Here is a 144,179-nt window from a genome sequence, read left to right on the forward strand (position 1 = left end):
GTGTATTGAACTTAAGACAACAAAAAAGTATTGGTGCACATCCAACCTCTTAAGTCCACATATTTATAGCATATTTATATATACTTCTGTCTGCTAAATATACTTACATAGTTCAAATAAGATTGGGATAAATATCTCACAATAATATTGACTTATATTTATGCTGCAAAAAATATTGCCTGTTAAATATGCTTTTCAATTTAAATAAAAATGGGATCTTAGTCACACAATATGATCATATTCTGCTAAACCAGTCACCACTTATAAGATGTCCCACAATAGACTGGTCCTAACACTAATCTTTGTCCACACTGCAGCAAATCATGTCTACACAGAGTGAAGCTCTCTAGATTTATATATATACCACAATTATATTATCTGGAACACACCTGGGCTGGGTGGTGTGCATTAGCCAAAGGGGGGGTGCTTAACCAAAAAAACCCTTGTTGTATCTATTATACTTAAGACCTGGTGAGTGCTTTTAAATAGATATTTATTTATATATATATATATATATATATTTACTGTATATATAAATATGTATTTAAAGGACCAGTAAATACAGTCAATTTTCATTATCAACAAATGCATGATAACAAGAGAATGCAATAGCACTTAGGCCTCGATGATTGAAAGCTCGTTTTTAAAATGATATGATGTAAAGATGTTCGCACTGGAGTGCGAATATAATATCGGAATGAATGAAAGTGTTCGAAATTGATTGCGTGTATGTATTCGAAATGGGCATTTTTTCGGCATTCGACATACGCTGCGAATGTTTTTTTTGGTTTGCGTAATGTTAAATACCCACTTCGTATGTGTAATTCTGTATTCGTAATTTTTTTAAAAAGTGTCTATTGATCAATTGTATTATCAACTTTGAACTTAGAAATTCAGATTTTTATATTATAAATATTAAATGTCCAAAACTCATGTATTATTTCTGACTTCTGTTTATTTTGAAATAAAAAGAAAATTAATACAATTGCATTCATAAGTAAAGCAATGCAATGCAATGTAATTATACAGTTTTAAATAAAAAATAATTATTAATCATGTGTTCCCTCACACTGGTGTTTACAGCAGGGTCCTGTGAAGAAAATTCATTTTGAATTATTCCATGTTCATCATCATAATCCACATCAATATCTAGACTATTTTCAATGGCTAAATTATGAAGCATACAAACACAAAGTTATTATGTCGGCAGCCTTTGTCGGTTGATATTTTAATGCTCCTCCAGTTTTATCAATACAACGGAACCTACTCTTAAGAAGTCCAAATGTACGTTCAATAGCTGATCTTGCTTTTGAGTGTGCGTCATTGAACTTCATTTCTTTTCTGTTTGCTGGTTTGGAGACAGGTGTGATTAACCATTTGTAACATGGGTATCCTGCATCTCCTGTTGGATGTATGATTTATGGTTAGTATTACAAATAATTAATTTTATGTATTAGGCAATTAAACATCTTAGTACATAACTTACCAAGTATCAAACCATTTCCACAAATTCCTGCATTCATATCTTCATAAAGGAGTGATTGCTTTAGAATATACGAGTCATGTGCACTCCCTGGAAAAGCTGACAACAGAGAAATAATTTTGTATTTGTGGTCACATACAACTTGAGTGTTTAGAGAGTGCCACCCCTTTCTGTTAAAATATGTTTCTGGATGATCAATTGGTGCACAAATTTGTATGTGTGTGCAGTCAATACATCCTAGAGTATTTGGTATTCCATAATGTTCATAGAAATATTCCTTAATTATATTTTTTTCATTTTCAGTCATTGGAAATTTTATAAATCTGTCAATATTTTTCTTGAAAACATTAATTACCTGGTTAAGAAACCTGGAAAAAGCACTTTGTGACACACCTGTAATAGAACTGGTGGTATGTTGGAAAGAACCCGTTCCCAAAAAATGAAGTGTGGTCAATAATTTAACAATTCCTGGTATTGCTCTATTTCTCCTTGTTCTAGGATCCAAATCATCTTTAAATAATTCATAAAGGGTAATTATAACTGATTTGTTAAATCGAAATCTTTGAAATACAATATCATCAGGCATGTCACTTAAAAATTGTCTTTCTCTGTATGTTCTGGGCCTGTATACCCTGTGTGTTCTCATGGTTGTTGTTTCTGAAATTAATCCTTGAGATTGTTCAACATCATTTTCATTCAAGATTTCTATCCTATTTGTATGATGTGTTATCAACCTCCTTCTTCTCCTTTGAAATCTTCTATGTTGAAATAATGTATAATATATATATTCTGCCATCTGTAATAATAAATATTAAATAGAATTGTAAATTAAATATTTTATTAAATTTAAAATCATATATTTCGAAATAATTTTCATAAACTTACCCTCGTAAATAGAATTTCGCGCACTTTTTTGAAAATTACGTCAAAATATTTATAGTCTCCATAATTGCTTATTACGACGCTCTTTGATCACGTAATTTTTGATCATTGCACATTTTGTAATAAAGTTTTGCAGTGAAAACATACGCAATCATCCTTCGCTATTTCAATATAAACTTCATAAATGTGTTTGTGAATATTCGTAACTGCAATCGTTACGTAATTTGACATTATAAAAGTCCACTTTTTATGGCGCGAAATTCTCTATGCTACTTTCAGGAGTAAACTTAAATTTCGATTTTCATTTCCAATAGAAAAACAAGTGTATTTAAATTACGAAAATATTAACAATGGTAAGTACATATAATCCACCATATTATATATATTTATTGTATATGTTATTTTACATTTACTTTTATTTATTTAAAGAAATATGACATTTAATGGTAATGTTATTTTAATAAAAAGACATTTAAAATGTATTCATAGGTTCTACCAACTGGAGTATCATCACAAAATAGTGAGTCTGGTAGAAACCCTGCATTCACAGAAGATGAAAATCTGGTATTAGCACAGCAAATGCAAATGTATTATGATAAACTGTTTGGATCCATAGCTGCAAAAACTTCTAATTTTGAAAAGAATTCAATATGGGAAAAAATTTCAAAATCTGTATCAGCTGTAGGTGTTAGGCCCAGATCAGTGACCAAATGCAAAAAAAGATACTCTAATTTAAAAATTAAAGTTAAAGCAAAAATGGGAAAATAAAAAACTGAAAGAATGAAAACAGGTGGTGGAACATATGTACCAATCACATACTCTGATTCTGAAAAAATAATTAGAGAATTAATCCCAGCTGCAATGGTTTCTGGAGTTCCTGGACTTACTAATATTGGTGTAAGAACAGGTAATTTTTATTTTGTTTCTGGATAATGTAATTTTAAATATGTATGTGAAATAATAAATATAAAATAAACCAAAAAACATTTTTTTTTTTTAGTGGCAGAAGAACAAAATGAAAGCTCACAAGAAAATCTTGAGACACCATCATTGGATCTTAATGAATCTAATATTAATGAAAATGAAATGTTGGATAATTTAGAATGTAATATAACTAATAAAGAAATAAGTATTGAAAGTGAACTACCACCCAACAATATATCATCTCAAAATGAAATACCAATAAATGTAGTGTTGGATTTATCACAAGCCACATTTTCAAATAGTAACATAGAACAGGAGGAGGAAAACAACAATAGCAATGAAGCTGAACATACAATTATTTTTTTACAAAATGAAAATAATTCATTACCATCAGAAAATGAGAACAATCCTGAGGACAATGAATTTTATAAGGATGTTGGTGAATTTAGTTATAAATTAATACAACATAATGATTTATTACACGACAGACTTGAGATTATGAATAACACAATGCTTGAATTTAAGGAAGAAATAGTTAAACAAAATCATGCTATTAAAAATTTAAATGATTCTGTTGAAAAAAGTAATACACATTTGGAACACATTAGTGAGTCCTTAAAATCAATAGCTCAGTCAATGATTTTATTATGTCAAAAAAATTATTGTACTAAAACTCCTTTAAATTTAAATGTTAGTTCTTCAGAAAATCCTGAAAGTTTAAATTCATTTGTAACCGAATCAACCAATTTAGGTAATTCAGATATTGATGGAATACATTCTGATGTTATAATTTCTGATGGAAAAAGAAAAGGACATCAGAATTCTGATGGTAATCTTCAAGCTAGTAAAAAAACAATAAGAAAATATAGAAAAAGAAAATAAATTTAATATGTGTATATTATTATTCTTTGAGTTAAACATAGTAATTTAAAATAAATGAAGATAAAAAACTTGTAAAATATTTGTAAGGTTTATTTTTTAAAAATATTAAAGGGACAGTGCACACAAATATGCAGACACATGTGTATTATAAACTAATATAAGTAAGAACATGATTTGATAATGATATATACATCCATGTTCATTAATTATATATTCACACTTGTGAACACCCCACACTGAAATCATAAATCAAATGTACACGTCCCTTTAATACATGTGTGAAAATATGTAATGTGTTGTATGGTGTAGAAATCTAAAAAATAAAAAGACCAATTGTAAACATTCTTTTTATTAACTTTCTAAATAACAAACAAAAAAACAAACATAAGATATTAATGTGGATGATAAAATGGTCCACCACGTGTTTTAACCCCAGAATAAAATGCCCTTCTCTCCCACCTTCTTTCTCGGAACATTAGAGCACACTGTTCTTTTTGATTTTCAATCACTCTGGTTAAAAGTCTTCTTACTTTTTGATTGTGAAGTCTTTTTTTTTTAAATTGTGAAGCATAGAGTCTTTTAAAATGGTGAGATTGTTGTTTATATTCTCTATCAAAACACACATTTTATCCCATTTATTCTCTTCCATTTTTCCTGTTAGACATAAAACAAATATCATATTAAACTACATTAAAATTGAATTGCACTAAGCACATATTTAAAATATTGTTATGATAAAGAAAAAAAGAAAAAAGGAATTGATAGTTCATGTGTTAAAAATAAAAACTGTGACAATTTTATTTTTACATTTAAATTAAAAATGCACACACATATAAGTGACATTCTTTATTAACATACAAATTAACATGGTAAGGTGTAAATGAATACATACCTTGTTCATGTGGTTGAGAATCTTCTCCATTGGCAGCATCAACCACATTTGTACTAATTGCATTTTCATCATCTTAAAAAAAAGAGAACATGAAATTATTTAGAAACATATTTATATATTAATTTCTATATTACAAGTAGTGAAAATAAAATATTGTGCATCCATTAATGTATAACAAATCCCTTTTATGGAGGCATAATTAATAACCATCCATTACAAGTGCTTTTAACATTATTTACAAATCTGAAGCAGGTTTTTGGGGTTAAACTTAGCAGATGTAAGGAGATATCCTAACATGTTATAGATCAGGGGATTTACATATTGGTCTATAGGGAACTTTGTCATATAAAAAAATGAATATATATTAAAAAAATACAACGCTTAAAGGGACACTGAACACACTCATAGAACATGCAATTTTAAGAAAATATCTAATTTACTCCGATTATCAAATTTTAATAATATTCTTGCTATCTTGATTTGAAAAAGAAGGCATGTAAGCTAAGGAGCCAGCAATTATTTTGGTCAGCAGTTGTTTATTTGTGCGTGAACTTATCCAACAATCAAGAAGAACAACCCAGGTTGATTGCCAAAAACCTACATTATAGCTTTTCGAATAAAGATAGCAAGAGAATGTATAACATTTGATAATAGGAGTAAACTAGAAAGTTGATTTTAATTGCATGCTGTATCTTATTCACAAATTAAAGAATGTGGGTTCATTGTCCCTTTAAATTGATGTTTAAATTTACATGCTAAATGATTATAAAATAAAAATATCCACATATATACCGGTAATGATGAATTCAATATTTTGAATTGCTGGAATTTCAAATTGGTCACTTCCACACGCTGCCTCAGTGCTTTCAGCAAGTAATGCTGGTGATGTAGTAACTTCTTGCACTAAATTAAAATAAACAATGTAATTTTTTATAAGGAACATGATATGTTAACTAAATAAATTAAAAGAAAAAAAAAATTACCTTCATCCACATCCTCAGAATTATTTTGCTGTGAAACATCACTTTCTGGGCCAACAGAGACATCTACATGTTCTTCACACAAGGGAGAAGTCTGGGAAGATGATGCTGAAGTCGACTGTTGCTCAATGTCCACATTAGGGTTTACAGACATTAAAAGTTTAATAAATATTCTTTCATATTTTAAAAATCGCCTCCTCCTCTTATTCTTTCTTTGAACTTTCCTTTTAATGTCTGCAACCCTTTTGCGACATTGAGCAACAGTCTTTATATGTGTGGCATTTAAATTAACCATTTCAGCAATATCTTCCCAGATTGCATCCCTTGTCTTTAAACTAGTGTCACGCCTCTGTGGTCCAAAAAGCATGTCATAGTTTGGCTCCAGAGCAGATACAAGGATTTCATTCTCCACAACTGTAAACCTCTCAGCAACCATTTTCAAATATCTCATCAACTGCCTCACAGAATAAAATATGATATCTATATAAATATACATGTTACCAGAGTAAAATGTAAAATACGCTGTGATTGGAGAATATTAAGGAAGTACTCATAAATATGCGTACATAAATGTATTGCAAGGTATTATGGTAACAGAAATAATATAACAATAAATATGATTGGTTAACAAATATTGCACATTGAACATTGTTTAAAACATATACGCAATTTCGTAATAATACAAATGAGTGAAAATATCTAAATAAAGAGCGTAAAAATATTTATTGTACGATTTCAATAAAAAAGAATAACAAAATATAACCAGAACAGTAAAAGCAGAATTCATTGCGAAGGAGAGTTTCATTGCGAAGGAGAGGGCGTAAGATGGGCGTTCCATGGGCGTAACCTGAGTAAATCTCGCAAGTTTCACAGATATGTTACGATGATATAAAAACATACGCCATACGAATCGCACATTGAACTCACATACATATCTCGCCAGACATCCTTTGGCGAAATAACATGAATAACATTATTTACAATATTTATTTAATTTTAAAAATAATACGATATAACGTATTTAGACAATATACTATAACTGTAGTTTTACATTTTGAAATATGCAAACATAAACTGAAATAAAGTGAATCATTAAAATTATGAAGCGACGCAATGATATATGGAAACCCATTTCGAGGTTCGTGAAATGATATAAGGAGGCGAAGTCTATAGTTTACTATGGACAGCTTATCGCGTAACGTATTGTTTACAATGGACTGCCCACTTTATACGATCATTACGCAAGGCGTGAAATTTGCGAGAGTTGTGAGTCAGAAATACACATTTCTCGCCGCAAATTACGAACTTTCAATCATCGAGGCCTTAGTCTGAACTCTCTTTCCACTCCTCCTGTATCATGTGGCAGTCATCAGCCAATCAATCACAAACAAATATATGTATATTCTGGGAATTCTTGCACATACTCAGTAGGAGCTGTTGACTCATGAAGGGGATTTGCTGCTGCATGGATGGGGTTCTACTTCATTAGTTTAGTGGAATAAGGATGAGTGTACTTTTTGTAAAGGAAACAGGATAATTGTTTGTAGTATACATTCTTATGTGTGTGTGTGTGTGTGTGTATGTGTGTGTCTGTGAGTGTATATGAATGTGTGTTGTGTATATGTGTGTGTATGTGCATGTGTGTGTGTGTATATGTGTGTGCATGTGCATATGTGTGGCTGCATAAATGTGTATATGTGTGTGCATGTGTTGGTTGTGTTTGTGTATGTGAATGTATGTATATGTATGTATGTGTTTGTATTTATGTGTTTGTATTTATATATGTGTATGTGCTTGTGTGTGTTTGTGTGTATGTGCATGTGTCTGTATGTGCATTTATTTGTGTTTGCTTATATGTGTATATGTTTGTATGTGATTGTGTTTATGTGTGTGTATGTGTGTGTGTGTTTGTGTATATCTGCATATCAGTGTGTTTGTGCGTGAGTAATTAGCAAACAACTGCTGCACAACACTGGTGTTCCTCAATCCTGCACAGCATTAACTGAAAAATAAATATTTTCCTTTACTTTTATACTAGTAATCATGTTCTTTAATGTGCAGGACCCACACTTTCTCTCTTAAAAAAGTCACTAGTGCCAGAATATATGAATAAATCCAGTTACTTAAACAAAACTGCCACAAGATTATTTGAAAATGTTAATTTCAAACAATTTTATTACATTAAGCTTCATGAAAAACAGAGGCATATGTTAGTAAAAAAATTATTAAAAGCCAGTCTTTATTTAGCACATTTAAAGGGTATACATCACACAATTTATTTTTATTACATTACTTTCTTCTTTCAATGATACCATAAAAGGGTGGATATAAATATGTATTTTAATATTTTAAAAACTGTCTATACTTCTGCTGGAAATGATATGGCTGTCATTATTGCGTGTTTACTCCATTTTAAATTACAGGAGAAACTGGTTATAGTGTAGGTTTGAAGTGTTCAGAATTTCTGGTAGCTTATGCTGTTTCATTTATTTTATTTGATAGCAATAAAATGAACATCTATCTTCAGGGAAGTAAAGGGTAAGGGAGGAAAGTATGTGCATCTAGATGACAGCATAAAGCCTACATCTCAGCATTCAATTATGATTTTGAATGTAAAGTCTTTAAAGGACCTTCTTATACAAAAAGATATCTCAGCATTTACATTTTCTATATAGGCTTCTGTTTAGCCACACAATAATTTGACACATTGCCCCTGCTGATATCGGGCTCTGAATCCTCCCTTGGCTCTAATGTGTGTGTGTGTGTATATGACCCAGCACTCCTTCCACTCTGGTGTAATCAACGCATGGGTACAATGCTCGTTGGGATTAGATAGAACTGTACTGGTGTAGGAGGGCACTCACAGGACTTTTTAAATAAAATGTATACATGTCTATACAGTATAGGTTAGATTACAAGTGGCGCAGTATTTTTATTTTTTTGCAACAGCGAAAACTCCGCTAGAGTTAAGCTTTTTGCGCTAGTCAGGTTGCGTTCGTATTACAAGTTTAAAAAAAAACATATTTTGGGCTAGCTTTAACCCGAATAGCACAAAAATCCCAACTAAGTTTTCACGTGCCGGTGCAAGTATTCCCCCATATAAATGAATGGAGAGAAAAAGTAGAAAAAAAACACCCAAGGTCACGCAAACACCATCACATTTTTGCATTCCCTACAGCATATTCGCATTAGCAAATGTAAAATATTTACAATAAATACATAGTTAAAATCTTTATTAAATATGAACATTGCATACATATGTTTTTATCTACTTTATGGCAAAGGACTCGAATGCACTTTTATATATATATATATATATATATATATATATATATATATATATATATATATATATATATGTGTGTGTGTGTGTGTGTACATATATATTAATGTTTTTATATGTGTTTATATATGAGACTGTAAATACATATATACACATATAAATACATAAATAACCTTAAACTTAGCTCATTCTCCCCTGTTACTGAGGAAGAAGTTTCGGCACTTATACTGCGCTCTCACCTCACTACCTGTCCCCTTGACCCTATCCCCTCACAGCACTCCCCTCCCTCTCTGCTACCCTTACCCCTATACTAACACACATTTTCAACCTCTCCCTCAGCACTGGTATATTTCCCTCATCGCTGAAACATGCACTGGTCACACCTATCCTCAAAAAACCTTCCCTTGATCCTACCTCCCCATCCAACTACCGCCCTATTTCCCTCTTCTCTCTTGCCTCAAAGCTTCTCGAAAAACTAGTATATGCACACCTATCCCATTTCCTTACGTTAAACTACCTTCTTAACACACTGCAATCTGGATTTCGTCCCCATCACTCCACAGAGACAGCTATTGTTAAGGTTACCAATGACCTACTTACAGCAAAATCAAAAGGCCACTTCTCTCTGCTTATCCTCCTTGATCTGTCCACAGCCTTTGACACTGTTGAGCACCCTCTTTTGCTCCAAACCCTCCAATTCTTTGGCATCTGTGACACAGCCCTTTCGTAGCTCTCTTCCTACCTGTCAAACCATACCTTTAGTGTAGCTTTCTCTGGGGCCTCCTCTGCCCCGTCACCACTTTCTGTTGGAGTACCGCAAGGCTCTGTCCTCGGTCCCCTTCTCTTCTCAATCTACACGTCATCACTAGGTCCCCTAATAAAGTCCCATGGTTTCCAATATCATTTGTATGCCGACGACACCCAAATCTACTTCTCTGCACCAGACCTATCTCCTTCCTTGCTAACCCGTGTCACTAACTGTCTTTCTCACATCTCTTCCTGGATGTCCTCTCACTACCTCAAGCTAAATCTCTCTAAAACTGAGCTCCTTATTTTCCCCCTTCTTCCAAAATCTCCACCCCCAATCTCTCTATAACTGTCGACAACTCCATTATTACCCCTACCCCGCATGCCCGATGTCTCGGGGTCACATCTGACTCAGATCTTTCTTTCACTCCTCACATTCAGTCCTTGGATAAAGCCTGCTGCTTCCACCTTAAAAACATCTCTAAAATTAGACACTTCCTTACACAAGACACAACTAAGATTTTAATCCACTCTCTCATTCTTTCCCGCGTTGATTACTGCAACTCTGTCCTCTCTGGTCTCCCCAACTGCCGCCTAGCTCCTTTACAATCCATAAGGAATGCCTCTGCCAGACTCATCTTCCTTACACATCTCTCTTCATCTGCTGCACCTCTCTGCCAATCCCTTCACTGGCTTCCTCTTGTCTCTAGGATCAAACACAAAATTCTCACTCTGACATACAAAGCCCTCAACTGAACTGCTCCCCCCTATATCTCAGACCTTGTCTACAGATACTCTCCCTCCCGTCCCCTTTGCTCTGCTCATGACCTCCTACTCTCCTCCTCTCTGGTTGCCTCACCGTACTCCTGTTTACAGGACTTCTCCAGACTGGCTCCCATCTTGTGGAACTCTCTGCCTCACTCCTCAAGACTCTCCCCTAATTTTGAAAGCTTCAAGTGCTCCCTAAAGACTCTACTGTTCAGGGATGCATACAACCTATGCTAACCTTACTTTATACCAGTTACACTCCTCCATTGCTATCCCCTAAACCCCCTTAGCATGTAAGCCTAAGAGTCCAGCTGTTTGTAGATCACCTTCTTAAGAGCTGCCTACAACAGTGCAACTCTTGGCAGGGCCCTCTACCCATTTGATCCCTATAATTGTTTTGTTGTACTCTGCCTTTGTTTATAGCACTGCGGAATCTGTTTGCGCTCTACAAATAACTGATAATAATAAAATATAAATGTACATATATATATATATATATATTTATACAAATACATCTTTAGACATCTTTAGCAATGCATATGTATTCTAAAGCCATTTGCCTGCCTTTTTTTCTAACACCCGAGATTACATGTTTGAACCCTTACTTTTTTGTGCAATATTTTTTTAAAATAATTTTTGTTAGACAGTGTAACTGTACTTTGCAATGTATTTTTGAAGTGCAACTTTTTTGTTTCGGAAAACAGCTAACCACAGCTCTGAGATTGCGGTATGGATTGAAGCGTAAAAAGACGATTGTGCTAGCCAAATCCCAATTTTGCTCAACTTGTAAAAGGCTTGAGAAAACACGTTGTTGCTTGCACAAAACCATTTCCACCTCACTTGTAATCTAGCCCTATGTTTGAATACATGTGTATTTATGTGTTAATATTTAAAAATATGTATGTGCACAGATAATACATATTTACACATATAAACACACACAAACGTATATGTAACATATATATAGTCCAGACCTGAATATTATAGTGGCAGTATGGGATCACCTGGACAGAGAAAGAATTAAATAACAACCTAAATCTAAAGAAGAACTCTGGGAAGTGTTGAAAGAAGACTACTTCAGAAAACCTCAGGACAGTCTCCCCAAAGGAGTTCAAGATGTGCTTAGTGCCATGGGAGGTCACGCTAAATACTGACTTTTGCCTAAAGAAGCCATTTTGTTCTGAAAATTGTGTTTTTTTCCCCTAAGACATGGTGAGTCCACAGCTTGAGTAATTACTGTTGGGAATATCACTCCTGGCCAGCAGGAGGAGGCAAAGAGCACCACAGTTAAACTGTTAAGTATCACTCCCTTTCTTTTTATATTTTGTGTACATATTTCCTGTATTTTTTAATTGTATCGTAATAAAGAGACCAAAAAAAAAAGAAGAAATATACTGTAGATGGTCATTAAAACTTTGCTAAAACAACAAATCTAAGGCTGGCCTAAGACTTTTGCACAGTACTGTATTACTGTATATAATACAGTGTATACAAAATATCTCTCTATATATCTATATCTCTATATATTTAGGTGTAGATATACTGTATATTTTACACATTATATTCAGATATATATAGAAATAACATAAAAAGTTTGCTGTAATAATCCTGTTAAAAGGATTGCTGTGTCAAAACAGTATTTTGAAGCAAAAAAAACCCTGAGAATTTGCATATCTGAATTGCATATCTTATCCACAATTCTCTTGTGCATTGGTAACATTGTATATTAAGAATTTCTGGGGAAAAGCAAGCAGGGATACTTGCCTAGATGTGCTTATTTCCTATGCAAATATTTACATTGATTTTATATTGAGACATGGAGGATTTTAATTCAAGTTTTTATCTCCCTCCATAATTTTAATGAATTTTAGAAATAACATAGGAATTTAAAGTATTCCTAATGCACTATTGGCTTTAGCACAGTTGATCTATTTCAGTGTCAGTTTAGCACATGAGCATTAAATAGAAAACCCTTTCTTTAGCGCACCTCATAGAAGTCTATGGGGTGAGGGAGTTAGCGTCATCGCAATATCTGAAGTTGGGAAGGTAGCGAGCCTAACTTGTAATACCCAAGCTAATTTAGTGTTTTTAAAATGAGCACCGTTAGCACTCAAGCAAAAAATGAATAAATAATGAATTAGCATGCCACTTGTAATCTGGCCTATTGTTAGGAATATCCCGAATTTTGCAAAACATCCTTCAGTGGTTCTTTTTTGTGATTGCTCTGGATTAACATTTGCATTTTGCAACAATGTTCACCATTCAACCAATGGTTCGTAAAATCATTGAAACAAAAAACACAACAATAGTTTTGAGTTGAGATTCATTAGCTGCACCAATAATATAAAAAATAAGGATGCACTTTATATGATTTTGTGTTTTAATATCACTAGCAAAAAACAATTGATATGAAGAAACATAAGAAGAAACAACTGAAGTGTTATCTGTAAATTCACAGCATGTAACACATTGGTGGAAAGTGAAGCTATTATTTTGAGAAAAACATACACAGTATGTGCTGAATTACAAAGCAGTACAATTTAATAAATATCTTATACATCCCTTTGAATTCTATATATAAAGCCTTCTAATGCCAAAATCTAGAGTATTGTGGATTCCTGTTGATTCTAAGCCCTCATCTACACAGTTCTTAAAATATTTTTCATTTTTCAAGAAAAATGCAACGGTAACCTTCCAATAATAAAGGCTGTCTTAATGCTGAAACAACAAGTGAATGAAAGTAAAGCCACAAGCTTAGAATCAAGATTATCTTGTACTTGCTGAAAATGGTGAGTTTTAAATCACCCCATATAACAGTAATTTACAATTTTAGAGGCTCAGGGAAGGTTTGAAATCTTAAAATAATATTTTTTTTTGTGTTTTCTACTTTGTTTTTCTTTAACTCTTTCTATAACAGAGATAGCAGCAACGCAATGTGTCACAATCCTCTCAGGCAGACAATGGGCTATGCATGACTCCAGGGTTTGGTGCAGAGTAGCCATCATTTTAAAGGGACTCTGTATTACAAAAAATAACATGCTCTAATGAATGTCATTTTTAATTTATGCAATATTCATTCTTTAAATAGAAGGAGCCCCTCTAAATAGAAGGGATTGGGGGAAGGAGTTATGTCTCTTAGACGTATCCTTATAGGGTAAGCCCACGTATACCTAAAAGGCAGTGCCTATATACCAAAAGTATATTTATCAAAAAGACAGAGAGAAGAAAAGAGGTATTATGTGGCAAAGTTAGAATAAGAGCCTAAAGTCACTATGGCCTAGATTTAGAGTTTGGCGGTAGCCGTCAAAACCAGCGTTAGAGGCTCCTAACGCTGGTTTTTTAACGCCCGCTGGTATTTGGAGTCAGTCAGGAAAGGGTCTAACGCTCACTTTGCAGCCGTGACTTTTCCATACCGCAGATCCCCCTATGCCATTTGTGTATCCTATCTTTTCAATGGGATCTTTCTAACGCCGGTATTTAGAGTTGTTGCTGAAGTGAGCGTTAGAAATCTAACGACAAAACTCCAGCCGCAGAAAAAAGTCAGTAGTTAAGAGCTTTCTGGGCTAACGCCGGTTTATAAAGCTCTTAACTACTGTGCTCTAAAGTACACTAACACCCATAAACTACCTATGCACCCCTAAACCGAGGCCCCCCCACATCGCCGCCACTCTATTAAAATTTTTTAACCCCTAATCTGCCGCTCCGTACACCCCCACCACCTACATTATCCCATTGTACCCCTAATCTGCTGCCCCTAACATCGCCGACTCCTACATAATATTTATTAACCCCTAATCTGCCGCCCCCAACGTCGCCGCCACCTACCTACACTTATTAACCCCTAATCTGCCGACCGGACCGCACCGCTACTATAATAAATGTATTAACCCTAATCCGCCTCACTCCCGCCTCAATAACCCTATAATAAATAGTATTAACCCCTAATCTGCCCTCCCTAACATCGCCGACACCTAACTTCAAGCATTAACCTCTAATCTGCCGACCGGAGCTCACCGCTACTCTAATAAATTTTTTAACCCCTAAAGCTAATTCTAACCCTAACACCCCCCTAAGTTAAATATAATTTGTATCTAACGAAATAAATTAACTCTTATTAAATAAATTAATCCTATTTAAAGCTAAATACTTACCTAATATAGCTACAATATAAATTATAATTATATTGTAGCTATTTTGGATTAATATTTATTTTACAGGCAACTTTGTAATTATTTTAACCAGGTACAATAGCTATTAAATAGTTAATAACTATTTAATAGCTACCTAGTTAAAATAATTACAAAATTACCTGTAAAATAAATCCTAACCTAAGTTACAATTAAACCTAACACTACACTAGCAATAAATTAATTAAATAAAATACCTACAATTTTCTACAATTAAACCTAACACTACACTATCAATAAATTAATTAAATACAATACCTACAAATAAATACAATTACACCTACTCTAAGCCCCCTAATAAAATAACAAAGACCCCCAAAATAAAAAAAATGCCCTACCCTATTCTAAAATTAAAATAGAAAAGCTCTTTTATCTTACCAGCCCTGAAAAGGGCCCTTTGCGGGGCATGCCCCAAAGAATTCAGCTCTTTTGCCTGTAAAAAAAACACATACAATACCCCCCCCCAACATTACAACCCACCACCCACATACCCCTAATCTAACCCAAACCCCCCTTAAATAAACCTAACACTAAGCCCCTGAAGATCTTCCTACCTTATCTTCACCACGCCGGGTTCACCGATCGATCCAGAAGAGCTCCTCCGATGTCTTGATCCAAGCCCAAGCGAGGGGCTGAAGATGTCCATGATCCGACTGAAGTCTTCATCCAAGCGGGAGCTGAAGAGGTCCATGATCGGGCTGAAGTCTTCCTCCAAGTGGGAGCTGAAGAGGTCCATGATTCGGCTGAAGTCTTCTATCAAGCGGCATCTTCAATCTTCTTTCTTCCGGATCCATGTTCATCCCGCCGACGCGGAACATCCATCTTCACCGACGACTTCCCGACGAATGACGGTTCCTTTAAGGGACGTCATCCAAGATGGCGTCCCTCTAATTCCGATTGGCTGATAGGATTCTATCAGCCAATCGGAATTAAGGTAAGAAAATTCTGATTGGCTGATGGAAGATGCCGCTTGATAGAAGACTTCAGCCGGATCATGGACCTCTTCAGCTCCCGCTTGGATGAAGACTTCAGCCGGATCATGAACATCTTCAGCCCCGCTTGGGCTTGGATCAAGACATCGGAGGCTCTTCTGGATCGATCGGTGAACCCGGCGTGGTGAAGATAAGGTAGGAAGATCTTCAGGGGCTTAGTGTTAGGTTTATTTAAGGGGGGTTTGGGTTAGATTAGGGGTATGTGGGTGGTGGGTTGTAATGTTGGGGGGGTATTGTATGTTTTTTTTTACAGGCAAAAGAGCTGAATTCTTTAGGGCATGCCCCGCAAAGGGCACTTTTCAGGGCTGGTAAGGTAAAAGAGCTTTTCTATTTTAATTTTAGAATAGGGTAGGCCATTTTTTTATTTTTGGGGTCTTTCTTATTTTATTAGGGGGCTTAGAGTAGGTGTAATTAGTTTAACATTGTTGTAATATTTTTCTAATGTTTGTAAATATTTTTTTATTTTTTGTAACTTAGTTCTTTTTTATTTTTTGTACTTTAGTTAGTTTATTTCATTGTATTTATTTGTAGGTATTGTATTTAATTAATGTATTGATAGTGTAGTGTTAGGTTTAATTGTAGATAATTGTAGGTATTTTATTTAATTTATTTATTTATAGTGTAGTGTTAGGTTTAATTGTAACTTAGGTTAGGATTTATTTTACAGGTAATTTTGTAATTATTTTAACTAGGTAACTATTAAATAGTTATTAACTATTTCATAGCTATTGTACCTGGTTAAAATAATTACAAAGTTGCCTGTAAAATAAATATTAATCCAAAATAGCTACAATATAATTATAATTTATATTGTAGCTATATTAGGATTTATTTTACAGGTAAGTATTTAGCTTTAAATAGGAATAATTTATTTAATAAGAGTTAATTTATTTTGTTAGATTTAAATTATATTTAACTTAGGGGGGTGTTAGTGTTTGGGTTAGACTTAGCTTTAGGGGTTAATACATTTATTAGAGTAGCGGTGAGATCCGGTCGGCAGATTAGGGGTTAATTATTGTAGGTAGGTGGAGGCGACATTGGGGGCGGCAGATTAGGGGTTAATAAATATAATATAGGGGTCAGCGGTGTTAGGGGCAGCAGATTAGGGGTACATAGGGATAACGTAGGTTGCGGCGGTGTATGGAGTGGCAGATTAGGGATTAATAATAATATGCAGGGGTCAGCGATAGTGGGAATGGCAGATTAGGGGTTAATAAATATAACATAGGGGTCGGCGGTGTTAGGGGCAGCAGATTAGGGTTACATAGGGATAACGTAGGTTGTGGCGTTGTACGGAGCGGCAGATTAGGGGTTAATAATAATATGCAGGTGTCAGCGATAGCGGGGGTCGCAGATTAGGGGTTAATAAGTGTAAGGTTAGGGGTGTTTAGACTCGGGGTACATGTTAGGGTGTTAGGTGCAGACTTAGGAAGTGTTTCCCCATAGGAAACAATGGGGCTGCGTTAGGAGCTGAACGCTGCTTTTTTGCAGGTGTTAGTTTTTTTTTCAGCTCAAACAGCCCCATTGTTTTCTATGGGGGAATCGTGCACAAGCATGTTTTTGAAGCTGGCTGCGTCTTTAAGCAGCGCTGGTATTTAGAGTTGCAGTGGCGGTAAATATGCTCTACGCTCCCTTTTTTGGAGCCTAACGCAGCCATTCTGTGAACTCTAAATACCAGCGGCATTTAAAAGGTGCGGGGGAAAAAAAGCACGCGTAGCTAACGCACCCCTTTGGCCGCAGAACTCTAAATCTAGCCGTATATTAGTATGGGTAAGGGAGGACTAATATAACTTAAAATATAAACTTTATTGTTATTTATATAAAATCAGAAACAGGCAATGACATTTATTTGCATAAGACAGGTGTTGGAGGTATGAATTAGCAGATTGAAACGATTTTGGACTATCGATGCATGTATATATATATATATATATATATATATATATCCTGTTAGCCAAATTAGCTGACGTGGACAAATAATACTTAGACAGTTTTTTTTTTATCTATTATTGTCTCTATGTAATAGATAAGTAGTTTATTGGTTACCCAGGTGGGATAATGTAAGGGTAGAGCAATAAGTAAATAAAATTGTTAAACAATTTTATCCCACTAAAAGTATACCAATGATACACCTTTTAATAGTAAAAATAATAAGCAATAGTAGTGGCTATTAGCCAAACTCCAAACTTGAGTATATAAAAATGAATGATACAGAGATCATCCAACGATAAAGTAGAAGAATAAATTTGTTCAAGAGAGTCACAAGAGATGTATTTAGCGCACACAAGTCTTAGTCCTAATATTGAAGGGAGGCGGACAGATTTGTAAGGTATGAGAAAAGAAGAACATTTTTATACTTTTATATACTCAAGCAATTTTTTATAAATTTTAATATGCTTTATTGTTTTAATATAAATTGAGATTCCTATGTTCTTTACTTAGAATTTTTTGTTTTTGTTTATATATATATACTTTATATATACAGTATATATATTATATATATATAGTCCAGTTTAACATCCGTACTCACTGGATTTTGTAAAGCATATAAACAGGAGTTGATAGTGTTTAAAAACAGGAAACTCCAGACAGTCACACAAGATTACACATGGAAAAGTGTTTACAGTTGGACATTGACTCTGAAGGAACGTAGGAGCTATAGACCCAGAAGAGATAGGAGATACAGTAAGAAGGCACACAATACTGTAGAGCAGTGACGTGCATTCATAGGAGACAGGTGAGGCAGCGCCTCCCCTGGCCAATGTGTGTAATTACACTCTTTTTAATAATAATAAAAAATAAAAAAATAAAAAAAAATTTTTCAAATATTTTTATTTATTTTTCATCTATGGTGACCCCCCACCCCCTCCACCAAATTATTGTTGTTTCGAAAATTCTATTACATATATATACACACACACAACATTCATATTGCGCAAGGAAGTAGAGACCAGCTAGCCTTCCATTGCACAATATGAATGTATGTATTTTGTATGGGCCGCAAGAGACTGCCACCCTGTGGCAAATACGAGCTAATGCAGTCTCTCTTGCAGCCCATACTGCTCCCAACCAGAGGCTTGTCTTCAAAAGCCTCTGGAGCACTGCTCGCCCCTCAGCCAATCAGAGTGGAGCATTGTCCTCTGACTCCTTTTTGGTCTGGGGCGGGCTGACTGCTAGAGTGCCGGGCGGGAAATATGTTGTGAGGGACTCAGAGGCGCAGAGCTGTCACGCGTGCAGCACAGTGAGAGCAGCAGAGGTCAGCATCAGTGAGCAGTGCACTGAGAGCGGAGTGAGACTCCACCTGCTTCCCCCTCCGGTCCGGTCATCAAGTTCAGAGTGACTCTCTACTGGCAGCTGATTGTGGGTAGTGACATGCAGCTGAAGTTGATCGAAGAGGAAAGTGCAATGGCAAGCTGAGTCCCCGGAATGGTGATGTACTAGACGACCATCACAATAGAGGTTTACTAACTGTGCTCTCACACCAGACAACAAGCAGCTCCTGTTAGCTTTCAAACTGCCTCCCACAGCTGGTAACTAACATCGCAGCTCACTGGATCCGGCACAGCCCACTTTAAAACTAAATAACCACTCGAGTTTATTTCCCAAATACACAATCCTTTAACTGTAGACTCAAACAGTGATAGCACAATAACTGTACTTAATGATAAACGTTCTCTTTTTTGGAATAACCCTTTATTTACCGTTTATGTTTACTACACTAAAGGGGTAGCTAAGAATAATGGGGCATACAGTAACAAACCAGTTAATAATTGCTTGTATTTACAGTAGCTTCCTATGCTTAGTAATAACAAAAAGGCAGGCGTGTGTGAGACATTAATGCAAAGGGGTGTTCTGCTATTTAATTTTTTTCCTGGACCTCCCCATTAACACACCTATCAGATGATCATGACATCACCTCTTATTCACAATCACAAATCCCAGTAACAAACTGGCAGTAGCTGTTCCTGGTACTCTGACCTTATAGCAGTGTCACACTGTCACTAATGCCACCAAAAGTAAAAGAACCATGTTTAGTAACTGAGTCACTCTCCCCTGCATGGTGGCAGCAGCCTAAGTCTGATCAGCAGGAACTGATCTGCTGACTACTTTACAAGATCATTTTGCCAAAATGAACTTATTAGCTCTGCAGTGAAAAATAGCTTCAATTTAGAGAGTGGAAATGGAAGCTGTAATGTAAAATCATGCTTCCAGTTATATAATAACTTCTTTCATCACTCATCATAGGGAAATATAACCACAGAACAGCATCAGTATCCTTCCCTCCTGAAAAATCAACAACTTGACCCCTATATATGAAACAATAATTACTATAAATTTGGGATGATGAGCACCACAAATACAGGACAACATTTTTAGTTTCCCAAAAAATTATTTTTTAAGAGGACATGTTTTATATGCACACAAAATTAGTAGTTGTTTTAAAATATTGACATAGAAAAAGATTGTTCTAAAAGAAGTCAATACTATCTATGAGCAATGTTTTAGATCCAGTGACTTATGGTATCTCCTTAGATATGGCGGGTAGATATAATACTCTTTCGGATTTTATGATCTCTTTCCCTTCTGGCTAAAATATTGATGACAGCAGCCACATGACCTCATTACATCTCTGGTTAGCACTACATAGCAACATTTTACTTGTTGATAATCATGCACAATATCAGGACCAGTGTTAACAGATTTCTGTTTGATGTAAAATGAAAGTCCTCACGTATTCTGATATGTGAGCAATGCCCATTGGCAATGTGCCAGATTATTGTATGCCAACCCAACCAATATAAAAATAATAATAATAAAAATATATAAAAAAGAAACACACATGATCTTATATATAAACAAACACACACACTAACATACACACACACATGCACTTATTCACACATTGCACACACAGTCATGCACATATACATGCACAAACATGCACATATACACACACAAACACACACACACATACACACAAACACACACATACATGAACATACACACATATAAACACACATAAAACATATACATAAACATACATTCGCACACATACATATACATACACACACATGTGCACACATGCAGATATACACAAACTGTGTGTTTGTACCTTTTACAATACTTTCAAGTTTGACTACATTTGGGAATAAAGTATGCACACAATTTAGTCACTTTTCCAAAAATTGCAGCTATCTTGTTGTACCAAGCATAAAAATATTGTTGCAAAGGTGTGTGGTATCAATATCAATGCACTGGGTCTTGGGAAAGAAAGTTTGAAGAACTCTGCTTTAGATAATTATGCACATTTATTTCAAATGGAAAAAGTGCATAGGCTCTTCTTGTGCTTTTCTCTTTGGATGAGATTTTCATGCATGCTTAGTTAATGTTGAAGCAAATACATACAGTTTCAGGATTCACATTAAAAAATTAAAAACATATTCAGAAAAACTTTAACAAAACAATCTACTGGTATTGAAGCTGTATTTGAGATATGCATTAGTTTACTACATGGTTTTATCTGCTGGTATTGGCGCTATATTTGAGATATGCATTACTTTACTACATGCTTTTATCTGCTGGTATTGGAGCTGTATTTGAGATATACATTAGTTTACTACACGGTTTTATCTGCTGGTATTGGAGCTATATTTAAGATGTATGCATTAATTTACTACATGGTTTAATTTGCTGGTATTGGAGCTGTATTTGAGATATATGCATTCATTTATGACATGGTTGTATCTGCTGGTTTTGGGTATGCACCTTTTAAACTCTATATAGTAATCCCTTGTTAGGCTTAAAGTTATGCAAGGGCAGTTTGTGTGTGCTTCATTGAGCAGGGCTGCATGCAATGTCTATCCAGCTTCTCACACTCATAACAAGCAACTAGGAGTGGATTTGTGGCACCTATTAGTATGGTAAATTATTTTTCTTTTTACAACACATTAGTGAGTAAAAAAGAGATTGTGTATTATTCTAATTGATAAATAACTGGCACAGCGCCACAGGATTGTGTTTCTCAACCACTGTCCTCAAGTAACCCCAACAGACCAGGTTTTTCATTATAGCTTAACTGGTGCACAGGTGAACTAATCAGATGATCAGTAACTCCATGGTTACTAGCTTGCTCTCACCCATCAACTGATTATTTCACCTGTGTATTGGTTCAGCTATAATGAAAACCTGCCCTGTTGGGGTTACTCAAGGACCTCGGTTGAGAAACAATGCTTTAGTTTAATTTAAGCTACCTCTATATGTGTTTATCCGGCATATCATAGCCAGTGCCTCACCAGCCTCTGACCTCACCGCACGTCACTGCTGTAGAGTCCAGCTAGGGTGAAAGCTCCGACCCTGAAGCACATTCAGGTACTGATAACATCAATAGTTTAAAGTAAGGAATGAGGGAGAGTGTACTGGGTCTGTAAATCAGAATTATCAATTATTGCTTATATTAGCTAGCCCTTAAATTCAAGAGTTAGGGCAGTTATATACACATTTATGTACAAGAAATGCAAAGGAATTTGCAAAACAAAAGAAAAGACTGACTATCTCTAAAAAGATTACATCAAAACCCAAATTCAGATTAGTGTGAAAAAAAGGTGAGTGTTTTTTTTTAAAAAACTGTCTCATAAAAAATGACCACTTATACGAAATAACTTTATTGGAGACAACAAATAGTCCGGCTGGACTGGTACACACGCACACACACACACACACACTTTTTAAACATAATTTTTTTTTCTGATATTCTAACCATTGAGTGCCAATATTGGATAGCCCTATCATATGGCATTGCCTATGGTTTCAATAGCAAATTTATAAATAGGAGAATTAAAGCTATGAAGTATATACTTTACTTAGCTCCTGCTTATGTAGCAGATAACAGATGTGAGTGAGTGAAACAAAGTAACAATGTGAAATATATCACCTGATGAAATTCTGTTACAAATAGTTCACATATACAAAATATTGCTCAATCTTGCATGAGTTAGTATACAAATGGACATTGTGTGTAGTTTAATGTCTCACTGCTGAATACATAAAAAAGTTTCCTTTTAAGAAGCCCAAATTATCAAATATAACCACTGATTTTACATATATATTCCTAAGTCAAAACACTTGGCTTTCATTAACCCCTTAGTGACCAGAGCACTTTTCCATTTTCTGTCCGTTTGGGACCAAGGCTATTTTTACATTTCTGCAGTGTTTGTGTTTAGCTGAAATTTTCCTCTTACTCATTTACTGTACCCACACATATTATATACCGTTTTTCTCGCCATTAAATGGACTTTCTAAAAATACCATTATTTTTATCATATCTTATCATTTACTGTAAAAAAAAATATAAAATATGAGGAAAAATGGAAAAAAAACACACTTTTTCTAACTTTGAACCCCAAAATCTGTTACATATCTACAACCACCAAAAGACACCCATGCTAAATAGTTTCTAAATTTTGTCCTGAGTTTAGAAATACCCAATGTTTACATCTTCTTTGCTTTTTTTGTAACTTATAGGGCCATAAATACAAGTAGCACTTTGCTATTTTCAAAACATTTTTTTTTTTCAAAATTAGCGCTAGTTACATTGGGACACTGATATCTTTCAGGAATCCCTGAATATCCATTGACATATATATATTTTTTTTTAGAAGACATCCCAAAGTATTGATCTAGGCCCATTTTGGTATATTTCATGCCACCATTTCACCGCCAAATGCGATCAAATACAAAAAATTGTTCACTTTTTCACAAATTTTTTCACAAACTTTCAGTTTCTCACTGAAATTATTTACAAACTGCTTGTGCAATTATGGCATAAATGGTTGTAAATTCTTCTCTGGGATCCCCTTTGTTCAGAAATAGCAGACATATATGGCTTTGGCATTGCTTTTTGGTAATTAGAAGGCCGCTAAATGCCACTGCGCACCACACGTGTATTATGCCCAGCAGTGAAGGGGGTTAATTAGGGAGCATGTAAGGAGCTTTTTGGGGTATTTTTAGCTTTAGTGTAGTGTAGTAGACAACCCCAAGTATTGATCTAGGCCCATTTTGGTATATTTCATGCCACCATTTCACCGCCAAATGCGATCAAATTAAAAAAAAAACATTACATTTTTCACAATTTTAGGTTTGTCACTGAAATCATTTACAAACAGCTTGTGCAATTATGGCACAAATGGTTGTAAATGCTTCTCTGGGATCCCCTTTGTTCAGAAATAGCAGACATATATGACTTTGGCGTTGCTTTTTGGTAATTAGAATGCTGCTAAATGGCGCTGCGCATCACACGTGTATTATGGCTAGCAGTGAAGGGGTTAATTAGGTAGCTTGTAGGGAGCTTGCAGGGTTAATTTTAGCTTTAGTGTAGAGATCAGCCTCCCACCTGAAACATCAGACCCCCTGATCCCTCCCAAACATCTCTCTTCCCTCCCCTACCCCACAAATGTCCCCGCCATCTTAAGTACTGGCAGAAACTCTGCCAGTACTAAAATAAAAGGAACATTTGTGCATTTTTGTGCATTTTGTTTTAGCATATTTACATATGCTTCTGTGTAGGATCCCCCTTAGCCCCCAACCTCACTGATCCCCCACCCAACAGCTCTCTAACCCTCCCCCTCTGACTTAATGTGCGCCATCTTGGGTACTGGCAGCTGTCTGCCAGTACCCATTTTAGTGAAAATATGTTTTTTTTATTAAAAAAATTTCCTTTTTCTGTAGTGTAGCTTCCCCCCCCCCAATACCAACCCCCCACCCCTTCCAGATCGCTTAAATGCTTTTTTTTAAAAATGTTTATTTCATTTTTTAATACACTTTACTCTTTACTTTTTTTCTGTAGTGTAGCGGTTCCCACCCGCTCTCGCCCCGTGCACGCGCCCGCCCGCCACCCACCGTGCACGCGCGCGCGCCCGTGCGCGCCCCCGAAGGCTCCGCCCCCCTCCACCTTCCAGATCTCACCGATGGCCGCCCACCCGCCTCCCAAGTCGGCTCCCACCCACCAACGATACCGGCCATCGATGTCCGGTGCAGAGAGGGCCACAGAGTGGCTCTCTCTGCATCGGATGGCCAGAAAGTGTTATTGCAGGATGCCTCGATGTCGAGGCATCACTGCAATAACCGGAAAGCAGCTGGAAGCGAGCAGGATCGCTTCCATCTGCTTTCCAGACTGAGGACGTGCAGGGTACGTCCTCAGGCGTTAACTGCCTTTTTTTAGAGGACGTACCCTGCACGTCCTCGGTCATTAAGGGGTTAATATAAAATGTTCCCGAGATTATCAGGGCTGACTTAAATCAGCAGTTTATTTACCACTCTAAAAAAATCGCAGCATTTAATTTATATAAACCACATATTTGGTGTTTCTCAGAGTGACTCTGCAAATTAGCAAGTACCATGGAATAATAATCTCTCTAAACAAGAAAGAATAGCTCTGAAATCTCTAAAGAATGACAAATTAATTATACGTAGATATGCAGACAAGAGCAGTTCATTGGGCGTCATGGATCTTACAGACTTCAGGGCTGACATTCTAAGCCAATTGAATGATGACCATACTTATCGGGTACTCCCGAGAGATCCAACCCTGATATTCAAAAAATAAATTTACCAGCAACTTACCATATGGATAGACCTTATTACTTATTACTGAACATTAAGTTAAGTTTTTGCAACAGGACCATCCCATCATATCCCTGCTGTAAACATTACCTAAAATTGACAAGGATGCCTCGAAACCCCCTGGTAGACCAATTGTTTCTGCAAGGGGGTCTTTATTACAACCTCTGGCCCAATTTGTGGATTTTTATCTCCAACCTTGCGTGAAATGCAAGCAATCTTATAAACGGGATTCGTCATCTTACATTATATGTATCACGCAGCTGTCTAACATTGCACAGACCTTTTTGTGACTCTGGACGTCTCTAGCTTGTATGCGGTGATTCCACAGAAACTTGGGATCACTGCTGTAAAGAATTGTCTCAGACTTAAACCTTATGTGGGACCCACAGAAGATGTATTAATGGAGATGCTGAGACTCTGCCTGTCCAACAGTTATTTTCTTTTTGAGAAAACCTTTGTGGCCCCATCTTTAGCAAATCTGTTCATGGCTGAATATGAAATGGAAATGATGGAAATCTACACCAACAAGAATGGCAAATTTTACTGCAGGTACATTGATGACCTGTTCCTGATTTGGGATGGGGATGCTGTATCACTATCCCTATAGGTAACCCATCTGAATGAGCTCAAGAGCACCATCAGATTTCAATACAGTGTGCATAAAGACACCATTGATTATATCGATGTCAAAGTTTTCAATAATCAGGATAGATTGGGTACCACCCTCTACAGAAAGAATACTGACAGAAATTCCATACTCTGAGCGGACAGTTGTCATCCTCCTTTATTAATTAAGAACATTCTAAATGCCCAATATCAGAGGGTGATCAGAAACAACACAGACAGCAAATGGTGCATAACACAACTTGATGAAATGACCATGAGATTCAGACAAAGAGGTTACAGGATGGCACTCCTCACAGAATTCAAGCAAAGTGCTTGTGAACACAATGAAACAACTACTGATGAAGTCCATGAGAGACTGACCTTTGTTACAGAATATTCTCCTAACAAGAACAGAATCATTAAAGCCATGAGAGACAAATGGAAGCGGATCCAGTCACATTCCTCACTACCTTTTTTTTCAACATTGGGTAGCACCAAGAGTGGCATATAAAAGAGGCCGTAGCCTCAGAGAGCTATTAGTTAAAATTGACATTCAGGATAAAAAGGAGACCCAATCATGGCTAAAAAAAGAAAAAAGGTTGCTTTCAATGCACGAGTTGCGTCACATGCAATAGTATGCTGACAGGATCAAGTTTCCAAAACCTGGATAAAAAGAAAAAGTATTTAATCAATACTTTTTTTACTTGTACAACCACTTACATAGTGTATCTTCTACATTGCCCCTGCAGGAAATTTTACACCAACAAGACTACCGATGATGCTAGAACTAGAATGGCTTCAAGTCAGGCAAAACAGACCAACCAGTCAGTTGGATCTTTGAATTAGGAACTTTATCACCTAAAGGACTTAACATCAATATAGGATAGCAATGCTACTTATAGAAAAAAGCATCACCACATGATGGCAGACGCTTATTGATGAGGGTCCAGATCCCTATTGAGAGTCCTGTGTTCCATACTCTTGAGAGTTCATTACTTCTATTTTTTGGGGGGGGGGGTTTGTTGTTTTTTCTTTCTTTCTCTCTTTTTTTTCTCTCTCTTTCCTCTTTTTCCTTTTTTCTTACATAGTGCATCTTCTACATTGCCCCTGCAGGAAATTTTACACCAACAAGACTACCGATGATGCTAGAACTAGAATGGCTTCAAGTCAGGCAAAACAGACCAACTGGTGGCACGCCACTTTCTGGATGTGAAACATTCAGTGCAAGACATCAGATTTTGTATCATCGACAATGTCCCACGCCTCAGGAGAGGAGGGAACAGAGATAAACTACTCCTACACAAAGAAGTCAGTTTGATCTTTGAATTAGGAACTTTATCACCTAAAGGACTTAACATTAATATAGGATAGCAATGCTACTTATAGAAAAAGCGTCACCACATGATGGCAGACACTTATTGATGTACACATGAGAGACCAGTTTAATTTAGCTGCCAATGAGGGTCCAGATCCCTACTGAGAGTCCTGTGTTCCATGCTCTTGAGAGTTCATTACTTATATTTTTTGGGGGGTTTTTGTTGTTTTTTCCTTCTTTCTCTCTTTTTCTCTCTCTCTTTCCTCTTTTTCCTTTTTTCTTTTTCCCCTTTCTATCTTTTCCTCCCTTTTTCTCTTCCTTTTTTCCTCTTTCTTCTTCTTTTTCTAATCTTAATGATACCTATGGGATATAGAATATTTTCCCTCTTATCAATGAGTATTTTTGAATTTATTCATTTTTAAAAAAATTTTTTATAAATTTTTATAAAACTTTTTCGTTAGCTATTTGTTATGATTTGATATAAAGAGGTATTTTATCCCATTTTTTGCATCATCCTTTTAAACTCTAGAGTCCTATGAGAGTTTTATCCATGTGATGAATTAACCTGCAATACATTTTCATATTTTTATTTTATATTGGATTAAAATATGTCCTAGTTTTAATTATGTCCAACAAACCCTTATACATTAATTAATACATTTCATTTGTATATGTCTCAATTGTATATGTCTCAAATGAAATATTGTTTGCCATTTGTCCTTTGCCATTTGTTTGTTGATCGGCCGGATTTAGTTTTTTGTTTTTTTAGTTGTTTTTTTGTTTTTTGTTTTTAGTATTTAATAAATATTTTCTTTTGATTAGAGTTTGTTGCTCTATAGATGTTTTTTTTTAATATAGTGGTGCAGATGGATGTGTAGTGATCATATCTTGCTAACTAATTTTTATGTTTTAGACTCTAGCGATGACGGCAGTTAAAATTGGTGATATCTAGTTTTAGTGTTTTCCTTTCCGGATCGCAACAGACCTTTTTCTATTTTTTTTTTTTAATAGATGTTATTTTTTAATTTAGTCCTTTTTTCAGTATTACCCACAAATGTAATTCTCAGTTTATTGTGTTTGTCTCTTTTATTTACTTTGCCACTTTATTCACTCCCCCTTCTTGTCATTCGACCTGATCTGTGGGTATTGGTGGAGATCTGTTAGCCGATTGGGTCTTATTGTCCATGGAGGATTGGCTCTACCGTATAACACACACGCCTGTTTCTTTGTCCCCATCCTGTAGCCACTCTACCTGTTAGACGCGCTTCCCAATATTAGCTATTGTGGATATGACAGATGGGTGTGTGTAAAGATTGGTATTCCTATGGGTGTTTGGTATGGGTGTGTACAAGTGACTGATCGTCCTATAATCGTTAATTTCTGCACTGAGAGGTGTGTGTTACTTATCATTCGGCCACAGGGCCCCTACACATTATAGTACATAACATAAAAGGAGTACTTGATTATTAAAAGATACAACTGAAGCATTCAAGTATCAGAGGTAGAAGTCGGTACATTTCTGAGAGATTATCAAAGGAGGGTGGGGAGGGGGGGAAAGGGGGGGCACATCTATAAGGGTGGGAGAGGGGGGGGGATTCCTATCGGGAATCGTCTAGGGTAGACGAAGCGTGGGTTCTTACACTCATTTGGCCGTGTTTTCATCCACAGAAAAAAGTCAGTAGTTAAGAGCTTTCTGGGCTAACGCCGGTTCATAAAGCTCTTAACTACTGTGCTCTAAAGTACACTAACACCCATAAACTACCTATGTACCCCTAAACCGAGGCCCCCCACATCGCCGCCACTATAAGAAACATTTTTAACCCCTAATCTGCCGACAGCACATCGCCGCCACCTACATTATACCTATGTACCCCTAATATGCTGCCCCTAACATCGCCGACACCTACATAATATTTATTAACCCTTAATCTGCCCCCCCCAATGTCGCTGCTACCTTACCTACACTTATTAATCCCTAATCTGCTGACCGGACCTCACTGCCACTCTAATAAATGTATTAACCCCTAAACCGCCGCACTCCCGCCTCGCTAACCCTATAATAAATAGTATTAACCCCTAATCTTCCCTCCCTAACATCGCTGCCACCTAACTTCAAGTATTAACCCCTAATCTGCCGACCAGACCTCGCCGCTACTATAATAAATGTATTAACCCCTAAAGCTAAGTCTAACCCTATCCCTAACACCCCCCTAAGTTAAATATAATTTTATTCTAATGAAATAAATTAACTCTTATTAAATAAAGTATTCCTATTTAAAACTAAATACTTACCTGTAATATAAACCCTAATATAGCTACAATATAACAAATAATTATTTTGTAGATATTTTAGGGTTTATTTTTATTTTACAGGCAACTTTGTATTTATTTTAACTAGGTACAATAGCTATTAAATTAAACCTAACACTACACTATCAATAAATTAATTAAATAAATTAACTACAATTACATACAATTAAATAAACTAAACTAAATTACAAAAGAAACAAACACTAAATTACAAAAAAATAAAAAAAGATTACAATAATTTTAAGCTAATTACACCTACTCTAAGCCCCCTAATAAAATAACAAAGCCCCCCAAAATAAAAAAAAATCCCTACCCTAATCGAAATTAAAAAAGTTAACAGCTCTATTACCTTACCAGCCCTTAAAAGGGCTTTTTGTGGGGCATGCCCCAAAGAAATCAGCTCTTTTGCCTGTAAAAAAAACACAATACCCCCCCCAACATTACAACCCACCACCCACATACCCCTACTCTAACCCAAACCCCCCTTAAATAAACCTAACACTACCCCCCTGAAGATCTCCCTACCTTGAGCCATGTTCACCCAGCCGGGCACTGATGGACCAAAAGAAGACATCCGGAGCGGCAGAAGTCTTCATCCTATCTGGGCAGAAGAGGACATCCGGACCGGCAGACATCTTCATCCAAGCGGCATCTTCTATCTTCATCCATCTGACGAGGAGCGGCTCCATCTTCAAGACCTCCGGCGCGGAACATCGTTCTTCAATGACGACTTCCCGCCGAATGAAGGTTCCTTTAAGTGACGAGATGGCGTCCCTAAAATTCTGATTGGCTGATAGGATTCTACCTGTAAAATAAAACCTAACCTGCCTTATACTAAAAACTAACATTAAAATAAAATAAATGAAATTATTAAAATACAATTTTCTAAATTACAAAAAATAAACACTAATTACAAAAAATAAAAAACGAAATTATCAAAAATAAAAACGAATTACTAATCTAATAGCCCTAGCAAAATAAAAAAGCCCCCACCAAATACAAAAAAAACCTAGCCTACACTAAACTGCCAATGGCCCGTAAAAGGGCCTTTTGTGGGGCATTGCCCCAAGGAAATCACCTCTTTTACCTGTAAAAAAAAATACAAACACCCCCAACAGTAAAACCCATCCAACCAACCAACCCCCTCAAATAAAAACCTATCTAAATAAACCTAAGCTAACCATTGCCCTGAAAAGGGCATTTGGATTGGCATTGCCCTTAAAAGGGCATTTAGCTCTTTTACATTGCCCAAACCCTAAGCTAAAAAACCCTTAAAAAACACTAACCCCCAACGATCCACTTACAGTTATCGAAGATAAAATGAATGCCATCTGGATGAAGATAGAAGATGCCGTCTGGATGAAGACTTCTTGTCTTCTGGATGAGGATTTTGCCGGCTGGATGAAGATGGAAGAGGCTGTCTGGATGAAGACTTCTTGCCGCCTGGATTATGACTTCGCCAGCTGGATGAGGATGGATGTCCTGACTTTGATAACTGTAAGTGGATCGTCAGGGGTTAGTGTTAGGTTTTTTTAAGGTTTTTTGGGGTGTTTTTTTTTTTTAGCTTAGGGTTTGGGCAATGTAAAAGAGCTAAATGCCCTTTTAAGGGCAATGCTCATCCAAATGACCTTTTCAGGGCAATGGTTAGCTTAGGTTTATTTAGATAGGTTTTAATTTGGGGGGGTTGGTTGGTTGGGTGGTGGGTTTTACTTTTGGGGCATGTTTGTATTTTTATTTACAGGTAAAAGAGCTGATTTCTTTGGGGCAATGTCCCACAAAAGGCCCTTTTAATGGCCATTGGCAGTGTAGGCTATGTTTTTTTTTTATTTTGGGGAGCTTTTTTATTTTGATAGGGATATTAGATTAGGAGTAATTCATGTTTCATTTTTGATAATTTTGATTTTTAATTTTTTGTAATTTAGAGTTTTTTTTGTTATTTAGAAAATTGTATTTTAGTCATTTAATTTATTTTATTGTAATGTTAGTTTTTAGTGTAAGGCAGGTTAGGTTTTATTTTACAGGTAACTTTGTATTTATTTTAATTAGGTAGCTAGTAAATAGTTAATAACTATTTACTAACTAGTCTACCTAGTTAAAATAAATACAAACTTAGCTGTACTATAAAAATAAAATTTAAGATAGCTACAATATAACTATTGTTATATTGTAGCTATCTTAGGTTTTATTTTACAGGTATGTATTTGGTTTTAATTATGAATTATTTAGGTAGTAATTGTAAGGTTTATTTAGCTTTATTTTAATTATATTTAAGTTAGGGGGTGTTAGGCTTAGGGTTACTTTAGGCTTAGGGCTAGATATAGGGTTAGGGTTACGTTAGGGTTAGGGGTTAATATATTTATGTAGAGTTAGTGATGTGGGAGGTCAAAGTTTAAAGGTTAATAATATATTTTAGTATATTTCGTTGTGGGGGGCTTGCGGTTTAGGGGTTAATAGATTTATTATAGCGGCGGTGTGGGCGGATGGCAGATTAGAGGTTAATAATCTTTAAATACTGTTTGCGATGTGGGAGGATGGCGGTTTAGGGGTTAATAGGTTTATTATAGTGGTGACGATGTTGGGGAGCGGCGGAATAGGGGTTAATAATTGTATTTAGTGGCGGCTATGTCCGGAGCGGCAGATTAGGGGTTAATACTTTTATTTTAGTGTTTGCGATGTGGGAGGGCCTCGGTTTAGGAGTTAATAGGTAGTTTATGGGTATTAGTCTACTTTTTAACACTTTAGTTATGAGTTTTATGGTACAACTTTGTAACGTAAAACTCATAACTACTGACTTTAGATGGCGGTATGGATCTTGTGGTTATAGAGTGTACCACTCACTTTTTGGCCTCCCAGGCGAACTCGTAATACTGGCACTATGGAAGTCCCATTGAAAAAGGACTTTTTAAAAAGTGCGGTACTGACGTTGCGTGCTGGCTAAAAAGGTGTGCGGTACACCTATAACTACAAGACTTGTAATAGCAGCGTTAGGGAAAAAGCAGCGTTATGAAGCATAACAATGCTTTTTCACTCATAACGCCAAACTCGTAATATAGCTCATTATTATTTGTGTGTTTTTTTTTCTTGCCCGGGCAGGTCGACAACAGTGGACGGTGTAATCTTATCCTTCTATTTAATTCTATTTATTTCAGTTTATTGCATGATCACCTATATGGTTCACTTAACAATTTATGCAGACATGCTCAGGAACTTGATTTTGCACATGGTGCTCACTGATTCACTAATTGCCCTTAGGGTAGGTCTTATAGGCCTATATATGTTTGTATTTCACAATGTTTGATTGTCAGAAGAAGGGGTTTGTTTACCCTGAAACATCACTTTAAATAAATCTTTTTACACAGTTGTCTGAAGCCCGGTGAGTGCTTTAGAATTTTTCACTATTGACACTCAAACAGCACTCCGGCGGATGTAATATTCTTGGTGAGTGCTCTCTCTCTCTCTCTCTCTCTCTCTCTCTCTCTCTCTATATATATATATATATATATATATATATGTATAGTGCTTTTTTTTGTAAAAAAAAAAAAAGATGCCAGCACTGATTGTTCTTGATTGATATATTTTGCTCAGTACTTTATTTACTATCGCCTAGATTACGAGTTTAGTGCTATAGAGGGTGCGAAATGAACGCAACAAAAGTTGCTTTAATTCATCCTCCATAGCGCTGCCATTACAAGTTTCTGAAAAGCTGCTTTGTGCATGTGATATGGTGGCAATAAGCTCCATACTGTACAAAAGCCAAGGGCTGAGAATACGTGCTTGTGCACACTTCCCCATAGATATAAATGGGGAGAAGATGTTAGAAAAAAACTAACATCTGACGTGCGGAATGGCGATCACCGTAATGCAGCCCTTTTGATGTCTATAGGGAAAAGAAAGTTACATTTAAACCTAACACCCTAACAATAAACACCTCTAATCTGCCGTCCCGACATTGCCAACACCGAAATTAAAGTTATTAACCCCTAATCTGCCGCTTCCGACATCGCCGCCACTAATAAAAGTTATTAACCCCTATTCCGCGCTCGCCGACATTGCCACCACTATAATAAAGTTATTAACCACTATTCCACCACTCCCCGACATCACCAACATCTAAATAAAGTTATTAACCCTTAATCTGCCGCTCCCGACATTTCCGCTATTAATAAAATCTATTAACCCCTATTCCGCTGCTCCCCGACATTGCCACCACTAATCAACATTATTAAGCCCTAAACCTCTGGCCTCCATCATCACTGCCACTAAATAAAACTATTAACCCCTAAACCTAACAACCCCCTAACTTTATATTACAATTACAATATCCCTATCTTAAAATAAATAAAAACTTACCTGTGAAATTAAAAAAACATAAATTTAAACTAAAAAATTAACCTAACATAACTATTATACTAAAATTAAAATAACTACCAATTAAAAAATCTAAATTACACATTAAAAAAAGCTAACACTACTAAAACAATTTAAGTCTAAAATTACAAAAAATTTAAAATACTAAATTACGAAAAATAACAAACAAAATTATCAAGAATAAAAACATCTAATTTAATAGCCCTATAAAAATAAAAAAGCCCCCCCAAAATAAAAACACCCCCTAGCCTACAATATACTACCAACAGCCCTTAAAAGGGCCTATTGTAGGGCATCACCCTTAAGAAATCAGCTCTTTTACCTTGAAAAAAATACAAAGACCCTCCAACAGTAAAATCCACCATCCAACCAACCCCCCAAAATAAAAAAACTAACTCTAACAAAAACCTAAGCTACCTATTGCCCTTTTAAGGGCATTTGTATGGACATTGCCCTTAAAAGGGCATTTCAGCTCTTTTATATTGCCCTAAAAAGGGCATTCGGCACTTTAGAAAAGACCAAACCCAAATCTAAAAAAAAACAACCAAAAAATGAAAAAAAAAACTTTCTATCTTTATCCTGGTGGCGTCGAGCAAATCCATCCTAGAAGACAACCAGTGTGGAGTGTCCTCTTCATATGGTCACTGCCGTACACTGGATCTTCAATTTAATGAAGCCTTTTCAAAATGGCATCCCTTGCATTACTATTGACTGATTTGATTCTTGAAATTCAAATCAGCCAATAGGATCAGAGCTACTTAAAATCTATTGGCTGATTTGAATAGCCAATAGAATTGAATTAACTCTCATCCTATTTGCTGATTTGAACAGCCAATAGGATTTTAGTAGCTCTCATCCTATTGGCTGATTTGAATTTCAAGAATCAAATCAGCCAATAGGAATGCAAGGGACGCCATTTTGAAAATGCTCCCTTGCATTGAAGATCCAGTGTATGGTGGTGACCGTATGAAGAGGATGCTCCGCACTGGATGTCTTCAAGGATGAAGACATCGCCGCCGGATGAAGATAGAAGATGCCACCTGGATTTTTCACCTGGATGAAGACTTCTTGCTGCCTAGATGAGGATGGATGTCCGGACTTCAGAAACTGTGAGTGGATATTCGGGGGTTAGTGTTAGTTTTTTTTTTAGGTTTTTTTTAGGGTTTTTTGGGTGTTTTTTTTTTAGGTTAGGGCTTACCCTTTTAAAAAAGAGCTGAATGCCCTTTTAAGGGCAACGCCCAAACAAATGCCATTTTCAGGGCAATGGGTAGCTTAGGTTTTTGTTAGAGTTAGGTTTTTTATTTTGGGGGGTTGGTTGGGTGGTGGGTTTTACTGTTGGGGGTCTTTGGATTTTGTCAAGGTAAAAGAGCTGATTTCTTTATGGCAATGCCCTACAAAAGGCCCTTTTAAAGGCCCTTTTAAGTGCTCCGCACTGGATGTTTTCAAGGAGGGATCCACTCTGCGCCGCCGGATGAAGATAGAAGATGCCGCCTGGATGAAGACTTCTTGCCGCCTGGATGAAGACTTCTTGCTGCCTAGATGAGGATGAATGTCCGGACTTCAGAAACTGTGAGTGGATTTTTGGGGTTAGTGTTAGGTTTTTTTATACTTTTTTGGGTGTTTTTTTTTTTTAGATTAGGGCTTAACCTTTTAAAAAAGAGCTGAATGCCCTTTTCGGGGCAATGTAAAACAGCTGAATGCCCTTTTAAGGGCAATGCCCAAACAAATGCCATCTTCAGGGCAATGGGTAGCTTAGGTTTTTGTTAGAGTTAGGCTTTTTATTTTGGGGGGTTGGTTGGGTGGTGGGTTTTACTGTTGGGGGTCTTTGGATTTTGTCAAGGTAAAAGAGCTGATTTCTTTATGGCAATGCCCTACAAAAGGCCCTTTTAAGTGCTATTGGTAGTTTATTGTAGACTAGGGGGTGTTTTTATTTGGGGGGGCTATTTTATTTTTATAGGGCTATTAGATTAGGTGTAATTGTTTTTATTTTTGATGATTTTGTTTGTTATTTTTCTAAATTTAGTATTTTTTATTTTTGTAATTTTAGACTTAAATTTGTTTAGTAGTGTTAGGTTTTTTTAAGGTGTAATTTAGTGTTTTTTAATTGGTAGTTATTTTAATTTTAGTATAATAGTTTAGTATAATAGCTATGTTAGGTTTATTGTTAGTTTAACCCCTTAAGGACAAGGCCATTTTTCAATTTCTTTCCCTTAAGGACCAGGGCTATTTTTACATTTTTGCTGTGTTTGTGTTTAGCTGTAATTTTCCTCTTATTTATTTACTGTAACCACACATATTATATTATGTTTTTCTCATCAATAAATGGACTTTCTAAAGATACCATTATTTTCATCATATCTTATAATTTACTATAACAAAATATATAAAATATGAGGACAAAAATAAAAAATAAACACACTTTTTCGAACTTTGACCACCAAAATCTGTTACACATCTACAACCACCAAAAAACAACCATGCTAAATAGTTTCTAAATTTCGTCCTGAATTTAGAAATACCCAATGTTAACATGTTCTTTGCTTTTTTTGCAAGTTATAGGGCAATAAATAGAAGTAGCACTTTATTTCAAAATTAGCGCTAGTTACATTTGAACACTGATATCTTTCAGGAATCCCTAAATATTCCATGACATGTATACATTTTTTTTTAGAAGACATCCCAAAGTATTGATCTATGCCCATTTTGGTATATTTCATGCCACCATTTCACCACCAAATGCGATCAAATAAAAAAAATTGTTCACTTTTTCACACATTTTTTCACAAACTTTAGGTTTCTCACAGAAATTATTTACAAACAACTTGTGCAATTATGACATAAATGGTTGTAAATGCTTCTATGGGATCCCCTTTGTTCAGAAATAGCAGACTTATATAGCTTTGGCATTGCATTTTGGTAATTAGAAGGCTTCTAATTGCCACTGCTCACCACACATGTATTATGCCCAGCAGTGAAGGGGCTAATTAGGGAGCATGTAGGGAACTTGTAGAGTTAATTGTAGCTTTAGTGTAGTATATTAGACAACCCCAATTATTGATCTAGGCCCATTTTTATATAATTAATGCCACCATTTCACCGCCAAATGCGATCAAATTAAAAAAAAAAACATTACATTTTTCGCAATTTTAGGTTTCTTAAAGAAATTATTTACAAACAGCTTGTGCAATTATGGCACAAATGGTTGTAAATTCTTCTTCGGGATCTCCTGTCTTCAGAAATAGCAGACATATATGGCTTTGGCAATGTTTTTTGGTAATTAGAAGGCCGCTAAATGCCGCTGCACATCACGTGTGTATTATGTCTAGCAGTGAAGCAGTTAATTAGGGAACTTGTAGGGAGCTTGCAGGGTTAATTTTAGCTTTAGTGTAGAGATCAGCCTCCCACCTGACACATCAGACCCCCTGATCCCTCCCAAACAGCTCTCTTCCCTCCCCCACCCCACAATTGTCCCCGCCATCTTAAGTACTGGCAGAAAGTCTACCAGTACTAAAATAAAAGGTAACTTTTTTTTTTTTTTTTTAATAGCATAACCCCCCCCCCCAACTGCTCTCTAACACTCCCCCTCTACATTATTGGGAGACATCTTGGGTACTGGCAGAGTGTTAACAAAAAAATATATTTTTTCTACTTTTCTGTAGTGTAGCTTCCCCCCCAAGACTAAACCCCCACCCCCTCCCAGATCACTTAGATTATTCATTTTAAAAAATGTATTCCCCCTCTCTCCCACTTAATTTAAAAAAATGTTCCATAGTGTAATGGTTCCCACCTGCTCCCTCCCCATGCACACGCCCGCCACCTCCCCCTGTGCACGTGCGTGCGTGTCCGTGCGTGCCCCCGGCTACCCTGCCCATGATCCCGCCCACCTCTGCAGACAGAAAGCCATCGATGGCCGCCCATCCACCTCCCATGTCAGTTCCCACCCACCAACGATTGCGGCCATCGATGTCCGGTGCAGAGAGGATGCCTTGATATCGAGGCATCACTGGAATAACCGGAAAGGGTACGTCGCTGGTCTTTAAAGTCCAGTTTGTGCAAGACGTACCCTGTATGACGTATGTTGCTAAGGGGTTAAACTTAGGTTTTTTTAATTTCACATGTAAGTATTTATTTATTTTAAGATAGGGATATTGTAATTTTAATTTAAAGTTAGGGGGTGATAGGTTTAGGGTTTAATAGTTTAATTTATTAGTGGCGATGTGGGGGGCTGGCAGTTTAGGGGTTAATAGGTTTATTTAGTAGTGGCGATGTGTGGGGATGGCAGTTGTAGGGATTAATAGGTTTAGTTAGTGGTGGCGGTGGCGGGGAGCAGCGGAATAGGGGTTAATAACTTTATTATAGTGGCGGGGATGTGGGCGGGCTGGAGATTAGGGGTTAATACGTTTTTTAAATAGTGTTTTTGATGTGGAAGGGCTTTGGTTTAGGGGTTATTAGGTAGTTTATGGGTGTTAGTGCACTTTGTAACATTTTAGTTATGAGTTTTGCGAAACGTTTTTGTTACACAAAATCCATAACTACTGGTCTAAGATGGCGGTATGGATTGTGTCGGTATAGGCTGTAACACAAGCATTTTAGCCTCACCACACAACCTGTAATACCGGTGCTATTTAAATCCCATGCAAAAACATAATTTTTTTTAAGTGCAGGATTGACGTTGTGTTACAGGCTAAATGATTGCGGTATAGCTATACCGACATGACTCGTAATGGCTGCGTTACTGTTTTTATGCTGAAATGGCCATTTTTTCAGCGCTAAAAACAGTAACGCAAAACTCGTAATCTAGCCGAATGTTTGATGAATTTTTCAGTCCCCTCTTGTGAAAACTAGAGTATTTTACATGATGATAACAAATATTACCTCTTATGCGTTGTCAGAGGTGGGGGGTACTCAGTACAGGTGAGTACCCTCACAAAAAAAGCCCTGTATATATATATATATATATATATATATGTGTGTGGGTGTGTGTGTGTGATATATTCCAGATTTAGAGAGTATTTAATTAAATAAAATAGAGATTTTTGTCTTCTATTTGCAATGGAAAAAACTTTTGTTTTAAACAGTGTTTGTAGGATTCTGAATCACTGTATCCAAATTCAGAGAAAGAATAGAAATCAGTAATTGGAGTTTAAAAAATCACTTTAATGATATTTTATTAAAACCTTCCATAAAATAAAAACTGAGTTTATGATTTGATCTAGTTCAAAAGAGAGGAGTTTTAGCCTCTAACCTGTAGAAAGTATAAGGAATAAAACTTGTCACCATGAAAGCAGGAATGTATAAAAATGCTAAAATGCTAAAACTTAACAAAAGGAAAATCCAGAATCTGATAAAGATCTTCTCAAAAGAGCTGCAAAAAAATCCATTGTGTTTAGTCTGTATGTCTGCCGGCATCTTTTTTGTGAGACCGGAAGTGGATCGGAGATAACCGGTAGTGTATATAGTGACGTCACTGTTTATGCAATACCTTTCCGCATTTTGTGGATGCTTGGTCCACTTCATCAGAGGTTGAGAGGTTGTTTCCTTTGAAAGATAAGTTTTATGTTTTTTACTGATTTTTTGTATCTATTATATCTATTATGATATAGCATTTTAGCATTTTTTAAACATTCCTGCTTTCATGGTCACACGTTTTATACCTCATACTTTCTACAGGTTAGAGGCTAAAACTCATCCCTTTTGACCTATATCAAACCATATACTCTGTTTTTATTTTAGGCAAGGTTTCAATAAAATATAATTACTGATTTCCATTAATTTGGTTACAGTGATTCAGAGTACTACAAACAATGTTTAAAACAAAAGTTTTTTCCATTGCAAATAGAAGACAAAAATCTCTATTTCATTTCATTAAATACTCTCTAAAACTGGAATATATCACATATATATAAGTTTGAGAAATTTCAGTGTTATCCTAACGACTACTGGCTTACGGTAGACATAGTTTCCTTATATTCCTCTATCCCACATTGTGTGGGTTTAAGAGCAATTAAATATGTTTTACAGAACAACGAGTATACTCTTACTTTTGTTGATTACTTAGTCGAGGTCACTAAGTTCCTTTTGACTCATAATTATTTTACATTTCAAGACTCCTATTGTCTCCAGGTACGTGGGACTGCAATGGGGGCAAAATTTGCCCCCTTGTTTGCTAATTTGACTATGGGCTGGTGGGAATTTTTGTTTCTATATGGTGAACGTAATATCTTTAGTTCCAACATACGTTCATATCATCGTTACATAGATGATTTGCTGTTGGTTTGGTCTGGGAATGATTGTCTTCATGGATTATCTCAATGATAACCCATGTGGTCTACGGTTCACACATGAATACAGCAGACATAGAATCAATTTTCTGGATATCACTCTTTCATTTAATCGTGGTACTAACAAAGTAGAAACAACCATGTACAGAAAACCCATTTCGGGTAATACTCTGTTACATGGCTCCAGTAATCATCCTAAACATGTCCCTTACTCTATAATCAAGGGACAGTTACTCATAGCCAAAAGAAACTGCAGCAGTCCATTAGATTTTGAATCTCAAAGCTCAGAACTTACCAAGAGATTCCTTGAAAGGGGATATAATAAAAGAATGATTCATAAGGCTAAAGCAGAGATTGAGACAATTGACCGTAAATCTCTACTCAGTGAAAAAGAAAGAGACAAAAAATCTCATTTTTCTACTGATAAAGTCAGTTTCGTGACCCAATACTCCACAGAATATCACAGAATTTGTGAAGTGATTAAAAAACACTTACCCATGCTTTCAGCGGATGACAGGTTACAGCATGTAGTGCAAAAAGGTTGCAACTTCTCTTATAGAAATGGAGTAACCTTGGGTAACATCCTGTCACCTAGTGAGTTAAAAAGTGACAAGCCAAAAAGTTCCTGGTTACAAGTGACAGGAATGCAAAGATGTGGCTATGGCCAGTGCATTCCATGCAGTTTTGGACATTTGTCAAAAACTTTTTCATCACATACTAATGGAAAAATGTATCAACTGGATACATGTGTCAACTGCAGGTCCAAATATGCAGTATACATGATCTGGTGTACATGCAATAAAAAACAATATATTGGGTGTACAATCCGTGAGGTCAAAGAGAGAATTAGGCAACATCTCTCTGACATTAAAAGGAAAGACGGATGTTCTGAACTGGCGAACCATTTCATTCAGGAACATAACAGCGACAATAGAACACTGAAATGGATGGTCATTGAGGCTGTAAAACTGCCTAAACGTGGGGGCAACATTGGCAAACTACTCTTGAAACGTGAGGCATTCTGGATTTTTAATTTGGATACCAGAATCCCTAAAGGTTACAACTCCATTTTTGATTTAATCAATTTTTGGGAATAGTTTTTCTATAACAGCATTGTAATCATTACGGTGCAGTGCTATTGATATTTATTTGATTTCAATTCTTGAATCCTCATCACATGAATGTAGCTGCACATAAAATTCCTTTATATTCATAGCGGTGTAGTGACATTTACATTTCTATATTTTTTTTAACTTTAGCTTTCAGCTTATATTATTGAGTGTTATTGTACACAATGTTTACTTACACTCACTTTCAACTATATATTTATTTAGGATCATGAGCCTTCCACACTGTATATATTGTATATTGCTAATTGGAATATATATTACATGTTTGTCACCATTTCTTACTGAACATTTAATTTAAATCTATCGTCACATGCATTGTCGCCAACATACATGACTCTAATGTTAAAACTTTACTCATTAGAAATTTGTTGTTTTTTTCTATAATATAATTTATTAATTTATTTATCAATCATACATCTATGATTAATGAAAAATATTGTCACTAGACCAGTAAGGTGCGATTAACAATCAATGCATTTCAATTTATGTTGCCATTTAGTCTGACCTGACAGATATGGTCAGTGTTTACATAATGATTTAATTCCACCTTAAATGTCGGCCCAAAGGTACATCCAGGTACTATTAGTCACATGTCTAATTCAACCAATAAGTGAAGGGCAAGCACTATTTATTTTAGCTATTTTTACCTGGGAGTATGCTTATGATTAAAGGGCCACTGTAAGTAAATATTTTCTATGCCTGTTACTAACTAACTACCCCAAATACGCTTTTTATCAATAGCATTTCATTAACATATCTCTACCGTATATCAGAAATCTTGTCTGCAAATTTAATTGTTTTCCAAACCTACTCCGTGGGTATCCTTTGCTCTGTACCAATCCGTTTACAATACCTAGGTTTCAAAATGGCGCTTTAAACACAAAGTTATTGGTTTAAGTATTTTGAACACTCAGTGCTGAAAATAGTGGGCAGCATAACGTGACATCATCGGCGAATAAAAGATATAACTTTTAGAACGTTATGAAACTTAGTTTTGGAGAAAATATAGGTCAGTAGGTTTTAATTAATGTTTATTAACTTTAATATGTTAGTTGTTTAGCTTAAAAATTATAACAGAAAGTAATCCTTTAAGGTTGTAACTGCCAAAACATGTAAAGCATACTTTCTAGCTTTACATTCCTTCCTACTTATTTTAATGTTATTGAAATAAAGATCGTTTTTATTATACATCCTGGGAGAAGTGCCGGCTTTTTATTTTGCTATTCAAGCTATATATATATATATATATATATATATATATATATATATATATACACAGGGTTTTTTTGTGAGGGTACTCATTGGTAATGAGTACCCCCCACCTCTGACAACTCATAAGAGGTAATATTTGTTATCATCATGTAAATAATCTTTTTAATTTTATTATATACTCTCTAAAGCTGGAGTATATCACACACACACACACATACACATATATATATACATATATTTTGTCATCCTTTCTGATACTTTAGAGCACTATTTCTACTCATTTTTACTTTCCTGTTTTTTTATACTTGTAAGTAGTTTCAAGTATTATCTGTAAGAAGTAGCAGCTAAAATATTTTTTAAAAGAAATGTTAAATTGTTTTTCTTTTAAAAATTAAAAACACAGAACAAGACAGAGATTTAAACAAATGAGATTCATTTAAAGAGATAGCGCTTGATATACATATGTTTCTTTCATTAAGATATATAGGTATATATAAATATTTTACAAAAATATGCATATATATATATATATATTTAAAAATAATATTTTATTCTAAGTAAAGAACAAAGGAATGTGAAGTATTCCTAACTCACCTTTGCAGTTGGTCTCGTTCAGTTTACGGTAAAAAAGGCTTTCTTCAGCATGGCCAATAGTTGTCCATGGGGAGAGGAAGTTAGTGCCGTCATGATATCCGTAGTCCTAAAGTTAGCGCAACTGAGTCGCTTGTATTCTAACTTTTTACTTTCTACTTATAAATACCATTGCTAACCTGGGAGTGCTAATGTTGTACCTTGAGGGCAGTTACTGTTCATGAGCAGTAAAAATGCATTGCTCCACTTTTTGTGTACCCTTTGTAGTAACAAGATACTAATAATAATAATAATAATTGTAATAGGTTTAAACATTATGCTAAAAACATCACCACTACGTGATTTTTAAAATATTCACTATAGCATGTTAGAAACATTTGCTATTTTCTTACTATGTCCTATATCTGAGCAGTATACAATATTTTCATAGCTGATTTATTCATTAAAGGGACATAAAACCCCAAAATTTTATTTCATGATTCAGATAGAGCATACAATTTTAAACATCTTTCCAGTTTACTTCTGTTATCAAATTTTCTTTGTTTTCTTGATATTCTTTGTTGAAAAGCTGGGATGTAAGCTCATGAGTGTGCATGTATCCACAACACTATATGGCAGCAGTTTTGCAACAATGTTATACATTAGCAGGAGCACTAGATGGCAGCACTATTTCCTGTCATGTAGTGCTTCAGGCATGTGCACGCTACCTACCTAGGTATCCCTTCAACAGGAGAACGAAACAAATTTGATAATAGAAGTAAATTGGAAACTTTTTAAAAATGGTATTCTCTGTCTAAGTAATGAAAGAAAATGTTTGGGTTTACTGTCCCTTTAATGTCAAAATGTTATTAACAATTAACTAACAGAATCAGAAAAAAAATAAAAGGACCAATATTTTCCTGATAAAATAATCAGCATTTAGCACTGGGAATCTCTAAAGTGTCATAAAATAAGCAGTTATTTACACTGTCAAAATTAAATTTGCCAAAAGAGAAAAGAACACATACTAATCTAATTATCTCATTAATAAACATTTTCATTTAATCAAATTCATTAATGTATCAATACCCTGATTCACAATTCAACAATTATATTCACTTAATATCTTCTGTAAACACCTTAATTCAGCTTGAATGAGAACAAACATAGGTAGTTTATGCTAAGTATAATTCCACATAAATTATTATAAATCTAAATAACAAACTGATGACATTTTAATCTCATATATGCTTCAAAAATACTTTTTTAACTGACAAACAATTTCTCATATAAGTATCTTTACAGTACACAATTAGAAAGAAATTTAAAGGGATAATAAACCCAATTTTTTTTTTCTTTTATGATTTAGACAGAGCATGCAATTTTAAGCAACTTTCGAATTTACTCCTATCATCAATTTTTCTTCATTCTCTTGCTATCTTTATTTAAGAAATAAGGCATCTAAGCTAAGAAGCCAGACAGTTTTTGGTTCAGTCCCTGGACAGCACTTGTTTAATGGTAGATGCATTTAGCCACCAATCAGCAAAAACAACCCAGGTTGTGAACCAAAAATGCGCCGATTTCTAAACTTACATTATTGCTTTTCAAATAAAGATAACAAGAGAATGAAGAAAAATTGATAATATGAGTCAATTAGAAAGTTGCTTAAAATTGCACACTCTTTCTGAATCATGAAAGAAAAATGTCCCTTTAAGTGATTTTTTTATGCATCTTATTTTCTTTTCTTTTTTATATATTACAGTTACTACTTTCTGATTTTATGTCAGTGGAGCTGTGCGAGTTGTCTTGCACTTACATTTCCTTTTACTTTAAAATAATATGATACAAATGAATTATATTGTACTGATATCTTTTACTTATACTCTATAAGTAAAATATTTTCTAATCACTTTTCAACATTTTTGAGCCCAGTTTTGCCTTTTTGAATTTGACACCTTTACGCACTTGATGAGTCCTCAGAAGGGCATTTTGGACATCATTTACTCTTTTTTACAGCTGTTTGCAAACAGTCTGTTATCTTTCTCATGTTCAAAACTCTTTGGAATTATTATTATTATCGGTTATTTGTAGAGCGCCAACAGATTCCGCAGCGCTAAACCACAAGAGACATTCTACAACTCTATTAACATACATTGTATTGATTCATTAAAGTTCCATTCATCCCTAATGGAGAGGCTGTATAAAGTGAACAGTGTACACATTTACATATGTATAGGTACATAGAGAGATATGTATATGTGCTGAATATGTGATATCTTGTACAGCTAAGGACATTTGCAGAAGCAGTCGGAGTAGTCACTTTACGGCTCCATCATTTACCAATGGCATGTTTTTATTTTTAATATTTGATTGAAATCTCACTTGCACTTTAGTGATTGTCACTAACAGTATTAATTAGTCTGGGATGATTGACGAGTTCTACTCTAATGTAATTGGTTGCACAAAAGCAGGGGGCGGGGCTGCAGAAGCAATTGCATGTTCACTGTTAAATGCATGCAACAAATTCTGTCTTACACTCCCCGCCCGCTGAATGTTAAAGGGGCTGATAAACTGAATTAGCTTGGACTAGACCAAATAATTATGTGAGTCAAATATTAACTTAAGAACACATAAGTTTAAAGTAATGTGGTGCTATCATGCCTCCTGTCCTAGCTGAGGCCACGCTGTACTTAGTGCAGGCTGGATGCTTTTAGTGCAGTCGGGGCTGTGCTGCTTGGGAGGCTGTGATGGAGAGACACACTGCTACTGTGGGAGCCCACGGCTGGCTCTCTGGAGGTTAATGATGTGCTTTGTATTGGCTGTTGTGTACTGTTTTGGCTTCTTGTTATCACCTGGCTAAATGGAATTGACCCGGCCCTTGTACCTGGTGCCGAACCTGAATGGAACGTGTTAAAAGGTCATCTAAGAATCCCATTCAGTGCTTGGTTATTCATTTTTGTACTAAATTATTTGTTTGATCCCTTAACTAAGATCCATCTTCTAAGGACTGATTAATTGATTTTTAAAAGTTGGAACTTTGTTCTGACTTCAACCTCTAATTTAACCCTACCTTGATGCCTGATTTTGATTGCTTTTGTGAGGAGGTTGGGGTGTTTGCAACTCAAAATGCAGGAACAAATACACTGAACAACAAAAGTATTTTAAAAAGCTTTACTGAACTATAATCAAAAGAACAGTTAGTTGTTCGAATTGAAGGTCACATAAACAGCAAGTTTGAACATAGGCCCAATGCAGAACACTAAAGTTCAATACAAAGGTAAGAATACTAAAAGGGACAGTCTAGTAAAAATTAAACTTTAATGATACAGATAGGGTATGCAGTTTAAAAACAACTTTCCAATTTACTTTTATCATCAAATTTGCTTTGCTCTCTTGGTATTCTTTGTTGAAAGCCAAACCTAGGTAGGCTTATATGCTAATTTATAAGCCTTAAAGGCCGCCTCTTATCGCAGTACATTTCGACAGTTCTTACAGCTAGACATTGCTAGTTCATATGTGCCTTATAGATACCATTGTGCTCACTCTCATGGAGTTACTTCGGAGTCAGCACTGATTGGCTAAAATGCAAGTCTGTTAAAAAAAAAAAAAAAAGCCCTGAAATAAGAAGTATTGTAATATAATTGAGTTGGTTATGCAAAACTGGAGAATGGAAAAAAGGGATTATCTACCTTTTTAAACAATAACAAAACTGGAGTTGACTGTCTCTTTAAATAGGTTGCAGTAACAAAGATAACTGGACAGTGGTGTTTGAATTGTGCAGTAGAGAGTGAGGCTTTCAAGGAATACCAGGTAGGTACAGCAGATACAGCTGGTTGGAGTGAAGCTGACAATGGATAGTCAGCAGGTACAGAATACCCAGCAGGTACTGTTGGTGAGACTGTCACAGAATACCAGGTAAGCCCAGCTGATTTGAGCAAAGCTATCACTGGTATAGCAGACACAATATTCTCAGCAGCTATAGGATACCCAGTGGGTACTGTTAGTGAGGCTGTCACAGGATACCAAGTAAATACAACAGGGACAGCTGATTTGAAGAATGCTGTCACTTTTATAGTAGACACAGGATTCTCAGCAGGCACAGGATACCCAGCGGGTACTGTTGGTGAGACTGTCACGGAATACCAGATAAGTACAGCAGACACAGCTTCAGGAACAAAGAGAGCATACACAGGTATCATGCAAGTCTGCTTGACTTTTAGGAACCTATTGAGCATATGCAGGTGCAAAGTGAGTATGCTTGGTATCTGGAACAAGGTGAGAACACACACGTATCAGGTAAGTATGCTTTACCATTCAGGAACCAGGAGAGCATATGCAGGTACAAGGTATGTATACTTGGTCTCTGGAACAATGTGAGCATACATAGGTATCAGGTAAGTATGCTTGGCATTCAAGAACCAGGAGAGCATATGCAGGTAAGAGGTAGGTAAGCAGGCTTCAGGAGCAAGGTAAGCTCTCAATAACTCAGCCCAGAGTGATGGGCTGAGTAACCTTTTATACGAACTTCCATCCTATTGGCTCCAGGTGAGAGTTCCGGTAATTAGGACTTTTGCCGATTTAAATCTAGGCAGTGCATGGCCGTGCATGAGTAGAGAGCTGCAGCAGCTGTAGAAGTTAATTCTTGGAGTCTCACAGAAACTAAAGAAATCACCCTCTGCATTCACTGAGACTGGTTGTCGGACCAGGAACAGAGCTCTCTAACAGTAAGTCTCTGACAGTTTCTTTGGTCTTGACATCTGGCTTAATTACGGACTATTCTGCAAATCTACAGTCTCTCAAGGCTTTCCTTTCTCTGAATTACTTGCTCCAGTTTACAAAACAACAACTTTTCTACAACAATTATACGTGCATTCAATGGCAAAGTATTTGCTAGCATGACAACTAGACAACACAGCAGTGTATTTCAGACGAGAAATCCAAAAGAGAGGTAAAAAATGTTACAAGGTCAGGGCAGACAGCAAAGGTTCATAGATGGTAAGACAGGTAAGAATACAGGGCAGGCAGTAATGGTTCATAAACGAGAATACAGGCAAAAGGTCAGGGCAGGCAGCTATGGTTTATATACAGGACTTCAGACTAGGAAAACTAAGGTTTAAATACAGGACTCTGGATGTTATTGATTTAGGAGAACTCAGCTAGGGTTATATATTTATTACAAAAGAGGAAAAAGGAGTGCAGAGTCTTCAAAGTAGATGAAATGAAGTTTTTATTAGGAACAGGCTTATCGTCAGACACAGGTAAGCTCCTATCTTACGCGTTTCGCGCATGGGCACATGCGCTTCATCAGAGATAATGGTCTCTGCTGGTCAGGGTCTCTATAAGGGTGTGGGTAACCAATCAGGAAGGGTGTCTTGTTAACCCTTTTGGTGAATAGAGACTTACACAGGTTGGTTTTCTAATGACATAGTGCACACCTGGCTTAGAGGTCCCGAGCAGCAGATTACATTCTTGAACAGATAATATGCTAGGCAAAAATATGAATACATAATACTTGAACAAACAATTTTCCAATAATTGACTTAGATGCTGTTGCAATGCTTTTATATATACCATGGAGATTGATAGAAATAATGGCTTAGTGCATTTAAAAGAGAGCTATAAATAAAAGTATGTGTGTTTGTGTACAAATATTTTCCTTTTTTCGTTTTTTTTTAAATAGGGCAGTTGTATGAGAACATATTTAGACTTTGTCTGCTTGTATTAAGGTGAACCAAAATGGCCACATACAGATGGAAAACATTGTATAGCTCTCTGTAAGATCACAGCAATGTGTTTCATTCTTTTTAAAAAAAAAAAAAAAAAATTAAAACAGTTACAAGAAAGCATAGTGAACTTTATCAGTTTGTGTTAAAGTGGACCTTAAATGGTCACTAGCAGAGAGAAAACATTATGTGGCTGTCTACAAAGCCACAGTTATGTATAACAACTATTATATAGCTCACTATAAAGCAACAGCAATTGAAAATCATGATGATTCATTAAAATGATTAATAACATTTTTGAGACGTTATGGTAATATCTAAAAAATAGCACTCTATTAGCTAAAGGGTTCTGTGTCGAGCCCCTAGCTGATGTGATATTATATATAATATATTTCACATAGTTTGTTATGAAACTGTAAGAAAGACTAGCTAATAGTCTTGATTACTAATGTATTTTAAGTCTAACCCTAAAGGGGGAATACTGGGTTATATTAAATCATTGGTTCATAACTAGATAGTTTTAACAATGCTAAAATAAAAAGATAAGGCAAATGGATTAATTATGTTAAAAACATTTTCTCATGAAATAGCGTGTGAAAAATTCTTTTTTAATTCTTTCTTTAAATCATTTTTAGTTCCTTTTTAATTTGGGAGGGATAGATCATGCTTAAATTAATAAAGCACAGACAATTTTAGCAAACCTTTGGTGGGAACAGAGGAGAGAGGGTAGGCTATATGGAATTGACCTGTAGGCCTATGTGTATGCTATAGGAGCTAATAGATTAAGCCCTATAGATAGTAAGTGTGGATATTACAGGATTTAATAATGATTGTATTCATGTTATTGAAGAACCTAAGAACTGATGTAGTGTATATATAGTGTGTTGATGTTAGTCTTATCTATGAATTCTTTATGATATATAAGTGAAATATATCTTGCTTACTCTATATATAGATTAACATCATATCTTTTGTTCATGCCTTGTGGTGCTCTATTTTGTAACATAAATATCCAATATACTTCTCTTTTGGACAACATCTTGTTTCTGTCACCCCCTAGTGGATTATTTGTTATATGTTCTATAGCTTTAAATGTGAAATGGCTAAGTTTGTTATCATGTGTATGAAAATGTTTGGCCACTGGTGTCCTAGGGAGTTCCTCTTCTATTGATAAGAGATGTTCTCTTATACGGTCCTTCAGTGGGCGTGTCGTGATCCCTATATATTGTTGTTGGCAATGTGTACATGTAATTAAATATATTATATGAGTGGACGTACAGTCCATTCTATCAGTTATTGGATATGTTTTGTGTGTTTCTGAAGAACTAAACGTTAAGCATTTTTCAGTATATTTGCAACTTTTGCATGGTACATGGCCACATCTGTAATTGCCTTTGGAAGGGGTTAGCCAATTGGTGGTTGGTAAGATTTTGTTATGGAATTTGTGTGTGATCTTATCACTTATGGTTGGTGCTTTTTTGGCCACAAATCTTATATGTTTCTGTAATTTATTTCTCAAAATGATGTCACTATTGAGGACTGGTAGATATTTCTTGATAATCTTTGTGATGGTATAAAATTGATTGCTGTATTTGGTTACAAAACAGATATCTTCTGTGAATGTGAAATTTTCATTGTTGCTTCTGCTAATTGTACCTGTTGTGGTTTTTTTGTTGTTGTTTTTAAGTAATGTGACCCTATCTATCCTTGCTACTTGGGATTTAATTTTGAGTAGCACACTTTTTCTGTAGCCTCTAGATATAAGTCTATTAGTGAGTTCATCTGCTTGTTTGAAGTATAATTGGAGGGTACTACAGTTTCTCCGTAATCTTAAATATTGGCCCTTGGGAATGCCTTTTTGCATATGTGGGGCATGACAAGAGTCAGCTCTAAGTATAGTATTTCTTGATAGGGGTTTTCTAAATGTGCTAGTGATGATGTTTCCTTCATCATTGTGCTCTAATGTGAGATCTAAAAAGTTGATGATCTTATCATTATTTAGATGCATAAATGACAGGTTAAGTGTATTGTTGTTGAAGAAATCTAGGATTTCCTGAATAGTAAGTTCAGTGTTTTTCTTGTAGATAAATATTAGGTCGTCTATGAATCTACCATATACCACTACTTTGTCCTCGAGATGAAGCAGCCAACCGAGTATACAAAAAAAAGGATAGGATGCGCAGCACAGCAGACTTACGTGTTTCGGCATTCAGCCGTATTTATAGCCTAACAATTCCCTATCACCAACATCATAATTCTGCTCAGTTGTAGATAAAGAGCAAGAGAAGTAAGCTACTGGGTGCATACTCTCCTTAGGTACTTATCATGAAAGAATAGCACCAACTGTCATCTCTGAAGCATCACATTCTAACAAATAGGGGTTATTGGGATTTTGGTAGAATCAGTATTGGAGCTGAAGTAAATAATCATTTTAACTCTTCAAATGCCTTCTGGGATTGAGTATTCCACTTAAATTTAATATATATCTTGGGTAAGGTGGTCATAGGTTGTACGATTTTAGAAAAATATCAAAAGAATTTTCTATAGAAGTTCAAAAGCCTAAAAAACATTGTACCCCTTTCTTATTAATAGGTAATGGCCAGGACAGGATAGCTTTTATCTTGCTAGAGTCCATCTCTATAGTGCCTGCAGAGATTACATAACCAAGAAACTCTACTTTATGAACACAGAAAGCAAATTTTTCTAGTTTTGCATACAAATGATGTTTTCTAAAAAGAGATGACACAGTTTTTACATGTGTAATATGTTTTGGTGGGGAAGCAGAGTAAATCAGGATATCATCCAGATAAACGACAACAAATATGTCTAATATGTCTCTTAGGATTTCATTAACAAATCTTTGAAAAAATGCTTGTGCAATGCATAGATCCTTAAGGGTTGTAAATAGTGGCTTCTTGTTAACTTCCCTACAATTCAGGTATCAAAGGCAGAGGATATCTATTTTTTATTGTTACTGCATTCAATGCTCTATAATCACTACAAGGCCAAAGGCCACAATCTTTTTCCCCCACAAAGAATATCCCTGCTCTAGCAGGAGAAGTAGAAGGTATTTACAACCAGACAGAACTGTAGCACCTGGAAGTAAATCTATTCGACAGTCGTATTCTCTATGAGGCAGTAATTCTTCTGCCCCTTTCTTTTCAAATACATCATAAAATTCTTTCTAAAAATAAGATATTTGACTGTAAGGATTTTTATTAAATGGTTCTAGGGTTAGGTTTATAGAAGTATTGGACATACAGCGGTTTATATAAAATTTGGAAGTTAAATTTATACTTCCAGTATCCTAGTTGATTAGGGGATTGTGCTTCCTTAACCATGATAAACATAGTATCAAAGGGAATATGGGTGTATGTAATATTAATATATGTAAGGGTTCTATATCTTTAGTAACTGGACCTGAACTAGGAGGTGAGCCTTCAATCAACTGAATGTAGGTGTTTATTTGGTTATTGTAGCAATGGACAGCGCTTTGGGCATTATAGTATCCATATAACAACTGCTGGCTCCTCAGTTTATTGTGGCCATCAAATCCACGATTTACTCTGCTATAAGGAGAGACATATAGATAAGTGGGATTATGAAAAAAGTACTGTTGTCTTAGTAATGAGAACAGGTCTACCGTGATTACCCTGCATAGGTCTAGCTTTTACTTTACATTCTCTGACTTGATGCCCAGCCTTTTCACAGTATAATCAAAGACCTTTGGCTCTTCTGTGGTCTTTGCTCTTTTTCTGTTTCTGGGAAGGGACTGAAGGCCATATTTTTTTGCATAGGTTCTTCAGCAGGAGATTCTGGAAGAACTGGTGGAGTACTAGTATACCTTGGGCATTGAACAGAAGAGTAATAGGAACTCCTACATTCTTGTCTTTGTTCCCTGAGTTGGCAATCTGTATACAAAGAGCAATCTTCCAGGGTAAATGGTATGCCGAATCTGGTTAGATCATCCTTGAGGGATTCTGATAGGCCCAGTCTAATTTGATTGAGTAATGCTGGCTTATTCCATGTGGAATCAATAGCCAGACATTAAAAATCAGTAATGTACTCCTCTACTATTCTTTTTGTTTCCTTAAGAGCCCGTAGGGAAGCAGTGGCAGTAGTAACACTATAAGGGTCATCATACATGTTATTCCTGGCCTGTATAAAGGAAGTCCAGGAATATAGTATAGGGCTATTAGTTCTGAGAAGATGGTGAGACCAAGCTTGAGATTTTCACAATAAAAGAGAGATCACCGTGAGAATTTTTATAAAATATGTTGAATATTTTCTGAGCTGGAGAGAAAACAGTATTTGACAGGATATTACAACAGTGCGGTACTGTGATCTATCTCTGAAAAACTTCTCTGATGCTATAAGAGGTTTAGGTACAGCAGTAGCACCTTCTGGATAAACAGGAGCAGGCTCTGGTGGTATACAAACAGGTGCTGAAGGCATTTGTATCATTTGATTAACCTTAATCTGATTTTCTTGCAGCGTGGATTGTACCATTTGCATCTCTTGTATGGACTGTGTAGGGGTTGCTAGCTGCTGAGTAATCATCTCTAAGACTTGAGATATCTCTACGGATCCATACTGGCTCAGTTATTTTGTCAGGATTAATGTAGAATAGGAGCCCAGTAGCAGAGTATTTGCTAGCATGACAACTAGAGGCTACAATACAGGAGTGTGTAGTTCAGACAGGAAATCCAAAAGCAAGGTCAAAAATGTTCTGAGGTCAGGACAGGCAAGAAAACTTAATAGACAGTAATACAGGCAGGAGCTCAGAGCAGGCAGTAATGGGTCATAAATGAGAATACAGGCAACAAGTCAGGGCAGGCAGCTATGGATCATATAAGTACTTCAGACTAGGGTGTAGTGTAAGTTATACATCTCTCACATCTCCTGTGCAATTATGTGTGTATGATACTGCATTTCTTTCACTAGGGGGAGTTATTGTGTAAATTCTGCAGGAGTCAAGGTACACATTACTGCAGATAAAGGGAAGAGGAATAATGCTGCACAAACATAGGGGGGATTCCAATAGCAGCACTTAGAAGTTTAGCTGGCTGTATAATGGTGAGTTTTCGCATCAATGAAGGACTAGCAGGAGCACACTCAGAAGCATTAGCACAGGTAGATGCAGGCAGATGTGGAACAAGTAGATATAGGATGTAGAGGCGCAGGTCTTAATGATGTATCCTTTTTATGGTATTTGTACACTGAGGAGTGAAAAACTTGACTTGTGATTTGTAGAAATTGACACCAAATAATTTGTGCAGTATACTTACTCCGAAAAATTCAGAGTTCAGTCAAGTTTTTTACTCCTCAGTGTACAAATACCATAAAAAGGATACATCATTAAGACCTGCGCCTCTACATCCTATATCTACTTATCTATAACCAGTCCTTTGGGAGAGACTAATAGAAGGCAGCGGTCGCACTAGAGGGGAGTACCTTTCTCTAATTATTCTAGTCATTCTGTACAGTTTGTTGTTTTAACATCTATCATATCTGTATAGTATTCAAAATGTTTCTGTAGATGTGGAACAAGCTGTGCTAATTACTGCAAAGCCATGGCAAGCCGATGTCAAGGATTGGAGAGATCCAGAATAGTTGAACAACTAAATAATTAAGAATTAATAATTACATTGTAGCTATTTTAGGATTTATTTTATTTTGCAGGCAACTTTGTATTTATTTTAACTAGGTACAAAAGCTATTAAATAGTTAATAACTATTTAATAGCTACCTAGTTAAAATAAATACAAAATTACATGTAAAATAAATCCTTACCTAAGTTACAATTAAACCTAACACTACACTATCATTAAATTAATTAAATAAATTACCTACAATTACCTACAAAAAAACCCCACTAAATTACAAAAAATAAAAAAGAATTACAAGCAGTTTAAACTAATTACACCTAATCTAAGCCCCCTAATAAAATAAAAAAGCCCCCCAAAATAAAAATTCCCTACCCTATTCTAAAATACAAAAGTAATCAGCTCTTTAACAGCCCTTAAAAGGGCTTTTTGCGGGGCCTTGCCCCAAAGTAATCAGCTCTTTTGCCTGAAAATAAAAATACAATACCCCCCCAACATTACAACCCACCACCCACATACCCCTACTCTAACCCACCCAAACCCCCCTTAAAAAACCTATCACTAACCCCCTGAAGATCTCCCTACCTTGAGTCGTCTTCACCCAGCCGAGCCGAATTCTTCATCCAAGCGGAGCAAGAAGATGTCCTCCATCCGGTAGAATTCTTGATCCAAGCGGCAAAGAAGAGGTTCTCCATCCGGGCGAAGTCTTGATCCAAGCGGCAAAGAAGAGGTCTTCCATCCGGGCGATGTCTTCTTCCAAGCAGCATCTTCTATCTTCTTTCTTCCGGATCCATCTTCATCCAGCCAATCAGATTTTTTCTACCTTAATTCCGATTGGCTGATAGAATTCTATCGTCTTGGATGACGTCCCTTAAAGGAACCTTCATTCGTCGTTAGTCCGTCGGGGAAGAAGGATGTTTCGCGTCGGCGGGATGAAGATGGATCCGGAAGATCAAGACTTCTACCGGATGGAGGACATCTTCTTGCTCCGCTTGGATGAAGAATTCGGCTCGGCTGGGTGAAGACGACTCAAGGTAGGGAGATCTTCAGGGGGTTAGTGATAGGTTTTATTAAGGGGGGTTTGGGTGGGTTAGAGTAGGGGTATGTGGGTTGTAATGTTGGGGGGTATTGTATTTTTATTTTCAGGCAAAAGAGCTGATTACTTTGGGGCAAGGCCCCGCAAAAAGCCCTTTTAAGGGCTGGTAAAAGAGCTGATTACTTTTGTATTTTAGAATAGGGTAAGGGATTTTTTATTTTGGGGGGCTTTTTTATTTTATTAGGGGGCTTAGTTTAAGTGTAATTAGTTTAAACTGCTTGTAATTCATTTTTATTTTTTGTAATTTAGTGGGGTTTTTTGTATTATAGAATAGTTTATTTAATTGTAGGTAATTGTAGGTAATTTATTTAATTAATTTAATAATAGTGTAGTGTTAGGTTTAATTGTATCTTAGGTTAGGATTTATTTTACATGTAATTTTGTATTTATTTTAACTAGGTAGCTATTAAATAGTTATTAACTATTTAATAGCTTTTGTACCTAGTTAAAATAAATACAAAGTTGCCTTTAAAATAAAAATAGATCCTAAAATAGCTACAATGTAATTATTAATTATATTGTAGCTATATTAGGGTTTATTTTATAGGTAAGTATTTAGTTTTAAATAGGAATAATTTAGTTAATTTTAGGAATATTATTTCGTTTAATATAAATTATATTTATGTTAGGGGGTGTTAGAGTTAGGGTTAGAGTTATGTTTAGGGGTTAATAACTTTATTATAGTAGCGGCGACGGTGCGGGCGGGAGATTAGGGGTTAATAATTGTAGGCAGGTGGTGGCGATGTTAGGGAGGGCAGATTAGGGGTTAATACTATTTATTATAGTGTTTGCGAGGCGGGAGTGTGGCGGTTTAGGGGTTAATACATTTATTATAGTGGCGGCGAGGTCCGGTCGGCAGATTAGGGGTTAATAAATGTAGGTAATGTGGCGGCGACGTTGGGGGGGGGGCAGATTAGGGGGTAATAAATATAATATAGGTGTCGGTGATTTTTGGGGCAGCAGATTAGGGGTTCATAGCTATAATGTAGGTTGCGGCGGTGTCCGGAGCGGCAGATTAGGGGTTAATAGTATAATGCAGGTGTCAGCGATAGCGGGGGCAGCAGATTAGGGGTTAATAAGTGTAAGGTTAGGGGTGTTTAGACTCGGGGTTCATGTTAGGGTGTTAGGTGCAGACTTAGAGAGTGTTTCCCCATAGGAAACAATGGGGCTGCATTAGGAGCTGAGCGCTGCTTTTTTGCAGGTGTTAGTTTTTTTTTCAGCCAGCTCAGCCCCATTGTTTCCTATGGGGATATTGTGCACGAGCACATTTTCCCAGTTTACCGCTACCGTAATAAACGCTGGTATTAAGAGTTGAAGTGGAGCTAAGTTAGGCTCAACGCACCCTTTTTTGAGCCTAACGCAGCCCCTCAGACAACTCTAAATACCAGCATCGTTGGAAGGGTGCGTTGGGAAAAAAGCAGCGTTAGCTACGCAGGTCTTTACCGACAAAACTCTAAATCTAGCCAAATAAGTTTGAACAAAAAAAAAATTATAGGCGCAAACCAGTCACATGAGGAGGTGCACGTGCAAGCAATTCATGAAATTACAAAGATCCTAGTATAAGGCTACTCATGGTCTAAAAAGCAAATTAAAGAAAAACTTAATGACCTTATCATATATTTACAGAAAGGGTGGATGATTCATGGAATAAACTTCAGTTAGATATGTGATTACAAAGACTGTAAGGGAATGCATACATGTGATAAAGGAGAAAGGCAGCACCTGTGGTTGTATTGTTGCGTTGCTAACTCCAAACACCCCTTTTATGTATAGCACCTGCTACAATTTCCAAAACCTCACAGTGGCCCCCAAAAGTTCCGTTATATATTCATACGACCTGTATTCCATTGTGGCGCTGATTCTGGGGACCCACCAAAACCTTCTGGGCTCCAGATCCCCTCTCTCCGTATTCTGTGTATCAACAGTGATGGCCTGGAGGTCGAGCCGCGGCGTGGGTCCCTACAGCGTCTAAGCGTGTGTGCAGGATCGATCCGGAACTATGTGACGTCACAAATGGGAGCGGAAGAATCCGCAGGTGCGATGAGTCCTCAACCAGGGAGGACCGTTGTTACAGCGTCCTACTGTGTCTTTGCAGGGGTGATTCAATGCTGCTCAAAAGGTGCAAGTACCCGTGCCTTTGAACATATCCATCAAGATATAGCGTCAAAGAAAGAGAATAGAGGCACCGGGTAGTTGCACAAACAAATGTCCTTTATTAAGGGAATAAAACTGGAAACACTTAGGATAAAGCTTAAATCCTTGGGGCAATGGTGTAGTGGTAGTTCCCCACGTACCCTAGTGCTGACATGTTTCGGCAAATGCCGTAATCGTAGCTATAGGGTGCAAGCTTGTTTGTTTATTTAAATACACAAATCACATATCATTGGTTAAAAACTTGTGTGCTACGTGGGTGACACCCACCTCCACCTGTAGTTAATCTATCTGCCCTAATCTAGGATGTGTTACCGTGCTATCCACTCTATGTACAGGTTAGTCATTCTCAATTATAAACTAAACTGATATAATAAATATAATAGATAAATAATGTCATGAAACGAGACCTTCCTTAACATATGTATATAAATACATAAAGAAATACAAAAACTAAAACTGAAAAAACCTTTGTAATAATGAATTGTAAATAATAAACTAAGTGTACAATCTTAAATCCAAAAAATAATAATAATAACAAAGGCAGGGATCTGCTGAAACAGACCCAATACTGGAGGCACCAGAGAGTATTCTCGGCAGCTAATACTCATAAGCATTTTTACATTAAACCATGTTTTACTATAGTGTACATATACTAGACTATTTTAAGTCAGTTTTCTATGTCTTTTGTATAGTTGCCAAAGATAAAATTTAAAGATAGAATTTATCGAAGGTGAAATTTATTCATGAACATATAAACTTGTAAGCATATATATATATTATAATGCTTTGTTTTGAATACACAGGCTAACACCAGAAATTAATTAAATCATACTCAGAGTTGAGCCCCTTGGGCACCCTGGTGTTCAACCTGTGTATCCAGAACACTTCCCTTTTGAGGAGCAAGTTCTCCCTATCCCCTCCCCTATTTTGTGTATTCACCACTTCAATAATTGTCCATGACAATGTCCCTGGATCCTTATTATGTTTAGACTTGAAGTGGTTTACAAGGGGGGTGGTGAGTTTACCTTGCTTGATATCGTTTATATGTTCCCTAATCCTGGTTCTGACTTGTCGAGACGTTTGTCCTGTATATTGGATGTCACATGTATCGCAACTGAGAAGATACACTGCATATGTAGACCTACAATTAAAGAGCGCCCTGTGTGCAAATGTTTCACCTGAATAGGCACTCCTAAATATATTTCCTAGTTTTACATGTCCACATGCTATACAGCCGCTAAAATTGCACTTGTAAACCCCTTTGTACCTTAACCAAGAGGATGTATTTATTTCATCTTGTTTTAATTGTGTGGGGGCTACATAGTTTCCTATGGTTTTGCCTCTCCTGAAGGCAAACCTCACTTTTTGTGTGGCAATGTGAGCGAGCTCATCATCAGCCTTCAGCAACGTCATGTGCTTGCGTACAATATTGCACACCTGATAATATTGCCTACTAAACTGTGTGACAAAAGTTAACTGTTCTGGTTTGGTGTCACATTTTGATTGTTTCTCACAAAGTAAGGTGGTCCTTTTTATGGCCCTTACTTCCTCACATGCCCTATATATATCCTGCTTGGGGTACCCTCTCTCCTTAAATTTGGTTACTAGTTCAGTTTCATGCTTGAAATGTTCACTATCTCGGGTACAATTCCTTTTGACCCTGGTGAACTGACCCTTCAAGACTGATTTAAATACCTGTTTCGGGTGGCTACTATGGGCATGTAAAAGCGTATTTCTGGTTATTGGTTTCCTATAAAGCTCGACCTTAACATATTCCAGTTTCACACCATGAAGGGTAACATCCAAAAAATTGATGCTAGTGGGCCCATATTCATGGGTGAACTGTAGGCCAGCCTTATTGATATTCAGATACTCTGCAAAAATCTCAGCTTCCTCCACACTTCCATCCCAGACAAAAAGCAGATCGTCTATATAACGACGATAATATGCAATTTTGCTTCTCTGTCTGTTTTTATCTCCATAGATGTGGCACAGCTCCCACCAACCCATATACAGGTTGGCGTAAGAGGGAGCAAATTTTGCTCCCATGGCCGTGCCACATCTCTGGAGATAAAATACGTTTTCAAACACAAAGAAATTATGTGTGAGGAGGAATTCGGTTACCCTGACAACAAATTTAATGAAATCATCATTATATTTAGTAGATCTTCTTAGAAAGAAGGCTATGGCTTCCAAACCTAAATTGTGTGGAATGGATGAATAAAGCGACTTTACATCCACTGATAACCAGCCATAGCCCTCCCTCCAAGAGATCTTTTCCACCTCTATGAGGAGTTGTTTGGTATCCCTCAGGTGACTAAGGAGTTCCCCCACTAGGGGTTGTAGAAGGGAGTCTAGCCATTTGGATAATGGTTCCAACATGGAACCAATCCCACTGATGATAGGCCTACCCTCAACCTTCTCCAGGGACTTGTGTACCTTAGGGAGAAGGTTGAAGGTAGGAATTCTGGGGTTACAATTATATAAATAATCACTAGTACCTTCATCAAAAACCCCCCCTTCCATCCCATCATCAATTAGGTGTGAAAGTTCTCTTTGGAACCTTAGTGTGGGGTTGAAATCCAGTTCGGTATATTGTTTGGGGTCATTAAGCTGTCGTAGGGCTTCTTTGATAAAGGATGCCCTATCCATTAAAACAACATATTTATTATATCAGTTTAGTTTATAATTGAGAATGACTAACCTGTACATAGAGTGGATAGCACGGTAACACATCCTAGATTAGGGCAGATAGATTAACTACAGGTGGAGGTGGGTGTCACCCACGTAGCACACAAGTTTTTAACCAATGATATGTGATTTGTGTATTTAAATAAACAAACAAGCTTGCACCCTATAGCTACGATTACGGCATTTGCCGAAACATGTCAGCACTAGGGTACGTGGGGAACTACCACTACACCATTGCCCCAAGGATTTAAGCTTTATCCTAAGTGTTTCCAGTTTTATTCCCTTAATAAAGGACATTTGTTTGTGCAACTACCCGGTGCCTCTATTCTCTTTCTTTGACGCTATATCTTGATGGATATGTTCAAAGGCACGGGTACTTGCACCTTTTGAGCAGCATTGAATCACCCCTGCAAAGACACAGTAGGACGCTGTAACAACGGTCCTCCCTGGTTGAGGACTCATCGCACCTGCGGATTCTTCCGCTCCCATTTGTGACGTCACATAGTTCCGGATCGATCCTGCACACACGCTTAGACGCTGTAGGGACCCACGCTGCGGCTCAACCTCCAGGCCATCACTGTTGATACACAGAATACGGAGAGAGGGGATCTGGAGCCCAGAAGGTTTTGGTGGGTCCCCAGAATCAGCGCCACAACGGAATACAGGTCGTATGAATATATAACGGAACTTTTGGGGGCCACTGTGAGGTTTTGGAAATTGTAGCAGGTGCTATACATAAAAGGGGTGTTTGGAGTTAGCAACGCAACAATACAACCACAGGTGCTGCCTTTCTCCTTTATCGTATATATCACACTGCATGTCCCAGTGAATTAAGCTTGCACTGTGAGAGTATATATTGTTGTTGCTATACTGAAGCTGTCTTGCATACAAGTAACATGGAGGCCGATCAAAGCTTGGATGTGTCTACACATTTCTATTCACTCTCTAAACTGGAGGACAGAGGGTTAAATGAAGGTGAACTTGAGACTTTGTTTGTTACGGATAGAGCACAGTTACCACTCAGTAAGCTCTTTGAAGAGGCTGAATTTCTCTTGATAAAAGAATGTCGTCTCAAATGGGACATTTGGACATTACAAAAATATCTTTCCTTAGGGATTATACCCAGGGGACTACGCATAGCTAAGTTCCCTACCTTTCCTGTTGAGGATATAGAATTTATCACTGCATGGAATGACATATTGACAGAATGTTCGATACGTTTGATAAATATGCTTATAGAGTATAAGAGAAAGTTATTACAAAATATAACAGTTGAAATTGAATTATTACAGTCAGAATTAAGCATACGCAGTACATGTGTCAAATACTCACAATATGACATTATTTTGAAAAGTACCTTGGATGAGGCTAAAAATAATATTATGGGCATTAAGCATGAGAAATATCTCAGGGATCAGAGTGATTATGACAACAATAAAGTCTATATCTGGAACAGGAAGCAAAGATCACATGCACATAGATTTAAAAAAGATAATAGACTTAGATCTCAGGGACAAGGGGGTCAGAAGGGACACTCCACACTCAAAAAAGTCACTTTCTCTGATAGTGAGGTAGAGTCACAAGAAGACTACAATACTGGTGCCTCTTCAGGTGACGAGAATATACAAACACCCACAGTCGCCTCGAATAAAACCAGAGCCATAGTTTCAGCCCCAGTACAGCCCAATACAGGTAGCAGGGGAAGAGGTAGGGGCAGACAATCCAGATACCAGGATCTAGATAGTACCAATGGTGCTCCTATACCCACTACTGCTATGTCCATGGAACGGGAGAGGGGAGAGATTGAACAGGTTTTTTCCAGGCCCCCCATAGGACAAGAAGGGGGGGGGAAAGGTGGAGATCATTTAAAAACAAGGTCATCATCCAGAAGAAAATATCAGGGCAGGAAGTACAATTAACACCAGTGATCAATATTTCCAGCCACACATTGAGTAAGGTTGAGGAAAAAGTCCTAGGCTTGGGACTAAATTTTGTACCTACTGATAACTTTGACCTGTTCACTACGTTAATTGATGTAAACAAACTCATCAGAACACTAACATTAAAAAAGCATTTCAAAAATGATCAGGCTGAGGATATATATACAGGTGATTTAGCCAAAGGGCAAATAAATTCTTCTTTAACCTTTGAAGAATGTTGTGATGTGGTGAACTTGGAGTCACTAGATAGAGAGAACTACTGTGGTGATATGAATTCTGCCCACACCAGTACCATTGGTCCCAGATTCAGAGGTGCATCCAAATTTTACCCTATTCAGTCGAGGGGACCTATCCTGGAAAAATTCCAGCGAAGAATTGAGGAGGATTTAAATAAATTAGCATACACCTCTGGATATGGAGCTAATGGTAATCTCAGTGTTAAGGAGAGGAAAGCACTCAAAGCTTTAAGTGAGAATAAAAATTTGGTGGTGAGGGCAGCGGACAAGGGGGGATCTGTTGTTTTAATGGATAGGGCATCCTTTATCAAAGAAGCCCTACGACAGCTTAATGACCCCAAACAATATACCGAACTGGATTTCAACCCCACACTAAGGTTCCAAAGAGAACTTTCACACCTAATTGATGATGGGATGGAAGGGGGGTTTTTTGATGAAGGTACTAGCGATTATTTATATAATTGTAACCCCAGAATTCCTACCTTCAACCTTCTCCCTAAGGTACACAAGTCCCTGGAGAAGGTTGAGGGTAGGCCTATCATCAGTGGGATTGGTTCCATGTTGGAACCATTATCCAAATGGCTAGACTCCCTTCTACAACCCCTAGTGGGGGAACTCCTTAGTCACCTGAGGGATACCAAACAACTCCTCATAGAGGTGGAAAAGATCTCTTGGAGGGAGGGCTATGGCTGGTTATCAGTGGATGTAAAGTCGCTTTATTCATCCATTCCACATAATTTAGGTTTGGAAGCCATAGCCTTCTTTCTAAGAAGATCTACTAAATATAATGATGATTTCATTAAATTTGTTGTCAGGGTAACCGAATTCCTCCTCACACATAATTTCTTTGTGTTTGAAAACGTATTTTATCTCCAGAGATGTGGCACGGCCATGGGAGCAAAATTTGCTCCCTCTTACGCCAACCTGTATATGGGTTGGTGGGAGCTGTGCCACATCTATGGAGATAAAAACAGACAGAGAAGCAAAATTGCATATTATCGTCGTTATATAGACGATCTGCTTTTTGTCTGGGATGGAAGTGTGGAGGAAGCTGAGATTTTTGCAGAGTATCTGAATATCAATAAGGCTGGCCTACAGTTCACCCATGAATATGGGCCCACTAGCATCAATTTTTTGGATGTTACCCTTCATGGTGTGAAACTGGAATATGTTAAGGTCGAGCTTTATAGGAAACCAATAACCAGAAATACGCTTTTACATGCCCATAGTAGCCACCCGAAACAGGTATTTAAATCAGTCTTGAAGGGTCAGTTCACCAGGGTCAAAAGGAATTGTACCCGAGATAGTGAACATTTCAAGCATGAAACTGAACTAGTAACCAAATTTAAGGAGAGAGGGTACCCCAAGCAGGATATATATAGGGCATGTGAGGAAGTAAGGGCCATAAAAAGGACCACCTTACTTTGTGAGAAACAATCAAAATGTGACACCAAACCAGAACAGTTAACTTTTGTCACACAGTTTAGTAGGCAATATTATCAGGTGTGCAATATTGTACGCAAGCACATGACGTTGCTGAAGGCTGATGATGAGCTCGCTCACATTGCCACACAAAAAGTGAGGTTTGCCTTCAGGAGAGGCAAAACCATAGGAAACTATGTAGCCCCCACACAATTAAAACAAGATGAAATAAATACATCCTCTTGGTTAAGGTACAAAGGGGTTTACAAGTGCAATTTTAGCGGCTGTATAGCATGTGGACATGTAAAACTAGGAAATATATTTAGGAGTGCCTATTCAGGTGAAACATTTGCACACAGGGCGCTCTTTAATTGTAGGTCTACATATGCAGTGTATCTTCTCAGTTGCGATACATGTGACATCCAATATACAGGACAAACGTCTCGACAAGTCAGAACCAGGATTAGGGAACATATAAACGATATCAAGCAAGGTAAACTCACCACCCCCCTTGTAAACCACTTCAAGTCTAAACATAATAAGGATCCAGGGACATTGTCATGGACAATTATTGAAGTGGTGAATACACAAAATAGGGGAGGGGATAGGGAGAACTTGCTCCTCAAAAGGGAAGTGTTCTGGATACACAGGTTGAACACCAGGGTGCCCAAGGGGCTCAACTCTGAGTATGATTTAATTAATTTCTGGTGTTAGCCTGTGTATTCAAAACAAAGCATTATAATATATATATATGCTTACAAGTTTATATGTTCATGAATAAATTTCACCTTCGATAAATTCTATCTTTAAATTTTATCTTTGGCAACTATACAAAAGACATAGAAAACTGACTTAAAATAGTCTAGTATATGTACACTATAGTAAAACATGGTTTAATGTAAAAATGCTTATGAGTATTAGCTGCCGAGAATACTCTCTGGTGCCTCCAGTATTGGGTCTGTTTCAGCAGATCCCTGCCTTTGTTATTATTATTATTTTTTGGATTTAAGATTGTACACTTAGTTTATTATTTACAATTCATTATTACAAAGGTTTTTTCAGTTTTAGTTTTTGTATTTCTTTATGTATTTATATACATATGTTAAGGAAGGTCTCGTTTCATGACATTATTTATCTATTATATTTATTATATCAGTTTAGTTTATAATTGAGAATGACTAACCTGTACATAGAGTGGATAGCACGGTAACACATCCTAGATTAGGGCAGATAGATTAACTACAGGTGGAGGTGGGTGTCACCCACGTAGCACACAAGTTTTTAACCAATGATATGTGATTTGTGTATTTAAATAAACAAACAAGCTTGCACCCTATAGCTACGATTACGGCATTTGCCGAAACATGTCAGCACTAGGGTACGTGGGGAACTACCACTACACCATTGCCCCAAGGATTTAAGCTTTATCCTAAGTGTTTCCAGTTTTATTCCCTTAATAAAGGACATTTGTTTGTGCAACTACCCGGTGCCTCTATTCTCTTTCTTTGACGCTATATAATGCATACATGTCTGTGATAAGCATACAGTTAAATTAAGAATTTTAAAGTTACTATGTAGAAAGTAATATGGACAAACTATGGTTCATTTTTTAGCCTCATTATGACTTGTCAGGTAAGAAGACCTGAGGGCCAACATATAATAAATGCCATGAAATGTAATTGGTTAGGGATTATTATTAAAACAGGTAATTAGTTGAGAGTTTGGGTATAACACAAGCCCCTATGAGACCTTCAGTTCATCAATTGGTCTTGACTCATAACATGCATTAAAAGGGTGATGTATGGGTGACAAGGCTGCTGAGAACTGTTGTATTGTTTATTTCCTCCCCAGTTTAAAGAAGGTGTGGTAAAAGTTCCATAAATGGTTACATGTATTTGTGTTCTGATACAAAGATCTTACAATCTACTGATGATTTAATATTGTAAGCATTTAATAAAATATAATGTATGTATTAAAAGATATAAAAGTGTTTCTGTTTTAAAGAAACATAATCAGCAACTATTTATTCTAGCAAACAAAATGTGTGAACATAACATACATGCTTGTTTTTTTTCAGAATAGACAAATTACTTATTTTTGTTGCAAATGTCAATTTTAACAATAGCTGAAATGTATATATAATTTAATATTTTGATACAGATAACAGTGTTGTCACCCAGTTTCAGCATAGTTTCACAATAAAGTTATATTTCTTACTGCCACTGGAACTACTGCTTAGTATTTTAGTACAAAAAAAAATATGTTTTAAAGACAACCCAGAAAACATGTCTTTTAACATCTCTTATGTTTTTAAATAAGAAAATAGTGAGAAGAGCTTTGGTTGTATATCTTGTGCTTGAAGAAGCAAATTATACCATTAATTGCTAGAGAAAGATGGCTTGTGGTAGATAAAATATCTCTCAATAAAGTCTTCCATGTATGTAGTTCTTATTGATACTCCTCAAGGGCATCTAAATGCATTCCATTATTTCTAGACTACTGCACTAGTGTGCTATACAAAAGACTATGGTGATACTATTGAAGTATTGGAACTGATAGACTGTAGAGAACAGTGTCCTGCATCACAATAGGAGTATTTTGAGCAATTCAACCTATTTATCGCTCCCGCTATCTCGTTAACATTTAAGTTGTGAACCCCCATGTGTGTTATGCATATTTTCCATTCCTATGATCATAGCATAGAAAATATGCACTTTTTATTATTAAATATATATTTCAATAAAATACATATCTACATATGCAACTTTCAATGTGAAGGTTTTCAGGGTAAAATCCCCTTTCTCAGACACTTAAGTGAAGTGCTTGCCAATTAGAATTCTATTGGCTGTTCCAATCAGCCAATAGAATGCGAGCTCAATCCTATTGGCTGATCGGATCAGGATTTTTTCACCTTTAATTCCGAAGATTGGCTGATAGAATTCTATCAGCCAATCAGAATTCAAGGGACGCCATCTTGGATGATGTCACTTAAAAAACATTCATTTGGGAAGAAGACTTCGTTTGAAGAGAATGCTCCGCGCCGGATGTCTTGAAGATGGACCCGCTCCGCGCCGGATGGATGAAGATAGAAGATGCCATCTGGATGAAGACTTCTGCCCGTCTGGAGAACCTGTTCTGCCGGCTTGGATGAAGACTTCTCCCGGCTTCATTGAGGACTTCTTGCTGCTTTGCTGAGGACTTCTCCTGTCTTCGTTGAGGATGGAAGTGGATCTTCGGGGGTTAGTGTTAAGTTTTTTTAAGGGTTTATTGGGTGGGTTTTAGTTTTAGATTAGGGCTTTTGGGCAATAGAAAAAGAGCTAAATGCCCTTTTAAGGGCAATGCCCATCCAAATGCCCTTTTCAGGGCAATGGAGAGCTTAGGTTTTTTTAGTTAGGATTTTATTTGGGGGTTCGTTGTGTGGGTGGTGGGTTTTACTGTTGGGGGTTGTTTGTATTTTTTTTTACAAGTAATAGTGCTGATTTTTTGGGGGCAATGCCCCGCAAAAGGCCCTTTTAAGGGCTATTGGTAGTTTACTGTAGGCTAGGGGTTTTTTATTTGGGGGGGTGGGCTTTTTTGATTTTGATAGGGCTATTAGATTAGGTATAATTAGTTTAAATATCTGATAATTTCTTTTTTTATTTTGTGTAATTTAGTGTGGGGGGTTTAATTTAGGTAATTGTATTTAATTTAGGAAATCATATTTCATTTAGATAATTAATTTAATTGTAGTGTAAGGTTGGTGTTAGTGTAACTGAGGTTAAGTTTTATTTTAAAGGTAAATTTGTATTTATTTTAGCTAGGTAGTTAGTAAATAGTTAATAACTATTTAGTAACAAATCTACCTAGTTAAAATAAATACAAACTTGCCTTTAAATAAAAATAAACCCTAAGCTAGCTACAATGTAACTATTAGTTATATTGTAGCTAGCTTAGGGTTTATTTTATAGGTAAATATTTAGTTTTAAATATGAATATTTTAGTTATAAATAGTAGGTTTTATTTAGATTTATTTTAATTATATTAAAGTTAGGGGGTGTTAGGGTTAGGGTTAGACTTAGGTTTAGGGGTTAATAAATTTAGTATAGTGGTGGTGACGTTGGGGGCGGCAGATTAGAGGTTAATAAATGTAGGTAGGTGGCGGCAATGTTAAGGGTGGCAGATTAGGGTTAATAATATTTAACTAGTGTTCGCGATGCGGGACTGCAGCGATTTAGGAGTTAATATGTTTACTATAGTGGCGGCGATTTCTGGAGCGGCAGATTTGGGGTTAATAAGTATAATGTAGGTGTCAGCAATGTCAGGGGCATTAATAAATGTAAGTTTAGGGGTGTTTAGACTCAGGGTTCATGTTAGGGTATTAGGTGTAAACATAAATTTAGTTTCCTCATAGGAATCGATGGGGCTGCGTTACTGAGCTTTACGCTCCTTTATTGCAGGTGTTAGGCTTTTTTTTCAGCAAGCTCTCTCCATTGATGTCTATGGGGAAATGGTGCACGGGCACGTAAAACCAGCTCACCGCTGAGTTAAGCAGCGCTTTTATTGGAGTGCGGTATGGAGCACAGTTTCGCTCTGCGCTCGCTTCTTGCCTAATAACGCCGGATTTCTGAAAACCTGTAATACCATCGCTGTAGGTAAGCGAGTGGTGACAATAACTTGCAAGTTAGCACTGCATCCCTCATAACGCAAAACTCCTAATCTAGCCGTAAATTACAACCCCCCCACTAAACTACACAAAATTAAAAAGAAATGATCAAATATTTAAACTAATTATATCTAATCTAATAGCCCTATCAAAATAAAAATCCCCCCCCCAAAAAAAAAAAAACCTAGCCTAAACTAAACTACCAATAGCCTTTAAAAGGGCCTTTTGCGGGGCTCTTTTACCTGTGAAAAAAAATACAAACACCCCCCCAACAGTAAAACCAACCACCCACACAACCAAACCCACCAAATAAAATCCTAACTAAAAAAACATAAGCTCCCCATTGCCCTGAAAAGGACATTTGTATGGCCATTGCCCTTAAAAGGGCATTTAGCTCTTTTTCTGCCCAAACCCTAAGCTTAAAATAAAACCCACCCAATAAACCCTTAAAAAAAACCTAACACTAACCCCTGAAGATCCACTTACAGTTTTTGAAGACGCGACATCTATCCTCAACAAGGTGGCAGAAGTCCTCATCGAAGCCGGCAGAAGTCTTCATCCAAGCAGGCCAAAGTCTTCATCCAAGCCGGCAGAAGCCTGATTGGAACAGCCAAAAGAATGCGAGCTCAATCTTATTGGCTGATTGGATCAGCCAATAGGATTGAAGCTAAATCCTATTGACTGATTGCATCAGCCAATAGGAATGTTTCACCTTTAATTCCGATTGGCTGACAGGATTCTATCAGCCAATCAGAATTCAAGGGACGCCATCTTGGATGACGTCCCTTAAAGGAACCTTCATTCTGGAAGAGCTGTCGATTGAAGAGGATGCTCCGTGCCGGATGTCTTGAAGATGGAGCCGCTCCGCGCCAGATGGATGAAGATAGAAGATGCAGTCTTGATGAAGACTTCTGCCGGCTTGGATGAAGACTTCAGCCTGCTTGGATGAAGACTTCTGCCGGCTTTCGATGAGGACTTCTGCCACTTTGTTGAGGATGGATGTCGGGTCTTCAAAAACTGTAAGTGGATCTTCGGGGGTTAGTGTTAGTTTTTTTTAAGGGTTTATTGGGTGGGTTTTATTTTTAGCTTAGGGTTTGGGCAGAAAAATAGATAAATGCCCTTTTAAGGGCAATGCCCATACAAATGCCCTTTTCAGGATTTTTTAGTTAGGATTTTATTTGGGGGGTTTGTTTGTGTGGGTGGTGGGTTTTACTGTTGAGGGGTTGTTTGTATTTTTTTTTACAGGTAAAAGAGCTGATTACTTTGGGGCAATGCCCGACAAAAGGCCCTTTTAAGTGCTATTGGTAGTTTAGTTTAGGCTAGGGTTTTTTTTTGGGGGGGGGGCTTTTTTATTTTGATAGGGCTATTAGATTAGGTGTAATTATTTTAAATATTTGATAATTTCTTTTTTATTTTGTGCAATTTAGTGGGTTTTTTTTGTAATTTAGTTAATTGTATTTAATAAATGTAATTTATTTAATTGTAGTGTAAGGTTAGGTTTTAGTGTAAGGCAGGTTAGGTTTTATTTTACAGGTACATTTGTATTTATTTTATCTAGGTAGTCAGTAAATAGTTAATAACTATTTAGTAACTATTCTACCTAGTTAAAATAAATACAAACTTGCCTGTGAAATAAAAATAAAACCTAAGCTAGCTACAATGTAACTATTAGTTATATTGTAGCTAGCTTAGGGTTTATCTTATAGGTAAGTATTTAGTTTTAAATAGGAATTATTTAGTTATTGATAGTACTTTTTGTTTAGATTTATTTTAATTATATTAAAGTTAGGAGTGTTAGGGTTAGGGTTAGACTTATGGTTAGGTTTAGGGGTTTATAACTTTAGTATAGTGGCGGCAACATTGGGGGCAACAGATTAGGGGTTAATAAGTGTAATGTAGGTGTCTGCGATATCAGTGCGTCAGGTTAGGGGTTAATAACTGTAATGTAGGTGGTGGCGACATTAGGGGTGGCAGATTAGGGGTTAATAAGTGTAGGTATGTGGTGGCGATGTCGGGGGCGGCAGATTAGGTGTGTTTAGACTCAGGGTTTATGTTAGGGTGTTAGGTGTAAACATAAATTTTCTTTCCCCATAGGAATCAATGGGGCTGCGTTATGGAGCTTTACGCTCCTTTATTGCAGGTGTTAGGCTTTTTTTTTAGCCGGCTCTTCCCATTAATGTCTATGGGGAAATCGTGCACAAGCACATAAAACCAGCTCAAAGCAAAGCTGGTATTGGAGTGTGGTATTGGGCTCAATTTTGCTCAACGCTCACTTATTGCCCGCTAATGCCGGGTTTATGAAAACCTGTAATAGCAGCGTGATAGTGAGGTGAGCGGTGGGAATACCTTGCAAGTTAGCACCAAGCCACTCTTACCGCAAAACTCGTAATCTAGCCGTATATTATCCAAAATAAAAAAGAATTACACCTAATCTAATAGCCCTATCAAAATAAATGGGCATTTGGATATAAAAAAAAAAAACCCTAGCCTAAACTAAACTACCAATAGCCTTTAAAAGGGCCTTTTGCGGGGCTCTTTTACCTGTAAAAAAAAATACAAACACCCCCCCCAACAGTAAAACCCACCACCCACACAACCAAACCCACCAAATAAAATCCTAACTAAAAAAACCTAAGCTCCCCATTGCCCTGAAAAGGACATTTGTATGGGCATTGCCCTTAAAAGGGCATTTAGCTCTTTTTCTGCCCAAACCAAGCTTAAAATAAAACCCACCCAATAAACCCTTAAAAAACCTAACACTAACCCCCGAAGATCCACTTACAGTCTTTGAAGACGCGACATCCATCCTCAAAAAGGTGGCAGAAGTCCTCATCGAAGCCGGCAGAAGTCTTCATCCAAGCAGGCCGAAGTCTTCATCCAAGCCGGCAGAAGCCTGATTGGAACAGCCAATAGAATTCGAGCTCAATCCTATTGGCTGATTGGATCAGCCAATAGGATTGAAGCTCAATCCTATTGGCTGATTGCATCAGCCAATAGGAATGTTTCACCTTTAATTCCGATTGGCTGACAGGATTCTATCAGCCAATCAGAATTCAAGGGACACCATCTTGGATGACGTCCCTTAAAGGAACCTTCATTCTGGAAGAGCCATCGATTGAAGAGGATGCTCCGTGCCGGATGTCTTGAAGATGGAGCCGCTCCGCACCAGATGGATGAAGATAGAAGATGCCGTCTGGATGAAGACTTCTGCCGGCTTGGATGAAGACTTCAGCCCGCTTGGATGAAGACTTCTGCCGGCTTTCGATGAGGACTTCTGCTGCTTTGTTGAGGATGGATGTTGGGTCTTCAAAAACTGTAAGTGGATCTTCGGGGGTTAGTGTTAGTTTTTTTTAAGGGTTTATTGGGTGGGTTTTATTTTTAGCTTAGGGTTTGGGCGGAAAAATAGATAAATGCCCTTTTAAGGGCAATGCCCATACAAATGCCCTTTTCAGGATTTTTTAGTTAGGATTTTATTTGGGGGGTTTGTTTGTGTGGGTGGTGGGTTTTACTGTTGGGGGGTCGTTTGTATTTTTTTTACAGGTAAAAGAGCTGATTACTTTGGGGCAATGCCCCGCAAAAGGCCCTTTTAAGTGCTATTGGTAGTTTAGTTTAGGCTAGGGTGTTTTTTTTTTGGGGGGGGGGGCTTTTTTATTTTGATAGGGCTATTAGATTAAATGTAATTATTTTAAATATTTGATAATTTCTTTTTATTTTGTGAAATTTAGTGGGGTTTTTTTGTAATTTAGTTAATTGTATTTAATAAATGTAATTTATTTAATTGTAGTGTAAGGTTAGGTTTTAGTGTAAGGCAGGTTAGGTTTTATTTTACAGGTAAATTTGTATTTATTTTAACTAGGTAGTCAGTAAATAGTTAATAACTATTTAGTAACTATTCTACCTAGTTAAAATAAATACAAACTTGCCTGTGAAATAAAAATAAAACCTAAGCTAGCTACAATGTAACTATTAGTTATATTGTAGCTAGCTTAGGGTTTATCTTATAGGTAAGTATTTAGTTTTAAATAGGAATTTAGTTATTGATAGTACTTTTTATTTAGGTTTATTTTAATTATATTAAAGTTAGGAGTGTTAGGGTTAGGGTTAGACTTATGGTTAGGTTTAGGGGTTTATAACTTTAGTATAGTGGCGGCAACATTGGGGGCAGCAGATTAGGGGTTAATAAGTGTAATGTAGGTGTCTGCGATATCAGTGCGTCAGGTTAGGGGTTAATAACTGTAATGTAGGTGGTGGCGACATTAGGGGTGGCAGATTAGGGGTTAATAAGTGTAGGTATGTGGCGGCGATGTCGGGGGAGGCAGATTAGGGGTTAATAAGTGTAATGTAGGTGGCGGCAATGTCGGGGGCGGCAGATTAGGGGTCAATAAGTGTAATGTAGGTGTCGGCGATGTCGGGGGCGGCAGATTAGGTGTGTTTAGACTCAGGGTTTATGTTAGGGTGTTAGGTGTAAACATAAATATTCTTTCCCCATAGGAATCAATGGGGCTGCGTTATGGAGCTTTACGCTCCTTTATTGCAGGTGTTAGGCTTTTTTTTTAGCCGGCTCTTCCCATTAATGTCTATGGGGAAATCGTGCACAAGCACATAAAACCAGCTCAAAGCAAAGCTGGTATTGGAGTGCGGTATTGGGCTCAATTTTGCTCAACGCTCACGTATTGCCCGCTAATGCCGGGTTTATGAAAACCTGTAATAGCAGCGCATTAGTGAGGTGAGCGGTGAGAATACCTTGCAAGTTAGCACCAAGCCACTCTTACCGCAAAACTCGTAATCTAGCCGTATATTATCCAAAATAAAAAAGAATTACACCTAATCTAATAGCCCTATCAAAATAAATGGGCATTTGGATGGGTATTGCCCTTAAAAGGGCATTTAGCTCTTTTACAAGCCCAAACCCTAAACAAAAATAAAACACCCAAAAAACCCTTAAAAAAACTATCTCTAACCTCCAAAGATCCTCTTACAGTTTTTGAAGTCCCGTTTGAACGATCTTCATCCAGGCGGCAAGAAGTCTTCATCCAGACGGCCTCTTCAATCTTCATCCCAGGGGCGAAGTCCTCATCCAAGCGGTGAGAAGTCTTCAACCAGGCGGCCTTTTCAATCTTTATCCAGGCGGCATCTTCTATCTTGATCCCGGCAGCGCGGAGCGGGTCCATCCTGAAGACATCCGGCGCGGAGCATCCTCTTCATACGGTCGCTGCCGTACACTGAATCTTCAATGCAAGGTACCCAATTCAAGATGGTGTCCATTGAATTCCTATTGGCGGAAAAATTTGAATCAGCTAATAGGAATTAGAGCTGCTAAAATCCTATTGGCTGTTCAAGTCAGCCAATAGGTTTTAAGCAGCTCTCATTCTATTGGCTGATTCGAATTTACTGTGCATTTAAGGTTCCTCTCATTGACCATTTCCAACTCTATTTTACTAATATTTCTTTTTTTGCTGTCCGTCTATTCCTTTACAAACAGGATAATCGACTTTAATTTCAGTCACTAGTATGATGTCTCTGAAAAATATATAAAACAGAATTACAATTCAAATACATAAAAAATGTACAAACCAAAGAAGGAACAAACAAACATCAGAGATATGTAACAATGTTAAACAACAGTAATTACTCTGTAATATGCAATAATTAATATTTTCCATGTTTTTTACATTGTTTTCTGAGTATAGTAAACTTAAATTTAATAAAAAGGATTCAGTTATCTTCATATTCATTTCATCAGTCTTACCGAAGACCTAAATATATATATTTTATGTTGTGTCTCTTCTTGCAATCTTCCATTTCCTTCCATGGCCACCTTGCAGAACAATTCTTCATTAAGTGAAAAATATGCTTTACAATGTGAAGTTGTGTTTCTATATTTTCCTTTCCACTTTTCTCACAGAATTATGGTTGTATTTTAGGAGCTGTTTTAGTTGTCTATAAAGTGTTTTCTTTTCTTTTTTTCTTTTCTTTTTTATTATACTGGGTTTTCATACTAGTTTTCTTAATAATTCACCTCACCCTGGTAATACTAGAACTTTTATATCTACTTAACTTAACATATTTAATAACAATTACAAAATAGCAAATAGGTTTTATGAAATGGTGTTTTTTTATTATGTGTTTCTTAAACCCCATTGGTTAAGGTTTTAAAGAAACTAAAATGTATAAGTCTTTGTTGCATTTGTTTGTGGGGTGTGTTACTGTCCACCCATAAAGCAGTGGTAGAATTTAGGCATTAAAGGGACAGTCTAGTCCAAAATACATTTTCATGATTCAGATAGGGCAAGTGATTTTAAACAATTTTCCAATTTACTTTTATCACCAATTTTGCTTTGTTGTCTTGGTATTCTTAGTTGAAAGCTAAACCTAGGAGTTTCATCTGCTAATTTCTAAGCCCTTGAAGGCCGTCTCTTTTCTCAGGGCATTTTGACAGTTTTTCACCAATAGAGGGTGTTAGTTCATTTGTTTCATATAGATAACACTGTGCTTATGCACTTGGAGTTCATATGAGCCAGTACTGATTGGCTAAAATGCATGTCTGTCAAAATAATCGAAATAAGGTGGCAGTTTGCAGAGTCTTAGATACAAGATAATCACAGAGGTAAAAAGTGTATTAATATAACAGTGTTGGTTATGCAAAACTAGGGAATGGGTAATAAACAAAGGAATACTAACAAAACAAATGAACAATTACAAGATTGTTTTCACAATCTTGTAATAAAGTAACATACTAGGTAAGTGTGATGATTTTTGAAAGCATTAATACCATTTTTCTTTTTTTTAAATTTTTTTATTGATAAGTTGGTTTTCAAAAGCAAAACTCCACCCACTTACTTGGAGGAGCTTATTACTGAAGTAGACACATAAATAGCAACTGCCATTTTGTTATCAAAATTCACATTGTTTTGCCATTTCTTTTCTTAAATAAATATGCTTTAAAAACAATTTAAAAATACAACAAAATAAATGTCTTTAGTGTGGCAGTATATTGAGTTTTTATTGACCTTTGTGCAAGTGCAGTCTTTAATTACCATACATAGCAGCACATTATGAGGCCTATTTATGAAATGTCTGTCGGACCTGATCTGACAGTGCGGATCAGGTCTGACAGACATCGCTGAATGCAGAGAGCAATACGCTCTCCGTATTCAGCATTGCACCAGCAGCTCACAAGAAAATTAACGTTTATTATTTTCCTTATTGGAAAATGTATTTCCTTGCCCCTGCTAGTGAGCTATACAGGGGTATTCCATGGGCATAACAATATGTCAGGTTTTAATGTACTTATATACACAATTTTTCCTGCAGTTCTCGCTATTTTATCTTGCAAACTAAAAGGTTGTAAAGATTGTGACCAAATACGCAAAACACTTATCACACTTAAATGTAAGATGCCCTAAGCTGAAATCAAGGTAATCTGATTCATATCAACTGAAGTATGGATGTACATTTGTTTTGTTATCCAAATGAATGCACCAGCAAAATTTAAAGAAAATTATAAAATACTGAAGAAATTCAACACTATTCATTAATTTTCTTTAAATTACGTTTTAGGGGTGCAATACTTACCCTAAAGTACTAACCCAATGCTCTTCTTGCCAGAGCCACGACCACACTAATAGGAGGCTTTAGTCCAGGTCCTGGGAGCCGAGCACACTAAACCTTCTAGGACATCACACACCATTACGTCACAAGAAGGGGCTGATTCTTTTCATTAATGGACACTCCTGTAAATAAAGCTATTACATTGTTATGGAATAGTGCTATTCTAGATGGTAAAAAAGATGTAATGGTACACAGTATGTGTCTTGAAATGTAACCTGTCCCCACAGTGATTTTGTATTGTTTTTAATCCATTGTGGCAATAAATTGGAAACAGTTTTACAAGAGCTTCATCATTACTGAGTGCATATTGTTGAATACCAGTGTAATTATACAGCTGCACTATGGAAGTTTTTTTTTTTTTCTCCTTTGAGGTTTTAAAGAACAAGAAGGTTTTGTTAATTTGTGAACATACATGCACAGATGACTTTCTCTTCAAGGTCATTTATAGACAGGTTTACTTGTTTGTATATATACATACACTCACCGGCCACTTTATTAGGTACACCTGTTCAATTGCTTGGTAACACACATTGCTAATCAGCCAATCACATGGCAGCAACTCAATGCATTAAGGCATCTATACGTAGTGAAGACAACTTGCTGAAGTTCAAACCGAGCATCAGAATGGGGAAGAATGGGGATTTAAGTGACTTTGAATGGTTGTTGGTGCCAGATGGGCTGGTTTGAGTATTTCAAAAACTGCTAATCTACTGGGATTTTCACGCACAACCATCTCTAGGGTTTACAGAGAATGGTCCAAAAAAAGAGAAAATATCCAATGAGCGGCAGTTGTGTGGAAAACAATGCCTTGTTGATATCAGAGGTCAGAGGAGAATAAGCAGACTGGTTTCAGATGATAGAAAGGGAACAGTAACTCAAATAACCACTCACTACAACCAATTGCAGAATACCATCTCTGAATGCACAACACGTCAAACCTTGGAGCAGATGGGCTACAGCAGCAGAAGACCACACCGGGTGCCACTGCTGTCTGCTTAAATCAGGAAACTGAGGCTACAATTCACACAGGCTCACCAAAATTGTACAATAGAAGATTGGAAAAATGTTGCCTGGTTTGATGAGTCTCGATTTCAGATGCAACATTCAGATGGTAGGGTCAGAATTTGGCATAAACAACATGAAAGTATGGATCCATCCTGCCTTGTATCAACGGTTCAGACTGGTGGTGGTGGTGTAATGGTGTGGGGAATATTTTCTTGGCACACTTTTGGCCCCTTAATACAAATTGAGCATCGTTTATACTCCATGGCCTACCTGAGTATTGTTGCTGACCATGTCCATCCCTTTATGACTACAGTGTCCCTATCTTCTGATGCTACTTCCAGCAAGATAATGCACCATGTCACAAAGCTCAAATCATCTCAAACTGGTTTCTTGAACATGCCAATGAGTTCATTGTACTCCAATGGCCTCCACAGTCACCAGATCTCAATCCAATAGAGCACCTTTGGGATGTGGTGGAACAGGAGATTCACATCATGGATGTGCAGCCGACAAATCTGCAGCAACTGCCTGATGCTAACATGTCAATATGGACCAAAAATATCTGAGGAATGTTTCCAACACCTTGTTGATTCTATGCCACACAGAATTCAGGCAGTTTTGAAGGCAAAAGGGGGTCCAACCCAGTACTAGCAAGGTGTACCTAATAAAATGGCCAGTGAGTGTATATATTGATAAGTACACTTTGGTGTTATAACCAATTTTTTTCACTACACTAAGGGGCTGATTTAACAAGCAACAGATGCTGCTTTTGACCCCAAATGTTTTTGGTCCACCAGAAATGAAAGTTAAGAAGCAGAGGTCGTAAGACCGCTGCTCCTTTACTTTTCCACCACCATTTAGGTGGCAGACTGAAATCATCCCGATCCAGATGATTGATACCCCCTGCTAGCGGCCGATTGGTCGGCGAGCAGGGGGCGGCATTGCACAAGCATTTCAGTAGAAATGCTTGTGCAATGTTAAATGCCAATGTCGAGCGGACATGATTTTCTACAGCGTATCATGTCCGTTCGGAATTTAAAAAAAAGTACCCCTAAACCTTTTGTTAGCATGGCCGGTGCTCAGGCAAGAAGAGGATAAGGTTAGCACACTCTCCAGAGCAAATCAGGGTAAGATTTGTAGCTACATGCATTGGGGGAATTGTTAAAGGTGTTGGTTTGGTACTTACAGGAACATAATACTCATATATTAAATAACTTGAAAGAAATTAACACTAGAAATGCTTGTGCAATGTTAAATGCCGATGTCGAGTGGACATGATTTGCTACAGCGTATCATGTCTGTTCGGAATTTAAAAAATGTACCCCTAAACCTTTTGTTAGAGTGGCAAGTGCTCTGGCAAGAAGAGGATTAGTTTAGGACACTCTCCAGAGCGAATCAGGGTAAATTTTGTAGCTACATGCATTGGGGGAATTGGTGAAGGTGTTGGTTTGGTACTTACAGGAACATAATACTTATATATTAAATATCTTGAAAGTGATGCAGCATAACTTTAAATATCTGACTTGACAATATCACCTGAACATCTCTATGTAAAAAGAAAGATATTTTACTATAATTACACAATAGTAAGTGCTGTGTGAACATATGTGCTGCATGTACTGTCAGATGCATGTTGAAAAAGCAAAACAAAAAACAAACAAAAAACATCAGCCAATTATTTTCATTAAAGGGACAGTCAACACCAGAATTCTTGTAGTTTTAAAAGATATATAATCCCTTAATTACCAATTCCCCAGTTTTGCATAACCAACACATTTATAATTATATACATTTTACCTCTGTAATTACCTTGTATCTAAGCCTCAGCAGACTGCCCCTTATTTCAGTTCTTTTGACAGACTTGCATTTTAGCCAATCAGAGCTGACTCCATGATGCTCAATGTTATCTATATGAAACACATAAACTAATGCCCTCTAGTGGCGAAAAACTATCAAAAAGCATTTAGATTAGAGACGGCCTTCAAGATCTAAGAAATTAGCATATGAACCTCCTAGGATTAGCTTTCAACTAAGAATACTAAGAGAACAAAGCAAAATTGGTGATAAAAGTAAATTGGAAAGTTGTTTAACCCCTTAATGACCACATCACGTTTCCATTTTCTGTTTGGAACCAAGGCTATTTTTACATTTTTGCAGTGTTTGTGTTTAGCTGTAATTTTCCTTTTACTCATTTACTGTACCTACACATATTATATACCATTTTTCTCGCCATTAAACAGACTTTCTATAGATACCATTATTTTCATCATATCTTATAATTTACTATAAACAAAATTATAAAATATGAGGAAAAAATAGAAAAAAACACACTTTTTCTAACTTTGATCCCCAAAATCTGTTACACATCTACAACCACCAAAAAACACCCATGCTAAATAGTTTTTAAAATTTGTCCTGAGTTTAGAAATACCCATTGTTTACATGTTCTTTGCTTTTTTTGCAAGTTATAGGGCAATAAATACAATTAGCACTTTGCTATTTCCAAACCACTTTGTTTCAAAATTAACGCTAGTTACATTGGGACACTGGCCCATATTTATCAAGCTCCGTACAGAGCTTGTGGGCCCGTGTTTCTGGCGAGTCTTCAGACTCACCAGAAACACAAGTTATGAAGCAGCGGTCTAAAGACCGCTGCTCCATAACCCTGTCCGCCTGATCTGAGCAGGCGGACAGGAATCGCCGAAAATCAACCCAATCAAGTACGATCGGGTTGATTGACACCTCCCTGCTGGCGGCCAATTGGCCGCGAGTCAGCAGGGGGTGGCGTTGCACCAGCAGCTCTTGTGAGCTGCTGGTGCAATGTTAAATGCAGAGAGCGTATTGCTCTCCACATTTAGTGAGGTCTTGCGGACCTGATCTGCACTGTCACATCAGGTCCACAAGACCTTTAATAAATAGGGGCCACTGATCTCTTTCAAGAATCCCTGAATATCCCTTGACATGTATATATTTTTTTTCGAAAATATCCTAAAGTATTTATCTTCGCCATTTTGTTATATTTCATGCCACCATTTCACCGCCAAAAGTGATCAAATAAAAAAAAATGTTCACTTTTTCACAATTTTTTTCACAAACTTTTGGTTTCTCGCTGAAATTATTTACAAACAACTTGTGCAATTATGGCATAAATGGTTGTAAATGCTTCTCTGGGATCCCCTTTGTTCAGAAATAGCAGACATATATGGCTTTGGTGGTGCTTTTTGGTAATTAGAAGGCTGCTAAATGCCACTGTGCACCACACGTGTATTATGCCCAGCAGTGAAGGGGTTAATTAGGGAGTGTGTAGGGAGCTTGCAGAGTTAATTTTAGTTTTAGTGTAGGGTAGTATACAACTCTAAGTATTGATCTAGGCCCATTTTGGTATATTGCATGCCACCATTTCACTGCCAAATAAGATCAAATAAAAAAAAAAAAAACTTTACATTTTTCACAATTTTAGGGTTCTCACTGAAATTATTTACAAACAGTTTGTGAAATTATGGCACAAATGGTTGTAAATGCTTCTCTGGGATCCCCTTTGTTCAAAAATAGCAGACATATACGACTTTGGCATTGCTTTTTGGTAATTAGAAGGCCGCTGTGCACCACACATGTATTATGCCCAGCAGTGAAGAGGTTAATTAGGGAGCTTGTAGGGAGATGTAGGGTTAATTTTAGCTTTAGTGTAGTGTAGTGTAGTAGCCAATTTTGGTATATTTCATGCCATAATTTCACCGCCAAATGCGATCAAATAAAAAAAATTGTTCACTTTTTCACAAACTTTAGCTTTCTCACTGAAATTATTTACAAACAACTTGTGCAATTATGGCATAAATGGTTGTAAATGCTTCTCTGGGATCCCCTTTGTTCAGAAAAAGCAGACATATATGGCTTTGGCATTGCTTTTTGTAATTAGAAGGCCACTAAATGCCGCTGCACATCACACCTGTATTATGTCTAGCAGTGAAGGTGTTAATTAGATAGCTTGTAGGGAGCTTGCAGGGTTAATTTTAGGTTTAGTGTAGAGATCAGCCTCCCACTTGACACATCACACCCCCTGATCCCTCCCAAACAGCTCTCTATCCTCCCCCACCCCACAATTGTCCCCTCCATATTAAATACTGGCAGAAATTCTGCCAGTACTAAAATAAAACGTATATATTTATTTTTTTTTATTATTATTTTTTTTTTAAAAAAGCAATATTATGCTGTGTAGGATCCACCCTTAGCCCCCAACCTCCCTGATCCCCCCCAAACATCTCTCTAACCCTCCCCCTCTACCTTATTTTTTCCATCTTGAGTGTCTGCCAGTACCTAGTTTACAATAAACCATTTTTTTTATTTTGTCCCTATTTTTCTGTAGTGTAGCTTCCCCCCAAAGACAATCCCCCCACCCCCTCCCAGATCTATTAGATCCCAATTCCCTCCCTCTTCTCTTCCACTTTAGTTTAATTTTTTTTCATAGTGTAGTGGTTCCCACCCACTCCCACCCCGTGCACACGCCCTCCTGTTGCCCGTTGTGCACGCGTGCACGCCTGTGCGCACTCCCGATGACCATGCCCCTGATCTTGCCCACCTCTACACATCAGAAGCCATCGATGGCCACCCACCGGCCTCCCACATCTACTCACACCCACCAACGATCACTGCCATCGATGTCCGGTGCATTAACTGCATTTTTTTGCAGGACGTCGTTGGTCGTTAAGGGGTTAAAATTACATGCCCTATTTGAATCATGAAAGTGCTGATCTCAAACTTTGCTTTACTGTGATCTTGTGGGATTATACTGAAATCTAATGAGATTTTATAGTAAACTTCCTTAAACTAAGGAGAGAAATATGCACACTCCCTTGCCAGTCCTGGGACTAATTGACTGCTTAAAGTCCCTTTACAATGGGATATTGCTACTGTTGACATTTAAGGTAAAATGTCTTCCTTTTTTTACATGTAGATGTTCAAGGGTTATTTTCTAGTCAGCCCTTTACAGCTATGCTGCATCACTTTCAAGTGCTTCAACATTTTGGTATCATGTCCATTTAAATCCACATGGGGATATATTTTTATACATCAGCCAAGAAGTAAATTCAGATTTATATAATGTTTTTTTTACCAGATACCTTTATTAATTAGTATGCTAAAATAAGTTTTTTTTCTAAGTACAGTACAATTTGCCTCTAAATTTAAATTGATTTTAGTGTGTTTGTATTGTTAATGACTAAAATCAATTTCTGTTGTAAAAATTAAAATAAAGAATTATTCATTTTAATCCAAATATTTATGTGGCATATTCTTAAAAATACAGTACCTATATGTATATGCATCTTTTTATCTAGATCACCATTCTATATATTATAAAGTTAAGGATAAATAATATATTATACAATATTTACAAAACTGCTGCAAAAGTTGAAAATAAAACAGAATAAATAGAACTGAAAACATATTTATTTCTGGAAATGGAATACAGAAGTGTGATGGAATATTGGTGCCAAACACAAAAAAAGAAAATCCACATTAAATGTATTGAATTTCCAAAACAGGTTTTAAAATGTTTAAATACATTTTTTTTTCCATATTGAATTAAATTACAGATACTTGCTATAAGTAGAATCAAAACATATATTGCTTTTAACTAAACCTAGGTTTTCATATTTTTTCCCTCCATATAACTAAAGAGTTCATTACGATCAGTTCAGTTTGTCAACCATCATTTGGCACATGAATGGTTTCAAATAAAACTGTTTAATGCACAAGATGTAGTATGTGCATCTGTCTTCAGACAGACCTAATCCTTCATGGTTCACTGGCTGTACTTTTATGAGTTCTTTTGATTGGTAATTGAGAAAATAAATCTTTGAAGGACCTACATAAATGCAAAATATAAAAAAAGACATTGCTTTTCAGCAGGTGCCAGATAATATATTTTCTAAGGTGCCATTGGAATTTAAATTCATTCTTCCAGATAGAAATTTAGGATCACCATTCCAGCTATAAATGCTTTTGTGATGCACTGTCAACGGCAACTTTGGTTCCCTCACTACCAATGACTGCATAGTATACGATCATGTGTAAAATTCATTCTAGCAACCAAGTAGCATGGAAGAAGAAAATTGTATTTGACTGTCAGTGATCTTAGCAGCATAGCAGCATAAAGTATATTCTTATGTAAACCTTTTAACATGCAGACATAATTTTAAATTAGAAAGATTTGAATTTATAAAAGAAATAAAAATAATAAAAATGTTTGAATTTATTTCAGGTTAACAATTAAATTACAAGTGTATGTGTTTAGACAGTATACTATTATTTTTTTAAAGAAAAGTCTGAAAAAATACAGTTTTCAAAAGAAAAAAGTGCTGGATATGTATGTAAAAAAAATCCTAGGACACCGGGGTCCCAAAAAGGTGCGCTCGTGTGAGAAAAGGAGGTAGATCCAAAACGGGGAAAAGAAGGCCGCATTCTTGACGGGTGAATCAGTCGAGAAGAACCTAATAAGGAAAAAAAGAAGAAGAGAGGCGCCACATAGTGTAATATTGTCAAGATCGCCCAGCAGTATGTTGATACCAGAGCCCCTATTGATGGCAACTCACAAAAGTGGCGGCACAACCGGAGTGCCAGACAGAGCAGCACAGGACCCACAGAGTCACCCGTATGACTCACACAGGCATAAGGAGCGTCAGGCGTGGAGTCGGGTGACCAGATGGTCCAATCCGGAATGCTGTGTAGTTTCAGAAGCCAGTAGGTACGATGGATCAGACAGCAAACAGTGCGTGTCAAAGTAAGGGGATAGGCAGCATACACCGTAGACCCAGTTTGAACAAAAGGAGGCCTAGGTAGTAACAGAGCCAGAAGCAAGTAGATGATATTAAAATGTGCAAATTGTATTGTTACACAAAGATTTAGCAGCGCGTTTCTCAGCAACAAGTGCTGTTTCATCAGGCTATATAAGCTGACAACTACTTGCTCAAAACTGTCTATAATGATGTGCCATCTAATAATCTGGATTTTTTCCAGATAGCATCCACAATTAATTCTATGTGCATTAATAGAAAAGGTTTAAGGGGAAATAGACAGATGGGCTACAAACATATTAGAGTGGGGCAGTTAACTGTATTATTAAAGGGACAGTAAACCTAAAAAATAATGTTATATAATTCTGCACATAGTGCAGAATTATATAACATTATTTTAGTGCTATCGTTATAAAACCTTTTTTTCCCTTTTAATTTTTTTAAAATATGGCTGTTTTACAGACCCGCTCTCTGTACTCTGCTGAGCGGGTCTGTTTTTATTCCACAGCGCATCGGGCCAGCTGTATAGTCACAGCCTGGCCCGACCACGCCATTACACTAAGTGCAGCAAATTAAAAGGGAAAAAAAGGTTTTATAACGATAGCACTAAAATAATGTTATATAATTCTGCACTATGTGCAGAATTATATAACATTATTTTTCAGGTTTACTGACACTTTAAATATTAACCTGTTTATTGTTTATAACTGAGTTGCTTAAAGTTAATATTCAAAGGTCAAAGGTCATAGAAAGAACAGGATTAACCTTGTGTCTGCAAATCTAAAATTGTCTCTTTAATTGTCTCACTTCTGCTAACAAACATTTCAGAGTCTTCAGCCCTCAAAGACTAATAATGAACAAGCCACGACAGGGGTTAATAGCTTTACAGTATGTTTCTTGCTCTATAATTTAATAAGGTTTGACCATGAGACCCAGGAAACATTTATAGGGTGATTAAATACAATATATTTGCATAAACAACAAATGCATGATAAAAATACAATGCAATAGCACTTCATCTGAATGTCAAATGAGTAGTAGATTTTTTTTCTAACAAATTTAGTTCCATTTTCCTTCTCCTTGTATAATGTGATAGTTATCAGCCAATCACAAAATGCATATACCATAAGTACGAGCAGATGCTTTAGAAAGTGTGCTTATAAAATATTCTTCTTATTTTAATGATTAAAATTAATTGGAAAGTATTTTAAAACCACTTACTATATCTGAATTATGAAAGTTTAATTTTACATTTATTGTTCCTTCAAAAGGTGTGGCACATAGGGAGATCATATCCTGGCTAATATTATTTCCTTAAGAGAAACAGAGTACTCTTTTGTAAAATATGTTGAACTTTAATCTTTGAGATTGTTGACTATGGTTGGGTTTATATTGTAGTGGACAAAGAGTTAGGGTCAGGGCTGGCTCAACCATGGGACCAAGTGGGTCCAATAAACCCAGGCAGCACATGACAAGGGGCAGCACTTTAGTAACTATCAGACACTTTCAGTAACTATCAGACCCAGACCACTCCTGTCCTCTGTCTCCGTGGGGTAAGTCACAGGATCTCAGCAGCATATAGTTTAATTATTAGACCTAGGCAGAACAGTGTCTTTAGACAGCCTGCTCATCTCACACATTGATGTTATTGTGCCATTAGATTTTTACAAAAGCAATGTAATATTACTTTAAGGTCTAAACCCCCTATTACGTCCTACGTAGTGTAGCATAACCTTGAATAAATAAGAGAACACACCATGTTGGGAGAAAAAGACCGGTCACATTTATTAAATAAACGAATAACTAGTGCCTAATGTGTTATTCCAATTATTTTAGGCACTTTAAACTCTTAATTCAAAACTTGGCAACAAGTTCGTAAACAACGTTGGCGGCATCTTTCCCTAACCTAGCCCCTGAAAGCAGATGGTTAAGGCCCCTTCGGATGTTTGCAGGGTGACACCCGGCTGTTCACGCCCAATGGCACTGAGAGAGAGCTGTGATGTTTCAGAGGTATTCGGCCTTTATTCGCAAGGGAGAGGACCCCCAGACCGGTGCCTGGTGGGCGTAACCCCTCCCCTTTTCAGACCGTCACTCTTCTCTCTCCGTGCCCGCTCCCCAGGGCCCTGACCACCCGCCTGCCAAGGCATCCACCCAACCCGGTAAGTTGACCCCCTTCAATCGAATCGTACAACCCTATTGACAGGGGTGGGTGGCTATATTAAGAACCCGGTCTTACAAAAGGCTAGCTCAATTAAACCTACCCCTGCCGGGTTAACTCACCCTCACTCAGCCGCATCGCCGCCACTTCACTGCTACTCCAGGGACTGGTGGGCTGGAAAACTTTCTCCTTGAAGTCTGGAACTGAAAAGAGGCCGGACAACCTGCTGCAGGACCCTATAAAGGTAAGCACAAACACCGCCTCCTCTCCTGCAACATTGTAACAAAACACATCCTAACATCCTCCAGACTTCAAGTTGGTAATCCCTTAATGTTGTTATAGGCCCACTAGAGGGCCTTCCACACTCATAAGGTCTAAACCCCCTATTACGTCCTACGTGATGTAGCATAACCTTGAATAAATAAGACAACACACCATGTTGGGAGAAAAAGACCGGTCACGGTCACGTTTATTAAATAAACGAATAACTAGTGCCTAATGTGTTATTCCAATTATTTTAGGCACTTTAAACTCTTAATTCAAAACTTGGCAACAAGTTTGTAAACAATGTTGGCGGCATCTTTCCCTAACCTAGCCCCTGAAAGCAGATGGTCAAGGCCCCTTCTGATGTCTGCAGCGTGACACCCGGCTGTTCACACCCAATGGCCCTGAGAGAGAGCTGTGATGCTTCAGAGGTATTCGGCCTTTATTCGCAAAGGAGAGGACCCCCAGACCGGCGCCTGGTGGGCGTAACCCCTCCCCTTTTCAGACCGTCACTCTTCTCTCTCCGTGCATGCTCCCCAGGGCCCTGACCACCCGCCACAAGGGCCAGGCGTTCTCTTGCCACCACACAACAAACCGACAGGCACCTATAATAAATTACTTTTTTTTAAAAAAAACTAAATTGCCCTTTATAAAGCGCTCCTAATGTCCTTTAAGAACATGTCCAACCCAACGTCCGTTAGGTGGACACCATCAGGGCGAAATAGGTCCTTCTTGTCAGCCGTTATCCCTTCGTGTCTAATCACGAAACCCCCCAGGGCCGTGACCGCTCTCCCCAACTCTCTATTGACCTTCTTTCACACGTTATAAGCGGCCTTCTGGGTCACAATGTGCCTCCAATGCAGCCGAGCAACCACATTGGACCAACTTATTTTGACCTCCTTCAACCAAGTGTGCACCCACTTAATATCCGCTGTCATCCTCTTAATAAGGTCCAAGGCTGGCAACGAGCCTAAATCATTACCCCCAAGGTGCAGCACTATCACGTTAGGCTGCCCCCACCTCCTATGTGCCTCCTGCAACAATGCTGGCAAATCATCCCACAAAAGGCCCCTGCGTCCTAACCACCTGAAGTTGGCCCTGGACGTTTGGAATCCAAGCTGTTGCCCTTCCGGCGTCTGCAGCGCCCTGATGGATGCCCAATGGATAAATGAGTGGCCTATTATCCACACTCAAACTGTGGGTGAACTTCCTAATGTACCTGGTGTAACAGACGACACCCTATTAAACTGAGCCAGAGCCCTGGCCAGCAATACAGACCCACAGATCCAACTTCCCTAGAAACAGCCCCACACCAACCTGCTACCCACATGGGTACCCCTTTCTGAGAATAAGGGAAACCCAATGACCAAACATCCCACTTTATAACTTTTGTCCCGATGTGGGCCTAATATACGTCTTGAACTGGGCTGATTTCCATCTCCCTAAGCGTTTTATCTCTTTTATCTCAGCCGAGGAGCCCCCTTTCTCCGCAGCGCTAGTCGCTGCACCAATCCTAAATGAATGTGCCGCGATCCTCTTGGTATCTAACCCGGATATCTCTGCCATTTTGGCGAGAACCCTCCACACAGCTCACAAATAGTAGCACGCCCCCTTCTGCTAGCCGCACATGCTCCGCCAGGACTCCCCCTATCCTTTTTGTTTTGGATGATAACACTAACTCGCTCACCCGCAGAGCCCCCGCAAACTAATGCAAACGCTGTCCTAAAGAGCAACCTCTCATACTTTGATTTGCATACCTCTGCCAAACCAAGCGCTAACTGCCTCAATCTAATGGCTGTGATAGGTTCCCTTTGGTCCTTTGTACGGGGAACCATTCTCCCCCACCCCTTCAGCACTTTTCTAACCAGAAAAGCCCCAGAGTGGTCCACATACCCCAGTGCTTTGTTAAAGAAGGCTACTGATGATAGCCAACTTGCAGCTCCTGCCTTACTAACTCCTTCCCTTCTCAACAGCGCCAACCATTCCAACAACTGTACCCTAGAAGCCCCTTGTACCTGTACGCCTTTCTGACGACAGAAAGTCTCCCATCTGTTCCAGTGGCTCAGGTAGGCCACCCATGTCTTCGGAGCCAGAAACGCCTTAACTAACCTGAGGATGCCTTCCCATCCTTCATCAAGAGAAGATGGGCACGTTAGACCCTCTTTCGCTGCCCTGGGTGCTGCTTTCCTAAACTGCCCCCAATTAAATCGAGAGAGTGCATCAGCGATCACGTTCTGCACTCCCGGGACGTGTTTGGCAGTGAAACAGATGTTGAGCTGCAAGCAGCGCAACACTAGGTGCCTCAAATAGCATACGACCCACGGTGAAGCCGCAGACAACCTATTAATGGCATACACCACACTTAGGTTGTCCGTCCAGAATACCACTGACCTGTTCGCTAACCTATCGCCCCAAATTTCAAACAGTTGGAAACAGTTCCAATAGCGTTAGATTCCTGTTACACCCAGCCTCTATCCATTCGCTGGGCCAAGGAGTGGCACTCCACTCCACGTCCAGGTACGCGCCGTAACCCGAGCTGCCTGCTGCGTCCGTGAAGAGGTGCAGGACTTGGTTAGACACTGGCGGGTTCCTCCAGAGGCAAACCCCGTTGAATTGGTCCAGGAACCTGGCCCACACTTCTAAGTCCTCCTTCACCTCATCGGTGACCCGGGCCCATTTTACTTGCCCCGGTGGACCTTTCAATTGGCCCTCTAGGTGACGATTGAAGACCCTCCCCATCGGAATCACTCGCCCAGCAAAGTTCAGGAGGCCGGGTAATGACTGAACCTCCTTAATGGGGACTCTGTCACGCCCCATGACCGACCGTACCAGATGCAACATTCGCCTAACCTTGTCTTCAGGCAACCTACAGACCACCTGAACTGTGTCAATTTCTATCCCTAGAAATGTTAGACACGTACAGGGACCCTGCGTCTTCTCATCCGCAAGTGGGACCCCGAACCTTGCCATCATGTCCTTCATGACTTTCATGAGCTGTTCGCAATCAGTGTAACCAGCTCTCCCCACCAAGGGAAGTCGTTGAGGTAATGGGCAATCGCCCCACCCCCTGATGCTGTCTCAACCACCCAGTGCAGGAACGAACTGAAGCACTCGAAAAAGTGCACAGGACAGTGAACACCCCATCGGTAGGCACATGTCCATATAATAAGACCCCTCAAACTTCATCCCCATGAGCCTGAATGCCGAGGGGTGAAGGGGCAGCAGCCGGAAAGCCGACTCTATGTCTAGTTTTGCCAGCAGCGCCCCAGGGCCGCATGCCCTGACCGCCTCTAGAGCATTATCAAAGGATTGGTAATGCACCAAGCTGAGTTCTGGGTCAATAGCATCATTGACTGATCCCCCTTTTGGGAAAGACAGGTGATGAATCAACCTGAATTTCCCCGGCTCCTTTTTTGGCACAACCCCCAAAGGTGAGACCACTAGGTCCGCGATCGGGAGCTCTGTGAATGGGCCAGACACCCTGCCCATCGCCACTTCCTTTGCCAATTTTTTCCCTCACCTCACAGAGACACGGACCAATCAGATCATGCATTAACGGCAGAGGGCAAATACACTCCAGAGAGTTCTATTATAATCAGAGCCTCTGGCACCACAACTGTCTCTGGGAACCTAAACATGGGTCCCACCCCCGACAACGTGCTTTTAATGTTTCTCAGACAGAATGGGTGTACGACAGGCAGTCCGGTCTGTCCAAGAACACAACACAAATTTGTTTAATTTCCTGTTGTAAAAAAAATGGTAGAAAACATGAAAAACATAATTTATGTAAGAACTTACCTGATAAATTAATTTCTTTCATATTGGCAAGAGTCCATGAGCTAGTGACGTATGGGATATACAATCCTACCAGGAGGGGCAAAGTTTCCCAAACCTCAAAATGCTTATAAATATACCCCTCACCACACCCACAATTCAGTTTAATGAATAGCCAAGTAGTGGGGTGATAAAGAAAGGAGTAAAAAGCATCAACAAAGACATTTTTAAATAATTGTGCTTTATACAAAAAATCATAACCACCACAAAAAAGGGTGGGCCTCATGGACTCTTGCCAATATGAAATAAATGAATTTATCAGGTAAGTTCTTACATAAATTATGTTTTCTTTCATGTAATTGGCAAGAGTCCATGAGCTAGTGACGTATGAGATAGCAATACCCAAGATGTTGAACTCCACGCAAAAGTCACTAGAGAGGCAGGGATAAAAATAAAAACAGCAATTTTCCGCTGAAAAAATAATCCACAGCCCAAAATCTAAGTTAATTCTCATTAAATATAAAGAAAAAACTTAAAACATAAGCAGAAGAATCAAACTGAATCAGCTGCCTGAAAAACTTTTCTACCAAAAAACTGCTTCTGAAGAAGCGGATACATCAAAACGGTAGAATCTAGTAAATGTATGCAAAGAAGAACAGGTTACTACTTTGCAAATCTGAACAACTGAAGCTTCATTCTAAAACCCATGAAGTGGAGACTAATCAAGTAGAATGAGCTGTAATTCTCTGAGGCGGGGCTTGACCCAACCCCAAATAAGCTGAATGAATCAAAAGCTTTAACAACAAAGCCAAGGAAATGGCAGAAGCCTTCTGACATTTCCTAGAACCAGAAAAGATAACAAATAGACTAGAAGTCTTCCTGAAATCTTTAGTAGCTTCAACATAATATTTCAAAGCTCTTATCACATTCAAAGAATGTAAGGATTTCTCCAAATAATTCTTAGGATTAGGACACAATGAAGAGACAACAATTTCTCTATTAATGTTGTTAGAATTCACAACCTTAGGTAAGAATTTAAATGAAGTCCTCAAAACCGCCATATCCTGAGAAAAAAAATCAGAAAAGGAGACTCACAAGAAAGAGCAGAAAGCTCAGAAACTCTTCTAGCAGAAGAGATGGCCAAAAGGAACAACACTTCCCAAGAAAGTATTTTAATGTCCAAAGAGAGCATAGGCTCAAATAGAGGAGCCTGTAAAGCCTTCAAAACCAAAATAAGACTCCAAGGAGGAGAGATTGATTTAATGACAGGCTTAATATAAACCAAAGCCTGTACAAAAACAGTGAATATCAGGAAGCTTATCAATCTTTCTGTGAAATGAGACAGAAAGAACAGAGATTTGTCCCTTCAAGGAACTTGCAGACAAAACCTTATTTAAACCATCCTGAAGAAACTGTAAAAATCTAGGAATTCTAAGGAATGCCAAGTGAACTTATGAGAAAAACACCATGCAAATAAGTCTTCAAACTTGATAATAAATCTTTCTAAAAATAGATTTACGATCCTGTAACATAGTATTAATCACTGAGTCAGAGAAACCTCTATGACTAAGCACTAGGGGGCCTAGTTATTAAGCCATCAACCTAAAATCCGCTGGAATTCTGCAGCGTATTTGTGGCGAGGCTTATTCGCCTTAGTTATCAAATGCTAGAGACTGGCAAAAGTAGAATTTTGTGACGTAAACTTCGATCCGCCGGACTCAGTCCGACACAGATCGATTCTTACGTCACTCCAGATGTTCCGCACACAAGTACGGCACTATCTGACTACTTTTGCTAGTTATCAAAAAACTAGCAGGTACGCTCGGCACTTTTACGGCCCAGCGTACCTGGTTTTCAAACCGCCACCCTGGAGGCGGCGGATCCCATAGGAATCAATGGGAGTCTGACCATAGCGAAAGTTCATGTTCGCTGCTGCCCGACATCCAATTGATTCCTATAGAAGATGTCTACACCTAACACCCTAACATGTACCCCGAGTCTAAACACCCCTAATCTGTCCCCCCTACACCGCCGCAACTAAATAAAGTTATTACCCCCTAAACCGCCGCTCCCGGAGCCTACCGCAAGCTACTCTATACATATTGACCCCTAAACCGCCACTCCCGGAGCCAACTGCAACTATAATAAATGTATTAACCTCTAAACCGCAGCTCCCGGACACCGCTGCCACCTACATTATACCTAGTAACCCCTATCCTGCCCCCCCTATACCGTCGCCCTCTATAATAAAGTTATTAACCCCTATCCTGCTGATCCCGCACCTCGCCACAACTAAATAAATAGTTTAACCCCTAAACCGCCGCTCCCTGAACCTGCCGCAACCTATATTAAATTTATTAACCCCTATCCTGCCCCCCTACACCGTTGCCACCTATAATAAATTTATTAACCCCTATCCTGCCCCCCACTACACCGCCGCCACTGTAATAAAATTATTAACCCCTAAACCTAAGTCTAACACTAACCCTAACACCCCCCTAACTTAAATATTAATTAAATAAATCTAAATAATATTTCTATTATGAACTAAATTAATCCTATTTAAAACTAAATACTTACCTTTAAAATAAACCCTAATATAGCTACAATATAAATAATAATTATATTGTAGCTATCTTAGGATTTATTTTTATTTTACAGGTAACTTTCAATTTAGTTTAAACTAGGTACAATAGCTATTAAATAGTTATTAACTATTTAATAGCTTACCTAGCTAAAATAAAGAGAAATTTACCTGTAAAATAAAAACTAACCTAAGTTACAGTTACACCTAACACTACACTATCATTAAATAAATTATTCCTATTTAAAACTAAATACTTACCTGTAAAATAAACCCTAAGATAGCTACAATGTAAATAATAATTACATTGTAGCTATTTTAGGAATTATATTTATTTTACAGGTAACTTTGTATTTATTTTAGCTAGTTAGAATAGTTATTAACTATTTAATAACTACCTAGCTAAAAGAAATACAAAATTACCTGTAAAATAAATCCTAACCTAAGTTACAATTAAACCTAACACTACACTATCATTAAATTAATTAAATAAAATAACTACATATAACTACAATTAAATACAATTACATAAACTAACTAAAGTACAAAAAATAAAAAAAAGCTAAGTTACAAAAAATAAAAAAAATAAGTTACAAACATTTTAAAAATATTACGACAATTTTAAGCTACTTACACCTAATCTAAGCCCCCTAATAAAATAACAAACCCCCCCAAAATAAAAAAATGACCTACCCTATTCTAAATTAAAAAAGTTCAAAGCTCTTTTACCTTACCAGCCCTTAAAAGGACCTTTTGTGGGGCATGCCCCAAAGAATTCAGCTCTTTTGCCTGTAAAAGAAAAATACAACCCCCCCAACATTAAAACCCACCACCCACATACCCCTAATCTAACCCAAACCCCCCGGAACAGCCAATAGAATGCGAGCTCAATCTGATTGGCTGATTGGATCAGCCAATCGGATTGAACTTGAATCTGATTGGCTGATTCAATCAGCCAATCAGATTTTTTCTACCTTAATTTCGATTGGCTGATAGAATCCTATCAGCCAATCGGAATAGAAGGGACGCCATCTTGGATGACGTCCCTTAAAGGAGCCTTCATTCGTCGGTAGTCCGTCGGTAAAGAAGGATGTTCCGCGTCGGCGGGATGAAGATTGAAGACCCCGCTTGGAAGATGACATCGCCCGGATAGAAGACTTCTTCAGCGCCTCTTGGAAGATGACATCGCCCGGATGGAAGACTTCTTCATCGCCGCTTGGAGGATCACTTCATCGGATGGAAGATTTCTTCAGCGCCGCTTGGAGGATAACTTCTTCCGCTCCAGGTCTCCTCTTCGGTTCCATTGCTGCTTGGCTGAGTGAAGATGACTCAAGGTAGGATGATCTTCAGGGGATTAGTGTTAGGTTATTTTAAGGGGGGTTTGGGTTAGATTAGGGGTATGTGGGGGGTGGGTTTTAATGTTGGGGGGTTGTATTTTTCTTTTACAGGCAAAAGAGGTGAATTCTTTGGGGCATGCCCCACAAAAGGTCCTTTTAAGGGCTGGTAAGGTAAAAGAGCTTTGAACTTTTTTAATTTAGAATAGGGTAGGGCATTTTTTTATTTTGGGGGGCTTTGTTATTTTATTAGGGGGCTTAGATTAGGTGTAAGTAGCTTAAAATTGTAATATTTTTAAAATGTTTGTAACTTATTTTTTTTATTTTTTTGTAACTTAGCTTTTTTTATTTTTTGTACTTTAGTTAGTTTATGTAATTGTATTTAATTGTAGTTATTTGTAGTTAATTTATTTAATTAATTTAATAATAGTGTAGTGTTAGGTTTAATTGTAACTTAGGTTAGGATTTATTTTACAGGTAATTTTGTATTTCTTTTAGCTAGGTAGTTATTAAAAACTTAATAACTATTTAATAACTATTCTAACTAGCTAAAATGAATACAAAGTTACCTGTAAAATAAATATAATTCCTAAAATAGCTACAATGTAATTATTAATTACATTGTAGCTATCTTAGGGTTTATTTTACAGGTAAGTATTTAGGCCTAGATTTAGAGTTGGGCGGTAGCCGTGAAAACCAGCGTTAGAGGCTCCTAACGCTGGTTTTTACCGCCCTCTGGTATTTGGAGTCAGTCAGGAAAGGGTCTAACGCTCACTTTCCAGCCGCGACTTTTCCATACCACAGATCCCCTTACATCATTTGCGTATCCTATCTTTTCAATGGGATCTTTCTAACGCCGGTATTTAGAGTCGTGGCTGAAGTGAGCATTAGAAATCTAACGACAAGACTCCAGACGCAGAAAAAAGTCAGTAGTTAAGAGCTTTCTGGGCTAACGCCGGTTTATAAAGCTCTTAACAACTGTGCTCTAAAGTACACTAACACCCATAAACTACCTATGTACCCCTAAACCGAGGTCTCCCCACATCGCCGCCACTCTATTAATTTTTTTTAACCCCTAATCTGCCGACCGCCACCTACGTTATACTTATGCACCCCTAATCTGCTGCCCCTAACACCGCCGACCCCTATATTATATTTATTAACCCCTAACCTGCCCCCCACAACGTCGCCGCCAGCTACTTACAATAATTAACCCCTAATCTGCCGACCGTAAAGCGCCGCCACCTACGTTATCCTTATGTACCCCTAATCTGCTGCCCCTAACACCGCCGACCCCTATATTATATTTATTAACCCCTAATCTGCCCCCCTCAACGTCACCTCCACCTGCCTACACTTATTAACCCCTAATCCGCCTCACTCCTGCCTCAATAACCCTATAATAAATAGTATAAACCCCTAATCTGCCCTCCCTAACATCGCCGACACCTAACTTCAAATATTAACCCCTAATCTGCCGATCGGAGCTCACCGCTACTCTAATAAATTTTTTAACCCCTAAAGCTAAGTCTAACCCTAACACCCCCCTAAGTTAAATATAATTTTATTCTAACAAAATAAATTAACTCTTATTAAATAAATTATTCCTATTTAAAGCTAAATACTTACCTGTAAAATAAACCCTAATATAGCTACAATATAAATTATAATTATATTGTAGCTATTTTAGGATTAATATTTATTTTACATGCAACTTTGTATTTATTTTAACCAGGTACAATAGCTATTAAATAGTTAATAACTATTTAATAGCTAAAATAGTTAAAATAATTACAAAATTACCTGTAAAATAAATCCTAACCTAAGTTACAATTAAACCTAACACTACACTATCAATAAATTAATTAAATACAATACCTACAATTATCTATAATTAAACCTAACACTACACTATCAATAAATTAATTAAATACAATACCTACAATTATCTATAATTAAACCTAACACTACACTATCAATAAATTAATTAAATACAATACCTACAATTATCTATAATTAAACCTAACACTACACTATCAATAAATTAATTAAATACAATACCTACAAATAAATACAATTAAATAAACTAACTAAAGTACAAAAAATAAAAAAGAACTAAGTTACAAAAAATAAAAAAATATTTACAAACATTAGAAAAATATTACAACAATTTTAAACTAATTACACCTACTGTAAGCCCCCTAATAAAATAACAAAGCCCCCCAAAATAAAAAAAATGCCCTACCCTATTCTAAAATAAAAAAGTTCAAAGCTCTTTTACCTTACCAGCCCTGAAATGGGCCCTTTGCGGGGCATGCCCCAAAGAATTCAGCTCTTTTGCCTGTAAAAAAAACACATACAATACCCCCCCCAACATTACAACCCACATACCCCTAATCTAACCCAAACCCCCCTTAAATAAACCTAACACTAAGCCCCTGAAGATCTCCCTACCTTGTCTTCAGCTCACCGGGTCCCGATCTGTCCAGAAGAGGGTCCAAAGTCTTGATCCAAGCCCAAGCGGGGGGCTGAAGAGTGACGTCCATCCTTGGGCTGAAGTCTGGATCCATGCGGCGGCTGAAGAACTCCATCATCGGGCTGAAGTCGGAAGTCCATCATCGGGATGAAGTCTTCTATCAAGCCGCATCTTCAATCTTCTTTCTTCCGGAGCGGAGAGGAGCCATCTTCTTCCAAGCCGACGCGGAACATCCTCTTCAACCGACGCCTACTCGCCGAATGACGGTTCCTTTAAATGACGTCATCCAAGATGGCGTCCCTCGAATTCCGATTGACTGATAGGATTCTATCAGCCAATCGGAATTAAGGTAGGAAAATTCTGATTGGCTGATGGAATCAGCCAATCAGATTCAAGTTCAATCCGATTGACTGATCCAATCAGCCAATCAGATTGAGCTTGCATTCTATTGGCTGTTCTGATCAGCCAATAGAATGCGAGCTCAATCTGATTGGCTGATCGGATCAGCCAATCGGTTTGAACTTGAATCTGATTGGCTGATTCCATCAGCCAATCAGAATATTCCTACCTTAATTCCGATTGGCTTATAGAATCCTATCAGCCAATCGGAATTCGAGGGACGCCATCTTGGATGACGTCATTTAACCCTTTAACGACCAAGGACGTACGCCACACGTCCTCAAAAAAAATACACTTAATGACCGAGGACGTGTGGCGTACGTCCTTGGTCTGGAAAGCAGCTGGAAGCGATCCTGCTCGCTTCCAGCTGCTTTCCGGTTATTGCAGTGATGCCTCGATATGGAGGCATCCTGCAATAACCCCCCTTGGCCATCCGATGCAGAGAGAGCCACTCTATGGCCCTCTCTGCACTGGACATCGATGGCCGGTATCGTTGGTGGGTGGGAGCTTACGTGGGAGGCGGGTGGGCGGCCATCGATGTTGTGTATGGAGTGGAGGGGGGCAGGATCGGGGGCGGGACCCACGGGGGTGCGCACGGGTGCGCGCGCGTGCACGGGGGTTGGAGGGCGGGCGCGTGCACGGGGCGGGAGCAGATGGGAACCGCTACACTACAGAAAAACAAAGTAAAAAGTAAACAAAAAAATAAAGTTTAAACATTAAAAATATATTCTAAAGGATCTGGAAGGGGTGGGGGGTTGGTCTTGGTGGGGGGGAAAGCTACACTACAGAAAATGGCTTTTTTTTAAATAAAATGGCAAATTTTTTGCAAAACTGGGTACTGGCAGACAGCTGCCAGTACCCAAGATGGGGCCCATTAAGGCAGAGGGGAAGGGTTAGAGAGCTGTTAGGTGGGGGATCAGTGAGGTTGGGGTCTAAGGGGGGATCATACACATCAGCATATGTAAATATGCTTTTTTTTTTTTTTTAAATGGCCAAATACCTTTTATTTTAGTACTGGCAGAGTTTCTGCCAGTACTTAAGATGGCGGGGACAATTGTGGGGTGGGGGAGGGAAGAGAGCTGTTTGGGAGGGATCAGGGGGTCTGATGTTTCAGGTGGGAGGCTGAGCTACATAATTAACCCCTTCACTGCTAGCCATAATACACGTGTGATGCGCAGCAGCATTTAGAGGCCTTCTAATTACCAAAAAGCAATGCCAAAGCCATATATGTCTGCTATTTCTGAACAAAGGGGATCCCAGAGAAGCATTTACAACCATTTGTGCCATAATTGCACAAGCTGTTTGTAAATAATTTCAGTGAGAAACCTAAAATTGAGAAAAATGTAACTTTTTTTTTAATTTGATCGCATTTGGCGGTGAAATGGTGGCATAAAATATACCAAAATTGGCCTAGATCAATACTTGGGGTTGTCTACTACACTACACTAAAGCTAAAACTATCCCAAAAAGCTCCCTACATGCTCCCTAATTAACCCCTTCACTGCTGGGCATAATACACGTGTGGTGCGCAGTGGCATTTAGCGGCCTTCTAATTACCAAAAAGCAACACCAAAGTCATATATGTCTGCTATTTCTGAACAAAGGGGATCCCAGATAAGAATTTACAACAATTTATGCCATAATTGCACAAGCTGTTTGTAAATAATTTAAGTTAGAAACCAAAAGTTTGTGAAAAAATTTGTGAAAAGTGAACGATTTTTTGTATTTGATTGCATTTGGCGGTGAAATGGTGGCATGAAATATACCAAAATGGGCCTAGATCAATACTTTGGGTTGTCTACTAAAAAAAAATATATACATGTCATTGGATATTCAGAGATTCCTGAAAGATATCAGTGTTCTAATGTAACTAGCGCTAATTTTGAAAAGAAATGGTTTGGAAATAGCAAAGTGCTACTTGTATTTATGGCCCTATAGTTTACAAAAAAAGCAAAGAACATGTAAACATTGGGTATTTCTAAATTCAGGACAAAATTTAGAAACTATTTAGCATGGGTGTTTTTTTGTGGTTGTAGATGTGTAACAGATTTTGGGGGTCAAAGTTAGAAAAAGTGTGTTTTTTTCCATTTTTTCCTCATATTTTATAATTTTTTTTATAGTAAATTATAAGATATGATGAAAATAATGGTATCTTTAGAAAGTCCATTTAATGGCGAGAAAAACGGTATATAATATGTGTGGGTACAGTAAATGAGTAAGAGGAAAATTACAGCTAAACACAAACACCTCAAAAATGTAAAAATAGCCTTGGTCCCAAACGGACAGAAAATGGAAAAGTGCTGTGGTCATTAAGGGGTTAAAGGAACCGTCATTTAGCGAGTAGGCGTCGGTTGAAGAGGATGTTCCGCGTCGGCTTGGAAGAAGATGGCTCCTCTCCGCTCCGGAAGAAAGAAGATTGAAAGAAGATTGAAGATGCGGCTTGATAGAAGACTTCATCCCGATGATGGACTTCCGACTTCAGCCCGATGATGGATTTCTTCAGCCGCCGCTTGGATCCAGACTTCAGCCCGAGGATGGACGTCACTCTTCAGCCCCCCGCTTGGGCTTGGATCAAGACTTCGGACCCTCTTCTGGACAGACCGGGACCCGGTGAGGTGAAGACAAGGTAGGGAGATCTTCAGGGGCTTAGTGTTAGGTTTATTTAAGGGGGGTTTGGGTTAGATTAGGGGTATGTGGGTGGTGGGTTGTAATGTTGGGGGGGGTATTGTATGTGTTTTTTTTACAGGCAAAAGAGCTGAATTCTTTGGGGCATGCCCCGCAAAGGGCCCTTTTCAGGGCTGGTAAGGTAAAAGAGCTTTGAACTTTTTTATTTTAGAATAGGGTAGGGCATTTTTTTATTTTGGGGGGCTTTGTTATTTTATTAGGGGGCTTAGAGTAGGTGTAATTAGTTTAAAATTGTTGTAATATTTTTCTAATGTTTTTAAATATTTTTTTATTTTTTGTAACTTAGTTCTTTTTTATTTTTTGTACTTTAGTTAGTTTATTTAATTGTATTTATTTGTAGGTATTGTATTTAATTAATTTATTGATAGTGTAGTGTTAGGTTTAATTATAGATAATTGTAGGTATTGTATTTAATTAATTTATTTATAGTGTAGTGTTAGGTTTAATTATAGATAATTGTAGGTATTGTATTTAATTAATTTATTGATAGTGTAGTGTTAGGTTTAATTGTAACTTAGGTTAGGATTTATTTTACAGGTAATTTTGTAATTATTTTAACTATTTTAGCTATTAAATAGTTATTAACTATTTAATAGCTATTGTACCTGGTTAAAATAAATACAAAGTTGCCTGTAAAATAAATATGAATCCTAAAATAGCTATAATATAATTATAATTTATATTGTAGCTATATTAGGGTTTATTTTACAGGTAAGTATTTAGCTTTAAATAGGAATAATTTATTTAATAAGAGTTAATTTATTTCGTTAGATAAAAATTATATTTAACTTAGGGGGGTGTTAGTGTTAGATTTAGCTTTAGGGGTTAATCCATTTATTACAGTAGCGGCGAGATTCGGTCGGCAGATTAGGGGTTAATAATTGAAGTTAGGTGTCGGCGATGTTAGGGAGGGCAGATTAGGGGTTAATACTATTTATTATAGGGTTATTGAGGCAGGAGTGAGGCGGATTAGGGGTTAATAACTTTATTATAGTAGCGGTGCAGTCCGCTCGGCAGATTAGGGGTTAATAAGTGTAGGCAGGTGGAGGCGACGTTGTGGGGGGCAGATTAGGGGGTAATAAATATAATATAGGGGTCGGCGGTGTTAGGGGCAGCAGATTAGGGGTACATAGGGATAATGTAGGTAGCGGCGGTTTACGGAGCGGCAGATTAGGGGTTAAAAAAATATGCAGGGGTCAGCGATAGCGGGGGCGGCAGAATAGGGGTTAATAAGTGTAAGGTTAGGGGTGTTTAGACTCGGGGTACATGTTAGAGTGTTAGGTGCAGACGTAGGAAGTGTTTCCCCATAGAAAACAATGGGGCTGCGTTAGGAGCTGAACGCGGCTTTTTTGCAGGTGTTAGGTTTTTTTTCAGCTCAAACTGTCCCATTGTTTTCTATGGGGGAATCGTGCACAAGCACGTTTTTGAAGCTGGCCGCGTCCGTAAGCACCTCTGGTATCTAGAGTTGCAGTGGTGTTAAATTATGCTCTACGCTCCCTTTTTGGAGCCTAACGCACTGAAAACCCAGCCATTCTGTGAACTCTAAATACCAGCGGTATTTAAAAGGTGCGTGGGAAAAAAAGCACGCGTAGATAACGCACCCCTTTGGCAGCAGAACTCTAAATCTAGGCGTTAGTTTTAAATAGGAATAATTTATTTAAGTATAGTGTAGTGTTAGGTGTAATTGTAACTTAGGTTAGTTTTTATTTTACAGGTAAATTTCTCTTTATTTTAGCTAGGTAAGCTATTAAATAGTTAATAACTATTTAATAGCTATTGTACCTAGTTAAAATAAATTGAAAGTTACCTGTAAAATAAAAATAAATCCTAAGATAGCTACAATATAATTATTATTTATATTGTAGCTATATTAGGATTTATTTTAAAGGTAAGTATTTAGTTTTAAATAGGATTAATTTAGTTCATAATAGAAATATTATTTAGATTTATCTAATTAATATTTAAGTTAGGGGAGTGTTAGGGTTAGTGTTAGACTTAGGTTTAGGGGGTTAATAATTTTATTACAGTGGCGGCGGTGTAGTGGGGGGCAGGATAGGGGTTAATAAATTTATTATAGGGGGGCAGGATAGGGGTTAAAAAATTTAATATAGGTTGCGGCGGGTTCAGGGAGCGGCGGTTTAGGGGTTAAACTATTTATTTAGTTGCGGCGAGGTGCGGGATCAGCAGGATAGGGGTTAATAACTTTATTATAGAGGGCGACGGTATAGGGGGGGCAGGATAGGGGTTACTAGGTATAATGTAGGTGGCAGTGGTGTCCGGGAGCGGCGGTTTAGGGGTTAATACATTTATAAGAGTTGCGGTGGGGTCTAGGAGTGGCGGTTTAGGGGTTAGTAACTTTATTTAGTTGCGGGAGGCTCCGGGGCGCCGGTATAGGGGGTAGAACAGTGTAGTTAGTGTGGGTGCTTAGTGACAGGCTAGCAAGAAAGCCGAAGAGCAGCGAGATCGGATGAGTGATAACTCTCACCGTCCGCTGCTCATCGCCCCGTACTTGGTGCGCGGCTTTTTGACAGCTTTTTTGATAACTTAGGCAAATTTTTGCAGGTCCACAGTGGCGATGTGAGGCAAGCTTAGGCGGGCGTATTGGGCCGGCGAAGACAGGTAAAATAGACACGTTGATAACTACCCCCCAATGCGTTTAATTTCCTAACCTTCAACAAACCTTGAGACAGAAAATTCGACCTCAATGGAAGAGGTCCGAACAAAATCAGCATATCAAAACCTGTGAGGCGATGCTGGAACTACCAGCAAAACAAATGACTGTTTCATGATGATTATGGATATCACTCTTGGAAGAAGAACTAGAGGCAGGAAATATAAGCAGGTTAGTAGCACCAAGAAAGTGTCAACGTATCCCCTGCTTCTGCCTGAAGATCCCTGGACCTGGACAGGTACCTGGGAAGTTTTCTTGTTTAGATGAGAAGCCATCAGATCTATTTCTGAAAAAACTCACATCTGAACAATCTGAGAAAACACATCTGGAAGGAGAGACCACTCCCCTGGATGTAAAGTCTGATGGTTCAAATAAAAATCTGTCTTGAAAGCAATTGAATGGTCTTCTTTTTAACAGGGGCCAAGCCTGAAGAGCCCTGAAAATTGCACGGAGTTCCAAATATTTATTGGTAATCTCGCTTCTTGAGATTTCTAAACCCCTTGTGCTATCAGAGATCCCCAACAGCTCCCCAACCTTAAAGACTCACATCTGTTGTGATCACAGTCCAGGTTGGACCCCTAGAACTATACGATGGTGATCTAACCACCAAGTCAGACATAGTTGAATATTGGGATTTAAGGATATTAATTGTGATATCCTAGTATAATCCCTGCACCATTGATTCAGCATACAAAGCTGGAAAGTTCTCATATGAAAACAAGCAAAGAGAATCGAGTCCGATGCTGCAGTCATGAGACCTAAAACTTCCATGCACATAGCTACTGAAGGAAATAATAGAGACTGAAGGTTCCGACAATCTGAACCCAATTTAAATTGTCTCTTGTTTGTTAAAGACAGAGACATGGACACAATCTATCAGGAAACCTAAAAAGGTGACCCTTGTCTGAGGAATTAAGGAACTTTTTGGTAAATCGATCCTCCAACCATGTCTTTGAAGAAACAACAGAAGTTGATTCGTATGAGATTCTGCAGAACGTAAAGACCAAGATATTGTCCAAATAAGGAAACACCGAGAACCTTTGAAAATATTCCTAGATCTGTCGCTAGACCAGAAAGGAAGAGCAACATATTTGTAATGCTTGTCTAACAAAGAGAATCTCAGAAACTGATAATAATCTGGATGAAACAGAATATGAAGATATGCATCCTGTAAGTCTAATGTGGGCATATAATACCCTTGCTGAACAAAAGTCAGAATAGACCTTATAGTCACCATTCTGAAAGATGGTACTCTTATATGTCAATTTAAAATTTTTAGATCCGAAACTGATCTGAATGAATTTTCTTTCTTTGGGACAATTAATGGTTTTGAATAAAACCCCAGACCCCGTTCCTGAAGCGGAACTAGCATGATTACCCCAGATAACTCCAAGTCTGAAACACACTTCAGGAAAGTCTGAGCCTTTACTGAGATTGCTGGAATGTGTGAGAGAAAAAACTTCTCACAGGCGGTCTTACTCTGAATCCTATTCTGTACCCCTGAGAAACAATATTCTGAATCTAAGGACTTTGGACCAAATTGATCCAAACAACTTAGACAAATCTTAATCTGACCCCTACCAGCTGAGCTGGAATAAGGGCTGCCCCCTACCAGCTGAGCTGGAAAAAGGGCCGCACCTTCATGCGGACTTGGGGGCTGGCTTTGATCTCTTAAATGGCTCGAATTTATTCCAATTTAACGAAGGCTTCCAATTGGAAACATATTCCTTGGGGAAGAGTTAGGTTTCAGTTCTTTATTAAAGGGACAGTCAAGTATAAATTATACTTTCATTATTCAGATAGGACTTTTAATTTTAATTGACTTTCCAATTTACTTTTATCATCAAATTTGCTTTTTTCTTTTGGTATTCTTAGTTTAAACTAAACATAGGTAGGCTCATATGCTAATTTCTAAGCCTTTGAGGGCTGCCTCTTATCACATGCTTTTTAAATCTCTTTTCAACACAAAGACAGAAAGTACACATGGGCCATATAGATAACACTGTGTTCAGGCACAGGGGGTTATTTAAGATTTAGCAGAAAACAATGCTAAATTTAAGACAATAGATAATAAACAGTCACAGTCATGTGATCAGGGGGCTGGAAGAAGGTTCCTAGATACAAGGTAATCACAAAGGTAAAAAGTACATTAATATAACTGTGTTGGTTATGCAAAACTGGGGAATGAGTAATAAAGGGATTATCTATCTTTTAAAACAATAACAATTCTATGGTTGACTGTCCCTTTAAGAACGAAAACGGAAGAAGCTTAACATTTACCTTTAGAACTTAATCTTGAGGCAAAAAAACTCCCTTCCCCACAGTAACAGTTGAAAGTATTGAATCCAACTGTAAATAAAATAATTTATTACCTTGGAAAGAAAAAAATAGAAATCTGGATTTAGAAATCATATCAGCATTCCAAGATTTAAGGCACAAAGCTATTCTAGCTAAAATAACTAAAGACATAGGCCTCTATTTATCAAGCTGTCAACCGCAAATATGCTAGAATTCTGCAGCGTATTTGTGGCGAGCCTGATTCGCCTTAGTTATCAAACCCTACAGACCGGCAAAAGTAGAATTTATTGACGTAACATACGATCCGCCGGACTCAGTCTGACACAGATCGATGGTTACGTCACTACAGATGTTCCGAATGCAAGTTTGGCACAATCTGACTACTTTTGTAAGTTATCAAATTTCTACCAGGTACGCTCGCCACTATTCCGCCCCATCGTACCTGGTTTTCAATCCGCCACCCTGGAGGTGGCGGATGCCATAGGAATCAATGGGAGTCTGAAAGCAGTGAAAGCTTATGTTCGTTGCTGCCCGATATCTCATTGATTCCTATGGTAATGTCTACACCTAATACCCTAACATGTACCCTTAGTCTAAACATCCCTAATCTTCCCCCCCTACACCACCGCCACCTAAATAAAAGTTATTAACCCCTATCCCGCCGCTCCCGGACCCCGCCGCAACTAAATAAACTTATTAACCCCTAACCCGACGCTCCCAGACCCCGCTGCAACTAAATACACTTATTACTCCTAAACCAAAACTCACAGAGCCCACCACCTCCTACATTATATTTATTAGCCCCTAATCTGCCGCCCCCAACGTCACCGCCACTATATTAAATTTATTAACCCCTAAACCTAAATCTAAGCCTAACCCTAACACCCCCTAACTAAAATAAAATTTAAATAAATCTAAATAAAATTACTACAATTAAATAAATTATTCCTATTTAAAACTAAATACTTACCTGTAAAATAAACCCTAAGCTAGCTACAATATAACTAATAGTTACATTGTAGCTATCTTAGGGTTTATTTTTATTTTACAGGCAAGTTTGTATTTATTTTAACTAGGTACAATAGTTATTAAATAGTTATTAACATTTTAATAAATACCTAGTTAAAATAAATACAAAAATACCTGTAAAATAAAAACTAGCCTAAGTTACAATTACACCTAACACTACACTATAATTAAATTAATTACCTACAATAACTACAATTAAATAAAATTAAAAAAAAATTATCTAAAGTACAAAACCCCCCCACTAAATTACAGAAAATAATAAAATAATTACAAGCGTTTTAAACTAATTACACCTACTCTAATCCCCCTAATAAAAATAAAAAGCCCCCCCAAAATAGTAAAAATCCCTACCCTATACTAAATTACAAATAGCCCTTAAAAGGGTTTTTTGCGGGGCATTGCCCCAAAATAATCAGCTCTTTTACCTGTAAAAGAAAGTACAATACCCCCCAACATTAAAACCCACCACCCACACACCCAATCCTACTCTAAAACCCACCCAATCCCCCCTTAAAAAAACCTAACACTAACCCCTTGAAGATCACCCTACCTTGAGAAGTCTTCACCCAACTAGGCCGAAGTCCTCAACGAAGCCAAGCGAAGTGGTCCTCCAGATGGGCAGAAAACTTAATCGAAGCCGGGCAGAAGAGGTCCTCCAGACGGGCAGACGTCTTCATCCAGACGGCATCTTCTAGGAAGGATTGAGTGGGTTTTAGAGTAGGGTTGGGTGTGTGGGTGGTGGGTTTTAATGTTGGAGGGGTATTGTACTTTTTACAGATAAAATAGCAGATTACTTTGGGGCAATGCCCTGCAAAAAGGCCCTTTTAAGGGCTATTTGTAATTTAGCATAGGGAAGGGCTTTTTTTATTTTGGGGGGCTTTTTTATTTTATTAGGGGGATTAGATAAGGTGTAATTAGTTTAAAAATCTTGTAATTATTTTATTATTTTCTGTAATTTAGTGTGTTTTTTTTAATTGCATTTAATTGTAGTTAATTGTAGTTAATGTAGGTAATTAATTTAATTATAGTGTAGTGTTAGGTGTAATTATAACTTAGGTTAGGTTTTATTTTACAGGTATATTTGTATTTATTTTAACTAGGTAGTTATTAAATAGTTAATAACTATTTAATAACTATTTTACCTAGTTAAAATAAATACAAAGTTGCCTGTAAAATAAAAATAAACCCTGAGATAGCTACAATGCAACTATTAGTTATATTGTAGCTAGCTTAGGGTTTATTTTATAGGTAAGTATTTAGTTTTAAATACGAATAATTTATTTAATGATAGGAATATTTATTTAGATTTATTTAAATTATATTTTAGTTAGGGGGGGTAGGGTTAGGGTTAGACTTAGGTTTAGGGGTTAATACATTTAATATAGTGGCGGCAGCATAGGGGGGGCAGATTAGGGGTTAATAAATATAATGTAGGTGGCGGCGGTGTAGGGGGGCCAGATTAGGGGTTAATAAATATAATGTAGGTGGCGGCAGTGTAGGAGGGTCAGATTAGGGGTTAATAAATATAATGTAGGTGGCGTTGGGCTCCGGGAGCAGCAGTTTATGGGGTTAAACACTTTATTTAGTTGCGACTGGGTCCATGAGAGGCGGTTTAGGGGTTAATAAGTTTATTAGAGTGGCGGTGGGCTCCGGGAGTGGCAGTTTAGGGGTTAATACATTTATTAGAGTGGCGGTGGGCTCCGGGAGCGGCGGTATAGGGGGTAAAACAGTATAGTATAGTGGCGGTGCTTAGTGACAGGGTACCAAGAAAGCTGTAAAAAAGACGAAGAGCAGCGAGATCGATGACTGTTAGTTAACAAAAGTCCGCTGCTCATCGCTCCGTACTTGGTGCGCGGCTTTTTTACAGCTTTTTTGATAATTCTGTAGAACATATTCAGGTCCGCGGCAGCGATGTTAGGTGATCTTAGGCGAGCGTATTGGTGCCGTCGAATGCAGGTAAGTTGACAGGTTGATAAATAAATAGAGGCCATAGATTTAACATCAGTTTTGATAATATCAAAAAATGGCATCACAAATTAAATTATTAGCATGTTGAATCTAGTTAACAATCCTAGACAAATAATGATCCGATACTTGTTGCGCTAAAGTTTCCAACCAAAAAGATTAAGCAGCTGCAACATCAGCCAAAGAAATTACAGGCCTAAGAAAAGGACCTGAAAATAAATTAACTTTCCTTAGATAAGATATAAGTTTCCTATATGAAGGAACTTTAAAATAAATACTATTTTCCATAGGAATAGTAGCAAGAGTAGAGATAGCCCCAACTTTGGGGATCTTTTCCCAAAACTCCAATCTAACTGCTGGCAAAGGATACACTTTTTAAAACCTTAAAGAAAGAATAAAAGAAGTACCAGGCCTTTTCCATTCCTTAGAAATCATGTCAGAAATAGCATCAGGAACTGGAAAAACCTCTGAAATAACCACAGGAGGTTTATAAACAGAATTTAAATGTTTACTAGCTTTAAAATCAAGAGGACTAGTCTCCTCAATATCCAATATAATCAACACTTCTTCAACAAAGAATGAATGTACTCCATTTTAAATAAATAAGTAGATTTGTTAGTGTCAATATCTGATGAAGGATCTTCTGAATCAGATAGATCCTCATCAGAGAAGGATAATTCAGTATGTTGTCGATCATTTGAAATTTCATCAACTTTATGAGAAGTTTAAAAAAGACCTTTACATTTATTAGAAGGCGGGACTGCAGACAAAGCCTTCTGAATAGAATCAGAAAAATATTCTTATAAATTCACAGGTATATCTTAGATATTAGATGTACATTAGATGTTAAAAGAATAGCAACAGGCAATGCATTATTACTGATAGACATAATCTCTGCATGTAAAAGTTTATCATGATAACTTATTACAAACCACAGCTGAAGATATAATCTCCATAACATTACAATAAATGTACTTAGCTTTGGTAGAACTGATATCAGTCAGTTGTTTGTTTTTCTGAGACAGGAACAGTTTGAGACATCTTGCAAATGTAAGAGAAAAAACAACATATAAAGCAAAATTATCAATTTCCTTATATGACAGTTTCAGGAATGGGAAAAAATGCAAACAGCATAGCCCTCTGACATAGAAAAAAGACCAGAGGCAAAAGGAATAGGGTCTTAAATAATGAAAAACGTCCGGAAACTAAACACTAGCTCACACTCGTGAAGGACTCGGTGCAAACTAAGACGCCGGAAATGACAAATTTGCATCAATGAACGTAACTTTCGCACCAAAAAAATCTTGTGCCAAGAATGACGCAATAAATCTGGGCATTTGGGCCTAATACAGCCCGCAATTTAAAAAAAGAGTCAATTTGAAAAAGATTAAACCCCAGGTAAGAAATAATTTTTCTTAAAAATGCATTTCCCACATATGAAACTGCCAGTCTGCAAAAATGAAATATACTGAACCTGAATCATGGCAAATATAAGTACAATACATATATTTAGAACGTTATATAAAATGCCAAACCATAGCTGAGAGTGTCTTAAGTAAATGAAACATACTTACCAAAAGACACCCATCCACATATAGCAGATAGCCAAACCAGAACTGAAACGGTTATCAGTAGAGGTAATGGAATATGAGAGTATATCGTCGATCTGAAAAGGGAGGTAGGAGATGAATCTCTACGACCGATAACAGAGAACCTATAAAATAGATCCCCGTTAGGAAAACCATTGCATTCAATAGGTGATACTCCCTTCACATCCCTCTGACATTCACTGTACTTTGAGAGGAATCGGGCTTCAAAAAAGCTGAGAAGCACTTATCAATGTAGAAATCTTAGCACAAACTTATTTCACCACCTTCATAGGAGGCAAAGTTTATAAAAATGAATTGTGGGTGTGGTGAGGGGTGTATTTCCCATACTCATGGACTCTTGCCAATTACATGAAAGAAAATCCACATATGTAAAATAAAATTATTTAATTTTGAAAAATAAAAATGTTTAATTTTGAAAAATAAAAATGTTTAATTTTGAAAAATAAAAATGTTTAATTTTGAAAAATAAAAATGTTTAAATGTTTAATTTTGAAAAATAAAAATGTTTAATTTTGAAAAATAAAAATATTTAATTTTGAAAAATAAAAATGTCCTAGCATTACCCAGATAATGCCAAATGTATGATTTGATAGCTTTATCCAGAAGTGTTTTGGTAATCCTAGGATTACCCCGGTAAAGCCCAAAGTATGATTTTATTTTGGGCTTTACCCACAGCCACTGGGTAATCCTAGGATTAAATGGGTAATCCTAATATTACCTGGATTTCTGGCTTTACCCTTAACATATATATATATATATATATATATATATATATATATATATATATATATATATATATATATATATATATATATATATATGATTATATATTGGGTATAGATATACTGTATATACAGATATATACAGGGAGTGCAGAATTATTAGGCAAGTTGTATTTTTGAGGATTAATTTTATTATTGAACAACAACCATGTTCTCAATGAACTCAAAAAACCCATTAATATCAAAGCTGAATAGTTTTGGAAGTAGTTTTTAGTTTGTTTTTAGTTATAGCTATTTTAGGGGGATATCTGTGTGTGCAGGTGACTATTACTGTGCATAATTATTAGGCAACTTAACAAAAAACAAATGTATACCCATTTCAATTATTTATTTTTACCAGTGAAACCAATATAACATCTCAACATTCACAAATATACATTTCTGACATTCAAAAACAAAACAAAAACAAATCATTGACCAATATAGCCACCTTTCTTTGCAAGGACACTCAAAAGCCTCCCATCCATGGATTCTGTCAGTGTTTTGATCTGTTCACCATCAACATTGCGTGCAGCAGCAACCACAGCCTCCCAGACACTGTTCAGAGAGGTGTACTGTTTTCCCTCCTTGTAAATCTCACATTTGATGATGGACCACAGGTTCTCAATGGGGTTCAGATCAGGTGAACAAGGAGGCCATGTCATTAGATTTTCTTCTTTTATACCCTTTCTTGCCAGCCACGCTGTGGAGTACTTGGACGCGTGTGATGGAGCATTGTCCTGCATGAAAATCATGTTTTTCTTGAAGGATGCAGACTTCTTCCTGTACCACTGCTTGAAGAAGGTGTCTTCCAGAAACTGGCAGTAGGACTGGGAGTTGAGCTTGACTCCATCCTCAACCCGAAAAGGCCCCACAAGCTCATCTTTGATGATACCAGCCCAAACCAGTACTCCACCTCCACCTTGCTGGCGTCTGAGTCGGACTGGAGCTCTCTGCCCTTTACCAATCCAGCCACGGGCCCATCCATCTGGCCCATCAAGACTCACTCTCATTTCATCAGTCCATAAAACCTTAGAAAAATCAGTCTTGAGATATTTCTTGGCCCAGTCTTGACGTTTCAGCTTGTGTGTCTTGTTCAGTGGTGGTCGTCTTTCAGCCTTTCTTACCTTGGCCATGTCTCTGAGTATTGCACACCTTGTGCTTTTGGGCACTCCAGTGATGTTACAGCTCTGAAATATGGCCAAACTGGTGGCAAGTGGCATCTTGGCAGCTGCACGCTTGACTTTTCTCAGTTCATGGGCAGTTATTTTGCGCCTTGGTTTTTCCACACGCTTCTTGCGACCCTGTTGACTATTTTGAATGAAACGCTTGATTGTTCGATGATCACGCTTCAGAAGCTTTGCAATTTTAAGAGTGCTGCATCCCTCTGCAAGATATCTCACTATTTTTTACTTTTCTGAGCCTGTCAAGTCCTTCTTTTGACCCATTTTGCCAAAGGAAAGGAAGTTGCCTAATAATTATGCACACCTGATATAGGGTGTTGATGTCATTAGACCACACCCCTTCTCATTACAGAGATGCACATCACCTAATATGCTTAATTGGTAGTAGGCTTTCGAGCCTATACAGCTTGGAGTAAGACAACATGCATAAAGAGGATGATGTGGTCAAAATACTCATTTGCCTAATAATTCTGCACTCCCTGTATATATATATATATATATATATATATATATATATATATATATATAGGAATATCTACTTAGAAATATTTAGAACATATCCTGCTATGTGCAGAACATTGGAATGTTAAATATTTACAGTAAATACAAAGTATAGCACTTTATTAAATATCAATATTGAATAAATATGCTTTTACATGTTTTCATCTACTTAACTGCAAAGGGCCCCAATGCACTTATTTAATATATATATGTCTATATATGTGTACGTTAGCAAAGATGTGCACTCTCACTTAATTGCAGCAACCAGGGTGCTAGTAGAATTAGATATACCATCAAAGAAAGACCTTGCACTCACTGGATTTTTCAACAAAATTTTACTTGGCAAAATTAGTGACGTTTCGGGGACAGTGTATCCCCTTCCTCAGACAGTGAATGCTTCAAACATTAGTGAATTTATACAAATAAACAAATAAACCCCTCCACCCAATTAGCAAAAAAAAACGCCAAATGTGTTGCTAAGGTGACCATATGTCACAAAGTAAACATAGTATAAACATAATACATAAAATGCAGTATGAGCCATCATTGCTCCTATACAAACTGTGACAGTGCAAATGTTCATATTAAAAGACCTGTAGCAATACTGGGCATGGTAAACAAACTTACATTCCACAGTTCTAGTAATCACAACATACCCCTTATATCCATTATGTTAGGGGAGCCAACTAATATTGAAAGCCTCTTGTGTTATTCAATGAGCTGTCGGATACTAAATTAATATATAAGCTGACTCGCAACCTACCATGCACAAAAAATGTAGAAGTCCTGATACCGATTTATTCTTTATTAATTTTTATTATTTATTATTTAATTTTTATTGTTTGTTTATTTTTTGGTTTATTTAATTTTTTGTTTACCCTTTGATTTATTCCTTGTTATTTTGGTCAATTTTTTGTTCTATTTTCTTTTTGTGGACTTTTGTGATCCTTCTCCTGATGCTGTTCTTGGTGAAGGGGAGAACATTGATTTGTCTGCTGTTGTGTCCTCTGGTTCTGAGTAGGATATGGACACTGCAAGGAAAAAAAACTACCTCCAAGAGGAAAAAAGGTGCAGATTCTGATGGATGGGAGAGTTCTGTTTTGGATCTTCCAGTAGTTAAGAGCACAGATCCAGATACTGCAAGTGATGCTGACTGTTTAATTTCAGAGTTTCCTTCTGTCTCTACTAAAGATGTTCCCTCTGACTCAAGCCAGTGTATTGGGGACTTTTCTGATGCCTCTTCTGTTGGATATCTAAATAAAAGAGATATGAACTAACTTGCTGAAGTTACTGGTTATGAGGCTGACAAGGGGGAGCCTAGGAGGTCAGAAAGTCACAGAGGCAGATTTAAAGGATCTCCTTTGAGCCCTAAGAAAAAGAAAGGAAAGAAAAAGTCATGATGTTAATTCTTTTTTTTGTTTTTCTTTAATTTATTTTTGTGATATTTCTGACAATTTTTTCCCTTAATGTCAGGTGTATGAAAACTACAGCAAGGAGAGCTGCAATTTTTAAGTTATTATCTTTATGCTCTGCTAATATTTTTTGTTTGCAGGAATGTGGTCTCTCTGAACATCCTAAATGTGCTGACTGTGAATATGGTCCTAAAGTATGGTCTTGTTCTTCTCATAGGAATGGGGGGGGGGGGGAGTTTTGTTTAAGGGGTTTTGTTTTTCTATTCTTAATGTAGTTCATATTGTCCCAGGTCGGGTTCATTTGGTTAGTTTTAGTTTTTGTAGGACTTTTTTTTGTTTGTTTAATGTATTGTAGGGTGGATAGCTCAGGGAAGTTTTTAGTTGATCTGCTTAAATCTTTCACTTTGAAGGATGCCTCTGGGTCTGTTTCATTTTCAGTGGAGGGTTTTACTTTCTTTAGTGATAATGGGTGGTGGGATAAAATCTCAAATTGATTTTTGTTTTTTATCTAAATTTCTATGTGTTTATGATTTTTCTTTAAAGCGGATTCCCTTTACGGATCAAGCCCTTTTGATGTGTAAGGTGAATTGTGATTTAAACATCAACACCTAGATTTAGAGTTTTGCGTTAGAAGGGGTGCATTATTTTAACTCGCACTGTTTTTAACACTGGTATTACGAGTTTCCAAACAAGCTCCTAACGCGACTCCTAACGCATATATTTTATACGCGTAATCACGCCCGCGTTAGAGAAATCAGAAAAGCACGCTTTTTTCAACTAACACTCGATCTCGCAAGAAATACGCACTGCTCGGTCATATGACCTATACCAAATAATGCACAATAAAATCAAAATGAAAATGTAACAACAACAATCACAAAACATAGCACACACGCATTACACATTCACAAGCGGGGAAAATCAAACATTACACTAAACGAGGAATACACTTAAACCTTACGATCCGGAAACACGGAACAAAACAAAACAAAAAAATAAATGCACACTCATACACAAGCAAAACACTTGCATTCAACATTACTGAATATTAGTAGAAACGAACATTTACACCACTTCACAAATACGACACCATCAGAAATCAACATTTACATTTACACATAATACTATTGGACAATGTTATGGAAAACGATCACTATGACATCATCGCATTCTACACATTCCACAAATACTAACTCAATATGAGCATGCGCAAATTCACACAACTAATACACATTGCACACATACTAATTAGTAACAAAGCACACCTGAACACAATTTACAAGGCAAACCGGTACATCATTAATCATTTCCACAGGGTATATAAGCACGACACAAGAATGGCTTCTTTGACTGTGTTGCTGGTGGGATTTTGGAAATTAGAGATTTAGTGAGTTATTGTGAGAGTTAGTGCGAGTTAGTGTTATTGGGAGAGTCAGTGTTGGTGAGAGAGTGAGTTAGTGTTATTGTGAGTGAGTTAGTGTTATTGTGCGAGTGAGTTAGTGGTAGCGTGAGTTAGTGGTAGCGTGAGTTAGTAAGTGGTGGTGTGAGTTAGTTATTTGTAGTGTGAGATAGTAAGAGAGTGGTAGTGAGCAAGAGTTGGTTTGGTTGAGTGTGCGAGTGCTTTATCTGTATACGTAACACATTTACAAGCAAACACATTCAATACATACATACACTTATCAATAACACTACATACACTCCATACCCCATCCCCTCTCATACTACACTCCCGATGGGAGGATATGTTGCATCCCAGCATCTCCGAGGTGGCCATAGTCGGTATCGGAGGAGTCGATACCGGGAACCTGCCACTCTCATCTGATGGTAAGCTAATTTAAGAATTTCTCAACATCAAAACTAAAGAATGTATTTAAGAATATGATTAATGCTATTACACTTTTTTACACATTATTACATAAATGCATTCACAATTACTTTGTGATTACATTAGTATCTAGGCTACAGGTTAGGTGTGCATTTAAACAGACTTAAAACAAAATCAAAAACATTCAGATTGACCAGATCAATATCACAAACACGGTTTGGAAAATGTGGAAATCGTATTGATTGTTATATTTCAAAGTGGATTAATGAGGCTGCATTTGTAATTCTATTGTAAGCAAAAGCATTTACATCTTTATTTGTAAATATGCTAATATATATATATTTCTTTCTTTTTACAATATACAGAGTCTGGGGAGGAGCCAGCACAGCAACCACAGGTTCCTCCTTCACCCAGGTATGAGAGTGGTGGGGATCAATTGCCACCTTGGGGAGACATCGAAGACATCCCTCTATACTCAGAAGACGAAGCCGCCCCCACTGCCGAAGAGATCCCTGCACCAGCAGCCCCTCTTGCACCAGCAGCCGCTCTTGAACCAGCAGCCCCTCTTGAACCAGCAGCCCGCCATGCACCAGCAGGCCGCCGTGCACCAGCAGTACCTGAGGAGGAGATTACCGAGGTGCAGGTATTGCTGGATTTTCAAGAACAGATGCGTGCCTCCCGGAGGGAAAATATTCAAACTCGAGTCCAGATGTCAGAAGATATTCATGCCATTTGAGAAGGCCAAAGAGAAATTATACAAGGCCAAAGAGAAATTATACAAGGCCAAAACCAGCTTGTGCAGATTCTCCAAGATCTATTTCAGTTCCTCCGGGAGGCGCATGCTGGGTCATCTGCTGCTGGGCCATCTAAACCTGGTCCATCTGCTACTGGGCCATCTGAACCTGGGCCATCGGCTCCTGGTACTCCTCAATATCCTCCTCAGCCTGGTCATCCCAGTACTCCTGCTTCCCCTCTTCCCCAAACATCTCCCATGAGAACTCGTCGGAGGGGGCAGTTGCCCCCCCAGAGCCTCAGTCTCGTGGGAAGAGGGGAAGGAAGAGGAAGTAAGTATTTTTTGGTATATATTTTTTTGGTTATTTAATGTGTAATGGATAGGTATGTGATGATGTGGTCTTCTTACACTTGTGGACCACACTCTGCATATAATCTGCTTCTATAGGATCGGGTCCATGAAGGCAGATTGTTTGCAGAGTGTGGGTTACAAGTGTGTGGACACCACATCATCACATACCTATCCTTGTTCATTTCATTGATTGGTTTCTGTGATGTGATGTCCAAACAGTTTCCCTAATCTCAAACAAAATGACCATTACAATTATACATGATGGCATATTATGGTTTGAATGCCAATAACACAGCTTAAAGGGACAGTCAGAACATTATTGTTGTTTACAAGGAAAACACTGTATTATGCATTATCAAGTTTTGAAAAAAAACTTAGAGAAATACACATGTGACTTATGCGATTACCCTTGTATCTATGCCTCTGAAAAATGACCACTTATTTATGTTATTTTGACAGACCAACATTTTAGCCAATCACTGATTAATCCAGGGTAACTATGCTGTATGAGCTCAATGTTTTCTATATGAAATTTATAACAAAATGCCCTCTAGTGGTCAAAATTCATTCAGATTATATGCATTCTTCAAGCTCTAAGAAATGAGCCGATGAACCTTCTAGGTTTAGCTATCGACTAAGAATAACAAGCGAACTATGATAAATTGGTGCGAAACGTTTGAGATAATTTTTTTTAAAAAATTGCTTTTTTAAACATTAAAATCATTATTGGTTTTCAAGACTGTCCCTTTAAAAAATTACATATGCTAACATATGCTAATTCTTTGATTGTTGGTATATCTACATGTACTTGTTGAAACAAGAAAATATTGGAATAGGATTTCTAATGACATGTTAAATAAAGTCTATTTTATTAAAGAGACATGATTGTGTTTGAATTTTTTAAAGTAGCAGTAGACTTTTAATTTAGAAGGAATATGGTTTCAGGTCCTTTTATGAGTTACTTTAGAAATATATGCTCACACTAATATATTTGGAGATTAAACAATGTGGAACATTGTGGAACTATTTAAACATAATCAAAAATAGACATTTATTATAAAAAAAAAAATATAGAAATAGATAGAAAAAACATATATGTGTTTTAAAAATGAGTGTATAATGACCCTTTAATAAAAAATACCACGACATAACATCTTGAAAAAGTAGGCATCTCATATATTTAGCATATGATAAAGGTCAATGCATATTGATTACTTGATTCAAATAAAATAGGGCATATTTCGGAATTCGATATGTTGAAAATTATACACAACACAGTCATTATTCATATAAAGGAATATATTGTTGATAAACATATTAAACAAGATGGACTATATCCATGGATTCGCACTTGCCTCAAAATATCTTATGCTTTCATTCGTTTATTCAATGAGACAGCCATCAAAAGAGAATGTTGTGTTCTTTATCAGCTATGGGTCAACAATGTACATGATTCACACAATCCATACTCGCCATGGTTTTAAACTTGGCTTCTCATTCACAAACATGGGTTATGTGCAAATTCAAATATTGCGGGACCATGTAATCCAATCAGACGGTTTTTCAAGCTTGGCATGTGACGTCTTAATTAACATGGTGCATCGTTGATCGTGTAAAAACGCCATCCAATCAAAGGCGCATCCTTGATCACGTAAAAATGCCATCCAATCAAAGGCGCATCCTTGATCACGTAAAAATGCCATCCAATCAAAGGAGCATCCTTGATCGCGTAAAAACGCCATCCAATCAAAGGCGCATCCTTGATCGCGTAAAAACACCATACAATCAAATTCCCATCCTTCATCGCGTAAAAACGCCATACAATCAAAGGCGCATCCTTGATTGTGTAAAAACGTCATACAATAAAAGGCGCATCCTTGATCACGTAAAAACGTCATACAATAAAAGGCGCATCCTTGATCGCGTAAAAACATCAGCCAATACAAAGACTCATTGGACAGCCTGGCAGGTGACGTCTTAAGCAAAATGGCGCATCCGAGATCGAGTAAAAATGTCAGCCAATACAAGGACTCATTTGACAGCTTGGCATATCAATAAGAAACGTATTTATATTTTATAAACTAGTATGTGCTATATTGCTAGCTATGAATGTCATGCTAGATAACGTAATTCTGTGATATATGAAATAGAATCCATTATTGAAAATAAAAAGATATTTCAGTAGAAGCATTATTAACTAAACTATTTTGTAAGCAGCATGGTTTAAATAGACATGAAAACAACATTTTAGGTTACACAATTATGTACGACATTGCAATTTGAAATACATTTTAAAAATAAATGTAAATCTTTGGATTGTTGTGTTTCATGTCCCTTTAACTTAGAAATAATGCTAGGAGATACATTAGGAAAATAGGGATGTGTTATATATTATATTTTACCTAGAGCTACGGTGCCCATCTTTACCATTTAAAAGGTACACATGAGAAATACATATGTCATTGATGTTTTCAGATATGTTTATATTTTTTGGGAATAACAATAATGACACATGCATTGATCAAACGTGTCACTTATTCAAGTTTAAATATGGTCAGCCTATCTCTGGCCATATATCGTTGCATAATTAAATATAAAAATTAATAAGAGAAAGATATTAATCATCTAAAATATGTGCATTACACACAGTGATTGATTTTGTTATACTACTACAATAAGATATAAGTGAAATTGGAATACATGTGCTGTCAACATTCAAATAGTCTTTTTAAAAAAACATTATATGTCCATGTTCATGTAAAAAGGACAATAACGCATTAGAAATGCATATCCATTCCTTAACAATTGTGCTCAGCATCACTTAAAGGGACATGAAATACAAACAATTCAGTTTCAGGATTCACAGAGAGGATACTATTTACATCAAATTTATAATTTACAGAAATTATCTCATTGTATCAATCCTGGGATCATTTGTTAAAGGTGCATCAATTCACGAATAGTTTACAAATGAACACATGGATGTGAAAATAAAAAAAAATATATATATATATATATATATATACAAAATAAACAGATAGAGTCCAGCACTTATTGAATTGCTTTAACCTGGCTGTGTGCTCGTTACAATGGGCTATCAGCAAAAACCCAAATAGATACAGTCCATATGTAGAAAGTAACAGCACCACTGCATCAATTTTCTTAAAGGTGAATTATTTCTTTATTGGAGATATCACAACAATAAAGCAGCGACGTTTCGGACCTACATGGTCCTTAATCATGCATAGTTAAAACACAGTAAAACATACATTTAAAAAGGGTGGTTTGACCAATCAGATTTCAGCTCACATTCTTAATTGAATTAACCCATGCCTATCCAGGCTAGATAATATACATATTACTTTTTCTATTGGTGGCCTCTAGTGGTACCATATAGAATAACACCCTATCAAAATTTATAAAAACAAATACAAATCGTAGTCCCTATTCAGACCATAAGGGTACAATGTATTTAATTTCTTGATCCACCAAACTTCTTTTTGTTTTAGTTTAAGTTCTCTGTTACCCCCTCTTCTGTGTGTGGGGATATGATCGATTACTTGGAAGCGCAGCTGACTAACAGTGTGTCCTATTTGGGTGAAATGTGCAGATACTGGCAGAGACATATCTTTAGATTTAATTGATGCCTTATGCTGACTAAACCTATCCCTGGCGGCTTGGGTGGTCTCTCCGATATAACAAAGGCCACATGGACATTTGAGTAGATAGATTACATAATTGGTTTGGCAAGTATATAGACCATTGATGGTATACTGTTTACGTTTGTCATTTTGGGCCAAATATTTACCTCTAATAACTGAATTACATTGTGCACAGTGCAGACAAGGATAACATCCTTTATTGGGAGTAGTCAAATAGTTAATTTCAGATTGTTTAGTTGTCCCCACATCTGCTCTGACTAGATTATCCCTTAGATTTCTTACCCGTCTATAGGATGGCATTGGTGGTAATTTGAAAGACTCAACTTCAGGATTAAATTTTGTTAATAGATGCCAGTGTTTTCTTACTGCTTTAAAAATATGTTGGCTTCGCTGACTATATTCCATAGTGAGCACCAATCTATTTACATCATTTCTGGTTTTAGGTTTGGCTTTACTTTTATCAAGATCCATGATGCTTTTATTTATAATCTCCTGAGGATAACCTCTTTTAATAAACTTCTTACCCATAGATTGTAGCCTAGAGGGCAATCTGTCCTGATCACTCACTATCCTTTTAGTGCGTAGTAACTGGCTTCTTGGGATAGAATTGAACACTGTCTCCGGATGGAAACTTTCATACCTCAAAAGAGTGTTTCTGTCTGTAGGTTTAGTAAAGAGATCAGTGTTCAATTTATCATCTTGTATATAAACAGTGGTGTCCAAAAAATTAATCTCATGTGATGAATATGTAAGTGTAAACTTGATGTTTGTCATTGAGGCATTAATTTCATATATAGACGATATTTTTGGCATATGGGGGGGCTCATTGGAGTCTTTGACACAGTTTGTGGATGAAATTAATGCCTCTTTTGAGGTATGAAAGTTTCCATCCGGGGACAGTGTTCAATTCTATCCCAAGAAGCCAGTTACTACGCACTAAAAGGATAGTGAGTGATCAGGACAGATTGCCCTCTAGGCTACAATCTATGGGTAAGAAGTTTATTAAAAGAGGTTATCCTCAGGAGATTATAAATAAAAGCATCATGGATCTTGATAAAAGTAAAGCCAAACCTAAAACCAGAAATGATGTAAATAGATTGGTGCTCACTATGGAATATAGTCAGCGAAGCCAACATATTTTTAAAGCAGTAAGAAAACACTGGCATCTATTAACAAAATTTAATCCTGAAGTTGAGTCTTTCAAATTACCACCAATGCCATCCTATAGACGGGTAAGAAATCTAAGGGATAATCTAGTCAGAGCAGATGTGGGGACAACTAAACAATCTGAAATTAACTATTTGACTACTCCCAATAAAGGATGTTATCCTTGTCTGCACTGTGCACAATGTAATTCAGTTATTAGAGGTAAATATTTGGCCCAAAATGACAAACGTAAACAGTATACCATCAATGGTCTATATACTTGCCAAACCAATTATGTAATCTATCTACTCAAATGTCCATGTGGCCTCTGTTATATTGGAGAGACCACCCAAGCCGCCAGGGATAGGTTTAGTCAGCATAAGGCATCAATTAAATCTAAAGATATGTCTCTGCCAGTATCTGCACATTTCACCCAAATGGGACACACTGTTAGTCAGCTGCGCTTCCAAGTAATCGATCATATCCCCACACACAGAAGAGGGGGTAACAGAGAACTTAAACTAAAACAAAAAGAAGTTTGGTGGATCAAGAAATTAAATACATTGTACCCTTATGGTCTGAATAGGGACTACGATTTGTATTTGTTTTTATAAATTTTGATAGGGTGTTATTCTATATGGTACCACTAGAGGCCACCAATAGAAAAAGTAATATGTATATTATCTAGCCTGGATAGGCATGGGTTAATTCAATTAAGAATGTGAGCTGAAATCTGATTGGTCAAACCACCCTTTTTAAATGTATGTTTTACTGTGTTTTAACTATGCATGATTAAGGACCATGTAGGTCCGAAACGTCGCTGTTTTATTGTTGTGATATCTCCAATAAAGAAATAATTCACCTTTAAGAAAATTGATGCAGTGGTGCTGTTACTTTCTACATATGGACTGTATCTATTTGGGTTTTTGCTGATAGCCCATTGTAACGAGCACACAGCCAGGTTAAAGCAATTCAATAAGTGCTGGACTCTATCTGTTTATTTTGCATACATGGAATCAGCAGAGTTACGTGCACTACCAGCGAGTGAAGGTACTATGGAGGATATCCAACCTGCTACTTTTTCCTATTCTGACATTGATGCAGCACGCATCACTTCATTGGCCTTGGGACCAAGGAACTTTTTAAGAAATTCTGCTGAAGTGGATTCAAAAAAGGAATATGAAAAAACAAAGAGGAGACTGATTTCTCTAGAGCTGCACTCAGTCACGCTAGCAGAATATTACCGCATTAAAAGAATTCCTAGAGGCCTAAGGATAAAACGGAGACCCACCATACTGGCTAACCATGAACTGTACAGAACAAGATTTGAGAGTATACTTAACAAGTGCTCTTTTGATTTAATTATGCTCACTGTAGAATGTCTGCAGTTAGAGATTGACAAACAAAAAGGATTGGTGCTGGAAGCTGAGCGGGGAATGGAAACAAAGTATACTTTGGAAATGTTGAAAACCACTAAAGAAGAAATTGATACATTGTTGGCCCAATATCGTTCAGATCTTGAGGAGAGGAAAAGATCTAAGTTTGTACGTGATGAGCAGGAGACACCGGAGGGGAGGGCGGAAGCACCGCCGATCCCAAAGAACAACGGATGTACACGCGGAGCTCCTGGAACCGAAACCGGCAGATGCCGAGACGTCAACAAGGAGGGAGGTTCCGACGAGGTATGCGGAAATGAAGGTAAACGAACAGCCTGACCACATTTCCCCCATACAGGACAAGGAGAGTCTAGTAATTAATATCTCGGAATACGAGCTAACCGAGACGGAACACAGCTTGCTAATGAAAGGACTTTCCTTCTGCCCTACTAAGGACTGTGACGAATTTGAAGTCGATAAAGACTTGTATAAATTTTTCAGAATGCTCAGGTTGAAAGCTATGTATGGTAGCAATAATATAAATACAAATAATGTGTGTACTGAAAGCCAAATAAATGAAGGTGTTATGCAAACAAATCCCCTTGATCTGAAATGCCTTAATTTACACAAAAAGTCTTCATTCATACCTCCTACCAGTAATTCTGGTGTGGAAACTTTTATTAGGTTTGTACAACAGGATATCAATAACTTAATGAAAAAGTTTAACTTAAATCCAGAGATGAAAAATTATAATCTTACAAAAGATGAATATGAAGCTATGTTGTCCCTAAAAAATAATAAAGATATTACAATAAAAAATGCCGATAAGGGCGGAGCTGTTGTAATACTAGACACTAAGTACTATATTCAAGAAATTTTACACCAACTCTCTGATGGAGGGGTATATGAAGTATTAGATCACAATCCTCTTGTTGAAATACAAAAAGAATTAAAAACAATTCTGGATAGGGCAGTTCAATGCAATACTATAACTAAACAGGTATTTGATTTTTTATATAAGAAACATCCTATAACACCAGTTTTTTATACCTTGCCCAAGGTTCACAAGAATATGTCATCCCCCCCAGGGCGGCCCATTGTCGCATGCACAGAGTCCATTTTTTCAAATGTGTCAATTTTTCTGGATAGAATTCTTTTTCCAATGGTTAAAGAACAGAAGTCTTTTATAAAAGACACCAATGATTTCCTGATAAAACTAGAAAAAGTAAAGATGGAAGAAAGTTGGTTTATCTTTTCTTTAGATGTGGTTAATTTGTATACTTCTATCCCTCATGAGGCAGGCCTTGATACTGTGAGAAGTTTTTTGAATAATTGTAAATTATATGACTTAAAACAGATAGATCTTATTGATGATTTGCTAAGACTTGTTTTATACTGCAACTATTTTCTGTTTCAGGACACCTATTATATGCAGAAGAGGGGTACGGCCATGGGCTCCAATGTAGCCCCCTCATATGCCAATCTGTTCATGAGTGGATTTGAAAATAAATTTGTTTACATCAATAAGTCATTCAATTCTTGTTGTAAGCTATGGCTAAGGTATATAGACAATATTTTTGGCATATGGGGGGGGCTCATTGGAGTCTTTGACACAGTTTGTGGATGAAATTAATGCCTCAATGACAAACATCAAGTTTACACTTACATATTCATCACATGAGATTAATTTTTTGGACACCACTGTTTATATACAAGATGATAAATTGAACACTGATCTCTTTACTAAACCTACAGACAGAAACACTCTTTTGAGGTATGAAAGTTTCCATCCGGAGACAGTGTTCAATTCTATCCCAAGAAGCCAGTTACTACGCACTAAAAGGATAGTGAGTGATCAGGACAGATTGCCCTCTAGGCTACAATCTATGGGTAAGAAGTTTATTAAAAGAGGTTATCCTCAGGAGATTATAAATAAAAGCATCATGGATCTTGATAAAAGTAAAGCCAAACCTAAAACCAGAAATGATGTAAATAGATTGGTGCTCACTATGGAATATAGTCAGCGAAGCCAACATATTTTTAAAGCAGTAAGAAAACACTGGCATCTATTAACAAAATTTAATCCTGAAGTTGAGTCTTTCAAATTACCACCAATGCCATCCTATAGACGGGTAAGAAATCTAAGGGATAATCTAGTCAGAGCAGATGTGGGGACAACTAAACAATCTGAAATTAACTATTTGACTACTCCCAATAAAGGATGTTATCCTTGTCTGCACTGTGCACAATGTAATTCAGTTATTAGAGGTAAATATTTGGCCCAAAATGACAAATGTAAACAGTATACCATCAATGGTCTATATACTTGCCAAACCAATTATGTAATCTATCTACTCAAATGTCCATGTGGCCTCTGTTATATCGGAGAGACCACCCAAGCCACCAGGGATAGGTTTAGTCAGCATAAGGCATCAATTAAATCTAAAGATATGTCTCTGCCAGTATCTGCACATTTCACCCAAATGGGACAAACTGTTAGTCAGCTGCGCTTCCAAGTAATCGATCATATCCCCACACACAGAAGAGGGGGTAACAGAGAACTTAAACTAAAACAAAAAGAAGTTTGGTGGATCAAGAAATTAAATACATTGTACCCTTATGGTCTGAATAGGGACTACGATTTGTATTTGTTTTTATAAATTTTGATAGGGTGTTATTCTATATGGTACCACTAGAGGCCACCAATAGAAAAAGTAATATGTATATTATCTAGCCTGGATAGGCATGGGTTAATTCAATTAAGAATGTGAGCTGAAATCTGATTGGTCAAACCACCCTTTTTAAATGTATGTTTTACTGTGTTTTAACTATGCATGATTAAGGACCATGTAGGTCCAAAACGTCGCTGTTTTATTGTTGTGATATCTCCAATAAAGAAATAATTCACCTTTAAGAAAATTGATGCAGTGGTGCTGTTACTTTCTACATATGGACTATATATATATATATATAGACAGCAATATATATATATATATATATATATATATATATATATATATATATATATATATATATATATATATATATATATATAAATTCATTCCTATGCTAATCCTAATCTTGCAAAGATAAACCTTGATGAAAAGTATATCAAGAAAATGAATCAAATTAAATTGGAGATGTAAATATTAAAGTCATTTACAATTGTATTATATTTATGAATCATGAAAGACCATTATTTGGTTTCAGGTCCCTTTAAGGATTAACTACATAGATTTCAATCAATTACATGAATAAAGAGGACAAAGAATAGTGGAATGACATGTATTTTATTATTATGTCATAAAACATAAAGAAATAAGATAACGTTGACCAAAAACATGATGAAAAATCTGAAACATTGGAGCCATCTGACAAGGTAAAAGAGTGCATCACAGTCCTTGGAGGGAGTTGACAAGGGCCAAAACAGCCCCATTGGAGCCATTTGACAAGGTAAAAGAGTGCATCACAGTCCTTGGAGGGAGTTGACAAGGGCCAACAAAGGCCAGCACAGCCCCATTGGAGCCATTTGACAAGGTAAAAGAGTGCATCACAGTCCTTGGAGGGAGTTGACAAGGGGCAACAAAGACCAGCACAGCCCCATTGGAGCCATTTGACAAGGTAAAAGAGTGCATCACAGACCTTGGAGGGAGTTGAAAAGGGCCAACACAGCCCCATTGGAGCCATTTGACAAGGTAAGTGCATCAAAGTCCTTGGAGGGAGTTGACAAGGGCCAACAAAGGCCTGCACAGCCCCATTGGAGCACTTTGACAAAGTAAAAGAGTGAATCACAGTCCTTGGAGGGAGTTGACAAGGGCCAACAAAGGTCAGCACAGCCCCATTGGAGCCATTTGACAAGGTAAAAGGAGTGCATCCAGTCTTTAGAGGGAGTTGACAAGGGCCAACACAGCCCCATTGGAGCCATTTGACAAGGTAAACGAGTGCATCACAGTCCTTGGAGGGAGTTGACAAGGGCCAACAAAGGCCAGCACAGCCCCATTGGAGCACTTTGACAACATAAAAGAGTGCATCACAGTCCTTGGAGGGAGTTGACAAGGGCCAACAAAGGTCAGCACAGCCCCATTGGAGCCATTTGACAAGGTAAAAGGAGTGCATCCAGTCTTTAGAGGGAGTTGACAAGGGCCAACACAGCCCCATTGGAGCCATTTGACAAGGTAAAAGAGTGCATCACAATCCTTGGAGGGAGTTGACAAGGGCCAACACAGCCCCGTTGGAGCCATTTGACAAGGTAAAATAGTGCATCACAGTCCTTGGAGGGAGTTGACATGGGCCAACAAAGGCCAGCACAGCCCCATTGGAGCCATTTGACAAGATAAAAGAGTGCATCACAGTCATTGGAGGGAGTTGACAAGGGCCAACAAAGGCCAGCAGAGCCCCATTGGAGCCATTTGACAAGGTAAAATAGTGCATCACAGTCCTTGGAGGGAGTTGACATGGGCCAGCAAAGGCCAGCACAGCCCCATTGGAGCCATTTGACAAGATAAAAGAGTGCATCACAGTCCTTGGAGGGAGTTGACAAGGGCCAACAAAGGCCAGCAGAGCCCCATTGGAGCCATTTGACAAGTTAAAAGAGTGCAACAGGCACAACAATCAACAAAAAAGGCCAAATGGCAACAAGAAAATACAAAACAGCAACATGTGGACAGAAGATTTGTATCTGCTCCCTTGGAGCATCTCCAGATCCTTCACTTATTGGGCATCACCTTCATTGTCCTGTGCATGTCCAGCTCCATATTCAAGCATTGACTCTACACGCATTATACGTTGTAGAGTCGAACACTGAACCTGTAGCTGGGCATGCATGGTGTCCTGCATCCTTCCCAGGAACAGCGTGTTCCTCAACACGGCCTGCTCTATACGTGCTAGAGCTTCTAGCATGAGCCATGTTGAGTCACAACCTAAAATAAAGAAATTCAAAAATATTAATGATAATTACACAACATAATAAAAATTGAGCAACGATACATTGCAATAATAAAGACAAATCATTCTTAAAATTAAATTTTCGAGATTGATTATTTACACATTAAATATGTTCTTCAGACATAAACCATTAAAGGGACAGTTTAGTCAAACATGTTCTCCCCTTTAATTGGTTTTCAATGATCCACTTTTGCAGCTTGAGTGTATAAAATTTTGTAAAAGGATTTCCATTGTCCTGACATTGGCAATTTAAATAGTTTATTTATACTGTAGTATCCACACCTATCCTTAAACCTTTTGGCCTTGAGGCCAGGCTGTGTAAACACAGCAAGCAGAAGAAATTACACTCCCACAGGGTTATAGAAGAGATAAAGTATGAATTATTATTTTTTTCAATTGTTGTATCCAAGTAGTGGTGATTGGTATATGGAGTGATATGATATTGAAGGGACACTGAACCCAAATATTTTATTTTGGCCTAGATTTGGATATTGGCGGTAAAAGGGCTGTTAACGCTCCGCGGGCTTTTTTCTGGCCGCACCATAAAATTAACTCTGGTATCGAGAGTTCAAACAAATGCTGCGTTAGGCTCCAAAAAAGGAGCGTAGAGCATTTTTACCGCAAATGCAACTCTCGATACCAGCGGTGCTTACGGACGCGGCCAGCCTCAAAAACGTGCTCGTGCACGCTTCCCCCATAGGAAACAATATGGGACTGTTTGAGCTGAAAAAAAACCTAACACCTGCAAAAAAGCAGCGTTCAGCTCCTAACGCAGCCCCATTGTTTCCTATGGGGAAACACTTCCTACGTCTGCACCTAACACTCTAACATGTACCCCGAGTCTAAACACCCCTAGCCTTACACTTATTAACCCCTAATCTGCCGCCCCCGCTATCGCTGACACCTGCATATTTTTTTTAACCCCTAATCTGCCGCTCCGTAAACCGCCGCAACCTACGTTATCCCTATGTACCCCTAATCTGCTGCCCTAACATCGCCGACCCCTATATTATATTTATTAACCCCTAATCTGCCCCCCTCAACGTCGCCGACACCTGCCTACACTTATTAAGCCCTAATCTGCCGAGCGGACCTGAGCGCTACTATAATAAAGTTATTAACCCCTAATCCGCCTCACTAACCCTATCATAAATAGTATTAACCCCTAATTTGCCCTCCCTAACATCGCCGACACCTACCTTCAATTATTAACCCCTAATCTTCCGAGCGGAGCTCACCGCTATTCTAATAAATGTATTAACCCCTAACGCTAAGTCTAACCCTAACACTAACACCCCCATAACTTAAATATAATTTACATCTAACGAAATTAATTAACTCTTATTAAATAAATGATTCCTATTTAAAGCTAAATACTTACCTGTAAAATAAATCCTAATATAGCTACAATATAAATTATAATTACATTGTAGCTATTTTAGGATTAATATTTATTTTACAGGCAACTTTGTAATTATTTTAACTAGGTACAATAGCTATTAAATAGTTAAGAACTATTTAATAGTTACCTAGTTAAAATAATAACAAATTTACCTGTAAAATAAATCCTAACCTAAGATATAATTAAACCTAACACTACCCTATCAATAAAATAATTAAATAAACTACCTACAATTACCTACAATTAACCTAACACTACACTATCAATAAATTAATTAAACACAATTGCTACAAATAAATACAATTAAATAAACTAGCTAAAGTACAAAAAATAAAAAAGAACTAAGTTACAAAAAATAAAAAAATATTTACAAACATAAGAAAAATATTACAACAATTTTAAACTAATTACACCTACTCTAAGCCCCCTAATAAAATAACAAAGCCCCCCAAAATAAAAAATTCCCTACCCTATTCAAAATTAAAAAAGTTACAAGCTCTTTTACCTTACCAGCCCTGAACAGGGCCCTTTGCGGGGCATGCCCCAAGAATTTCAGCTCTTTTGCCTGTAAAAGAATAAATACAATACCCCCCCCAACATTACAACCCACCACCCACATACCCCTAATCTAACCCAAACCCCCCTTAAATAAACCTAACACTAAGCCCCTGAAGATCTTCCTACCTTGTCTTCACCATACCAGGTTCACCGATCCGTCCTGGCTCCAACATCTTCATCCAACCCAAGCGGGGGTTGGCGATCCATCATCCGGTGCTGAAGAGGTCCAGAAGAGGCTCCAAAGTCTTCCTCCTATCCGGCAAGAAGAGGACATCCGGACCGGCAAACATCTTCTCCAAGCGGCATCTTCGATCTTCTTCCATCCGGTGCGGAGCGGGTCCATCTTGAAGCAGGCGACGCGGATCCATCCTCTTCTTCCGTTGTCTCCCGACGAATGACGGTTCCTTTAAGGGACGTCATCTAAGATGGCGTCCCTCGAATTCCGATTGGCTGATAGGATTCTATCAGCCAATCGGAATTAAGGTAGGAATTTTCTGATTGGCTGATGGAATCAGCCAATCAGAATCAAGTTCAATCCGATTGGCTGATCCAATCAGCCAATCAGATTGAGCTCGCATTCTATTGGCTGTTCCGATCAGCCAATAGAATGCGAGCTCAATCTGATTGGCTGATTGGATCAGCCAATCGGATTGAACTTGATTCTGATTGGCTGATTCCATCAGCCAATCAGAAAATTCCTACCTTAATTCCGATTGGCTGATAGAATCCTATCAGCCAATCGGAATTCGAGGGACGCCATTTTGGATGACGTCCCTTAAAGGAACCGTCATTCGTCGGGAGACAACGGAAGAAGAGGATGGATCTGCGTCGCCTGCTTCAAGATGGACCCGCTCCGCACCGGATGGAAGAAGATCGAAGATGCCGCTTGGAGAAGATGTTTGCCGGTCCGGATGTCCTCTTCTTGAGGATCTTGGATCGCCAACCCCCGCTTGGGTTGGATGAAGATGTTGGAGCCAGGACGGATCGGTGAACCTGGTATGGTGAAGACAAGGTAGGAAGATCTTCAGGGGCTTAGTGTTAGGTTTATTTAAGGGGGGTTTGGGTTAGATTAGGGGTATGTGGGTGGTGGGTTGTAATGTTGGGGGGGGGTATTGTATTTATTCTTTTACAGGCAAAAGAGCTGAAATTCTTGGGGCATGCCCCGCAAAGGGCCCTGTTCAGGGCTGGTAAGGTAAAAGAGCTTGTAACTTTTTTAATTTAGAATAGGGTAGGGAATTTTTTATTTTGGGGGGCTTTGTTATTTTATTACGGGGCTTAGAGTAGGTGTAATTAGTTTAAAATTGTTGTAATATTTTTCTTATGTTTGTAAATATTTTTTTATTTTTTGTAACTTAGTTCTTTTTTATTTTTTGTACTTTAGCTAGTTTATTTAATTGTATTTATTTGTAGCAATTGTGTTTAATTAATTTATTGATAGTGTAGTGTTAGGTTAATTGTAGGTAATTGTAGGTAGTTTATTTAATTATTTTATTGATAGGGTAGTGTTAGGTTTAATTATATCTTAGGTTAGGATTTATTTTACAGGTAAATTTGTTATTATTTTAACTAGGTAACTATTAAATAGTTCTTAACTATTTAATAGCTATTGTACCTGGTTAAAATAATTACAAAGTTGCCTGTAAAATAAATATTAATCCTAAAATAGCTATAATATAATTATAATTTATATTGTAGCTATATTAGGATTTATTTTACAGGTAAGTATTTAGCTTTAAATAGGAATCATTTATTTAATAAGAGTTAATTAATTTCGTTAGATGTAAATTATATTTAAGTTAGGGGGGTGTTAGTGTTAGGGTTAGACTTAGCTTTAGGGGTTAATCAATTTATTAGAATAGCGGTGAGCTCCGGTCGTCAGATTTGGGGTTAATAATTGAAGGTAGGTGTCGGCGATGTTAGGGAGGGCAGATTAGGGGTTAATACTATTTATGATAGGGTTAGTGAGGCGGGTTAGGGGTTAATAACTTTATTATAGTAGCGCTCAGGTCCGCTCGGCAGATTAGGGGTTAATAAGTGTAGGCAGGTGTCGGCGACGTTGAGGGGGGCAGATTAGGGGTTAATAAATATAATATAGGGGTCGGCGGTGTTAGGGGTAGCAGATTAGGGGTACATAGGGATAACGTAGGTGGCGGCGCTTTGCGGTCGGAAGATTAGTGGTTAATTATTTTAAGTAGCTGGCGGCGACGTTGTGGGGGGCAGGTTAGGGGTTAATAAATGTAATACAGGGGTCGGCGGGGTTAGGGGCAGCAGATTAGGGGTACATAAGTATAACGTAGGTGGCGGTCGGCAGATTAGGGGTTAAAAATTTTAATCGAGTGGCGGCGATGTGGGGGGAGCTCGGTTTAGGGGTACATAGGTAGTTTATGGGTGTTAGTGTACTTTAGGGTACAGTAGTTAAGAGCTTTATGAACCGGCGTTAGCCAGAAAGCTCTTAACTCCTGCTATTTTCAGGCGGCTGGAATTTTGTCGTTAGAGCTCTAACGCTCACTTCAGAAACGACTCTAAATACCGGCGTTAGAAAGATCCCATTGAAAAGATAGGATACGCAAATGGCGTAGGGGGATCTGCGGTATGGAAAAGTCGCGGCTGAAAAGTGAGCGTTAGACCCTTTAATCACTGACTCCAAATACCAGCGGGCGGCCAAAACCAGCGTTAGGAGCCTCTAACGCTGGTTTTGACGGCTACCGCCGAACTCCAAATCTAGGCCTTTGTGATTCAGATAGAGCATGACATTATTTTTTTTATTTTTTTAAATTTAAATTTTTTATTGAAGTTATCAAAACATACAAGGAAAATTATGGCAAAGACAGTAAAAAGATATGTTACCTATAACCATATTCAAGAAAGTTCACATATAAGAGCGGGCACAAAAATACATTTATAGTTTAATAAGTATAGCGAGCAGCGGGGAACTGTTCCTTAGTGGTAGTTAGGTCTGCTTATGGAGCAAGCCATGGATACTGGTGTCAGTAAGGGTACAAAGAGTAACATCTAGAAAGAATGCTAAGCCCGTGTAGATAGAACCTCATTTTCTGTATTATTTGATGGGGGAGGGAATATACAGCGGTCCAGAGCCGCTCGAATAAGAATAGGGGAATTTATTAATTTGTAGTGAGCAGTTGCAATTGGACCAGTATAATAAATAGATATTTAGATCTAGTGATATGGGGAATTACATATATATCTATAGACACCAATTCTCAATATAATAGATAATCTGAGCTGAGGATTAGTACAAAACAGTAGAGACAAGTATAAAAATAACAGTCCAATGTGAAAGTATAGACAACCAACCACGTAATAATAGTGTCATTCTCTCTAAGATAAAATGGTCATCAATGAGCCACAGGTGGTATCTATATGATCATTATGAAACATGTAAACAGCTACATTAAGATATAAACATAAGGCGGTCTCAGTCCGTCCTCTTTAGCTATATACTGTGTGAAGAGAGAATATGTATAGTCTATCTGGCATTTTGGTGATGATCTGTTTAAATTGATGCGCAACTGTTTGTGGAATAATATATAAACATATTAAGAATAATTATTGCTGGATAGAGAGGTCTGAGTATATGCACTTAAAAGTTACCATAGAGAACACTGTGGGTTAAGTAAAAAAAAAAAAGAAAAGAAAAAAAAGAAAAATTGAGACTTTGAAATTGTAAATAATGTAGGTAAAAGAGTCTGCCAGATAAAGTCTAAAAAATCATCAGACTGAATATGGCTTCTTTTCTAAAATGTGGATTTTAGCGTCTTAGTGCCCTTATATTACTGGGAGGGGAATATTTCTTTACCATATAAAATGGGCTATGTGAAGGAGGCTATGCAGTCTATGGAGCTTGTAGAGAGTAAAAGAGGGAAACTATAGAGGGCAAGCCTAGAATGAAAGGAGGCACTGGGAGCATCGAGTAAGTGTATTCAGATAATATAAGCTAAGTAAATGTAAGCCAGAAACAGCACAGTGCTGAAGTAGAGAAAACTGTGTAACATAGGGTGCAAAAACATTGGCAAAACAACAGGATATGCATTAATAAAATGTCTAAGGGAGACATCTGTCCTTAACATGAATCAAATATGTTGATTCAGGATCCAATAAACAACTCAGACTCAGGGGTCATCATTAGTACTTGCATACAAGTGACGTTGTGGATATATAGACCTGACTTGTATGGACTTTAATAGGTTTATTGCTACAGTTACCCAATCCCTTTTCGAAAAGGAGGGAAATTGAAGGGCTGCATAGTGGGGAGGCCTAGTGGAAGATGAAGCAGTTCCGGCGAGCATTTCAGGGCCATGGGAACGGGGTAAGTGTACAAACTTAATGTCGGATCCGGCTTTATCTCCCACCCCAGAGGGAGAAGTTCCTGTTCGATATCCTGCATCAAGCTTGATGGCCCGTCCATCCGGTGCCCCGGGCGGTCAGCTGCACCTGCCCTGAACATCAAAGAACCCCCTCCCAGGGTAAGTGCTGGCTTGGTTGAGTTAAGTGTGGCTGTTATACTCGGCATCAGCAGCTGACGATTAGTGGTAGGGAGCTGTTATAATGGTTCCACCTTTGGTAGGCTGTGACTTTGGTTAAGTTCAGGTGGAGAGGTTGTAGTCTTCAGTTTATGCTGACGTTCATCTTTGACAGCAGCCGTCGCCATTTTGGAGCGTTTGTTCTCACTCTCCTCATAACGGAACCTTACTAAAGTAGTTAAATGAGAGAAGTGCCTGTCCATTTGGCTGTTTAGTTATAAAAATTCAGGAGCCTCTAGATTTGCATCTGACTATGACTGACATCCGGACACGCCCCAGAGCATGACATTTTAATCAACTTTATAATTTACTCATATTATCAATCATTCTCTTGGTATCTTTATTTGAAATGCAAGAATGTAAGTTTATATGGCAGCCCATTTTTGGTGATCAACCTTGGTTGTCCCTGCTGATTGGTGGATAAATTCATCCACCAATAAAAAAGTTATGTCCAGAGTTCAGAATAGTTTTAAAAATTAGATGCCTTTCTTTTTTTAAATAAAGATAGCAAGAGAACAAAGAAAAATTGATAAGAGGAGTAAATTATAAAGTTGCTTAACATTGAATGCTCTATTTGAATCACAATAGAAACAATTTGCCTTCAGTGTCCCTTTAAATATCTTATAATGGAGTAACACTGTTACCTCTACGAGCCCAGCGTGTCATTTCGGATCCCATGCAATTTTACTCAGCACAGAAAGTACATCTGTTGTCTGTACGGTGAACGTCGGCTAATTTGTGGGCTGAGCTATCAGCAGCCATGTTTGTTACTGGCATGTAAATAAATTCGTAGCAAAGTACGAGAGGAAAGAAACGACATGGAAGTATTATCAACAAGTTAACAACACTCTCTGTTTATAACATGGGAAGGGTAGCCTCTCTGTACGAAACGATTCCTAAGAGAGACAGACTCTAATAATTTTACCCAGCTTCGAGTCAGCCAGCCACTGAAGCAGCAGCACTTGTAAAGAGCTCCAGGCAAAACAGCACAAAAACAGATTAAAAGTGCTTTTTGTACACAACCAACACCACAGGGTGATAAGGAGCAGCACCCCCAAACAGAGGACCACAAGTTAGAAGAGCAATTTTACAGTTTTGGGGAAAACGGAACTCAATCCAGACCTGAGAACCGGAGTGAAACTAGGAAAGCCCCCGGCTGCGGCATACTCCAGACCAAAGGCCACATGAAAGCTCCAATAAAGGCCAACAGCCAACAGAACATCTGAGGTCAGTAGCGACTAAGCACTAAAGTGGCTAATAGACACCACAGATAAGAAAGGGAGCACTTTATAAAGAGGAGAAAGGGCTTTGGGCCTATACGCATTTTTGGGCAGATCTGGGTGGGTGAGAGACATCCAGGACTTTGCACCATAACTGTAATATAATTGGAGAAGAGACCAAGAGCTGACCTTTCACTCCAAAAGGTGCTGCTTCAGTTAAGGAAGAGAAAAAGCTTATTGTGATTTTGGCGCCAATCGCCATTTTAAAGACACTTTTTTTTTTCTCCTCTCTTTTATCTCTTTTTTGCCACTTTTTTTCTCCTTTTGCATTTTGTATGTGGTGAAGAAGGTGAGGTTGGCACATCATCTACAGAAGTCAGACAGGGAAATACAGGCTTACTATATCTATCTCTACAAAGAGGAGGCAAAAAGACTGTGCTATTAGCGGAATAGGGGCTGCCTAAACCACACACTCCAAGTATATAGCTAAAGAGTATGCTTAGGACATCCTGCCTCTCTCTATATTATTGTGGATTTTTATGGCAGGCTTTGTGCTGTGGGGAAACCCTTAGACCCAGAACTGATACAGCTCTCACAAAAACTTTTGACATCCCAATACAGTGGGTGATTTCAGGGGTGCTGAAGAGTAATATGTGAGCAAAAATAAAACATATTGGGGGTTCAGAGCAATTTGAAGTACGCGGCCAGGACCCATCCCATAGATCCTCAGGGAATCTGATGTGAATTCCACCTCTCTGACACGTCTTATGAGCAGCCTCTTTTTTCATAAATCCTGGGTGATGATTTAGATTGCACCAAAATACTAACCATCTAAGTTACCATACACACCCTTGCTGGGTCACTTTTTACATCCTCCTAACTCCATCTGCATATAAGATGGCCGCTAAGAAATCTGTTAAAGGTGACAAGACGGCGAAGTCTGGAGCTATGTCCACCTTCTTTAAATCCTCTCAGGTGAATAAATTACCCATAGACATTGAGGTAGAGGAAGAGTCAGACACGGATTCATCACAACTTTTGCAAGACAAAAGCCCACTAACAAAAGCTGACCTAAGAAACTTAGTATCTAAGAAAGATATTGCAGACAACTTTGAGAAGCTGTGGGAAAAGATCGACTCTATTCACTCCTCAGTAACAAACAGCCTCTCTGAAATCAAATCAGACTTGATGGACATGGGCAACAGGATTGAAACTTTGGAAGACCAGAAAGATTCAATGGTGGACCAATTAGATGAAGTTTCACAGACAGTCACCAACCAACAACAGCTGCTGGAGGAGTTTCAAGACAAAATGGAGGACCTGGAGAATAGAAGCAGAAGAAATAATATAAGGCTAAAGGAAGTCCTAGAAGACATATCCATGGCAGATATACCAGCGTACCTAACTCAGCTATTCAAACAGATAACGAATTCTCCAGCTGATTATGTCTTTCATATGGAGAGGGCACATAGAGCCTTGAAAGCTAAACCTAAAACGGGTCAACCCCCAAGGGACATTATTATTAAGCTTACTTTCTTTCCAGATATAGAAAAGATCCTACAGGCTGCAAGAAAGAACCCAACATTTAAATATCAGGGAAACGTGGTCCAATTTTTCCAGGACCTCAGCCTATGGACTTTACAAAGGAGAGGCACGCTACGCCCATTCACGCTGCTGCTAAGAAAACACCAAATCCCATACAGGTGGGGTTTCCCGTTTGCTTTAATTATAACGAAAGATTCAAAGACAATTACTCTCAAAGACCCAGATGATGTACCAGAGGTCTGTAAAATCCTAGCCTTAGAAACACCTGTCTTCCCTGCATCAGATCCAGCTCCAGCGAAACACAAAGACCCAGCTCGACAACTAGATACACCCAGATGGCAGACGCCCAACCATAAGAAGCAAAAAATCAAAGAATCCAGAGGAAAGATTTCCTAGAAGAATGTATGGAGTACCAAACCACTATCTTGGCATTTTTTATGTTCCCAAATAGAAGGGAATAATAAAGGGAAACAGGAGGACTGTGACTCATTAACTATCTAAGGTTGTTCAGCGGAAGTTTGCTGATAAAGTTCTGCACCCACAGTTTTGAGTTTGCCATCTCAGTTCTCCTTCATATAGAAACCCTGGGATGGGTTTTGGATTGAGTAATTAGACTGAAATAGTTACCCCCACATAAACACGAGCTCTTTGCCCTCATGTTTCTCGATAGTTCACTCAGTAAGAACCCCGCTCATGGGGACCCTTTGTTGCTTTTTCTTTCTATGAGCCTTCCCTCTCTCTTTAACCTTATTTTTCCCTTAGTGACAACAACAAAGACAACCATTGGTCTTTATACGGATCCCCAGTAGCAGTTCCAGATATACATCCAGACCTCCAGCTCACAGGTAATAGATTTCCATTATACCACCTACCACCAGACATCCCAGTATGATTCCTAGAATTAACATATTATCTCATAATGTAAGGGGCTTTAACACAAATGTTAAGAGAAGAATAGCGATGTCACAATACCTGTCCTTACAAGCTAATGTCCTGTTCCTACAAGAAACTCATCTGATTAAAGATAACATACCCAAATATTGGGCAAGACACTTTAACATTCATTTTCACACCACAGCCCCCACAAAGAAAAGAGGCACCTCCATTCTTATACACTCCTCTGTCTTAACTTTATCCATGAGGAAACAATCGCAGACACTGAAGGGAGATACCTGATTGTTAGGGGACGGATTCTAGACTCTGAAATTACTTTATGTAATATATATGCGCCAAATGAAAATCAACACACCTTCTTCAGCCATATATCTCACCTGCTCACACAGTGGTCACACACAAAAATAATATTAGCTGGAGATTTTAATATTACAATGACACCGATCACCTCAAAAACAAGTTGCGGGTTAACTAATAAACAAATAAGGCGTAACAGGATAGTTAAATCGATAGAGGAATCCCTCTCACCACACTCGCTAATAGAGACATGGAGTACTCTTTATGGAGAGACCTCTGATACCACTTTCTATTCGGCTGCTCATAAATCCTACATCCGACTAGATTATATATACACAAGTCAGATCCTTCAACCCCTATTGAATGAATCTAAAATACATGCATGTGTTTGGTCTGACCACTCAATTATCACACTTCAGATAGATTGGTTCTGGGACCATAATAGAGGTAGATCATGGACCTTTGACCCAACATATGTCAGAGAACCACAAAACCAGGACAACATTCTCAAGCAATTAACAGAATATTGGCTTATAAATACAGACTCTATATCCAACCCCTTGATCACCTGGGCGGCACATAAGGCAGTCTTAAGGGGCATACTCATAAAAGAAAAGGCCCTACAGAATAGGAAATACAAACAACATATGACACAACTTCATACCGAGATAGAGAAATTAGAGAAACTACATAAATCCTCCAAAAAAAAGCTGTCCAGCAAACTCTAATTGCCAAAAAGATGGCGCTAGCTGCTCTCCTACAATCTCAGGCCACTAGGGCAATTAGAAAACTACAATCACAATACTTTATATATGCGAATAAGCCAGATAAATACATGGCTTATAAAATAAGGGAAAGATGTAGGGCTTCAGCGATCCCACTGATAGAAAAGTCTGATAACTCTTTGACTTCCCACCCTCAAGAAATAGTAGAAGCTTTTGCTGTATACTATGGTGACCTATACAATGGAAAGAAGGTAGATCATACCCCTGAGACAGTATCCCTCACCTCTAAATTTTTTGACAAGATCTCGTTACCAGGGATCTCTAAAGAACAGGGGGAAGCTGAACGAACCGATCTCCGGTTTGGAGGTCCTGAGTGCCATTAGGGACCTTAAACCAGGAAAAGCAGCAGGGCCAGATGGCTTTCCTGGCGATTACTATAAATTATTTAGAACAGCATTGATCCCTCACCTAGTTAAGTTTTGCAACTATATCATGGAGGGAGGAGACACCCCGCCGGAATTATTTACAGCCAAAATAGTGGGGATCCCTAAACCAGCCAGAGACCACAAAAAGTGCCAAAACTACTGCCCAATATCCCTGATTAATCAGGACCTTAAAATTTTCACTAAAATTCTATCTAATCGGCTTAAACATATCATCACCCATCTAGTCCACCCTGATCAAGTGGGATTCATTAAGGGAAGGGAAGCACCAGATAATATTAGACGAATTACCAACCTGATCCAAACGCTAGGAGAGACTCGGACGCCTTCTCTGCTCCTCTCGTTGGACGCGGAGAAGGCATTCAATAGAATTGATTGAGACTACATGTTCCTAACATTACACAAGATGGGGTTCGATGGTTCATTTATAAAAGCACTAAAAGTTATTTATTCTGTCCTGGGCGCTCAGGTATCTTCGGCCGGATATAAATCTAAACCATTCCCAATCCGAAACGGGACTAGGCAGGAATGCCCTCTCTCGCCATTACTTTTTGCGCTCTGCATAGAACCACTTGCTATTGCGATTCGCTCAAATGTAGATATAACAGGAGTTAAAATGGGGGCGGGAGAATATAAGTTAGCTCTATTTGCTGATGACGTCCTCCTGACTCTAACTAACCCAATAGTATCGCTACCTAATCTACATCAGACATTGGAGAATTTCTCAGCTATCTCGGGGTTTAAAATAAACCCTGAAAAATGTGAAGCCCTACCCATCGCAATACCCCGACAGACACAAATAGGTCTAGAATCCCACTTTCATGTCTAGGGATATATCTGCCGAACCAAGTAAACCAATTATACAAGGTTAACTACACCCCATTGTTCAAACAAATAAAGAAAGACTTACTGAAATGGAGAAGCTTTAACTTCTCTTGGTTGGGAAGAGTAGCAGCAGTGAAGATGAATGCCCTACCAAGAATATTATTATTTCGATCTTTACCTATTAAGATAAATAAAGCGGAGGTAGAGGGGCTAAAGAAGGGCATACAGGCATACATGAGGGGTAGTAAAACAATTAGAGTAGCGCGAGCCATTACAAATAGACTCAAAAAATTGGGGGGTATCGGAGCGCCTGATTTAATGGATTATTAAAACGCGTCTAGACTGGCTCAGGACACCCTATTACTAAAGAGATCCGGGGATGTGATCTGGCCTTACCTTGAAGCTAAATTGGGTGGGTGGGAAGAGACAGACACTATTATATGGGATCTGGGGAAGATCCGAACGAGTAGGGAGATCCTTAGACCATACACTGCAGATCTCACAATTTTAAACTGGAAAAAAGCTAAAGCCGAATATAAACTCATACCTCAATATTCTCTACTTATTCCAGTTTGTTACATGGTACCTAGTGACTTGTGGTTCCAGATTAGGAAGTGGGAGAACAAAGGTTTGTACAGAGTGGCTTATTATGTGGAAGGAGGTGCTCCACTAACATACACTCAACTTCAGACAAAACTAGACCCATTGAATTTGCATTGGTACCTGTATCTTCAGGTGAAGTCTACTATTCAAGCTTATTTAAAATTAAACAAGGGGGAACCTCCCACAGCCTTGGAAACTTCTTGTAGATCAGACGAACGCACTAAACATTTCATATCTATGTTATATATAGCCATACAAGCCTCTCAACATTCCACCAAAACGTCCATAATGCTAGCTTGGGAAAAAGAATTACACATAGTTAAGGAAACTAAGGAATGGGAAGAAATATTTCAAAGGCTGATAAGGGCCTTCTGAGTGTGGACCTGAAAGAGAATATAACCAAAATGATTTATAGATGGTATTTGACACCCCTGAGAACTGCACACATACAACCACAAGGAAGCAGACTGTGTTATAGAGGATACGGGGAAATAGGGACATACAGGCACATGTGGTGGGATTGTAGAGAAATAGCAGGGATTTGGAGACAACTAGATACCTTTCTCAGTCAGATGCTTGGTGACAATATAGTCCTTACGATTCAACACGCACTCTTACACAAGCATTTCAATAGATATAACAAATTTATCAATACATTCATCAGAATTCTGTGCACGATCACAAGGATGTGCATAGCCACATATTGGAAAACTGGTGCCCCCACATGGACAGAGATAACTAATAAAAATCCAGCATACATACACCATGTATGAATTAGCCTCAGGAATACTAGACAACAGAGAAACAGTACATAATATATGGTATTACTGGATAAGCAAATAGATCTAGAACTTAGAGATAGAGCTGAGAGGTCTGGATCTGGACGTTAGCTAACATGTTACAATCTACCGATATGATGACTATTAAAGAAGAGCAAAGGTTATCACTTCCCCCTATATCTTTCCCCTCAATACTGATGTTAAAGTAATGCGGTTTATTGCTTTTCCCCACCCTTCTCCCTATACCCCCCTTCTCTCTCCTCGTCTCTGCTGATGCATTCTACTCTTATTCATGCACCCTCTCCCCCTTTTAATATTGCAACTTAGATAATCAGTTATGGTCTAACAATATCTATTGAAGAAAGTTATATTCAACTGAATAAGGTTAGAATCTCAGAGGAACAATCGCTCAGTGGACTACATACTGGGTACAGAGGCACTCATCAGCAAAGACTCTGAGAACTAACATATTAAAAAGACCAGGACTATTGGAGTTAGTCATGTTACCTACAGAGGCTGCTCCAAACTCTGAATTGACTAAGTTGGGAAGTTATAAAAAGACCAACTCTGGATCTGTCGTCCTAGGAACACAGAATCATGAGTAGGGCGCTAGTGGAAATATGTTTTCTAGATAATTCTCAGATGGAGATGAGGGAAGAGAGGGATAGTAATGTTACTGTTTTCACTGTTTTACAAATTCTTTCTGTATTTATAAAACCCAATAAAAAAGATTTAAACATAAATATCTTATAATGTTGATTTAGAATGATACTTACAGCTGTGCCTGGGAAGGACAATCCGACACCCAGGACAATGAAGGTTGGGACAGGGGGGCGGGATGGGATTGGGCTGGGGAGGGATGGGCTGGCGCTCTGGGGTAGCCCGTACAGCTGGGGAGTCAGGGGCCTGGTGAGTTGGCGGCTGGGCAGGTGGGGGAGCTGTATGGGCCAAAATACAGGGAGAGCGGCAAAGGGAGCTAAGGGGCATTTTTTGGGAGGGACAGGATGGGAGAAATGGGAAGGGCCGGGAGGGTCTTCTGTCTGGGGAGGGGCTAGGGACTGTGGAGGGGCCTGGGCAGGGGCCTGGGGAGGGGCGGGAAAATGATGCCCAGAAGTGGAGGTTCCATCTGAAATATATAATAAAAATATATTAACATCTCATACATCATGAAATCAAATCAAGGCATTTCAACATGATTATGTTTTAGATATACTTAGAAGTGGTTTTGAGTTTATAAACAATGGTGACATAAGGATATGGTATGCATATAGGCACTCAGATGAATAGTAATGACTGTCTGTACAATAAGAAAATGATTATTGTGGTTTGGCCTGGAATATGCATGTGACATCATGATGTCATGAATTACAAATTATACATAAATGAAAGAATAATCCAAGCATATGTTCATGCTGCATGATATAGAAAGGGGGTAGTAGTGTATTCTAAAAGAAAAGGAATAATACTTTTTAAAGTGCCAAAGCTGTAGACTTTGATTTTCTTTCAGAGAATGTTTACAAAAAAAAAACATGTTGGATATATGTTAGATATATTTCACATACCATCAGACTCCAAGGGAGCCTCTTCCTCCTCCGTCCCACACATTACATTAATCTCTGTAAAACATAACATGTTGTGTACATGTTAAGATCAGATATTATAACATATGTTACTGTTGCTCAAAAACACACATCAATGTTGCATTAAAGATATACACAGCCAAAGTTCTGATTTACATCATTTTGATGGAGCATACAAATGACATTAGATTTGTTATTCTCAATGATTAAGAATTTCATTTTAGTGTCTGTATTATTTTTAAAATCACAAAAGCAGAGTACATTAAACATTTAAGAGTTCTCATGTGTGTATCACTTGATGATTGTTGTCAAAATTGAAAATCAAAACAAACATATGCTATCCATCTTCTGAAGAACAAAGGTGTAGACTAAGAAGCTTTGAGATCTTAATCTTTCAATATTAACCCCTTAATGACCACAATGTACCCTGTATGTCACTGGTCGTTAAGGGGTTTTTCAGGACATAATAGCACAAGTCTAGCAAGAACACGCTATTAATGCCCTCCCTCTAGCAGTCTTTGTGGAATAGAGCAGTCTCAACGCTGGTGGCAAGACCGCGCTATAAAACAATCAAGTCCCAAAAAAAGGCCAGCGACATACAGGGTACGTCGCTGGTCCTTAAGGGGTTAAAATAAAATTGATATATAATCAGAGGAGTAAATTATATGTTTTAGTCAAATGTAATGCTTCATCAGAATCATGATCATAATATTGATTACAAATACACCTGCAATGACATATGAATGAGTCAATGGACTTACCAGAAGACTGCAAAGGCAGCTCAGCGTTGGTGCTGGATCCCTCTGAGCTCCCCACAACAACTATATCTATGAATGATATAGATATATATTAGTGAACACAGTTTGGACATCACTAAATCACATCAGTATCAATTTTTATGAATAATATACTTAGAAATGTGAAGAATAGAGCACTAATCTGAAGAATAAATGCATGAGTGAATCAAGGTTATTCTGAAGAAAAATATGTCTTTAACATATGTTTAATTTTTGACTATATTAGACAGACAATTCATCTCATATGATTTTATTGCATATCTAAATATACCCATTGATCAATGTTTTTAAAAGAATACACACAAACAACATTTGGAATAACAACTGGTGACAAATCTAAACAAAGCCATGTGGCACATCGATCCATTTGTGCCATGTACAGTAATGTTGTTTAGGACACAATACATATTGATCACAATACCAAACAGAAGTTATTATTCAAAATATGTAATCATGGTGCTGTTAGAGTATGCTTATATCT

Source organism: Bombina bombina, chromosome 4, assembly GCF_027579735.1.
Source record: "Bombina bombina isolate aBomBom1 chromosome 4, aBomBom1.pri, whole genome shotgun sequence".
Classification (NCBI taxonomy): domain Eukaryota; kingdom Metazoa; phylum Chordata; class Amphibia; order Anura; family Bombinatoridae; genus Bombina; species Bombina bombina.